Source organism: Oreochromis niloticus, linkage group LG23 (assembly GCF_001858045.2).
Source record: "Oreochromis niloticus isolate F11D_XX linkage group LG23, O_niloticus_UMD_NMBU, whole genome shotgun sequence".
NCBI lineage: Eukaryota > Metazoa > Chordata > Actinopteri > Cichliformes > Cichlidae > Oreochromis > Oreochromis niloticus.
This window is the reverse complement of record NC_031986.2, coordinates 44,843,862-44,985,409: the sequence shown is the minus strand read 5'-3', so window position 1 is coordinate 44,985,409 and position 141,548 is coordinate 44,843,862. Positions and strand designations below refer to the sequence as shown.

The 141,548-nt window shown below is 44.2% G+C and overlaps 5 protein-coding genes and 3 long non-coding RNA genes across 17 annotated transcripts; 4 read left to right on the top strand and 4 right to left on the bottom strand.

Annotated features, from left to right (window-relative positions):
- Positions 1–11,923: 11,923 nt before the first annotated feature.
- dmap1 (DNA methyltransferase 1 associated protein 1) lies at positions 11,924–17,414 on the bottom strand. Of its 6 annotated transcripts, none has more exons than XM_025902679.1 (11): positions 17,409–17,414; positions 16,624–16,721; positions 16,233–16,324; positions 15,831–16,026; positions 15,566–15,724; positions 15,295–15,462; positions 14,974–15,159; positions 14,507–14,578; positions 13,884–13,956; positions 13,119–13,462; positions 11,924–12,624 (listed from the first exon to the last, which is right to left on the bottom strand). In XM_025902679.1, exons 2-11 carry the CDS (start codon positions 16,717–16,719, stop codon positions 12,565–12,567), a joined length of 1,446 nt encoding a protein of 481 aa, XP_025758464.1. In that variant the 5' UTR covers positions 16,720–16,721; positions 17,409–17,414; the 3' UTR covers positions 11,924–12,564. The 6 variants fall into 6 exon arrangements, with proteins under 6 accessions (XP_025758464.1, XP_025758463.1, XP_005479242.1 ...); XM_025902678.1 differs by lacking the exon at positions 17,409–17,414 and adding an exon at positions 17,391–17,402; XM_005479185.3 differs by lacking the exon at positions 17,409–17,414 and adding an exon at positions 17,053–17,146.
- Positions 17,415–17,780: 366 nt separating this feature from the next.
- hnrnpm (heterogeneous nuclear ribonucleoprotein M) lies at positions 17,781–25,555 on the top strand. Of its 3 annotated transcripts, XM_003439975.5 has the most exons (16): positions 17,781–18,035; positions 19,078–19,259; positions 20,794–20,846; positions 21,543–21,550; positions 21,659–21,752; positions 21,848–22,114; positions 22,339–22,492; positions 22,592–22,641; positions 22,723–22,780; positions 23,232–23,339; positions 23,424–23,474; positions 23,569–23,634; positions 23,734–23,835; positions 23,930–24,534; positions 24,625–24,676; positions 24,763–25,555. In XM_003439975.5, the coding sequence occupies exons 1-16, from the start codon at positions 17,944–17,946 to the stop codon at positions 24,924–24,926; spliced, it is 2,106 nt and encodes a 701-aa protein (XP_003440023.1). In that variant the 5' UTR covers positions 17,781–17,943; the 3' UTR covers positions 24,927–25,555. The 3 variants fall into 3 exon arrangements, with proteins under 3 accessions (XP_003440023.1, XP_005479235.1, XP_005479236.1); XM_005479178.4 differs by lacking the exon at positions 23,734–23,835 and having other exon boundaries at positions 17,782–18,035; XM_005479179.4 differs by lacking the exons at positions 17,781–18,035; positions 20,794–20,846 and having other exon boundaries at positions 19,125–19,259.
- A 134-nt stretch (positions 25,556–25,689) lies between these two features.
- On the top strand, positions 25,690–33,248 carry timm44 (translocase of inner mitochondrial membrane 44 homolog (yeast)). The gene is made up of 13 exons (XM_003439923.5): positions 25,690–25,818; positions 26,272–26,376; positions 26,845–27,048; positions 27,139–27,219; positions 27,304–27,453; positions 27,628–27,764; positions 28,182–28,267; positions 29,113–29,205; positions 30,334–30,458; positions 30,635–30,685; positions 30,842–30,931; positions 31,156–31,266; positions 32,156–33,248. Exons 1-13 carry the CDS (start codon positions 25,789–25,791, stop codon positions 32,273–32,275), a joined length of 1,383 nt encoding a protein of 460 aa, XP_003439971.1. The 5' UTR covers positions 25,690–25,788; the 3' UTR covers positions 32,276–33,248.
- A 5,948-nt stretch (positions 33,249–39,196) lies between these two features.
- On the bottom strand, positions 39,197–42,898 carry LOC112843737 (uncharacterized). Its single transcript, XR_003216210.1, has 3 exons — positions 42,765–42,898; positions 42,504–42,672; positions 39,197–41,113 (listed from the first exon to the last, which is right to left on the bottom strand). It is a non-coding gene; the product is annotated as an uncharacterized LOC112843737 (long non-coding RNA).
- Positions 42,899–53,068: 10,170 nt separating this feature from the next.
- Positions 53,069–54,770, bottom strand: LOC112843848 (uncharacterized). The gene is made up of 3 exons (XR_003216376.1): positions 54,693–54,770; positions 53,776–54,149; positions 53,069–53,202 (listed from the first exon to the last, which is right to left on the bottom strand). It is a non-coding gene; the product is annotated as an uncharacterized LOC112843848 (long non-coding RNA).
- A 140-nt stretch (positions 54,771–54,910) lies between these two features.
- Positions 54,911–68,595, top strand: ctxn1 (cortexin 1). Its single transcript, XM_013267828.3, has 2 exons — positions 54,911–55,064; positions 66,138–68,595. The coding sequence occupies exon 2, from the start codon at positions 67,131–67,133 to the stop codon at positions 67,509–67,511; it is 381 nt and encodes a 126-aa protein (XP_013123282.1). The 5' UTR covers positions 54,911–55,064; positions 66,138–67,130; the 3' UTR covers positions 67,512–68,595.
- Positions 68,596–71,489: 2,894 nt separating this feature from the next.
- Positions 71,490–133,890, bottom strand: fbn2b (fibrillin 2b). Of its 3 annotated transcripts, none has more exons than XM_025903032.1 (64): positions 133,679–133,890; positions 125,744–125,826; positions 125,505–125,600; positions 117,691–117,786; positions 117,124–117,219; positions 109,014–109,211; positions 104,724–104,849; positions 99,857–99,982; positions 96,633–96,785; positions 94,963–95,157; positions 94,694–94,837; positions 94,384–94,503; positions 94,146–94,271; positions 93,945–94,067; positions 92,985–93,260; positions 92,807–92,860; positions 92,600–92,725; positions 92,095–92,220; positions 91,865–91,984; positions 90,322–90,459; positions 90,169–90,219; positions 89,904–90,029; positions 89,597–89,824; positions 89,397–89,522; positions 89,180–89,308; positions 88,921–89,046; positions 88,680–88,805; positions 87,782–87,904; positions 87,579–87,704; positions 87,211–87,336; positions 86,842–86,964; positions 86,581–86,703; positions 86,374–86,499; positions 86,171–86,293; positions 85,925–86,047; positions 85,612–85,773; positions 85,458–85,526; positions 85,250–85,375; positions 83,438–83,563; positions 83,178–83,327; positions 83,025–83,096; positions 82,802–82,927; positions 82,270–82,395; positions 81,921–82,046; positions 81,522–81,638; positions 81,012–81,140; positions 79,954–80,073; positions 79,722–79,844; positions 79,486–79,638; positions 79,333–79,398; positions 79,118–79,243; positions 78,641–78,760; positions 78,434–78,556; positions 78,113–78,244; positions 77,897–78,022; positions 77,584–77,790; positions 77,283–77,408; positions 77,084–77,206; positions 76,399–76,515; positions 76,155–76,283; positions 75,887–76,006; positions 74,681–74,912; positions 74,423–74,576; positions 71,490–74,331 (listed from the first exon to the last, which is right to left on the bottom strand). In XM_025903032.1, exons 1-64 carry the CDS (start codon positions 133,855–133,857, stop codon positions 73,954–73,956), a joined length of 8,610 nt encoding a protein of 2,869 aa, XP_025758817.1. In that variant the 5' UTR covers positions 133,858–133,890; the 3' UTR covers positions 71,490–73,953. The 3 variants fall into 3 exon arrangements, with proteins under 3 accessions (XP_025758817.1, XP_019207424.1, XP_025758818.1); XM_019351879.2 differs by lacking the exon at positions 133,679–133,890 and adding an exon at positions 127,965–128,152 and having other exon boundaries at positions 73,954–74,331; XM_025903033.1 differs by lacking the exon at positions 133,679–133,890 and adding an exon at positions 126,079–126,169 and having other exon boundaries at positions 73,954–74,331.
- Positions 127,304–133,001, top strand: LOC112843847 (uncharacterized). The gene is made up of 3 exons (XR_003216375.1): positions 127,304–127,569; positions 128,149–128,250; positions 132,670–133,001. It is a non-coding gene; the product is annotated as an uncharacterized LOC112843847 (long non-coding RNA).
- Positions 133,891–141,548: the final 7,658 nt, after the last annotated feature.

Sequence of the window (141,548 nt, the reverse complement as noted above, 5' to 3'; positions counted from 1 at the left end):
AGCCGCAAAAAGACCCGGTGCGGACACTTGGTAATACTGCGGAGGGTAAAAGGTGCAGAGACAGAACACATAATCGCTTTTCACTCTGTTTTTTTACAAGCTTTCAAGGATGGATCACGTCATAAAGCGATTGTCGAAACCTTTAATTTTCTGTGAGCCAGCGGAGGTCTGGACACTGACCGCGGCCCACAATAAACGATTCAGCCGCGGAGCTCAAATTTATCTTGAGTTATGTCAGCAGATTGACTGAATGTGAAAACACCGGAAACACAATTTAAATTGCACTTACTTTACATGAGACATCGCTGGCTGTTCATCCGTCCTGCAGTTGGTTCATTAAATGTGTTTCCACAATGCATTCGTGCTTCTTTACACTAGAAGAAAAAAACTGTTATGACGAAATTGTAACAAATTAGCTACACGTGGTCCCGGAAATAAAATGAGTTTGACACAAAAATGTTTACGTTTTTCCTGAAAATACCTTCGAGCCGAACCTAATAAGATCCAGCTCACAGGTGAATGCAGACTGCAGTTTTCCACGTATGTAAATGGAAACCTCGGAGTCAAAAGTGTTTGTCTCGTTTTAGTTGTTTTTTGTTTAGATCCTCGTTTACTTTGAAGGTTGGGGTCTTCCTGTTCTTGTTCCTGTTCTTCCTGCCCCGCCCTGTTTCACCTGTGCCTTCTTCTTCTTTGTTTTTTTCCTAGTGTTCCCCGAGATTTTCTTTGTTTGCTTTACTTTCATGAAACAGAGTGTAGAGAAGAAGTGGACATAAAAATGCAGACTTTGGGGAGAAGGAGAGTCTTCAACCTTGGGCCGACATCTCACCAGGCCAGGGTGTGGACAAGCAGAAGAGCCCAGAGTGCGGGGGTCGGCCAGAGATGGAGCAAGGAAAGGAGACCTCTCAAGAGGTCATCACGGAGAGGGAACAAGGCGGATGAACCTCTCGGGAGTGTGAGGAGGAGGCAGCAGGAAACATCTTGAATAAGAAATTCAGTGTACAAAACCACAAGTCATGACAGTTAAAAGGCTTTTTGTGTTTTGAGTCCTGTGTTAAATTAAAATTCTAGTAAGTAACTGCTTTTTAATATAATGTAAGAATGAAAAAGCACAGCATTCACCTCTGTGGAGCAGAGTGTTTTAGTCATTAGCATCACTAAAACACGGTTAAGAACGACATGATGACCTGCCATGGATGTTTCACTCTCCCTCATTTCATACCCTCGAAAAACAGCTATGATCCTGTAATGTTCAGTAATGTAAGTAGCTTCTTCTAGAGCTGTGGGACAGATGTTCATACATGTTCTCCTGGTCTGTTCCACCTCTCCGTGTACCTCTAAGGCCCTGGAGGCACTTTCACGCAGCCTGTGGTTTTGTGCATGAAAATCGTAATCACCACACCGTCCTCAGCCCCAGCTGCTCACACACACACACACACAGTGTATTGTGTGCTCACACACACACACGCGCACACACAGTGTATTGTGCGTTCAGTCAGGAAAAGGTCTCTCAGTCGTGCTCTGTGAGTGGCCTCTGCTCAAACAGATCAATAGACACTGGCACGTCCCTCCACCAACCAAGAGAAAACAATTAAAAGCCATCGATCCTGTGCCAGGCTCCTCCATGAATATGCATGTGTCCTTGACCTTCCCTTGGAAAGGAGAAGAGAGAGCGAGATAGACAGACAGGTGTAGGAAATCTCACTCATAACCCTCCCTCGGCTGTGGGAGTATTTTCTGTTGCCCTGTGCTTTTCTTTTCCACTTTTCTTGGGCTTACTTCAAGCAAACCGTCTCAGTAAAGCTTGTTGCTCTTTTAGGAGCCAGTTTTAGGCACAGATTGCTCTTTTCTTTAGCTGCGTCGAGACCAGAGATCAAGTGGTCCCACAACAACTGTCCCCTCCAGCTCTCCCGCTGCCTCTTTTCTAATTACAGATGTGTGACATGCACATGGGGACGTCTCCATGTTAGCACATCATCGTGCCTGTCCTGACACATCCTGTGGTCACAACAGCAGAGGCTGCAGGGGACAGCCCTGCCCTGTCCCCCGTCACTGGGGATTAGCATTAGCATGCTAACAGGACCCCCAGGGGACCATCGTGCAAAGGGTCATGTTGACAACTGTCAACAGCCTGCTTTAATTAGCTGAGCTGTTGGTAAGGCTAATCCTACATTTAAATGTCCCTCCCTGAGAACGTATCGTGCACGGTTTCATAGCAAAATAACATTTTGTGTTTTCATTGGTTGTAACTGGGAAGATGTGGGCACAACCGGTGCTGCAATTCAGCATAAAAATACAACTGTTTTCCCCCCACATCTCCTCTAATCCATCATTCATCATCAGTTCCCACTCTCTCCTGACCCAGCCACCTTTACGTTTGCTCTAATATTGAACGTCAGGAGCCAGCAATGCGAGCGCTGACATATCACACCGGCTGGCTCCAGACCTGACAGTATCAAGTCGACGTTGTCATAGGCCTGGAGACAAGGTGAGAGTGAGTGTGTGAGAGGTAGAGTGTGTCGTCAGTCAGACAGTGCATTATCCAGCTGTTCTGTGGCTGTCTACCTTTTTCTGTGGTGGGGTAATGGGAGTGTCACACAATAGCAGACAGCTGGAGTCTCACTATTCAGCTGAGAGGCCACATCCATATACACTTACTGCCAGCGCTGCCGAGGCTGTCCCGTCTGCCCCACAATGACTGTCAGCGGCAGCCCGGGCTGCTGGCTGGCGTGACTGTCAGCGATTGGTCACAAAGCATTTACCTTCTGACAGAATTGCAATTAGTCCAGGGAATGCTGTTACTGGGAGAAAGAAAAAGAGAGACAGAGGGGAACCAGAGGGGGGGAGGCTTGAGGGACAGGTATAGGAAAAGTGAGAGGGAAAGGACACGTGGATGGAGAGTGAGAGGTGGGTAGATAAAGAGGAGAAAAGGTGTATTTGGGGGTGGCGGGGAAAGTTAGAAGAGATGTAGAGACAGCAGCAATAGAGAGTGAGAGGTGAGTAGATAGAGGAAGGTATAAGAGGAGCGTGAGGCATTTGATCTGTGGAGCACCCCCCACCCCCCGGTTGTGTACGTGCAGGAGACTGGCTCGCAGCATGAGGGGAGTGCGTCTGTCTGTCAGTGGCCCAGTTCAACACACATTTGCTTAGTGGCACAACCCTAATGAATGTGCCCAGTCACATCACCTTGTCACCAGCTCAGAGCCAGTGCTGATGACCTTCTGAAATAAACAGCCTGTGCTTTGCATGGAAGAGTGAAGTAGAGATTTCCCCCCACTGTCTCTGTGGTTGTGATTCTTAACACAAGCACAAGCATCTGGACTGAAGGAATCTGTGGTAGCCACAGAGTCATGTGACCACGTAACACACTGCAGCCTCACACAAAGCCAGAGCGGAGCTGCCTTCTCTCAAACTCTTCACCATCCACTAATGACCTCCCTCTCTTTCTCTACAAGCAAGCAGCGCTCCCCTCTCGCCTCGCACTCCGCATCCCTCTCCATCCCACGCAGTCTTTGTGTGTGTGCTTTCTGTCTGATAAGAGAGTGGCAGGGGCTCCTCCCTGGCCCCTAAGGGAGAGACGGAGCGTGACCGAAACTGTAGTCCCAAACCAAACACGAGTGGAAATTGCTCTATGGGCCAGGATCAATAGTGAATTAGCCAGTAGGCTGGTTCTATGGAGGGCTGCTCAGATCTGATCTGATGATCCATAGTAAAAGGCCGTGTGGGGAGATGTGAGGCAAACTGCAGAGGCAAAGAAGCTTTTGGGTCTAGTGGTGACCAACTCGTACTGAAGTTTCTCCAGAAGAAATGTATGGAGAGCTACATGACTGCCATAATTTCAGAGCTTTAGAAATGATGACTTGTTTCCTGTGGAAGCACCGGAGGGACGGGCTGATGTGATTCTAGAACCACTGGGCTCATCTAAGAAGGAGGTTGGGGTAGATGGTTGGGTCAGGAAATGCTTTTTTTGTCCTGGTAGGAAGAAGATGTGAGAAAGCCTAACGTCAGACTGTGTCATGACCAATTTCTCCGAACACTGTCTGGAGTTTATGTGTGAAAATAGTTCTTGAGTAAAGACAAAACAATCAAACTAAAAGGTGGAGACGCTGAGCTTGACACCCCGTGTGTTTGTCAAGCACCAATAATGTGAGAGCTAAAATCCATCCATCCAGCTCAGGGTCACAGGGCGAGTGGCTCAGTACACCCTGGACAGTATGCCAGACTGTCGCAGGAAAACCATTCATTCTCACGTTCACACCTCAGGTCAATTTAGAATCACCAGATATGGTAACCCCACACATGTCTGTGGACTGTGGGGAGAATCTGGAGTGCAGACTCCACACAGAAAGCCCCCAGACTCAATTCAAACCCCTACAATGCTAACAATCCAAGCAGGGCATGGGTGTGTGATACAACACACTAAACTAAGTTATGCTTTAGATACTTTTAAAAGTGTAAATGCAATGAAATTAAAATAAAATAAAATAAATTTAAAAAAAGAAGAAGAAAAGTTGCCATTAAAACAGGAACAAAGATCCTCCAGGTGCAGATGTGTCTCTGGAGGTTCTCTGAGGTCATTTCATGTTGTGCTTACTCGCTCTCTGTGGTGCAGGTGTTAGTGCTCCAAGCCTACTGTTCTTCACTGCCTGCCCTGATCCCAGAGGTGTGTGTGTGTGTGTGTGTGTGTGTGTGTGTGTGTGTGTGTGTGTGTGTGTGTGTGTGTGTGTGTGTGTGTGTGTGTGTGTGTGTGTCTGGTGATTAATGAGCAGCAGGGCCTGATGGATTGTCCTGATCACAGAAGGGACACTGCATTGAGGAGACACAAAGGGGTGACACGAGGTGCGTAAAGACTGCTGTGCAACACACACACAAACACAGAAATGTATGCATGCAAGCACTCATGCATGCACGCACACACTTATCACTTTGTCCAGATAGATGTGACAAGGAGGGAGTCCTTCCAAAGGTTGCACTCAAGCATATATTCTTTAAATTCACAATCCAAGTAGGGCATGGGTGTGTGACAGGCAGCTTTTATAGTTTGGCCTTAGGGCCAAGGCCTTAGCTGAACTATGCACAGCAGTCAGTGTCCCTTTCATGAAGACACCTTCCTGGCCTAATCTCTGCAGTTATAAGATGAGAGATGCGTGCATGCAAAAAACAGGAGCAAACCCCCATGCAAACAAAATTGAGTTGTCTTCTTCCCTCAGGCCTCAGCGATGAACACATGCAACAATGCACCTTACTTGCCTCTCTGCATTGCATGTTCCTGCCTTTAGTGAACTGGGTTATTGTGATCTGAATCCACTTTGCAATGCTTACCGTTTGACTGAGATGATGGGCTTCTTGAATCCAATGAATCGCATTTGGAATATCCCATTTTGCAGCACAAACACATGCAAAGGTGTGGATGCATACACACACACACACAAGTACGTGGTCTCCCCCAAAGCAGTCTGATAAGGCTGCCTTATCAGAAAAGAAAGGGGCGAGAAGAGAAGGGGGGGGGGGGCTGCTGTGTGATAATGGCTTTCACCAAATCCCTCCTCTGTCACAGATTAAAATGCCTGCTTGGAGAGCATTAGCAATCTTTCTTTTCATCTGTCTCCTCATTTTTTTCTCTTTCGCTGAGTGCCATCGGATTTCTGGGCCAATCTATTGTCACAGGCCTGCCGAACATACAAGGAGAAGTCAACCTCAATCTGATAGGCCATTGTCTTATTCTCCCCATCGCTGATTCCTGCTCATGGTATTGATCGCAAAGCTGTCCCCCTCACATCTCATCACATCCCTCGGAGCGAGGGAGTGTGTTTGTGCCCGTGTCAGTCAGCCTGATGGAACATGTGGTCAGTGTGTCTTCGTGGAACAACCTTTCCACAGGGGGAAAATGCCCAATTTAGGACCCCCTTTTTTTGCACGTGTGTGTGTAATTACATGGATCCATATAAGGGTCAGATACTGGAACTATGCAGAATTAAACCCAGTGGACTCCTCCACCTAATCTGGTCACTCAAAGTATCTGGAGATCACAGGAGTGCAGAGAAGAAGCCACTCACAAACTGTGACACTTGCTTAGCCACCTCACCGGCAAACCCCTCCCTCCGCCTCCTCCTCTACCGTGCCTCACAGGCCCGTCTGTCACCCCTCTATAATTATGAGGAGTGAGAGTAATGTGTTGCAGTATGAATAGGATTGTCGGTCTGATTGTGATGTATAGGCTTTCATTACCATGTCCAGGCCTGTGCCCTTCGCCATGTAGGAAATCCTATTTAGGCCCTAATTTGGGAGCCTCCCCGACCGTCCCGCCTGATAGCAATCACACACAGTAATTGTGTGCTGGGGCAACTGACAAGAGCGGAGGCAGACATGGAGAGAGGGAAAGAAAGAAGGAATGGAGGAGCAGGAGGAGGAGGCAGAAGTCCTGACAGTGATATATCTGCATAGTTTGGCACATTATTCAAGTCATCCTCTGCAGAATATGTATGTTTATCGTATATACTTGTTTTAAGGCGGTTTGTTAGCATGAGAACGGGGCACTTAGGCTAAACCTGGACATATTAATTTGCAGGATTTGATGGGATTTTAGAGTGGACTTGCCTTTTCCTCTCTCTCACCCTGCTTCAACAATGCTACATGGCTAATTGGGAGGAGAGATCATGCTAACTCAATAATTATGATTTATGAGACAATCTCCAATAGATATCGCGCATTCTCCCCTGATTTGATGACAACATGTAACCAGCCCTCTAGCAATCAATATTTGTACATTTTCCATGTCTAACTTGTTAACTTTTTTAATATTTCATTAGTTCCTTTTTAGAGAGGAGTGATTCTGTGCACCAACATTTATGCAGATCTGACTCCACTTATAGGCTTGTAGATAATGAATGTCTAATTGACTCATTTAAATACTGTTTGCCTGCAGGAGGGCCTTTGCATTAAATGTTTGATTGCCCTCATATTAACTGTCATTAATCCCCTCTGCTCTTAATAAGGACTTTATGAGGCTTTCTTAAAACTTCTCATCTACCTCCCCGATCCCTTTGCATAATTAAGTAGAATATTCAAAAATATGGAAATGAAGGAGCTCTCTGGATTTGACTAATGGTCTTTGTGCCACAGAATTTTAATTATAGGCAAACCGCAGCATTTCCTTTCCTGCACACGGCAACGGTTCATTAGCTCGGGTCAGTGCGGGTCGATGCAGTTAGCGCCTCTGTTTAATGTCAGGCTTGAGCCGCTTTTGTTCTCTCGGAGAGAACTTCCTGTACCTGTTGTGTTTGCCCACGCTAGGTGCGGGACACTCAGGCGCTGCAGTGTCCCTTAAAGGAAGATGTACGGCACAGAGCGAACTTTTGACAGCCATTACAAACTGTCACTGTGCCAGAGTGGGTGAGAGACACAAACTTGTCTGTGTTTATAGCTTAACTGATCCTCTTATTCCTGCTACTCCTCCAGTCTCTCTGCTCTGCCCTAATCTCTCCGGGGGTCTTACTGGCACAGGATGACAAATGGGAAGGAGAGCCTAGCCAAGCGTGGGCTGTGTGGAGAGGCTCAGGCCGGGGGTCTCACTAAGCCCCCTCAGCTCCGCCCTGGATCATCTCTGACATGGCCTGCACTAACCCCGAGGATGGAAAGGCCACACACAGCACACACAAACGGAGGTATCTGCGCAGGATGCGCACCACACATGCGTATTGTGTATCCATACGCACAGAGCAACACGAGAAGAGATAAACTTCTGATCAGTACACTGCACCGGATTGATTTGTCTCATAGACACCTTGAGCTGCTGCTGATATCCTGTATCACATGCGCGCGCGCACACACCTGCAGGCTCGCACGCTTCTCGGTTGCTCCAACAATCCACGGCAGGTTTACGGATGTCAGCTCAGAACTGGTGTCACCGGATAAAACCCGCCAGCTCTATTTCAGTATACACGGTCCATCTCAATAAGAGCATGTACTAAATGACTGCAATGTAATGAGTGGCTGTGTGGCTGTACTCAAAGCTGTGACACTGACAGCGCATGAGAATATAACGCATTGAAGCCTCCTTTTCCCCTCCGCCTCTCTCACTCGCTCCGTGCTCCTCTGCGCCCCACTGCCTCTCAGCCACGGGATCAGCTGCAGGCGCTAATGAAACGTCAGTCAGGTAATTGAGGCGCTGGTGGTGGCGGGCCAGCCAGGCAAGGAGGCTAGGAATCCTGCGTGGGTGATGACACTGGGACATTAGCACCTACAGTATCCCTGCAACCCCCTATGGAGCATCACAGGAACGGCGCCAGGATCCAGCAGGGTGGAAAAAGAAATGGTTGTGTTTATGGCGACATTTGCGCACGTCTTCCTGTTTGTGTTGCAGCGAATTTTGTGCAGCGAGCGCCAAGGTGTGTGTTGAGTCAATCCCACCAGAGATTAACCAGAAAAGCAAAAGCTCTTGTTGTTCATGAGGATGTTCTACTAGCAGCCATAGCAAAGGAGTCAGAGGTTAAAATCCTTTGTTATTGCACCCCAGAGTGATGTTACAATCCCCGCCATCCGCTGACCTGCTCAGCACCCCAGTGAGTTATGGGTAATGTTTAATTCCCCCACCGTGACAGCTGTGGATCCGCATGGCAAATTGGATTTTTTTTCCCTTCTTTGTTAGAATTGCGCTTGTGCAGGTAAAGAGAGGGAGAAAGGCATTCGCTGCGCTGCTTTGTCAAGGTAACTCTGTCACATATTGTTCAGAGTCGTCTCTATCTCTCACTGACAAATCAAATCAAACCGATTTGTTTCTGGAGGCTGATGGAAGAACAGAGTGGAGCTGATCTGTCCGGCCTGGCCTTGTTTATAGTCAGCATGCAATCACTGCACACTGTGCTGAATGAGCCTCAGTCTCCCAGCCTGCCATGTGTCCTCCTCTTTATTATGTGCGCCATGATAGACTATAAAAAACAGCAAAGCAACCACATGGAAGCTGAAGCCCAAAGTGTTCCACACCACAGACATCTTTGTGTTTTATAAACAGTGTTGTGCAGTTATACACCCATTCCCCCCTCTATATCCCCCTCGTCCATCTTTTCAAGTGTTGAAAAGGTAAATTGGAAACATGTCACTTAATATTTGAGGTCACATGACATTTACAAAGAAAAGGAGTCAGAGCTTTAGTGATGGTGACATTTCTCACATGGTCCACATGGTTGCTATCACTACACACACAGAGGTGATATTCCTTATGGAGCCTTTCTAACTTTGCTGTTCATTGTTAATTTGAACAAAAAAGATCAAATTTTCACTTGAATTTAACCATTTGAAGTCCAACGTGTGATTGGTCCCTGTGACAAAGCTTCAGGGAGAAGAAAACTGGGTTCCACCCTCAGCTCTGTACTAACCTATGACTGAATCGAATTGAATTTGTGTACCTCACACACTGATGCTCAAACACATGAGCGCATTTCTGCTAATGTGAGTACTTTGTCTTTGCAGATTGAAGGTTGTGATGTTACAGTTCTCACATTTGGGATTTGGGGACCAGCACAGCTTCTGATTTTACTGCTGAAGCACAACCTCTTTCACATTTGTCTTTATATCATGACAAGAAATGACATTTCCAAGCACATCAATACACAGCCCCGTTCTTTCATTTCAAGGTAGGACACCTTGACGGACTGCACCACCTGACTCGAGATGTTCCCAAAAGGATCACTGTGCCGGGGAACAGTCCCACTCCCTGCTCTGCTCCACTCCACTCTTCTTTCTTCTTCCTCCCCGGGGCTTTAATGTGGAGAGTGGACAGTGGGGTTAATGCCTAGCTGTAAGCACTGCTTAGCACAAGTGATTGGGTTTGTGTTGCAGCAGGCCTTCCCCCCACTAGCAAAAAAATCCAGTGGAAATGACTTCTACTGTCCAGCCCTGTGGGCACTTTATTTTCCAACTAGCAGTTCCAACTTCCCTCCTCTTTGTTGCGGCTCAGTGTCCCAGAGGGCACAGGTGAATTTGATGTGGAACAATGATTAAAAGTTTTCTCCCTCAAGGTGACCTAAATAGTGGAGAAGGTGAAAGTGAGAAACATGAGTGAGGGGCACGGAGGTGAAAGTCTGCTGTGGACATTTGTTAATGATGTAGATGAGGCAAAATCCAGAGTTTAGGGAATAATTCAGAGCTTGTCCTCACACTACTAATGTACACATGTAGTAATCAGTGATTGCATGTGGCATGATGGGTATAAAGCACTGTGCCACAGAAAGGAGGCATCCACAATCTAATCATTGTCACATCAGCGATTACCTCCAGGCGTGATGCATTTGAACAGCGTTCTATCACTTGTGCTATTACCTGCCTCTTCCTGCCACACGTCCCTCAGTACACATCTTCTCTCTTAACTGTGCGTTCAATCACCACCACCTTCGCCTGCCGCTGGAGCTGAGCTCCCCCTCGACAGTGACGTATGTCGGCGATTAGCCCGGATGCAGTTCAATTATGATAAAAAGCCAGCACACCTCTTAGGCCGTGATTAAAGCCTCAGCCGGGCCTTGATAAAGAGATCCCATCTCAGTGCCATCACGACCACATTATAAGACGCTCTCCAGCGCGGTTCTGCCTCATGCTTTTCACATCAGCATTGCAGGACGTATACTGTCGCACGGATGGAGTCCACGGTGGTCAGAGTTGGATGGGGGGGGCTGCACACGTGGTCGTCGACGCCTCTGCTCGCCTATTTTCAATTTAGAATAGCTTCGCGTTCTCCACGCCAGTCTTAAACGATACCTGCCGTATAACTGAAGGTGGCCTCAGATATAAAGAGGCCCGAGTTTTGATAAATGCAAGAGCAGCGATGAAAAGAAGATATCAGAGGAGCATGAAAGGAGAGAGAGAAGAGAGCAGAGCATTAATCCAACAGCAGGCTGGGAGAGAGGGAGTGAGAATGAAAGACAGAAGAAGGGGAGCGAGGGAGAGAGGGGAGGAGGAGGCGAAAGAAAGATAGCCTTTCGGCTGTGTTCTGTCAAGGGAGAAATTACACATTTACGGAGGTTTTTTCAAGCAACAACGGGCTCCATAGATCAAACCGCTGGATTTATGAGCCAATTTTCAACATGAAATATAGACACAGAGAATCCATTTTAGCCATGTTTACTTGGCTTCTCTCACTCTTCCTCTCTCTCAATCAAACGCGCTGCAGTTTGTGAATGGTTCGACTCCGGAAACCGTAGCAATGCTAATTAGAGCTGGAAGTAAAGATTTGATCAATTGCAGCGTTTTGATCATTTCAAGTAGCTGTAATATCAAATGTTTCCACCTCTGACTGTTGGGAAAGGTGTGGGAAGCTGCAGAAGATCAAGAATTTAAAAAGATCAAATGCTTTCTTTGCTTTGGGGTCAGTTTCTCCTGCAGATAAATTCATATTTGAATACTTTAATAATAACTCAAAAACTATGCATGCATGATGTGCTTTGTTTTGCAGGTTGGAACCCAAAAGGCAGACAGACATCTGATATTTGTGTGCAGGCTGCAGAGACTTATATATTCAATTTAAAAAATATAAAGGCTATAAAGGTGATGTACACCCATGTACACCCAGATCAAAGCGCCCCCCCTATTCTTGGCAAACGTATTCAAAATTTGCATAGAAATTAATGTCTAAGTGGGCTAAACGACATAATTGACATGCAATTAGCAATATTATGAGGAGGAAACCTAATGAAGTTTTAGCGGCTATGCCAACCTAAGAATGATCACTGCTTAATTATCATATTAATGAAGTCATTAGTTGTCACTTAACTTGGATGACAGGTAAGGTAAGAATGTCGTGACCCTACGATTTCCCCAACAAATGTGTATTCAACACTAATTACCCCCAAGTGCAGATCTCTGAAATCTGTGAGAGTGACGGCCCTTTGAAATGTGAAAGGCAAACTTCTGTGGTATAAACACGCACACCTCGATGTAAGAAAAGAAACGGACATTTATTGAATCGTTGACTAAAGCATCTCCAAGGTCACCTGAGAACATAAATCAGTCCCGCTAGTCCAACATGAAAAAACTGGGCAGCAGATGGAAGCGAGGTCGAGACAGAGCCGGCACTACAGGTTAACACAAAACACGTTTCCAGTAAACACTACGGCACGAAACAAACAAAAACCCTCACACGGGTCAAACGAGCACTGCGGCTCGACATCCATTCCCCAACCCCGTTCTTTCATTCCAATTCATTTCAATTACGCAGTCATTCCCACCTTCTTCCCCGTGTCCCGATTAGCTCAGCCGGGCAATTTACAGTTGATCTTGCCTCATCTAAGGCCAAGCACTGGTGGAGGCAGGGAGACGAGCAGTAATGGAATGAAATGTCACTCAGTCGCTGCCTTTGTCACAGCGATGCTGAGCAGGCCCGATGGGAGGGGTTCGAAAGGCCTCGTTAGTAGGTGAAAAGGTGTGTGTGTGTGTTGTTAGCAATGAGTGTACGTAAATAGACAACAACATGGTGTCCAGCTCTGTTGTGTCTCTCTGGTTCACTCGTGGCCATCTCCACTGTGATCTGAATGAGTAACACTGTCGCTTCGCTTCCATGTGTAAAAGCTGCCGCTCCCATCAAGGCTTCTTCACCTTCTTCACTGAGGACGAGCTGGACGCCGATTCTCTCCGCTTGCGCTGCAATGTACAAATACACGACAGTCACAGTGGGCTTTTCCACAGTTCACCAACTCCTACTACCACTTAATGAATAACAATCCAAAATGCCTACAATGGAGAAAAGTCCAATGATTTCTCTTCTTGTGTTGTCAGTTATTCCCCTGTATGACCCACTCATGCTGTGCTCACCCCTGCTAACACCCACTGTTTGCCTCAGGAGGGTGAAGACAGTCATTAGTCTCTACTGTTCTTTTCTACCACCGGAGAACTTTATTATGAGGCTGTGAGCAGGTTCACAGCATCTGAACAGATTCGACTCTTTTCAACACAGATACAAAAAAACAACCAGGAGGAGTGACTGCTGCAATAACAAGTGCTGGATTCTTCATTGGTTGCTCACCCATTAATAATACAGTATAAAAATAAGTACAAAACAGTATGAAAATGATTACACACTTATTACACAATGATAACGGTTTGGAAAAGTTTGTTTCCGAGTTGCACAAACATACCGAGTTGGGGGTAAGCGGTGCTCCAACAACATCGATGATCTGCTCCTTGGCTTCCACCTTAATGTCATCTGCATTGAGCCAGGACTGAGATTCAGCCCCTGGGGTGGATGCTGTAGTGCTGTTGGTGGCGTTGATTTCCCCACCCTGCGATGCAATGACTGGACCGGCTCCTACAGTTCCCACGCACCCGCCGGCCTTCAGCAGGGCCTCGTAGCGATGACGCAGCATCTGCTGCTCATACTCGCAGTTGCTGTGGGCCTGCTTCAATTCATACAGCAGCACCAGGTCACTACGAAGCTCATTGAACATCTGCACAATCTCCTCAGTGGGCATGGGGTTAAGATCTACAGAAGGGCACAAAGAGGGAAGACTAAAGTGTGATTTAAGCACTTCAACACATTTATTTAGCTGATGGTGTGTACAGTCTACACATGAACAGTCGTGACATGTAAAGCCTTACGAGTCTGTTTAGCTAAAGTGGTTACATGTTACAAAGTGTTGTTGCATTACTGTCAACTGTAACGTGAAGTGAGCACCTGAGATGCTGCAAACAAATATAAAGTCAAGTAAAAAACTTCCTGTGTGTTCAACTAAACTCAAACTTATTTATAGCATCTGTGCAATGGTTGCTATTCAAAAGCAAGTTAAAAGGTTACATAATCCTTTTATTTCCTTCAGTACTGAAACTAAACTCTGTCGCAAAGAAGAGTTAAGACTGTGAAACTGGGAAATGTTAACAAATTGCTAAAGTTTAGTCATCCTCACCCACTCCTTGCTCTATCAGGATCTGCTCAATGGCCTTGATCTTCTTCTGGCCTACGGAGCTTGGCAGTTTCATCTTAATAACACACAAACACGCAGAGAAAAATGCACACCCACACACACACACCCCCACACACAAGTGTGATTTAAGGTACCAGGACATTAGGATAAACAGCTCCACCTCGGGGCTTTTAATTCGTATGAAATGCACTTCAGCGGGCCAGATCAAAATGTCTTTATCCACTGAACTCTATCTGACTGATTAGCTATGGGGGCACTCCACTCCTTTAGCTGTGCAAATGTATTTTCCATAGAGAGCGGCAGCTCCTCATCAGTCTTGAAGATGAATAAGAGTCCCCGTGCTTGGTTTTACAGATATTAGCTAGTCAGTAATAGAATTAATTATCACAGTGATAAGAGAAATAGCTACTAAAGTCAGAAACTCTAGTTTCTCACAAATCAGTATCTTGAAATTAAGAGTTGGACAAACAAAAACTTGCTATTTTAAAGAATTTCACATTTTTACTTTTTGTTTTTACATCAATTCCCAAAGAGTGACTAAAATTTTATAGGACTACTTAATAATATTGTCATTTCATAAGAGAACAGGATGGAGCTTTACTCACCCTCTGACTGCGCAGTGTGACGCCCGCTGATTTGAAGTCAGGGAATTTGATGCCTGCCGTCTCTGGAACAGCCTAAACAAAAAAAAATATAAATGGTGAGACACAAACTGTGAGTCAGCTTTGAAGTTTGGATACGTCTGAAATGTCACCATCAGAGGCATTATTATGGACCAAACTGGGTTTTAAATGTTAAGACTGTTACTTATATTAGTATTACTTACTTATACTGAGAGAAGATCGGTTCAGGTTATTAGAGACACACGTGTCCCATCACAATAAAGAAATGACCAAAACACTACTGAGACAAAACTAAGCAACAATTAATTTAGTGCAAAATGAGGACGGCAGCTGCACCGTGTCCATTATTATTAAAATTCTCCCCCATTGTTGCTTTTATTTGACTTCCTGTGTTACCAACAGTCATCATGTGCTTTACTTTGCTCTTCTTAAGTCAAATCATATCATACCGGTTTTTCTGTTTCCCTTTTTTGTGGAAGCTTCTTCTTAGAAACCCTCTTTTCAGCTCGTCTCAACTCTGTAGTTGTGTCAGCTGCCTTAATGAGTTTTTGCAGATCCTGGGCTTTCTTCTCACGCTCTTTCTTCCTAGTCTCAATTTTCCTTAGCTCCTGAATGAGATACTCCTCTTCTGCCACCTGCAGGGAAAAACAGAGAAATGCAGTCTTTCACATTTGAAAGGCTGTGAAAAATCTTTTTCTTCTTTTTTTCCACAAAAAGAATGTGTTTATACACCTGCACATAGATACAGGTCAAAATGCAAAATCACAAACCTGTTCAGGTGTGCGATTGAACAGCTTTTCCAGTTGCTCTTTACGGCGCCTTTCATGGCCAGCATCAAAGATGTAGATTTTGGGTTCTGTCCCTGATGCTGCGCGGACCTTGGTCAGCTTACCACAAATGCTATAATATCGTTCTTTCAGGTCCTCCACAGAGCGTTTCTGAAAAAAAAAAAAGTTTTTAAATTTAAAACATATGTGCTTTAAATCCACCTTACTGTATTTTTTAAATCCATTATCTATAGATGGGGCACTAAGCACTTACTCTGTATTGCTGGTGATCATATCGGTCATGGACAACGATGAAGCGCAAGTCAAAACGCTTGCAAAGGTCAAACAGGTGGTCTGTCTCTGCTTTAGTCCAGCCATCGTCGTGGAGATGCATTTGGTACTCTTGCTCCGAGTACACTGGCACCTGCACTGTCTATAGAGGTGAAACAGTGAACAAGGATGAATAATGAAAGGACAGGTAGCTGCAGCCACATGTCCTTCTTGCCTGTACTACATAAGCAGACGAGGGTTTTCCCTACCTTGTTAAAGCGAGCAAAAGGGTAGTCCTTGCCCTCTTCTGCCACACGTCTCCAGTGGTGGAATATGGCCCCGTCTCTGCGTGCTGGATTTGTGAAGGGCATCCACTTCCAGGGACGAACCTTTTTACAGCCTAACTTGGCTTTGACTGTCCTATAACCTTGAGTGGTGTCACTAGGCAGCAGGGGGGGTGCATCCCTATGGATAAACAGAAAAAAAACAATTCTTTATTATTATTATTGTTATCGTAAAATAAAGAAACACAGAAATGCAAAGTTCTTTACAAAACACTTTACATTCCTTCCAAATGCAAAGAAATAGTTTTGAAATTCCTGAACAGCAAACATTAAAAAGGCCTTTATGCATTTCAGATGAACTGACTAATATTGAAAAAGGAAGCATACTTCTTATCTGAATAAAGCAGAGCGTAGACCTCTCTGTGCATTCCCTCTGGTCTCTTGAAGGTCAGGGTTTCTGTTGCTTTCTTGGATTTTTTCTGAGGCAGAAGATGCAGACATTCGTTATTCAACTGCAAAAATATTTGTGCTCAAACAATTACAATACACATCTCTTCAATTTCTCTCCCTGGCAAAAGCTTTGAGCTGTAAGTACACAAGTACATCATTATAACTGCATGTTATGAACCCAACAGCTGGTGAAATTCATTGAAGGTGCTGGCAAATTTACACCAGTGTTACTTAAATCCTGGGACAGACATCGTTAGAATTATCGTATACAATACAAAACACAAACATCCATCTCACTATAAGACAAACATGAATAACTCAGTCTCACCTTGTCTGAGTTGATGAGGTCTTTCTTGGTGATGGGACCATCATTATCCCCTCCGGTCAACTCAAGAATATCCCTGACATCAGCACCGGTAGCCATGGCTGTATGAGATTAACTGTTTAGCTATTTAACGTTTTGAAAAACCTATCAAAGTTAAATAACACGAATTAATTCACGCGCACTCATTCTTTCTGTGCATGTGGTAACGAAACGACTATACACTCCTAGCTAAGCGCTAATGCTAACGTTACCATTTCGGTAGCAACGCTTAGGTCTCAGAACCGCAAACAGCAATATAAAGAGTTCGTAAGAGTTTATAATCCTAATATTACTGCGTACTTCACTACAATATGTAAACATTACAGGGCCATTTATAATGAACATTCAGAAGATAGTTGTTAAGGCAAAGAGAGCAATTAGCACAAAACCAACACTCCTTCCGTCCCCGCTCACGTCGTTGTGACTACACGGATTGCCTGTTAATTATCGCCCCCGTGAGGTCTGGCGGGCATAACAACTTGAATTCAGCTTTATTATGTTTACATTGTTAAATAATGTAAACGACAGTAGAGTTTAAAAAATACCAATACAATCATTGCAATATTTTACAACGGAAAAAAATAATACAAATTCTTCAAACCATGCCCAGCACATTTTTAAAAATATTTTAAAAATAATTGTAGAGCATAAAACTGCGATGCCATAATAAAAATAGTAACGCTTCAAACATGAAGGACCTGTTTGTCACGTTTCTTTGAAAACATATAAACCTTTGCTTCTTATTTTACCGTTCATCAAATTTTATGTACGCTTACACATTATTCTGAAAATCAATGTACGTGCCGCGATGTCCTTAGTTTTAAAAGAAAATACCGGAAGTAGACCCTTTCATTGAATGAAGACAATTGATCGAAGAGCTTGGTGATATGAAAGTGAAACTGGACTTGGTTGATTTATTTCGTAAGAACTCGAGAAGTGAAAGTTATCAGGCCATATTTTGGGTTTTTAAGGCAGACTAATTTGTTTGGGAGGATTTGGGTTTTTTTACATTTCGGTCCACACTCCTCACCGGTTGGTGGCGGTAATGTACCATTTTGCTGTTTTCCAACCGCCGATAAATAATATAAGGAAGAAGAAGACCCTCTCGTTTAAACTCATGCCTCCTCCTTCTTTCCGCCATTTTCCTCCGTTGGCGTAGCAGAGAGGGGTGTTGTACTAATTCAGTATATGTGCTTTTGAGTTTCTCTTTCGAAGCGCAAGAATCCCTAATATCAAATTTTCTAGTGCAATTTCCGTTTACAAGGCACTCATTTGCGTAAGAAAATGTCTAACGAGCAGGCAGAAACTACCACAGAGCAAGCAGGCCAGCAGCAGTTGTCGACGCCGCCGCAGCAGCAGCCGACTTCGCAGCAGGGGTAAGTCCATTCATCGAGGTTCCTTTGTTGCGACTTATTAGCTAGTTGGCCTAATTTGTTTTCTTATACAGCGATAAATTTCTTTACAGCGGCGAGTCTTTAATAATATAAAACATTCCAATAATTGTAAACTAGTAGCCCCGGTGTGTTTTAAATAAGTTCTATACGTGTTTTTCTAGCTTAGACGGCTTGCATTTGGGGCCCGTCTATTTACCGAATGCAGCCCTGCGTTATATATTGCTGGATAAATGATAGGATTAGAAGTACATGGAGCTATTGCTTTGTTGCAACAGAAAGTGGACACATTTCACTTTATATCCGGTCGCTATTGCGGCTTTTTGGCATTTCTTAAAGCAGTTTAATATAGCACAGGCCCGCTTTATCCAAGGAGAGGCCTAGCCATGCGGCTGAATTGCAGATAGCAGGCTGCTAGTTAACCATTGTGTGTCTGCAGATAGCATTAGCATTTAGCATTGAAATTCACTTTTCTGAGGCAGTGGTTTCCAAACTTTTTTTTTGCTAGGCCGTCCTTTGTTTTACAAGGAAATCTTGCTCCCACCCAAAAACACATCCTCCAACCACACACACATGTTTTATTTTCAAACTCCACTGCAGTTTATATAACACCTCAAACCTTTTGTAAACAAATAAACAAACAAAAGTAAACTGCAATAAATTACGGTTGCAATAAAATAAACTACCACCTACCAAATAACAGACCTCCCCCACAGGGGGCGCTCCCTACTTTGGGAACCACTGACATGAGGTATCTTTTTGTTCCAGATTTTGGAAAATGTTTTGTTACAGTAGTTACAAGAAGTTAAACACAACAAACATAACAATTGGCATAAATACGTAAACTATAGCTAATTAAAGTACAAAAAAATACAATATAATAAAATATTTAAAAGTAAGATAGATGGATCTAAACGAAGCAAAAATGGGGGAGATGATGGACAGGGCAGTGCAATACAGTTTGGCAAGTCTTCTAAAAGTTTTTTAAAGTATGCTTAGAAAGTTTTGTGAACTTTACATGTTGCAGGGAAATGAATGGAAAAGGCAAGAATGAGTCCAATGCCAGCAGGAAGGAAAGGCCCCAGAAGAGAGGTGGAGGTGGTCGCTATGAGCCCTATGGAAACGCAAACAAAAGATACCGCGTTTTCGTCAGCAACATCCCATATGATGTGAAGTGGCAAGCCCTCAAAGATCTGATGAAAGAGAAAGGTAAGGTATCAGGATTAGGGATTGACTCGTTTCACATGATAAAAGATCAAATCAGGATACGGGGTCATTTTGTTTGACCACTGCAGCTTTGAAGAGCTCTGGGGAGTTGTACAGTGTTGTCTGAGACCATGCTGGAGTCACTTGGAACAAACGTTGTGGACAAGGTCCCCTTTTTTTAATTTGTCTGTCAGCTAAGGAGTCGCTGCAGACGTGTACAAGCGTGGTGAACCTGGATGTTTGAATTTTCAGTCTCCATTAAGATGACTAAAATCTTGAGTTTTTGTGAAGTGGAGGTTGTAAATGTGCAAAGGAAGTCCACTAACTCGAAAGTCCAATGGTTTGTGATCATGAATGGGATAATGATGTGGTTCCTCCCCCAAGAAATGCATTAATAATACAGTTCTTTGTTACAGTATAGTGATTTTTTTGGGGGGGGGGGTCTAGAAACATGGAATGGGTTGCTTTCAGTTGAAATTTGTAATTAACAGTAAAACTTACACACTTAAGATTTATTAACTTGTGGTCAACTTGGAGAAATTTAATATTAAATTTGTGATGCAGTAAATTTGGATGTGAGTAAGGATTATTTATAAGTCAATTAAAGTGTTAAAAATGTTGTGTAGCTATGGAGTAATGTGTTTAACTGGCACCTATTTGAGCATGTGTTAAGAAGGGTACAATGCTTTTTCAGAAGGTCCAAGTAGTATTTGTTTCATGACAACTGACTGTGGAGTTAAATTGCATTTTCTTTTTTAGGTGTGACCTTGACAAGCAAATGTTTTTCTCGGCAGATCTTCATGTTGTACCAAGCACAGCTTTGTGCTGCGGATTTATTTGGGGTACAGGTCTACAAAACGAAGCAGCTTCTTGTGCACTGTCCTTGTCTCTAGAGGTTTGGTCATCAATGTCCATTTGTTGAGCAGACATGACCTGGAACAAAGGCGTGGCTGTGGTCGACGCTGAATCCAAATTACGATCGTGCATTTCAGGATCAGGTCCAGTCCATGATCAGGTTGGCAGTTAGAGAAGCTTCTCATCCAAAAGTTCTTCTTCATTACGATTATGGGTAGGTGTCTAGCTCAGCTGATGGACTGAGGGTTAAAACCGTTGACAAAGTTTGCTGAGGTTTGACATGAAAGTGGCTGAGGTATTAAGGAGGCTTTGCCAACTTGAAATTATTTGGTCAATTATCTTCAGGTAGAAGAGGTGGTGTTTGCGGCATCATATCCAACTTGAAAGGCTGTTGGCCAGTCCAACAGTTGTTGTCCTCAGTCTACTGCGTTTGGTGTTTTGGGAGAACTTTAACAAGGACGGGCTAAGAAGTCTCAATTAATTAAATAAAGACAAAAGAAAAGTCCAAGCTTGCTTTTTGTAGACCTGTACCAGATTGTGCTGAATGAGGTGCTGGGGGGAAGGCTCAGGACTGGCTGAGCTCACTGTCACCGGCCGCCCTACTTGTTTCTGCTCTAAACCCCCATTGTTCTCTCGGCTTCTCTCCCCTTGGTGTGTGTCGTCTCTGGAATCTGATTTGTAGTGGGTGAGGTAACGTACGTGGAACACTTAATGGACGCAGAAGGCAAATCCAGGGTAAGTGCAAATACATACAAATAAAACACACGAATAAGCCTAGACAAACCTGTGTTTGTCAGCTTTGGTTTCCTTATTTACTATGTTGGGAATTGTTCAGATACAAACCTGGTGGAGTGTGTGTGACACGGTGACGTGCCGGAGGCATGTTTCATTCGAAGTTGTCTGTGGCATTGATTCGAGGCCATCGAAGGGTTGATGATCTTATAACAGGACTTCAGCTCCTTTGTAGGCAATCCTGTGGGATTGCAGTAGCTGATAATGTCCCTGTGGTTGTGGGATTTGCTCCTTATGATCTAATGGGTCGTAGTCTGCAAGAGGTCGTAGCAAGGCTGCTAGATGGTTGATAAATAAAACTCATTCCATAGAACTGCTGGAAAACTCTAATATCTTAGTAGTTGGGAATCCTCTGTCACTGTCTGCCTTTAGGATGCTGGGGGAAAAACTCTATATTGAATATATTTGCCTGTATTGTGTTACTGGCTTGGCTTAAAAAGATCTTAACAATGTAGTGTTATTTTGGAAGCACAGATGTGACCAAGGCTGTAGGCTTGTGTATGATGATGAACTTTTAATTGCATGAGATTGTTTATTTTGACATGTCAAATATGTCCAGTGTTACAATCACTTTAACTAATATGAAATATTTTCTCTACCCTTTGATTTGACCTGTTCTGATGACTTCAATCAACAAAGGGTTGTGCGTAAGTATACTTTAACTTGTCGTCAAAAGCAAATGGTACAAACTGCACGTGAGACATGCACCAGTGTTTTAGACACTTAAATTCTCACTGGAAATGTATTTTTGTCAGTGTTGTTGAGTTCAGGACAGAAGAATTGATGAAGAAAGCGGTGGAGAAGGTCAACAAGCACAACCTCAACGGTCGGCCCCTCAAAGTGAAAGAGGTAGGTTCCAGAGGGGGAAGCTGTCAGACGCACTGAACAGACAAAAGTTGTACTTGTGTATTTGGCCGACTCATTACTTTGTGCTTCTTTGTAAGGACCCTGATGGTGTGATTTGCCAGCGGGAGATCAACAAGGCCCAAGGTGGAGGCCCTCCAGGAGGTCACGGCGGAATGGGTGGCATGGGGGGAATGGGAGGCATGGGAGGAATGGGTGGAATGGGCGGAATGGATCGTATGGGTCCTGGACCAAATGGCCCCATGGTCAACATTCCTCCGAGCCTTTTGAATAACCCGAACATCCCCAATGAGATCATCCATGGTCTCCAGGCTGGCAGAATTGGCAGCACTGTCTTTGTGGCTAATGTAAGCCTTACAGATTTATCAGTTTTTCAATCTGTATACAAATACTGAATATATGGAACTGTGCCTTATTAAAGAGGCCAAGAAATTGGGTTTTTACTTGCATGATTGTTTTTTGTTTTGTTTTTTTTAAAGAGAAATCCAAACTAATCCTGCAAAAAAATAATTTGCATTATAACTTTAATCTTGTCTAATTAACTGTCTGAAACGGTTTCTTGTACCTACAGCTTGACTACAAAGTGGGCTGGAAGAAGCTGAAGGAGGTGTTCAGTATGGCGGGCATGGTGGTGAGGGCGGACATTCTGGAGGACAAGGACGGGAAAAGTCGAGGCATGGGCACCGTAACATTTGATCTGCCCATCGAAGCAGTCCAGGCTGTCTGTATCCTTTTGAAAAATTCAACATTTCTATGGTAGCCATTGAATCTTCATTATTGGTTTCAAGGTGTGTGTGCACGTGTTTTCCTTAATGATTTCAAAGCAATGTTCAATGGACAGCTCCTGTTTAACAGGACGATGCACGTCAAACTGGTATGTTGCCTTTACTGTACATTAGAGCTCTATGGCATGATGATGATGAGTATAGTTAGAATGCCTTTGCCTTTTTTACAGGATGAGAAATCTCTTCCTAAAGATTTTGGACCACCGGACAGAGCAGCTGCCCTTCCCCGTAAGTATACATCGAGCCTTGTTCTAGTATAAAAGGTTTTGAGAGTTTAAAATATTCATGTCGGTTAAAGTGCAGTTTTTTTATAATCAAGTTTGTTAAATAAGATGAAATATTTGTCTCATTCACGTGAGTTCACTTGCTGCATTGAAGACCACTTTGGTTCATGCTGCCATAGTTTTTGTTAAACGGGGGAGAGAGAAACCCAGTAACTGTGTTAAATTATATCCCAAAACTTCTTAAAATCGCCCATCTCCTCTGCTCTGTCTGCTCATGCTTCATGTCAGTGGTTTCCCAGCAGCCCCTGAGGGTCATGTGACCTTTCTGTTTCATGGAGGTCGACATTGGTTTACTGCTTCCTTTGAAAGTGTCAGCTGTATTTATGCTACTGACTATATTAATTCGTGTACACACGCACACTATCTTCAAACTTAACCTGTTGTCTCTGAACCAGGTGGCCTGAGTGGTATTGGCTTGGGACTGGGACCTGGGGGCCAGCCTATTGATGCTACTCAGCTCAACAGAGGTGGTGGTGCAGGGATGGGCAACATGGGTCCTGGAGGTATCCAACTGCAGATTCTTAAAACTAAACACATTCATTTATTTTTAATCCACTGACTGGCTCATTGTCACTCTGTCCCTGTAGGTATGGAAGGAATGGGCTTCGCCAACATGGGAGGCCGGATGGGAGGAGGAGGTATGTAGTAAAACTGAGTCTACCTACATTTGGTCTTTCCCCCCCAAAAAAGTGCCTTCTGTAATATTAATGTTAATGTCTTCTGTGTTTATAGGGATGGACAACTTTGGAGGAATGAACATGGACCGCTTTGGTTCTTCAGGGATGGGCAGGATGAATGGTAAGCAAGTGTTGAAAACCCACTCAGCACTCCAGAGCAAGCGTGGAACAGTTTCACGTTTTGCTGGATGTCTAATGGTTTCATCTCTTGCATTGTCAGAGATGGACCGTGGGATTGGTGGTGCTTTTGACAGGGAATTTGGGCGAAATGAAATGGGAATGTCTCGCAATAATTTTGGAGACTCCTTTGAAAGAGGAATGGGTTAGTATTTACAGGATTCTGTTTGAAAGCCACACTGATGCTTACTTCCACTCATGCGTTTTTCTCTCTCTCTTCTGTTTGCTCACTTTTATAGGAAGCTCGCTGGGAATGGACCGCATGGGTTCTGGAATGGACCGCATGGGAACCAGCATGGACCGCATGGGAGGAATGGATCGGATGGGGATGGACAGGATGGATCGCGTGTCTGATCTAGATAGGATGGGTTCTGGGTTTGACCGAATGGGCTCTGGGATGGATCGGCTGGGACCCAGTATGGACAGGCTCGGACCTGGTCTAGATCGTATGAGTTCAGGCATGGATCGCCTCGGCCCATCTGGATTTGACCGCTTGGGCCCATCTAGCTTGGACCGCATGGGTGGTGGCGGCGGTGGCGGCGGCATGGATTTTGGCTCTCCGATGGGAATGGATCGCATGGGCAACACCGGAATTGACAGAATGGCGAGCAACTTCGACCGCATGGGCTCTGCCGGAGGACTTGACCGTTTTCCATCTGGCGGCCTTGACCGCATGAGCTCTGGAATTGACCGGATGGGATCTGGAGGTGTTGGTGGTCAGTTCGACCGTTCTGGTGACTTGGAGCGTGGATTTGGCGGCAATTCCTTTGGAGGAGCTGGGGCTGGAGGTCCTGGAGCCGGGGGAAGCAATGTCAGGAAGGGATGTCAGATCTTTGTCAGGAATGTAAGTGTTTATCCACAGTTTAGCTTGGCATATTGACTGGAGACGTATACCTGTACTTTAAATTAATTTGGGTATATTTTTGTCTTTCAGCTGCCTTTTGACTTCACCTGGAAGATGCTGAAGGATACCTTCAACGCATGCGGTAAGACTAAAATCAAATCAAATGAAATCAGCACTGTTAATCAGCATTTTTAGTCATTTTGGACATCCGTGTTCTTCCTCCTTTAGGAATGGTCCAGTATGCTGATATTAAGATGGAGAACGGGAAGTCCAAGGGCTGCGGTGTGGTTCGCTTTGACAACCCCGAAACTGCTGAGCGCGCCTGCCGGACCATGAACGGCTATCGCCTGAATGGAAGAGAAATTGATGTTAGGATTGACAGGAATGCATAAGTTGGGTGTCCGTGTTGCATCTGACATTTATTTTAGTTCATGATCTCACTCTGTATCCTCTGAACTGCCCCTTCCCCCAGTGTACTATGTTAGATAAATGTAACAGTGAAACTCTTTATTTTAGCCCTTTTCAGGCATGGGATATGTGTCACATGTTAAAATCACTCTGACATGGGTAAATTTGACTTTAACGGTCCTCACAGCTTCATTCAGGCTGATCACCATGTGTCCGAGTACCACTCAGTCTGAGAGATCTTACTGCCGATCAGAAATGAATTTGAGATATGAGGCTAATGTTCATGTTACTCTCCTTTAGGGGGTTCTCTAGTGAGCTCAGGAGACATAACTCAAACATTAGCTTGTGCTGTTATTGCCTTCTTGAGTTTTAAGAAGTCATTATTCAGACATGAGGCCAGCACGTTCAGATGCTGTTACAGAAATAAAACTAAATGCATGTCTGAAATGGGCTTTAGTAACATGTTGATTGTCAAAGTGTTTGTTTTTGCTTCAGTTGAAATTTTTAGACCAACTTTTAATTTTTTATTTTTTGTCCTATCATGCTTCCTGTCATTGCTTTTGTTCTGTAAGGTGTTTTGATAAAATAAACCTCAATATTTGAAAAGCTTTCACTTTGTGGTGCTCGTGCACTGATCGTACATTTCATAACATTTAAGCTAATAAGCCAAATAGTGAGGAGAGACTGCGGGTCAAAGTTGGTCTCGTAAATACGAGGCAGAAAACATCGGGGGCGGTAGAACTATCCTCTTGAGCTGTCATTGGCTATTAGAGTGAGCTGTAGTCCCGCCCCCTCGTGGACGAGGAAGGTCACCACCGGAAGAAGGTCACAAGCACGACATTCAAGATGGCGACCCCCTTGTGTCAGTGTTATCAGGTGAGTGTTTGGGGCCATGTGTGTAAAATATCCACGTAAAAACACCACAAAACGATAAGGGAACGAACTGAAACGACATTTATTCAACGGCCTATTTTACCCGAAACGGCGAATATCTCAATTTCGTGTAACTTCTCTGCTAAACGTGGCGTAAGCTAGCCGAGTTAGCCGTTTGAATAGAGAGAGAGAAGCAGCCGGTGTCTGAACTCTTGGAATTGGGAGCATATAAAATGTTGGAATTTATCAGTGAAAAGTCCAACAGCTCCTAACATTGTTTCTGGAAAACTGTTTATTTCTATCGTTAGCTTGTTTGCTGGTGCTTCACTTAAAGCGTTCTGATAAAGAAGTTTCCTGTAAAAACACCAAAGCTTCGTGATTTACCGTCACGTTCAGTTCAAGAGTTTATTTCAGCCTCGAGTGTCTGCTGAAGTTTGACTGTGTGTCTTTGTCCAGATATGTGTAAGAAGGGGTTTGGTGGCATTCCCTTCCTCTTACCTGCTGCTTTCCAACAGACCCAATGTCTACAGGATACGTGGGCTCCTCACACACACTCCACAGGTAACAACACCTGGAATAGGAAGTCCTACTGCCATACTTGACCCTGATTATGTCTGCCTTTGCTCTATAGTGTACTATACTATATACTGTTGGTTAGGTTGATATATATAATCATTAGTATTAACACAGAAAGATACTTGGGGTACTTTAAAAAGCTAAAACCTCACAGTTTATTCAGGAAAGTACACACTGCAGCTTGTAGTTTAGAGTTAACCTGTGTTTGTATAGTTTCTGAAAGGCTTTGCTGAAACTTTAATACAAATACTTGGTAGTTTTCCTCTTTTAGCCCAGGTCTAGCACACTGTATCTAGATAGATATACATGATGGGATTTCTTTTCTCTCTAAAAATCGACTGTTGGTCAGGTTTACGTTTTTAGAATTCTGGTACAAGAAATACATTTAAGAAATACAAACTCTACATTTGCATTCCTAATCTTGTGGGGGTTTTTTTTTTTCGTGTGTTCAAGGTGCCTCAGTCAGCCCTTCTTCAAGTAAGGTATTTGTCAGGAGAGCGGGGTGGTGGACGAAGAGGTTTCCTGGGAGAGTTTTTGGATAACCTCAAACAGGAGCTGAACAAGAACAAGGAAATGAAAGAAAACATCAAAAAGTTTCGGGAAGAGGCCAAAAAACTCGAGGAGTCAGAGGCACTGAAGCAAGCTCGGAGGAAGTATGTAAGTATCTGGCCACACACTGAACTTCTGTCACTTAAACTAGTAGCAGGTCTGAAAACTCTGGGAAATGCTCTTCTTGTCTTTTCCCAGAAAAATATAGAGTCTGAAACAGTGAAGACGTCCGAGGTTCTTAGGAAGAAGTTGGGAAACATTTCAGAGACAGTCAAAGAGGTAAATAGGACGTAGCGTATAGGTATAGACTCTGATTGTTATAGGCATGCTGCTGAAGCTGCTACGATTCTGTATGTTTGTAAGGGACTGGAAGAGGTCAGCCGGACTGAATTTGGGAAGAAAATCAAAGAAGGAATGGAAGAAGCTGCCAAAACAGCAAAGACATCTGCTGAGACTGTCTCCAAGAGTGGAGAGATGCTGGGCAAGACGGGCGCATTTAAAGCAATATCTCAGGTATCCAGTCACAGTACAAGTTAAATATGATTCACCTTTTATTGCTCTTATACAGCATGTATGACGCATAAACATGTTAACATTATTCTCAGTGCTTTTATTACAGACGATAGAGGTCATTATTTACTAGGTATTAGAAATAATTTATGTCACTGACAGATTTTCTGTTTTTAGGGAATGGAGAGTGTGAAGAAAGAGATCGGTGACTTGGGTCACACTGGCCCTTATCGGCCTCCCACCAGACTCAGAAAGAGGACTGAATTCTCCTCCAAGGGGGCAGCGGATGAAAGCAGGGTCTTTGAGGCCAATGAGTACGTGAGGGCCCTCTGTTTGCCTGATGCTAAGAAGGGAAATGCCCCTCAGCTTCACAGATCGATATTTGGATCAATCGGGCCAATATTAATTGAGATATAAGAATTGAAACTCACCCAAAGTTAAAAGCAGCGAGAGCTGGGACACATCTGATCAGATACCAAGAAACTGACATTAATATTATTTCTTCAGCACGTTTTTGTATCGTCAGCCTAACACCATCAAATGACAGTTTTCACACATAAACAAACTGTTGCCTGATGTTTGTTTCAAGAGGAGGACTGTAACAGTTGTGTGCCATTTCCTCCACCTCATTATCATTTCAAGTGTTTCATTTCTATTTGGTTTGTTGAGCTGGCTGTAATGTGCTTATTTATCACATTTTATCACTATATATATTTATATCATCACTTTAGGGAAGCTATGGGTGTGGTGCTCCACAAAGACTCAAAATGGTACCAGCAGTGGAAGGACTTCAAAGACAACAACGTGGTCTTTAACAGTAAGGAATAACCCCCCCGTCATGTTACACATCCCGACTCTTTGTTTTAGTCAAACGCTCAGACGTTACCTGGTTAACTGTCCCAGTGTAATCATAGATTGAGAGGACCAATGATGTGTCTGTTGTCTTAAATGTGATGCTGCTGGATTTTCTGATGACATCACTGTTGACCCCAAGTAATAAAGCTGGCGTACCTTTGTGTTTGGCCGGTGATGGCGTTGCTGACCCTCCAGTTTATTAGCATCTATTAATAAGCATTTTCTGAAAGAGCCAGGTGATGGAAGACGTAGCTACACTCGGTTAATTTTATGTGCATTAGTTAGGGAAACGCTGTTAATGATTAATAATGTTTGGACATGTGAAAAATGGCCTTTCAGTTGGGACGTTACACAAAGTAATCATGTAGTTTTTTTCACAGCTATTTGGGCACCATCAGCGTTTTTAAACTAAGCAGTAAAAACGCTGATCACTCACTTCTGTGTTTGATAAAATAACATTGCTGGCAAACTGCTGCCATTTAAAGTCTTTAACTCCAGTTTGGGGTGCATGATGAGTCTTTAACAGACACGGGGTCTGATTGGTTTCACGGTTTTCTTGCCCTGCTTTCTGTGAGGTGAAGCTCACTGCCGCCCACATTTTCTGACACATTTGTAAATGTTTTGACTCAAAGTGCTATAAACAAACATGCTGCTTGTATAATGTACTTATTCTTAGAAAGTATTTAGTCTGGGAAGACAAATATTTGTACTGTTTTCCTAAACTTATCCAGGCCTGGAAATCAGATTACATTTGTATCCAAACTACGTAGGAAACCTCTGACAAACTGATTTTTTTAATAATCACAGGGTTCTTTGAGATGAAGATGAAGTATGATGAGAGTGACAACGCGTTTATCAGAGCGTCCCGGGCCGTCACTGACAAGATGACTGACATCATAGGTGAGGCGGCTGTGGTTGAATGCTCTGGGAACTCTCACAGGTGCTGTCGGTGCTTTGGAATACAGAAATGTTACATGTATCCCTTTTTATGCTTGAAAGACTTAATTTGTATTCGTGGACCTTGATATGATGTCTAGTCAAGATGTTTTTAGTAACATATGTGGTACTGGTCCACCAATACAGACAAGTGATTTTTTTTTCTTAACGCCTCCTAGTCTGAGGCCATGGTCCTCAGCCGGGGCAGGGTGGAGTGCCCACTCCTGTCCTGTGGAGTCGTTCATAAGGAGTACAGCTCCTCCACACAGGGCTGTGCGATATGACTAAAATCTCATATCGCGATATAAGACATCTGTCGTCCGACAACGATATGCATCACGAAAATGTACATTTTCTGTAAATTCTGTGAATCTCGGGCAGCTCGACTTGCATGAATTGTTTTCAGCTGGACGTCGTGTACCCGGAGTCGAGTGTTACACAAGTTGAAACGGCCGCAGTTTTCTTTCTGAGTATTTATTACACGGCGTGCTGCGGGGAAAAGCCTGTTCTAACGTTTATTTTTTAGCACCTGACGGCTCTTTTTAGCTTCTCATCCGTAAACACTCTGCATACTATTTCACATGATTCAGTTTATTTTGAAAAATCTCAACAGGATCTTCAGCTTTATTGTGAAAGGTTTATGTGGAAAATAAACAAGCGGACGGTGGAGCCACGCGATGGTTTTACCGTCATTGTTGCTAACGACAATGCATAAAAACAGTCGCTTGTTCGTCCGTAGTGTGGTTGTATTAAATATAAGAGAAAGAGAGAACTTAAAGAAATTAATTCTACAGTGACCGTCAAAACCATGAAAAAATATTGCCGTAAACAGTTTGTTTTGCGACACCATGAAATAAACGATATGAAAAATAGACATTTTCATATCGTCGTCCGATATATATCGTTATATCGAACAGCCCTACCTCCACTTTGACACACACGATTCAGACATCTGATCGCCTCTGGATAAGCGGAAGAGGATGGATTGATTTATTTAAAGATAAAAGTCTTTATATTATTGGAGGTTATATCGCTGTTTATCATATACTTGATGAATCTTTTTAAAAATCTTTGTCCTGCTCATCCATGAAGGTGGGCTGTTTTCAAAGACTGAGATGTCTGAAGTACTGACAGAGATTTTGAAGGTGGACCCGTCCTTTGACAAAGACTCCTTTCTCAAGCAGTGTGAGCGGGACATCATCCCCAACATACTGGAGGTAACACTAATCAGCAGCAGATATCACTCAAGTGCTCGTTTTTTTAAGCTCTAAACTGTCATTTAAAGTGTACCTCTACAAAATACTTCAGTTGTGTATCAGGAGGAGAATACTCTGTGTGACTGTGTACTGCCCTAAAGTCTAGACGACCCTTTTTAAGCCTTTTTTTCACACAGGCGATGATTCAAGGGGAGCTGGAGGTTCTCAAGGACTGGTGCTATGAAGCGGTATGTCCTTTTGCACACACTGGCTCTGCGTGTTTAAATAAGTAGACTGACAGCTCCATGGCACTGCTGTACCTTGATTATCTGCAGGTGGCTAGTTTTTCATGAAGTGTCTTTGTCATTATGTGATCTCCATTTTCTCCTTCACTGGGTTTCCAGACATACAGCCAGCTGGCACATCCAATCCAGCAAGCCAAGGCCATGGGGCTTCAGTTCCACTCCAAGATTCTGGACATTGACAATATTGATGTAAGTTACGTAAGACGAGACTCTGCAGACTGATACTCAGACTACTGGCTCTTCTTTGCATTCTCAGGTTTAAAAATAGCAACACTCCATTAGTTTGCAGTTCATACGTGTGCTGACAGGAGCTGTAACCACTCTGGTCACTTTTATATTTGTAAATGTTTTACCTGACGACAGGGAAATCCTTGAATTCTGTTCAGTAAATATTTATGCATGTTCTTCTCCAGCTGGCCTTGGGTAAGATGATGGACCAGGGTCCGGTGCTGATTATCACTTTCCAGGCTCAGTTAGTCATGGTGATCCGAAACACCAAAGGAGAAGTGGTGGAAGGAGATCCTGTAAGTCTCTCTCACACACACACGCACACACACACATGCACACACACGCTCACACGCACACACACACATGCACACACGCGCACACACACACATGCACACACACGCTCACACACACACACACATGCACACATACACGCACACACACACATGCACACACACGCTCACACGCACACACACACATGCACACACACGCTCACACGCACACAGTTGTTGGTTGATCATGAAGTATTACAGAGCTTTAGCTGCCATATTGTCACACTCACACATGTGTGAGATCTTTTAAATTGATCATTAAGTGAATGTAATGAGACGGTGGAGTCATATTCAGCTGTTTGGACAAGGCCTTTGTTTATTTAGACCCAGACCTAGAAAGCTTTATGGGCTGTAAATCATCCCCCGAGGACAGCTCGGGGACGCGTGTGGTTGGAAGCGAGGTCAAAGTATCCATTCAGTACCGTGCAGCTGGCAGATGCCCAGTGTTCAGGATGAAAGGCTTCTGCCAAAGGATTAATGGTGGATGTACTGTTCCTCTGGAGTTTATAAGCTGAGCTCTAATGTCTGAGCATTAAATGACACACTCGACCATTTATGGCTCCTGGACTCAGCGTCTCTCTGTTTCCATGTCCGGTCAGAATGTCTTTCATCTTTCAAACTTTTTAATGCAACATCTGGACTGACTGAAACTGAAAATGCCAAGAAGCTATCTGCACAGGCTGTCTCAGGAGCCCCTACCCTTTGAACCACAGGAGACTCTGTGTAGTAGATCAAGCCAGCAGTAAAACAGATGATTGTGTCGTGGTTCAATAAGTCGTTTCCAAATGTATCATTAGTGTCATTTGTTTAGTTTGAATTTAAAGTGAAGTGCGCTCATCTGTTATTTTTCCTCCAGGAAAAAGTCCTCAGGATGATGTACGTTTGGGCTCTCTGTCGAGACCAGGAAGAGCTCAACCCATACGCTGCCTGGAGACTATTGGATATCTCCGCCTCGAGCACGGAGCAGATCCTCTAAGACTCTTTCATGTGCACTAAACTCTCACAGTTGGGGAGACCATACTTCCCCACATAGGCTCTGAGGCTGGGAGGATGGGACACACACAGGTGGACATGTGGGGGCTGGACTTTGCTACGAAAACACTGTGGAGTAGTGTTGCTGAATGCTAGAGCTGCTTCTCCATCTATTGGCTTTGCTCAGTCAGTTATTCCTGACCGTTCCTCAGGCTCACACTTGGGGGCAGTAGACTACCAACAACATTCATCCAAAGTCCTTTTTGCAGCCTGTAGGCTGTGCTTCTCTGTTTGATGTAGCCCTGCCATGGTTGGCTTTTAAAAGATAAATGATGCTGTTTAACTCGGGTTCAACTTATCAATATGGGAAACAATTATGTGGGAATGAGCCCAATACATTTGTAACTAAAACTTAATGTCCTCAAACTGACTCCTTCATATCCTGTCCCTGAGATGTCACCGTATACCTTTATTCCACCGCCGATCTCCATCAAAAAGAGACACACACACCATAAACTTACTGGGCCCAGAGTTGGAACCATTGATCCCAGTGACTGTGGGAGGTGCTACAACTGCCGTGATTTTATTTCCAGAAATTAACTTTGTTACACGACACTATGGAATATATGGCTGTCAAGCATGTGGGATGGTTGTTTCAGCACTAAGGCAAACGCCGGTCCCTCATTGGTGGAAGAGGTAACAGTGGCTGGTTTCGCCAGTGCCAATCAGTGCGCTCCCATCCTTACTGAGGATTGTCATCCTTGTATGTATGATAATAATTCAGTGTGATTATTGAGCTGTAAGAGTCTATATTTATTATGAGAAATAAAATGAACAGTCACTTTTGGAAACAACTTTCAATCCACCTTTTTTTTGTTTTTTAACGGTTCAGCCGGCCTTCATTTTGGGACGAGATCATGTGATTCCTTTGAGGGCAGTTGCTAATTATTTTTTTAAAATTAAATCCTCGTGTGGGACTTCAGTCTGATGTCATATTTCCTTTGGGAACTTCTCCAGGGCTGAGCTGACGCACTCATTTGTTTGGATGAACTTCAGCGACCCGTGTCAGCCTGAAGCGTGATGATGTCACGATGTGGGGTGAACTGGATTGTTTCATCGGCGTCCAGGATTCGTGCCGTTTGTGTTTTTCGTCAGTGATTTCTGGTGCGACTGCTCGGCCTTCAGTGCTGTGATGTGTCAGCGTCACTGTGTGCCATGTTGTACAGCCAGCATCCCAGGAGCTCGTCTCATAGAAATGTGGAGGTTAGAAAGGCCAGGTGGGACCCGAAGCATCTCTCCAGTCTGTTTGGGAAAATACGTTTCATCTTCAGTTTGAGGACAAAAAGAGTTCATCTCTACGTTTTTATTTCTGTTGTGTGAACTCATTATGTCTGCTTTGGTCTTTTCTTTTAGTTCATCAGTAACTTTTGTAACTCCCTTCATTCAGTTTCATGAATGGTAAATGGTAAATGGCCTGCATTTGTATAGCGCTTTTCTAGTCCATAGGACCCCAAAGCGCTTTACACTACATTCAGTCATTCACCCATTCACACACACATTCACACACTGGCGATAGCAAGCTACATTGTAGCCACAGCTGCCCTGGGGCGCACTGACAGAGGCGAGGCTGCCGGACACAGGCGCCACCGGGCCCTCTGACCACCACCAGTAGGCAAACATGGGGTTAGTATCTTGCCCAAGGATATTTGGCATGCAGCCAGGAGGCAGCCTGGGATCGAACCACCGACCTTCTGATTAGTGGCTGACCTGCTCTGCCACCTGAGCTACAGTATGCCTTTATTATCAGTATGCTTTTCTGATGTACACTGACTGGACATATTTTTAGGTACACTTTGCTAGGACTGTATTGGACCCTCTTTATTTCACAGCACAGACTGAAAGTGTTGGAAACGTTCCTCAGAGGTTTTGGTCCATACTGACATGACAGTGTTACATAGTTACAGTCAATGTGTCAGCTGCACATGCTAAAGGTGCTCTGTTGGACTGAGATCTGCAGTGAGCGCCATCTGAAGATGGTACATTGTGGTCATAAAGTGATGGACCTGGTCAGCAACAGTACTCAGGTAGGCTGTGACATTTAAACGGTGCTCGGTTGGTGCTAAGGGGCCCACAGTGTCAGATCCACAGCATTACACCTGAACTTCTGATACAAGCCAGGATGGATCCATACTTTCATGTTTCATTCACCAAATGTGATCCGAGCTGGAATGGGAGTTCTGTGATTCTGATTCTATTATTGGTATCACTCATTGATTCGATCCTTTATTGAGTCTGTCGGGTTCTCACTGGCTAACTTTGACAGTCACCGCCATCGCTAAGCAGCGTATGTTACTTAATTACTCCCAGGAGAAAGTAATTCATTACACTGCTCATTACATTACTTTGGTGCTTCTCTATAAAACGATCTCAAAGTTCCCAGTTACAGCTGAGGCTACAGTCCCTCACACCAACGCAAGTTCCTGTCGCAATGAGAACGCATACGATCTTTCTCTTAGTATGCAGGTATGAACACACAGCTGACAGACAGGAGCAAAGATGAAACCAGCACAAAGACACTTCAAAGTCATCGCCACAGTGATTCTACTTCAGAAACACAAACCGGTAGAAACCGAGGCTGCAGCCGGATTCTTCATCAGTTTGAAGTTCAGGGTCAGTTTGGGCCGGGGTCAGCCTCACTCTGGGTCTTTGGCTAGCTCAGTGTTTTCAGTGTATTCAATCATATATTTTTATTTATGTATTTATTATTAGTAGTACTAGTAATAATTTAGTTAGTTTGAGTTAGTTTCTCAGACAGCTCTCTGTAAACTCTAGAGATGGTTGTGTGGGAAAATCCCACTAGATCATCAGTTTCTGAAATATTCAGATCAGCCAGTGTGGAGCCAACAACCCGCCATGTTCAGAGTCACTGAACATTCTGACGCTCAGTGTGAACTTCACGGTCACCATGACCATGTCTACATGCCTAAATGCACTGAATTGGCTGATTACATATTTGCATTAATGTGCAGTTGAACCCAGTAAAGTGGCCGATAAGTAAATGTTTTCAGTCCAGATGAAATGGTGATCGCAGCAGATGTTCATTGTCTGCGGCAGTAACAAGGCAGCTCGGGACAGATGGGGAGATGCTGAGCAGAATGCAGTGTTGCATTAATTTGGTCCGGTCCTGTGTCTCTCTCAGAAGCTGACAGAGCGGCTGGTGGTTGCTCATAAACAGGCTTGCATGTCTGTACATGTCGACCAGCACCTCCACTGTTCAAGCGCTGTCCTGGATGATGAATCCTGACTATTGCTAAGCTGTGCTGAGGCTGCAGCTCCCTGTTGCCGTGCTCATCGCTCACAGTGCACCACTGTGGTTCTCTCACAGACACCACTCCCCACTCGGGTGTCCAGAGGAGCATCCTTGGAGAATTCACAGACTGGTCAGACGGATCCTGCTGACCGAGAGAAGACCCTTTTGTGTTTGTTCCATATGCTATCATGTTGATAATGAGCTCACAGACAGTGTGCTAATTAGTGTGCAGCATCAAATAGTCATCACTTGTGCAGTTGTTTACAGCACTATACTTCGATGCTTCTACTTCAGGTGAAAGTGAATGACACACATGAACACCTGAGTGAATAAACTGAGCAAAATATTATATAACAGCTCCACTGTGCATATAATAGCAAAAAGATCAAATGTTACAGAGGTGCTCTTATGCTTCTCCTCTTTTAAAAAAATGGTGCAAACGGTTTAAGCACAAAGTGGCTAAACACCAATTTCCTCTTCTTATTTCTCCTGATTGATTTTGGTCTATGTTTACATTTTGCTGGTGTCCTTGTCACTCCTGTTAGCATGAGATGGTACCTGCAGGCCATTCAGGTCCTTCTGAATTGCACATCCACACACGCCATTACGAGAAGATTTGAGAGTAGAGGAGACGCCAGGAGACCTGATCAACCCAGCATCAGGACCTTCTTTGTGCATGGAGAGACAGGAGAAGATAAGCCAGAGCCTTACAAAAGGACCCTCAGCAGCTTGTTTCTGCAGACTCCATGAGCAGGGCATACTTGAGTGGGACCCGTGCTCACAGGCTCATGCAGGTTGACTGGCATTCATGGCAGGTCTGCCCCTGGTGCCTCGGTCTTATCACAGGTGATGCTGCTTGTCGCGACATCTCGAGACTCTTTAGTTGCTGACAGACGAGCCTGCTCTCACCAAGGATTATTGTAACTGTGAATCAAAGTGACTATGAAGCCAGCAGTGAGGATGATGGGTCCCCTTTAACATCCCTAACCCTCACCCCCTTCAATAATAATACTGAGATGTATTGCTAACCTTAAAACTGATTTGGCCAACATCTTAAACTTCTTCTTATTCCCAGCCTCGAAAGAGCGATGCCTACGGTATTTGAACGGGTGGCAAAGGCATGGCATATAGTTCTGTGACCTAAAGTCAAACATGCACAGGACAGGATATGCTGTCGTACAGGGAGCAAAGAAGGTAACGGCCCTGCAGCTAGCCAACCATGCATACGTCTCTCCATGCACGGAGAGAAGTGGTGCCAGGTGAAGAAAGTCAACAAAGTAGGACACAAGTGTCACATACACTCGCTCGCTTGATGGGTGAGTGCTGACATCCTGCCATGGCCTGGGATCCAGGTTGGCAGCTGCAGCAGGACTAACAAGCTGAGTGACAACAACAGGAAGAAAAGGAACTTTCAAAAGTCAGAAAACACGATGAGTCACAATTCAGCCAATATTTAGTCTGTAAAGACATCCTTTCAACAACATGGTACACTGTAATTTAAAGATAACAGTTCTTAAAATCCACATCGTACATTATGAAGCCTGAAGTCCTCGACTGTGAAGCTTGATGTCATTTAGATAACAGGCTGGCTTTAATTTCCCGAACACGTCTTGCTGTTTTATTGTTCTGCGGTGTTACACTTCCTGTTCATCTTTATATCACAAAAGGACATTTTTCAACACATGCTAAGTGCTTCAAGCCTGCCAGCCATCCCTTTATTCAACATCCACCCTGTTTCCTTTCTTCGCTGTCATCTGTGTGATGCCCCATTAACTATGCTGTCCTTGAGCTCCCCTGACAGCCCCGTTTCCTTTAGCATCTGCACTTCTCTACTTTCATCTAATTATCCATTTTAACAGATTTGCCACGAAGGCTAAACTAGGTTAACCCCGTCGAATCGTTTTTCTGTAGCTGATTATACCAGGCAGCACCTCACTTCACTGATCATGAAAGAAAAACAGCATTTTTATCCACCAGATGTTTTCAGGTGGGCTCAGCACCGCGCACAGCAAGTGTGCTGGAAAGATGAGGCTTCTGTTTGTGCAGGCGTGCGCTGTACAGGTGCTCACTTTGACCCAGATTCACCGGTGCAGTGGGACACTGGGCCAACGTGTTGACTCATAGGAAACACACACACACACACACACACACACACACACACACACACACACACACACACACACACACACACACACACACACACACACACACGCTCATTCACACAGGTGGTCGGACAGCAGTCGAGGGGGGAAAGGCCAGAAAGGTGCACCGGTGTGAGAGGGATCATGCAGGGGCGGCGAAGTGTGTCAGGAAGCTGCTGCGCCACCGTGTGTGGACAGAGGCCAGGTCAGATCCTTTCTTCTCTGGTATAGAGACTAGAACTGAGGATATGTAGGTTTAATAACTGCAAAACATAAGAAAAGATCAAAGAAAGAAAGATTTAAAAAAGCTTTAGTCGGCTTGGTGAGCCACATTCATTGTTTTTGTGCCTGCTTTGGGTTTAGCCCCAAAGCAGGCACAAAATCAGACGGGAACATGCGAACCGCTGGAGCATTGCAGCAGAGACATATTCTTGTCTGTGCATGTAAGTCCTTCACACTCACATATTTGTTCCCTTCTAATTAGCTGACTGTCAAAAATACATCTCAGCAGGTTACAACAAGGTTAAATCAGTTTTAACAATAAAAACTCACAATTATCTTCTTTATTTTCTTTTTATGAGGTAATTTCCCCCCTAAGATACGTTCATGTAAGCTGATCTTTAAATCCATGAAATTCAGGTAAGTTCAGAAAATGTAATTATTTTATTTGTAATATTTATTTAAAAACTGCATCTTGTATTCACTCGGGTTGTCTTTGGCTAATGTTAAAATGTGTTTGAGGATCTGAAACATGCATGTCTGAAAAAAAGAAATCAGAAAAGGGGAAAAAAGCTCTGTCAGCAGTTTTTTACATCATCTATGGATAAATCTGAACATTAGTCCACTGAGCACTGAAACACATCTACGCTGAGCCGTTTAACGGTATTTCCTTCATTTCCGCAAACATGGAATTAAATCCCAATTTGCTGCTGTAATGAGATGGAGGCAGAAATGTCTGAATGAAAAATAAAAGCAAAACATCTGCGCTGCTATTACAGTCAAGTGAAAAAATATGTAAATTTTCTCATTAATGAATTTTCTCATTTATTATCTGCTGAATCATCTGTGATGTGATGATTTCCCCCAAAACCAACAATTTTAATAGAAATGTTTCTCTCACGATAACGATTTGGTTTGGATGACAAAAAGCGTGAAGTGTCTTATGTAACTACAGGTGAGGACAGTTCAATAATAGATTGTTGAGACTTTTGTTTGAGGATATTGGCACACATTAAAATTACATTTTTCTTTCAAAGGTTATCTGCTTCATCTTTTCATAAAGCTGGCCTCGTTATTGCTGCTGTTATTGCTGCTGTGTTCGCGATCTAATATCGAGAAGCTGTCCTGCTCATGAAAGTCAGCGGTCAATATATTCTTATCTCATATTCATATAACGCTCCACACCCCTGAGATCGAACAGAGATATCACACAGAGAAAGAGAACCACATTTGGACACGTGTTATGAGGAATCACTTTACCTTTAATAAAAAGGAGAGGGGAGAAGATCGAGACATGCTGGAAGAACACTGCAGAGACTGATACTGTTAAATATAATCATCGCTGTCATGTTTTAACATTCAGCTGCTGTGGTAAGTCTGTTTGGCTGCATTTCTTCAAGCAACCATAAAATAGCTAATGGCTCAAATAACATATTTGATTCTTAAGCTAACATTTCACACCAGTCATTATATATGTATTGTGCTATACTTCAAACTTTGAAGTAAACTTATTGTCTCCATATGAGTAAAGACTTTCTGTTAAAAACATGTTGCCAAGTTGTTGTTGTTTTAAATAGAAAAATAAGATGTATCCAAACAAACCTTCGGGTCTCAGGGGATTACATTCTGTATCATGACTGAGTCGCTAAACGGTTCCTACCTACAGTCAAGAAAAAAAAAAATCGGGGCTCTGTGCCTGTCTGTGAAAAACTAAGTGCATCCTTATTGGTTCTATAGGAATTAAGAGGTTAAATAGCAGCCAGAAGATGCTAAATAAATGCATTGTTAGAAAGTTTTGGCCGGTCTGGAGCATTCAGGTGTGTGTTAACACGTTGCCACAGCCTTCCCACTAATGGACATCCCAGCAAATCATCCCACGGTCAAACCATGCAGTGCTCAGAGAAATGCAAAAAACCCCAAGAACTACATGTGAGACTGCAGGTCTGAGTTAACACAATTCAGTTTGATTCATACAGCAACAAATCACAACAACAGTCGCCTCAAGGAGCTTTATATTGTAAGGTAGACCCCACAATAATACATACAGAGAAAAACCCAACAATCATATGACCCCCTATGAGCAGCACTTTGGCGACAGTGGGAAGGAAAAACTTCCTTTTAACAGGAAGAAACCTCCGGCAGAACCAGGCTCAGGGTCACAGTAGAGTTTATGAAAGTACGATTAGAAAAAGACTGAATAAGTTTACATTTTTATGAAAGCGTTGAGGGGGAAACGCCTCTTTGTTCCAGAAAGACCATGGTCGCCATCTTTTTCTAACAAATTATGGACCAAACTGTATATGTTTAAAAAATATCACCATGACGATGTCTTTGTCCTTGACTTTCTTTTTCTTTTTTTCTCTTCAATTCTTGTAAGAAAAGTATTGTGACTGTATTCAAAGACACAGGAGTCAGCAACAACGCAGCAATATTAGTGACTTTAACTTCATGTGCAAGTAAAGTAATTCACGTCAGCATTAACCCACTACGTCACAAGTCTTAATAATCTTAAAACAGCATATTCTTAAAACCAGATGAAGGATTTACAGGTGCGGTTTACATGACTGCACGTTTCTGTGTGGATCCGTTACTTTTATTCATAAAAACTTTGCTGGGAAATCATGCAAACCAGTGCATTAACAAAACTTGCTATGCTGCTTAAATCTAGCTCATTATTGGGTAGAATATCTTTATTAATACAAAACATAGACGACAAGAATCTTTTTCTTTTCAGGAAAAAGAAAAAGAAATAAGGCTTTTTCCCCCTGAAACTCTCGTTTGGCAGCGTGCTGACAGTTAGACAGACAGCACTCGTTTAGCATTGTAAATGAGTGGTAAAGCAGGCCAATTTATGGAGGGTCAGATGTGCCTGTTCAGCAGTAACAGGCAATGAGAGAGCTCTAACCAGGCCCCCCTCACCCAAACATGCTCATCCAGAGACCAGCGGGACGTGCTGGAACTCCCAGAGCCCACATTACAGCGTAAACGTGGGACGATGGCTCTACAGGACGGACGCTGTCAGACGGAGCTTTGTGTGACTGCATGCGCTGCTGCTGATAAATTCTCACTCAGGCTGGATCGCTCTCTGCGTGGGCGGAGCGAGGCCACCCGGGGTCATGAAGCACTTTCTGCTGACGTTCAATCCCTCCTCTGTCATTTTTTCCTTCTGGGACTGACACCACATTAAGACAAGTAGATACATAATTCTCTATATTCTGCAAACATTTATGTGTATTATGTTTGTGCACAGGTTCCTGTTTTTGCTCTGAATCACATTTGTCTTTGACATAAACCTGCTCCTGTACTTTCATCTGTTAAAAATTTAAGTAAACAGTAATCAGCACATTCTCACCATAACCCGGTTAAGTTTATCCTCCACATGCACACACAGCACCACCACCACCACCTCCACCTCCCAATCTCTTTCCCTAAATCAAATCCCCATCCACCCAAGACACCATCAGCTAGCCCACTCTAATTGCAGGCAGCAGTCTCCTTATGAGAACGGCCATTCTGCTGAGAGGAGGGAAAACAATGGAAGCAAATGCTGTTTCTATTGATCAGCCGGTGTCTCTGTCCTCCCTGCAGCGGGCCGAGTTTTCCTGTTCAGACGTCCGATATATACGATTTAGTGGCGTGGATACTGACATAGTAGAAATAGTAGTAGATGTGAAGGGAGGAGGAGTTTAAATTAAAAAAACAAACGTGAGAAGCTGCATAAAGAAATGTAACAATTTTTTAAAAGTGGGAATGGTCCTGTGTATCAGGCTTAGATGTATGTGGGCACGACCGTGTGGTAGCTCAGAGCAGATCAATGAGCAGAGGATAAAAAGAGGTTCAACATAATAAAATGACTCATTTAAAATATTTAATACAGCAGGACTCTGGTGTTTTTCCTCTAATATGCTCTTTATACGCTCAGTGCTTGCCTGTGGGCAGACACGGTGACAGATCGCCTCACCTTCAGTGACAGCTAATCATTACGAGTAAATTAGATCAGGGCTGAGGCCAAAGGACAGCTGTTGTGGGCTACAGGTACTGCCCTGCCAGCCTGCCCGCCCTCTCCCATAACTCTAATGATGATGGAGGCCAGGTTAGATTAACTTTTCCACGCTGTTACCGTGTCTTATCAGTCATGGAGCCCAGCGGGCTGCTGAGACGAATGTTAGTGCGTAAAGGAAATTACAGACTACTTATCATTAAATGTGGCTGCTGTGGATGTCCTCAGAGAGATCAAAGGTCAATCCAGGACACACCCTAATCCATAGTGTGTAGGGAATAATAGCTGAACCCATTAGAAACCCATGAACTAGTTTATATGCTTAATCTCAGGGGCTGGACGCTACATTTTGGGGGTTTCTGGTGTAGAGAGCTGCAACAAATTAAAAAAGTTCACATTATTTTGTATGCTGCTAAATGTGTCTGATTCATAGCAATCTAATACAAACAGACTGCTAACTGACTACACCTGTACACCAGACTGCTTTCAGGATTAAAAGCTTTTCGTTTGCCCACAAAATCTATTTGTTTTTCTAAAAATGAAATTGTTTTTCTCTTCTTACCTTCTGCTTCTCGATGTGAGCATGCGCGAGTGTCTGTATACTATGGTTGACTTGCTGTTCTCTCTCCATCAGCATGACAGGTAGATGAGGCTGTGAATAGTCTTCCATCCCCTCATCAATAGTTGCCAAGGTCAGGGTCGGAGAGACAGACGCAAACGGTTATTTATTACTGGAGGCAGAAAGAGAGGAAGTGTTGAAAACTGAGCGCATTCAAGAAGAAAACTTCAGAGGAACATCGGAGATCAAATAGTGCAAACTGACCCAAGGACAAAAAGTCACCTGTGCATCACACGGCGCAGTGATACACGTTCAGGACTTCTTTCAGTATTTCAACAACTGCTGCGAAATGTAGGGCAAAGCTGGGTGTGTGCACAGAGTGGGTTGTTCTTCCAAGCAATGCCACACAAGTCATTTACAGAGAGCTCACATATTTGAATGTCCCCTTTACACAAATTATCAACAGCACAAGTCATTAAGGATTAGTGATGTCAGCTTACGTGAGGATTTAGGAATCGGATGACCTGCGATAAGGCGAGGTTTCACACGGCTAATTAGTCCAAGTCTGTTCGTTTTCATGTGGCCTTCTCTACCGAAATGAACTTTAATCAATCAGCTCATTGATTAAAGAGTCATAATTATGGTCTGAGACCTGGCAGTATAAATCACAATAACAGTATACAGTAATGTGTATGTCCCCCAATCTGTCCTCGCGGTCCCCTGTCAAATTACACAAGTGTCAGGCTGACATATTTAATCCACCGCGCTGTTCTCATGAGACTCCTCCACAGGCTAATCATGCTTCAAAGAATAATTGGAGTCATTTAAAAGTGATGCGTGAATGGTATTTGATAATATGATTTCATCGTCCCCTCAGTCTCCTATTTCCCAGTGATCCCACACCTCCCACTGTGACTGTGGCAAGAAATCTGTGTGGTTTCTGATCTCATACATTAAGAACGTGGCTTTGTCTCTTATATCTCTTATGGATTTCTGTAGGCAAACAAAAGCAATGTCATCTGGAAAATATAATATACAGCACTGTGCATAAGTCTTGAGCCAGCCCTTTGAAAATATTTTGCTGGGAAAATGTGAAATAGGTGCAGCGATTTATTGAACCTCAGAAATACAGTGAATGAGTTTGGACAATTCTAATAAGCTTGAAAGCCAATATTTGGTATAATCACTTTTATCCTTCAGGCAAGCTTTCTGGTCATTTCTTCAAGTGGATCAATAATTTAATAATTTGTTAATTTAATTAGCAAAAATGTAACATTTGGAATCATCACTCCATGAGACCCATTGTCATTGATTTTCAGTCTAGTTCTTGTGTAATTTGGCATAACTCTGCGTTTTCTCCTTCCATAAAAACGGCTTCTTGACAGCCAATCGTCCACTGAGACGTTTCTGATGAGGCTTCGGTGAACAGCGGCTCGATCGGTTGAAGGACCAGATGCATCTTCAGGTCCTGCGTCAGGTCTTTGCTCCATTTTTCCCTATTTCTTAATGGCATGATTACTTTTCATCTGCTATGTTTTTAGGTCTGACACTTCCTGCTTTGTCTTCTGCTGATCCAGTTTTTGAGGACACAACGGCCAAACCTTTGCTGAGGAGTTGCAGGTATTTGGTAGTGAGCTAATTAAAGTTTGGCCCTGTTAATGGGAAGAACATTATCATGATTTGTCCTGAAAGGAGGCCTGGATTTCTGCACCGAACCAGTTTGGCAGCATTCACTCAGAATCACACGCGTCAACATTATAGTCACGTTAAAGCAAAAGTCAGGGACACAAACATGAGACATACTCAAAGTAAATCATGTAATGTGGCACAATTTAACACTGTGACCTGCTTTTGGCATCACAGAGAACAGTTATCATGCTGAGCCGCCAAATTCATAATAATCCAAATCGCTCATAAATATAACACAAAAATCTCAACTTCATAATTTAATTCATATCTTTAACAAATAGATTTTTCTTTGTCATGAGACCAACACATCGTCTCTAAGAGTCGTGATGTTAGAAAGCTAAACAGGATCTGACTCCAGAACATTTAAACCCAGGCCATTTCTAGTTGTGGCATCCATTTTTGCTCCCATCTTCTCTTCCTCGTTTTCATTCTCTATCTTTCTCGCTTAAACAGTTTCCCACTTTCTCGTTCTTCCACCTCCCAAACATAATTTTTCCCCCTCTCTGTGGACCTAACTACCCATCCATCTTTACTTCCCAAAGGCTGATCAGGTGACTGGAGAAATGTTTACTAAGGAGCAGCTTGTGGCTCCATAAAAGGCGTGCCACAGAGTCAGCGTAGTCACGGCTGGAGTGACGGATTGTGCCAGGCCTGCCTGGCGGAATAAATAGAGGCATTAGCAGCTCTGCAGCTGGCCCAGGCTACTCCTTGGGCTTACTGGTCTATGAAATGTGCAGCATGGCAATGTCCTGGGCCTCGCCACAATGTGATGAATGGCTTATATTCCTCTGTAAAGCATATTAAAGTCAGATCACATGATGGATAGCAGAGAGAAGACAGCAGGGGAGGAAGAGACTGGGGGGGGGGGGGTGATAAAATATGTAAAGAGAGGAAATTAAATCCCAGACAAAAATATCAGAACTGGTGCCCCCTTGCTCCCCAACTTCCATTTCTAGTGACTGATGAAAAGAGTGGAGGCGATTTTGAATATTTCACGAGTCGCCTTTAGGCCCCGCTATACTGTCTGGTCTGTGCATGCCCGTTAGCCTCAGCAGGAAGGTTCTTGTGCACTCGCTTTACTTCGCACAGTTCAGATGAACTCCCAAAGGCAGCGTTTCTGCCCATGACCCATACATCTCTGAATAATTGCCTCGTTCACAATTTTCCCAAGGTAGCCATACAATACCTGCCCATCGGCAGAATATACCTGAACCTCACATGCCACCAAAAGGTTTCTCGTTCTATTCAAACTACAAGTGAAAGCAGAAAGAAAGAGATCATTCTGTCAGATAGAAGAACTGTTTATCACTGTGGTTATTGCTTCTTGCTTTCTTACCCTGTGCCTCACCTTCACACAGGAACTTGTTTTTATAGCTTATAGACTCTGTTTTAAATCAGTTATACATCTTAAAATATGCTTGCTATTTGAGAAATGGACTTTTTTGCATTCGTCCTTACTGTGAGATCAAAAGAGACCTTTTCTATGTGGCAGCTCGCGACCTTAGCCTAAATAAAGACTGAGCTCATGTTCCAATCCATAGGAGCGTCTCTGAAATCAGCACCACTACCAGCTGTTCTTTGTTTCTAACCTCATGTAGGTTTATGAACGTGGTTGGGTAAAGGGACTGATTGGAGTTGAAATACAGAACTTTAAGCTATGATTCAGTTCATAATTAAACGAAATACTGATGTTTGAATCAGAAAACACACTCCAGTCTCTCATGTTCAAGTTAAATACATTTTTGTTTACATTTTTGTTGTTCAAATTTAGATGATGAGGATGTAAACCTGAGGGGGTAGGGCTAAATAAGTATATACTTCTGCCTACTCCTTTTCAAACAACTGCATGGAATGATTTTATGAAATGTTGGAGAATAAATATGTTTGAAATAAAAATGAACTGAACTGAACTAAATCAACCCAGCAACCCACCCTGAAGTTGGCTGGACCAGTAAAACTCTGCTTTCTATCAGTGTAAAAGAGTTTAACTACACATTTATTTCTGTAATGTCATCGTTTATCTATTACTTATTTACTCTACTGTAGTATGCATAGCTGTGGGGGGAGGTCTTTATTAGTAGCCAAAGCATTAAAACTTATGAAAATACAGTTAAAAGTTTTATGCTCTTTTATTTATGCCCGACTTCACATTTTTCAAAACTATCCAGTACGGCAGATTGAAATCTTTGGCCCGGCTCTGGCCCCCGGGCTGTATGTTTGACACCCCTGTTGTAGATCTCGAGGCACAAAGTCCACATATGGAGGAAAAAACAAGAATAAAAATGTAAGTATGTCTGTAACCCAGTCTCACCGCTGTTCATGATATATATACAAAGAAATCTCTTGTGCTCCTTGATGGTTGTTCAACATGAATTTTTAAAACGTTACTTTGTGTCCCTGAAGGCCACCTTCCATCAGTCTGCTCTCATGTGTGCATATACACTTTTATGGCTACTTTTTAAGTTTTTGACCCTATTTGACCTCATGTGAAAGCTGCTGAAGATGATGCCATTTTCAGCATGGCTGTCAGCAAAGGCAAGAAAACAATTTATTTCAGGGAAAGTAAACCAGACTTGTCTTTATGAAAGATTGTTGTGTCAAATCGTTCAACCGTGTAGAAGCTAATTTTAGAAGTCAGACTATTTGTTTCAGTCATACCGGATGGAGCCCGGATGGATTTAATAACCTATGTTACTAAATACTTTTACCAACTGCTCTGGTGACCTTTAAACATATATCTGCATTGTGTTCAGGGACATTAAAAAAAAAAGGCTTCAGCTGAAGAGCTGTAAGGAATATTTAAGGTTAACCAAGCATGTAACTTTCTTCCGTGGCTCCACATCTCTGAATTTTCTCATAAAACAAGTGGAGCAAGCTCTCCTCCTTGAGCAGGTGCTGTGTGCCTGGAAATAAAGGCTAATTCTCCTGTGAAGTCGCTCACCGAGCACACAGAAGGTCCTCTCTTTATTCCAAGTATATTTTACGTTCTTTTCTCAGGTTGTAGGCTACATCAGATTCAGCAGTTAACTACAGCTTGTTTAAAGAGGTTAATTCACATATTTAAATGTGACACTTTAAAGTAAAAGCATCAAAATAATGTTAAACAAATCCAGTACTGAATTATTACAGCGTAGCAGTGACGTAGCATCCACTCGTGTGCTCCTGTCGTGTGACTGTCAGCTCATACAAACCCAATGAAAAGTTGGGTTTACATAACACTTTATACAGTTTACATCTTATTCACAACGGAATATAGAAAACATATCAAATGATTAAAGTGAGTAAATTGACCATTTTATAAAAACTGTGAGCTAAATTTGAATTTGATGGAAGCGAACGGCTCTATAAATTGTGACCAATGTAAAACTGAGAAGACTGTGAAAACTAAGGCTCTGTCATGCAAAATCAAGTCGTATGTGAACATGAAACATCGCTGCCTACGCTTTTTTAAAATGGACTGAGGCAAAGTGGAAATCGGTATCCTTCAAACTAAAGACGAGCATCGGGCCTAATGTGAGCACTCAGTTCAAGAGCCTGCATCTCTGATGGGAGCGCAGCATTGCCTGTGGAACTGGTGGCTCGCACATCTGGAAACCATCAGTGCTGAAAGGCATATACAGGTCTGGATGCTCCCTTGCAGATGACGTCTGTTTCATGGAAGGCCTTGCATATTTCAGCAAGACAATGTTAAACCGCATACTGCATGTGTTACAACAGCATGGCCTCGCAGGAGAAGAGTCTAGGCCTGCAGTTCAGTTTAAAGAAATACATCAATAAAGACCCAGGACTGCTGAGCAGCTCGAATCCCAAGAACAGGGCAGCAGCAGCTGGTTTCCACAGTTCACAGACTGGACTGTTGTTAAGAGAAACGCGGGTTGCTACACAGTGCTAAACATGGCTGTGTCCATACTTTTTTGAGATGCCATCAAATTATTTTAAAAAGTGACTCTTTCACCTAAAATTCCTCCAAACATTTGATATGTTTTTGTGTTCTGTTGTGGTTAAAATGTGGACCTATGAGATTTCCAGATAAATTTATTCTGCTTTTATTTCCATTAGATCCCAGCTTTTTTTGTAATCATTGTAATCTGATTTCATGTGTTCAGATAATTGATAATCTATAGATTTATGATCTCACCATCAGATTAAAAAGAAGAGAGATTTGATGAGGTTTCGGCTGAACACATCCTGGTAATGAGGAGGACGGGGAGGAGAGAGGAGGAGAGATAAGGAGTGCGACAGACAGATGACACAAGAGAGGTGAAGAAGAGGAGGTTATTAGATAGATAAGACGCAGAGCTAAGCGACTTTGTCACAGTTCACATTTGTCACAGTTCAAAGAGCAGAAGCTAAACCAAGGTTGATCGATTTTCTAAACTGACGGAGCGAGATCCGTCCTGTCTGGGATACGACTGCTTCGTCAGTGTCAAAAAACTTTTTTCTTTTTTTTTTACTTATGCTGCTGAAAAACTATTTCTATAACAACAGTATATGTGTATACTGCCCAACAAGCCACCCTGTGCACCGCACTGTTGCAGTAACGATTCCTCCGCTGGGCTTTTCCCTGTTTTAAGATCCTGACGACATTCCTGTAGCAGAGGAGGGTGAGAGTAATGCCTGCATTCTATCCTCTCTGGCTCTCTATAAATCACTTGAAGATGTCACATTGAAAGAGAACTTTCTAAACACCGAGTGTAGGCTTTTCTCTTCCTGTGTGAACGGCAGAGTTCCCTCCTGAGTCGCTGATGTCGCGGATGAGTCACAGAGGTGGGCGGCTGAGAAGTGCTTGGAAATGTTTTTGACTTCAAGTAAAAGAGTCGCAAAAATGGAATGAATTTGATTTGTGAAGTAAGTTTAATAATGTATGAATGGTTTGTATGACTCACAAAGAAATTTGGCAATTCCTTTTTCACGAAATGAACAAAATGTATTAATAAATGATCATTAATGTCCTCGGCCACGGCATTAACTCAACTTTAAGAATGGTTACATGAAAATTTCCCCTTTCATTAGCTAGCTGACTTCAAGTAATAGCTTTTTTTTTTTTTTTGCTGAGATGATGTCATTGCAATGAGTGAAGTTGAGGTTTCTTGCAGTCGGTGTAGCTCTGCATCGAGACTGCAGCAAAAACCTGAGCTCGTCTTTCCAAGGCTACAAGCTCTCCCTTTCTTCTGCTGAGGGAATCCTGCACAACACTCAGCTGATCGAACCCTGATCTCTTCACTCATATCAGAGAAATTCTGCACCATCTTTAATATTTCATCTTACCTCATGGATGAGAGGAGGCTGATCCCTGGCCTTTGCTGTCTGATGGTTTTGACTCATTGGCTTTAAGTTGAGTAGTGAAGGGTTAAGCAGGAAGCATCAACTCCATGAGTCTCCATAGGAAAATAAACTAGGTGCTGACAAGAGTCATGGATGTGTGTGTGTGTGTGTGTGTGTGTGTGTGTGTGTGTGTGTGTGTGTGTGTGTGTGTGTGTGTGTGTGTGTGTGTGTGTGTGCGTGTGCGCAATATCCTTACATGGCATGCAAAAAAAAATGCAAATAGCAAATTTGAAATTGATGCATTGCAGCAACATGGCTGGTTGCCTTTCTGGCAAGGCTTATCCCTCATTCGTTACTAATATATTTATTATTTGTTTCATTAATTTATAGCAATGATCAATCACTTTAAATGTGGCCAGAATGAATCCTCCGGCGATGTTAATCGTGTGGAGAGGATTTGAAACGGCGCATCATCAGTCAACTGGCTCCATCACACTACGTTATCTGAACCAAGTGTCCTCTCATTTTAATTTAATTCAGTCCCCCTCCCACCGCTCCTGCTCCTCCTCTCCCCCCCCCCTCTCCCCCCTCTCTTGTTCTCAGAGAAGTAAAATTACGCCGTGAGTAGCGGTACAAAATGATTTTGGCAGCCTGCTCTGACAAACTCCTCCAGTCACTGTGCGCTGCTGCGGCGTGATCAGACCTTTACAGCTTTACACTTAATTTCCAGAGCTGATATCAAATGGTCATCAATCATTTAAGTCTGGCAGAAATGAATGTCCTCGGGCTCCGAATCGCATCAAGCAGTTAAAAAGTCTTTTACTGGGGACTTGCTTTCTCACTCTGCACAGGATTGTTTACTGCTATTGAACATCCATGCATAATTAAAGCTCTTATGAATAGCTAAGGCCGTGCATTTAACCACGCAGCTCTCTGCATCACAACACAAAATAAGCCCTTACCGAGGTCAGGGGCTGCGATAATGTCTCATTAAGATCCCATTTTGTCATCAAGGTAACTGGAGGGTGATGGGCTTCCTTAGGTATTGATCTAGACCCGATATGCTGATATGAAAGCTGTATGTACTGTATGTGATGCACTGGATGTTCACAGGTCTGTGGAACAGCCACGACCGACAGCATGTGAAGAAAAACCTCAAAACAAATTTAAAGCATTTTGTGGCTCAAATTTCAGATTTTTGATTGAATCAAAAACAGATGAAATGAATAAACTTATACAAATAAGTGTACAGTGAAACTGCCATGTTTACATGTGAGCTGCTTCGTTATCGAGTCACAACATAGACACACACACAGACACTGAAATCCTGGCACAGCCTTAAACACTTAATTAAAGAAAAATAGAGTATCAAATGGACCGTGAAGTGTGGTTCAGCTGGTTGGGGACTGATGTGTGTGTGTGTGTGTGTGTGTGTGTGTGTGTGTGTGTGTGTGTGTGTGTGTGTGTGTGTGTGTGTGTGTGTGTGTGTGTGTGTGTGTGTGTGTGTGCGTGCGTGCGTGCGTGCGTGCGTGCGTGCGTGCGCGCGTGCGCGCGTGCACCTGGCTCTGGAAGGAGTATAGGCTTGCACAGTGCATGGCACTGGGACAGTCCAGGGTGAAGTTGTGAGGCTGTATGATGAATGTTGCCCCCTAACCAGGACTGAAAGGGAACGATTAAACCTCGTCCACCAATCACCTCCCCTGGAGCTTGAAGGAAACCACCGGGGAAAGAGTCTCTGCTTTCAGCAGAGGACACACAAAGACAAACGCCTACTGTATGCACACACACATTTAAGAAAAATCAGCTTTCCAACTCCTGAGCCTTGTTGACTTAAAGTTGAATATTTGCACATATCAGCAAACCCAGTAAAACTGATATGATTTTGTCAGAGTTTCTGGATTCTGTTTGAAAGTCCACGCTGATGCCGAAATGTAAACGTATGTAAATGCATAACCTCAGCTTTTTTTCTAATATGTGTCCAGAGATGGTGAAGAAAGGGGGAAAATGTGCTGATACAGAAATGTTCTTCATCCGCTGAAGAGTCTTCACCGAATTTCAATTAATGTTTGTGCATTTAGTTCAATCCCACGTTCAACACCTCATAACGGTGCTTCTAAATATGTTGCTTTGAGGAACTTGCACACAGCTGCAAATGCACCTCTTTATTTGTGATGTCATCAAGGTTCCTCTGTGGTGCTCAATCAGCCATACACATACAGTAAAGTGCACACAAACACACACGCATACAATAGCACCCCACAGGGGAAGTGACACGGCTCTGAAGGTCAGTGGCTACAAAACAGCTCTGATTCCCAGAGGTTTTTGTGACTTTCAGACACCCTGTTCTCTCTCCCACTTTCACTTTCAAAGCAGCGGCCGTTGGCTTTTTATGCATGTTACACCAGCTCATAAGACCTGAGTGACACTCGTCTTCAGGGATGAGGAGAAATTTTTCACGGTTTGGGTGAAATTTCCCAAACCCACACACACACACACACACACACACACACACACACACGAGAACACTGTGTCATCACAGCTGCTCAGTTTGTTTGCAGCCACATGTGTCTCCATAAAGTGTGATGCAATCCTAAATATCACGTTTATTCCTGCAAGATATTTTCAGAAAGTAATTTTCATTTCTGCCAATCATGATCACACCTCAGTCTCCTCAGTGCAGCCCAACACATCACTATAACCAGTCTACAAAACAAAAGGCTTTTTGACTCTAAACTGATGAATATGCTGCGCATCACATGCAGCCGAACGCTCGATCTCAACTGTAACTTTCCATACAGCACAAAGCTGATAAAACCTGCGAGCTGCTGCCCAAAAAAGCAGACACATCATCTTTTTCAGACCATTTAAGAAACAGCAACATATCCTCCAACGCAAGAAAAAGCTTTATTTGCCAAACCATAAATGCGAACAGTATGCCGGGGAGCTGTGAACAGTGTCTGGTCGGTGTTGTGCCGGCTCCAAAGGTTAATGAGCTGTGTGTTCTGACGGAGGAAAAGGAGACAACGATGCTCTTTACGGTACAGGAGGCGTTGCTCGCCCAAGGGGCCGCCTCAACGACACCGCTCAGATCTCATTATCAGGCTTATTGATTAGTCATGGCCGCCTGCCCCTCCACCCACACATACACAGACCCCAAATGACATTCACAGATAGAGAAGTAGAAATGATTGCACTTCCGCTCGCACACAGAGACACAGCAAAGGGTCCCTTAAATCCTGCAAGGATATGTTTTATTTAACCGAGAACATCAAGAATTTCCTTCTATATAACTTCTTAGCCTGTAGATTTATTTATTTTTTTTGCATTAATAACTTTTGTTAAAAGTAAATAACTTTTGGGCACAAAATTAAAAAAAGATAGGACAGAAACATTTATTCAGCTTCCCCGTCAGTGTCTAATTAGGATGACACATATGGGCTCTCTAGCTCCAATCAAAGGTCCCCACTCCCACACACACATACTCACACATTTCAGCAAACACACCTAGGAAAATGACACACTCCACATTCATAATGTACTGGCTCTCACCCACACAGCCACTCCACAGGGGGACAAACACACGCTTGAACATACACGGACGTTTTACAGCCCCTAATGTGAAGCTGCCATTTTGTTCCAAGAGAAAATTGCTTTAATTAAAATTAGCACAGCGATAATAGGTGAGCTGTTCAAAGGCTTGAACACTGCTCTGTGTCAGCCCACATGTTCCCAGCATCACGGGATGAACCTGTCATGGTCCTGGGTCGTTGACCCAGCGTTTTGTGTTTATTGTGATTACCTTCCTCTATTCTAGTTATTCTGATTTTTGGTATTAGTTCTTGTGCTTAAGTGTTGTATCAGCCCTACCTGTGCCTGTCCTCTGTGCTCTGTTCGGGTCCTTTAGTTTGTGTGGTAAAACAGTCTGTGTGTTTCCTGTTTTACTTTGTAGGTCTGTCTCGTTATGCCCATTAGTTCCAGGTGTGCCCCCTCCTGTGTGTCATTTCCTGATTACCTGATGTGTGTATTTATACTGTGTGTCTGCCTGTGCTCGGCGTCGGCTCGTCTGCGTTTGTCTGCGTTCGTCCGCGTCATCCGCGTCATCCGCGTCTCTCTGCGTCTCTCTGCATTCTCCAGTTCATATGACTCCAGGTTTGCTCTTTAGTTTTCCCAGTTTAGGTTTCTTTAGTCATTTGTCATTCCTCACTGCCTGTTTTGCCACTGCCACCTGTAAATAAACCCTCACTCATATCACCAGTCGGCTGCTTGCATTTTGGGTCCTCATTCATCCTCAACACGACTGCTGCCCCAGCCGTGACAGAACCATGTTTCCGTAACGCGCCCTTCCTGTGTTTTGGTGGCATCTGCACAGAAATCGCTGACATTAATCAGAGGAAATGAATTTTTTTTAAAGTCATTAAACCTCAGCTTTGGTTGGTTTATTCACTCCTTTATAAACTGGCACATTTTCACATTTAGCCCTTTTGTTGATTACATGTTTGCCAAGATGCCAAGAAATAAGCTCTCAGGACCAGAAAAGAAATCCATCTCTAGATGGTAAAGTAACATATGCTGCCTCTTCCACTTCCTCGCCCCAACTTCCCACCTGCCATGACCTGCTCTCCTGTGGACGTGGGCATTGTGCCTGGCATCAGCAGCTCTTGGCAGCAGGTGGCTCCTCCACCTGGAAACCTTAAACTGGAAGAGCAGTGGAAGGATGAGGATCAGACTGGCTTCTTTGGTTAGGATAAGAAACTGAGGATGGATTCATGTGACAGAATGAAATGAAACCATCACGGCTGAATCGTGCTGTTAAAATACTTCAGAAAACAAAAGTGAGGCGTGATTTGTCTTCCTGTGGGAGGAATCCCGGGTCTTTAGTGAACTGCACTGACTGTGCTGTGTGTTCATCCTCCCCGGACGCTCCCGATGTCTTTAAGGTACCAGAAAGAGCCCGAATCACTTTTGTACTGGAGCATGAAATTAAAAAAAAAAAAAAAAAAAAAACCCATATAGGACTCATGTGGCTATAAATTGATTTTTGCATTCGATCTCAGTCAAGTCGTTTAAACAAAGTTTGGCACTTGATAACTTCCATACTCGCTCAGCTGAACTTTGGAGGCGCATTTCTATTGGTCCTTTAGTGGACGCAGCAGAGTGGTTTGTCATTTGACAGGCACACATAAACACCGGCTTATTACTGATATTTATCAGTTTCCATACAAATAATGACCTTCTTACCTGCACACCCCCCTGCATCGGTCTAAGCTGTGTTTGAATGATCAGATCAGGTCTTTGCTCTCATGTTCTCCTTATGACACATTCAAGTGTTTCTTTATGACAAAGTTGTCTCGTGTATGAATCGTCTTTGTATTATTGTGCTGAGACCACATTTGTGATTGGCTGCTCGCCCTGCGGGAGGCCGGAGTGGGTGGGGAGCTTAAAGAGTCGCTGCCTGCTTCCAGTCGTGTCTCGGAGCAAAGCGATTCTCAGCAGCAGAAGAAGGAGGAGGAACAAGCGGAGGTGCAGGAGGAGGAGAGCCGAGCACATCCTAAAGTTTGTAGCTGCAGCTGTCTGGACGCAGCGGACGCACGTACTGCGCACCTGAATCAGGTTGGTGTCGTATGACGGGCAGAAATCTGCGAGCACGCAGCTCAGTAATGACTGCGACTGAAAAACAGCAGGCAGGGAGCAATCATTTAAGTAATCACAGCTTAAATGTTCAGCGCGGACGCCTTCGTAAGAGACTGCCGTGTGTCGTAGTGTCGCTCGAGCCTCCATATTCGCAAGTTCGAAAGTCCGCAGACGATCCGTTTGCCATTTGTGCCAAAACTTTCCAAGTTATCCTCTCGATACAGATGCTCTGTCCTCCTGGAGCTCAGCCCCAGCCTGCCAAAGCACTATTAGCTGATCACAGTGTTTCTGCCAAATAGCAGCAGTAAATGCTCCTGTAGGTTTGGGAATAAATAGGGGTGAAGATCGAGGGGTCGGACGACCCAAACTGAAAACACAGACAGACGCTGCTGCATCGTTTCCCATTATCGTCTGATTGTTTTATCTTTTGGAAATGTTGTAAAAATGTTTATCAAGGCAGCGCAGTTTTTGCAGTTTTAAGAAGGTAACGTTAGATCAGTAACCATGTGACCTGCTTACCTGGATATGCTTGAAAAAAAATCCTATGGCCCAGTGTACCATGAAATTAATCTGACTGTCCTCCTCTTGAAAGACAGAATTCATTCTCTGCTTATAGCCCCGTGCAAGCCACCTTCAGGAACTATGGATTGAATTATCCTGCTGACATGGGCTGTTGTTGTTGTTTCTCTCTGAATGCCCTGCAGGACACCAGGTAGGACAATAAGATGGCACAGGTGCATACGTCCTGCACAAATGGCAGAACTGGAGTCATTTCAATGTTGGTCAGAATAAAAATAGACTTTGGTTTCATGGTGAATTTTATTTGCTCGTATATTTGAAATCCATCCATCTGCACACTGTTTGTGATCGGCTCTGTGCAGTCATCGTGCAGTTTGAGTCACGTGTGGGTTTCGGCCTGTCCTGCACCGTCTCGTTAACTTATCAAAGGATAAATCTGTGTCAGCCATTGGATGCTCCACAGCCTCCTTGGCTTCTTCCATCCATATTGTCTCATGTTACAGTGACAACTGCTGAATAATTTACCGTGCCTTGCTAACTGTAACCAGGAATCCAAGTTTGGGTATCTGATGGTGATTGCTGAGCAGAGAGGTTCGGTGCTTTGGAGACGGGTTGGAGCTTTCAGATTAAAATGTAAGTGATACCCCAAAAAGAGAGCTATTTAATTGTCTTGGCTTAAAATAGAACCAATAAAAAGACTCGCTCCAGTGTCTACACTGTGCTGGCGGCTGCATATCAGTGAGGCAAAGTACAGCTTCATTTGTCTAAAGTACAGACAGACATCCTGCTGTAATGCATAGTTACATATTTCATAAAAACGTTGGTTTGTTTTTGTTTTTCTTAAACACTCCATTGGTATCCCACTGCACTGCACTGCAAGGCACCTTCATGCAAGGCAAACACGACAATCGAGTACCATGAGTTGCTTTCTCCTCCTCTATGTAGACTAAATATGCAGGCAAACTGTACGATTTTTACCTGGAAGAGGTGAGTTTCTACGCAGAGTTCAGTTGGGATGAAGAGGAATTTCCAAAAAAAAGGGACAAATTAATCAGAAATAATGGTCTGTGGCTACTCTCAGCTTACCAGTTCAGATAAAAACAGAGCGTAGTAATGCTGACTGCGACAGTCATCGAGTAATGACATCGAGAGATGGAAAGAAAAGGGAGAACCCAGGTGGGTTTAAGCCCATCTTCCTCGCCTGTCAGGATCTACAGCATGGAGCACGTTAGTGCCACAAAGCTGTCTCACTGTGTCACTGTTATTAGCTTTGATATCATTTACTCTCCGCTGCTCACCAAGGTGGCTCCTTTATTACGTTGTTTAAAATCAGCCGAATAAGGAGACAAAGTCGCTCTCGTGTCTTTGCTGCATCATTTTAATTTCATGCACTCCTGAAACGACTTCTTCGTGTGGCAGATGAGGAACCTGAATCACCTGTATGTTACACTAAGCATGATTCATTTGAACTGTGTGTCATGTAGCACCACAGCACAGCGGGTCATAAACATCCCTTCTGCAAAATCAGCAGGAAGGTAGAAATGACTTGTGTGTCAGTATAGAGATGCAGCAAAGTCACTGTAGGTCTTCAACCTTAACCAGTAAGAGTGACGTGACTGGCTTTGATTCCTCGTTGAAGATCAGCCATCAAATATTCATCAAGCCCATTATCAGCCTTTTGTATCTGACTCTGGGATTTATTTGCTCTGCTTCAGCTCGAAGCACTGACCGTAACTCCCCCGCACGACTCTGTTAACTCCTCTGGAAATACAAGGGGAGACCAGTTCACTTACTGGAGTGACTCTGCCGATGGCTCATGATCCACACTGTGCACATAAGCTGCCATTTCTTCTGCCCCAGGTATTATGGCTTGGGAGGCTTAAGACCCCACACCCCAGCCCACTGTCAGCTCGGTAATCAGCTGGACAGCCTAGCTTCACTTCAGCAGATGTCCGAGGTTTTGCTTTGACTCTTCTTCTGTGCTGAGGACTCCGGCTCGGGGCTTCTTTTGTCTCCGGGGATCAGAGCCGTGTGCAGCACCCTGCTGAGCAAAGTTATTTCAGCTTCACAGTTTGAATCAGCACTTTGCTCACTAGTTAAAACTCCTCTTATTCTTTAAAGGCAGACCAGATTTGCTGAACATTTCACCCTGATATTTTGCTTTCACGGCGTTGGGCGGGGGCCGCTAGGTTTTATTCCCTCGTTGACTGAAAAGTATTGTTTTACGTCCGGACTCTGACATTCAGGGTCGTTTCCTTTTACTGTCTGGGAGAAAGTTTATGCCGTTTTCTTTCTTTATGCTGACTCTCAGCCCTTTTCCACCTTGGATTGGAGCGAGTGTCGTGTGGGCAGGGCATGTAAAATATATGGCCTTCACCCTGGGCCTGGCTGACTGGCTGGCACAGGTTCTGTTCTGTCCCAGTGGGCTTGACAGAATGGCTGTGTGATGGGAGGAAAGTGCTGTCTTCTGGCTTTAAGAGTGCTGACATCTCCATACTGCTCCTCACATGCACTCGCACACCTTCCATCTCATCTGTTTGCTTTCCCTTCTTTCACCTCCTTCAGATTTCTTACCTGCAGATGTATCTGCCCCCCCATGCTCCCTGTTAGCTACACACCTCTGCTCTGTGTGAATGCAGACGTCAATCATAGATATTAGCGCCGCCACCTTTCTGCTTCTCTCTTTCCTCATCATTTGTCTGACACTCCTCACTTCACCACCAGCTCTCTCTCTGTGAGGTCTTTCAAGGTGAGCTGCTGTATGTGCTTCGACTTCTCCTTCATCCTCTTATCCTTTCTCTAAATTAATAAGAAAATGTTTTAAGAAGCCCACTCACAAGCCTTTGTCCACCCACTGCTGATATGCTCAAACTTGTGAACTGGTCTCCTTTCATCCTCATCATTGTGTGAATATTTCATGTCTGTGATTTGTGAATTAAATATAGGATCTAGGCAGATATGATTGGGCTGACATTTATTCACACTGACTGGTGGGACGGATGGGTTAGACCTGATTAGAGCTGCGGTGGTGAACAGGAGAGTCCTGTCAGCACACCTGCATCGGTGAGGTAGCCGTGTTCTCAGGACTCTCTTTGCTTTGAGTCAACCCCCAAGGGTTCCATAAATAGGAAAAAAAGTGACATTTATAGCTTAGAGAGTCATGACTTGGTCAAATAAAATTCACTCTGAGTGTGTGCATTTAATCTTTCTGGGGTTTTTTTAGTAATACTTTTATAGCTGCTAATATTTTCTATGACATTTATTTTACAGTAACCTTATTTAGCAATGGAGGAGGCAATAAAGCAGTGAATACACCATGTAATGCTCTTAATACCCAAACAAAGGTCTTTTATGCTCTGAAATCATGGCCAGATATTTCAAGTCTGTCTGTGTAGCACCTTTTATTAGCACATGAAAACACACCGCGAAGTTGGGAATATATTTTTAAGCTAATAAATCTCATGATCTTCCTATTGTTTTATTCTTTCCCTGTAGGACTGATATTTTACATTTCTCGAGTTTTAATATTTAAATTTAATTAATTACAGTGAAACAGTCCATAAAATACAAGGAGATCTACTTTTCCCCACTAATCTGGAAAGTGCTGTATATATGTCTGGCTGTCATTTCAGAAACTGTAGTTGAAAACAGTGGCATTTACTGAGCGTTCACTTTTAAGGTGTTTTTCCTCATGCATTAAAGGTATTTATACATGCATATATTGTACATAAACCATCTGTACAGTATGTACTGTGTTACAAAGTAACTTATTAGGCCTTGCACGTCCTAGAATTGCCACTTGCAGTTTTCTTTAATATATAGTTAATCCCGTGCGTGCGTGCGTGCATACATACACATATATGTGTGTGTGTGTGTGTGTGTGTGTGTGTGTATGTATATACGTGTGTGTATATATGTATATAAAAAACCCCATTTACAGTCGAGCTCATTAGACTTCAGTCACCTCCCTCACTCACTCTCTGCTGAATCATATCTGTTATTAATCTCTGTCTCTCTTCCACAGCATGTCTTTATCCTGTCTTCCTTCTCTCACCTCAACCGGTCGCAGCAGATGGCCCCGCCCCTCCCTGAGCCTGGTTCTGCCGGAGGTTTCTTCCTGTTAAAAGGGAGTTTTTCCTTCCCACTGTCGCCAAAGTGCTTGCTCATAGGGGGTCATATGATTGTTGGGTTTATTGTAGGGTCTACCTTACAGTATAAAGCGCCTTGAGGCGACTGTTGTTGTGATTTGGTGTTGTGTAAATCAGTCTCGGGTTCCCCCTTCCTCACTTTTCTATGGAGCATGTTTTGTTAAACTTAACTGTTTAAATTGCGTTTTGCCTGATGACAACAGCAGCGGCTCCAGCCCCAACATGTCCCTGAGTAGGATAAGCAGTTAAGACAATGGATGGTTGGATGGATGGATTGTAAGTTAGCAGGAATTGGACCTTTTGAGTGATAAGTGTGTGTGAAGGTGGCTGTAGGCGCTAGCTGCTGCCCACCATCACTTCAGCTAATTCGCGTCATTGAACTTCAGCTCTTAATTGTGTGTTTTGGTGTTTGTCTCTGTTGCAGCATTTATAATTGGATTGTATCACAAATAATACAGCTTCTTGATTGGTTAACGGTAATGACAGCCTGTCCAAGAACTCTGCCGGGTACTAACCTCTTCTATGAGCATGGTCTCCTCTAGCTCCGAAACAACATCACCTAGCATTGACCAAAGTACTAAAATCACTGCTTTAAATCACTTTGGTTTTTTTGGAGTAACACGCAGGTCAGTGTACAGCACACGAGCCTCTCGGGGGGATTTAAGCCTCATCGTGCTCATGCAGAGCAGAAGGCTTGTCTTTAAAAATAAAAAATGAATCAACAGTGATGGAGAATGTTGCATTATTTCACTGTTGATGCAGGGGTGACCTTGAAAAGGCCTAAATATGCTGATAGAGAGAAGAAACTTGGTGCTCATCTGGGCTGTGATAAAATGATAGATTGTAGCTTTGAAGATGGATTTGTTCAGCTGCATTGCTGCTGTTGAGAATCACAGCAGCCCTGTTTTTGCCCCTTTGCTCCCTCGTCTGTGCGCAGCTCCATTTGTCTTTGCCTCTGTTTCTTCATCCCTTGTTTCTCCTGGTTCACTACAGCAAAGGTTTTACGTGAACCACTACCAAGAAAGTTTCCCGTGGAAACGTATCTGGGTGTGTTTATGTGGATTGACAGGTCCCTCAGTATGAAGTGTGTTGCGCTCTGTTATTTGCATCTACCTTTATGTTTTCAAAGGTCAGCAGTCTTGAGTGCACTGCTGTCTCATTTGCATGTACACTCAGTAAAAGAACAGGATGCTCTCTCGCTGGCTCTCTCTCACATTGTCCTCACACACACATACACACCTTCTCGTACACGTCCAAGTGTGTCCACAGAGCCGAATGAATGGCTGCGTCGGAACAGCGGAATATTTAATTGGCCGACTTTATCACCATTACTGTAGCCACTGACTGTCTGCCAGCCCAATTATGACAGGGGCTATCTGCTGGCCAAGAGTAAAAAGTGCGATGGCTGCACAGGCGCTCTGTGCTGTCTCAGTTCAAATGCTAAAAATACCTGTTAGACAGTCGTGTGCGGGTCATTAAATGTTAGTATGCTTGCACATGTACAAGAGACCAGAGCCGCTGTGAACTCCAGGTTCAAGCCAGACGCGTCCAAGTTAGTTAAGGTGGATTTTTTTTTTTGAAGTCCGTTTGTTGTTGTACACAATGCAAGGTGACCTGGTCCCTGTCGTCCTCATTAGCCAATTGTCAACTCCCTTAGGCGACCAATGAAGCGAGACAGTCACACACATATAAAAATCCCCCAAACCAATCTCTCATCAGTGCTACCAAAGTGCTTCCACAGGGGCCCCCAGCTCTTTGAATATGTGTGTGCAGTTTATGGGCAGATATGTTTTCTGATGCCCTGGAAACAGCATTACTCCTACACTGATGGAGTGGGGATGCCTACCTGAGCTGGTGGATCTCACGCAGCTCCCCTTTGCCTTTTCTTCAGGTCCACTTTATCTTCATAAGTAGCAAATTGGAAAGGGTTAATTCAATTCCCAGCAGGCTGTGGCTGGGAACATTTACCATCTCTCTCACTTTTGCTCCCTCTTGCTCTTTCCTCCCTTTCTCTTTGTTTCTAAAGTCTAATTACTTTTAGAGAGTGGCTTTACTCGGGCTATAAATAATGACAAATCAAGGCTGTCTCTGCACTGAACCTTTAGAGGCTTGCACGGCTGGCTATCGGTGTACATGAAGCGATAGGACGGTTGTGGTCTGCGCAACTCGTGTTGGCTGAAAAGACGATGCTCGGTTTGGGTGTGAAATTTGCATGAGAGTGGGTATCGTGGGTGGAGAGCGGAGGCCAAACGATGATGGAGACCACAGGGCAAAGAAAATATCGTCATTTCTAATTCATTTTTACAGAAAGGCTCAACAGGTTTCCCCTTGCTGTCCAAAGACAGACAAAAATATGATCAGTATATGAAAAGTTATGATGAATTCTTACGTGATACTAAACATGAACTTGGGTTCAACATTCAGCTGCTTCGCCACCTTTTATAAAAATGTAAGAAACTATTTTTGTCTTTGTTTAGTATTTAGATGAATAATCTACAGTAACTGCTTTTATCTTCACCATCGCCACATTATACAGAGAGAGAGTGCTGATGATGTGGTGGCTGGAGACACTAACGCAGACCCCCATTGGTGTGGTCACCTAATACTCCAAGTTTTATACAAGTCATAGTTTTGCTGTAAATATTTCCCCCTAGCGTCCCTCTCTGTCTGTCTGTGTCCTCATCCTACGCATGCTGTGTATGTCTGAGTGGTGCTAAAGAGAATAAGAGTCTGCCCACTGTTGCAGTGTCTGTTTTTGCTGGTGCACTCTTTGTGTGTCCGTGTGAGAGAGGTGTGCGTTTAAAGGCTTTTCGACGAAGACTGAAGAGTGTCCGTTTCATTCCTCTTCATCTCAGGGGTCTCGTCACTGCCCGGAGGAAGTGTCCTGGAGGAGAGATGGAGTGGGCGAGAGCTAATGCGAGACGAGGCTGATGGACGTGTGTGTGTGTGTGTGTGTGTGTGTGTGTGTGTGTGTGTGTGTGTGTGTGTGATGGAGGGTGAGACTTAACGAGGAGGAAAATAAGCTGAGCAATCTCTGTCTGTCCTCCCTCTACCTCCCAATGACTTATTCTCACACACACACACACACACACACACACACACACACACACACACACACACACACACACACACACACACACACACACACACACACACAGCCTCACTGACTCTGTGAAACCTTATATACAATATGTGGCCAAAAAAATCGACTTTTCTGTATCCTGTATGTTTTACACTCACGGCTATTCAGAGTCCAGCTCATTGCTTGAATAAATCAATATACCGTAGGAGCAGTCGGATACCTGCTGTCTGATATGATACATTTCACTATTTCAAATACAATAAATTCTTTTTCTGTCTCCTCTTATAGTTCATATGCTCTCTCTTACGGTCTATTCATCATCACCTGACGAGTTACTGAGAGATGTTGGACAAAAGCTGCCACCAAATAATTACAGAGTGATTAGAATCAGATGAAGAGGTTACATGCATACACGTTGTAGGTTTAAAGTAAGAGTTTACATGCCTTTGATAAATAGACTTTATTAATCTTTCACTGGGGAAATTCAAGAATTACAGCAGCACAAGGCTGAGGAAGAAAAAGTCCATTAGAAATTTATTAGAAACCAATAAAAATTGCAAAAAAATAAAGACAGGGTACAACAAAAAATGCTAAAATTGTTGAAAAGTGCAAAAATGAATCAAATACAAAGGTAACTTGTACTATATACACGCAGTACAATATGCACGGAAATATTTTTGTACCTAAACTGCAGTAGGAATGATACACGTGTGTATTTGTGGTTGTATGTTGGACTTTTTCCAGGCCTCCTGTTGTTGCTGCAGTTTAATATGAAGGCAGGAGTCCAGCTGCTGTGACATCTTCACTTTGGTATTAAGCTTTTAGCTTTGGATGAGAGCCTGGAATGCTAAGCTATCAGCTAACGTTAGCATGCTTGGATAGCTACAGCGCTGGTACCTGCTGATCTGTGCTAACAGTGCTGCAGTTTAACACTGAGCACAGACCAGACTGTTAGTGCAGTTTGCCATACAGGAAGCCAAACTGTCAGATTATTGTATAGAAAACTACTCAGAGGCAGCAGTGAGTTATGCCCCTGTACAGTTATTATTACAGGAAACGTAAGCTTAGAGGACACTAAACATATTTGACCTCATCAGAACATGTTGGTCATGTTAGCTGGTTAAAGTCTGTCGGGGTTGACTTGCTTTCAGAGTCTCAAGCGGCCATTAGTGGAACTGCAGCAGTTTTGTGTTTGCCTACATTCTTTAGTCACTGACGTTATTCACACTGATGTTTGTCTGCTATTTATTTACTTGTTACATTCACCTTGAATCTCACCTGTTTCTACTAAAGCTACAATAATATGCTTTACCAAGACTTCGTACCAAAAACGTGTTATTTATGTCATTAACAGGTCATGTTATTATATCTATGATGAAAATCAGTCTCTACTAACAGCTGTCTAGTTATTTAAGAACAATAAATTACACTCAAAAACATGTTCAAGCCCAAAATGTTGACTTTAAGAAACTTGTACTGAAAAACATTTCTATTGTAAACAAAGTAAAATGGAATTGTATCCAATAAAATGTACTTGATGTAAGCTGAATGTATCAAGCATGTTTACCTTAAAGATTAATTATTTGACTCAATCAACCTTTGATTTTATATATTTCAGTAACATTTTGCTCAGAATGATTGCTTCATGTTTATGAGGGCAAATAATCATTTTTTTGAGTGTATTCCAGCTGGTCGTGATGGTCGAAGGTCATCATGCTGCTGGAAATTCTCTGCTGCTGCGTGTTTGATATATAAATGCTGTATGTTATAAATACATTATAGAACTACAGCCCCACTGCACCCCGATATCACAAGCTTTGAAATGAGTCTTTTCAGTTTAGACAGCAGTCTGTGCAACAGCCCCACGGTTGTTGCTCTGAGAGGTCAAGTTTTGTTATGAATATCGAAACACGTTGATTCTGTGAACGTAGCTTTTCTCCTACGAAACACTGAAGACGTCCAGATGAACAGAATCGATGTTTGGGGATTTCCTTGCCTGGATGATCGAGCCTGCATCAGGATTATAAACCAGTTCCAACGTTTGCAAAACTGTAACAACAATTTCAAAGCTTCTGCGTTTCAGATGTGTGACGCCGTCCGTTCACATCGTCATCGTCTTTGAAATTGGTTTCAAGGTTTTCGGGCCTATTTCAGGACTTTTGCTGATCACATCACTCAAAGGCCAAAAATCTGGAGCTACCAGCTCGTGCGCAGCAGGTCTATGTTGTACACGCACAGACGTGCACGTTCAATCACAGCGTGAGCGCCTCCCGAGTGTGTCATCCTGCTGCCGGTCTGGGGCAGCAGGCACCCTGGAGACACCGGCTGATGAAGCAGCAGATAGCAAACCTTTGAACTGAACCCGACACGCAGAGAGTGTGCCGGACGGCAAAGGCATTCTGCCATGGTCACGCAGAGGAGAGTCAGTCCAGTCTGTGCCAGCAAACCTCTCCTCTGTACTGCTGCCTGTTCGCCACAGGAACTCCTGCTCTGTTCATCCATCTTTCTCTCCTGCTACACTCCTGTTTGACTCCCTGTACAGAGTCGCTCGCTTGTTTTTCTTCTTATTTAACGCAGCATTAATGCTCTGTGCAGGGCTGCTGCGAATCATTAATAAATGCACAATTCTTAATCCCTGCACTAATTTCCCCTTAAATGACACTTTCAATTTTCCTTCTTTTTCACCCATCTCTCCCTCTCACTGCTCTTTCTTATACCCACATGCGACCCCTCCTCTCTTGGTATCATGTTTATTTAAGCGAATAGCGCAGCCACCACCCATCAGACAGGTGAGCAGGTAAAAATGCTTTTGTATCATCTTTCCTCAATGATTTGAAACCTGGTCGGCCGCAGGAGATTTTAGATTATTAATGAGGCTCCTCAGCACATTGTCTTTCCTTCAATCATGTGAGCGAGTGAATGTAAGTCCTGGTGTAACAGTGCACCGACAAATATGGGCGAGGCAGCGTGGTATCGGTGTTTATAATCGTGCATTCATTACTGCTAATGTGGCTGTAATGGCAGCATAATCGGAGTCCTAATTGAGAGTCATTATAGGGATGCTGGTGCTGTGTTCTCCTCACAGATGGTTTATATCACTGTCACTGCTGCTTATTAAGCACGAGGTTGTAATAATCACATTGTGGGGAAAATGACTTCATCTTCTTGTTATGCTTCACATTAAAAACGGTGCATCCTATTGGAACGATGGTGCAAATTTGAATTTGAATGTCATGATTTTAGGCATACTAGGGACAAGGGGCAATTTTCTAACCAGCTGGCTTTCTTTGGCGTTTCTTTCAGGTGTGGGAGTGGTTGCTCATCCGGACAATCTCACGACACTTGGTCCGCTTCGTGTCGGCCGAGGAGTGGAACGATCCCATAAAAAGATTCTGCCAATCTGCATCTGAATGAAGACACTCTTCATTTGTGACCGACAGCCTAACGCATCAGATAAACATTTTCTACCTCTCGCTGCTTCTCTGCTTGTCAAGAAGGGCGTTTTTCGCCGGAAAGGACTGGCTTCAGCGTTTGACAGCTCTGACCCACTTATCACGCTCCAGCCGGTCGAAGGGAAAACTTAGCATTTAGCAGACAGCGTCAGGAAAGGTTATGCATTGTTTTATATTCAGGGCCACTGAGCAGCTGACCTCCCAATCTGATTAGCTCCATACAAACAGCCACACATGTGCCCACACAGACGCGCACACACCGGGCTGCCGGCCTCTGCAGGTGCTTTAAATAGTGCGCCGCTCGTGTCTGCGTTTCACTTTAGTGTCACAACACAAAGACACGCGCTGAAACAGCTGAACCCAGCTTGGTGTTAGAAGTCCATCTGCGCGCTATTAACTCCCTCAGAGCACGCTGACCTTGACCGCCATCAGTGACGTTTGCGTTAGCGGGAGGCGGTGTCACGTCCTGTCTGCTCTGTGAGACAGAGTGAGAATGAGAGCTGGTGTGGCTCCGATAAATACACTAAAAGCATGACCGCCGGAGGGCAGGCGCTGAAATAGGAAAGCGGCTGAGCGTCATTAGACTTTTTAGGCAAATGTGTTACACAAAAAATAGTCCTTGTTAATTGAAAAGTGTGTGTGTGTGTTTGACACACTGTCAGAACACATGAGAGTCAAAGCTGTCTGGGTCATGTCACTCTGACTGGCCTACATTTGATCCAATAAAGTGGCGACCATGGGAATGCGCTCGTCGTAGACACTCGCGCTCTGCGGTCCTCTCGCTCGGTAACTATTCTTAAAAATAAACAGGGTCTGCAATATAAAAACTTTCAACATTTCCTAAATGAACGCCTTCCCTTCCTTCTCCGCACCTCCACCCAACACACCAACCATCCAGTCAGTGTGTAAGCCCTGTCTTCGGGCCCCGTGGAGGATGAACGATGTGCCCACACTTGACTACGAGTTGCTGCTGTCCCCAGCCAGCTCCTCCCTCACCGGCAATCATGGCGGCGGCAGCAGCAGCCCACCTCTGGCCTTGGTCGGGGTGGACACGGAGCAGCGCACCGCTTTAGCCTTTGTAGGCCTCCTCATGCTCTTCTTGGTCTTCCTGCTGGTCAGATGCTTCAGGATCCTTCTGGACCCCTACAGCCGCATGCCTGCATCATCCTGGACTGACCACAAGGAGGGGCTGGAGAGGGGTCAGTTTGATTATGCACTGGTGTAGGGGGCGCAGGGGAGCGTGTCATTGCACACAGAGACTGTTTTAAAGCACGGACTGGTTTAGAGGGACAACATTGTGACTGCACTGCTTAAGAAGGACGTCAACTATTGCAGGAAGTTTATACTGTGTCACTGTCATCGTGTACTGGTGTAAATACGCGGCTGCAGGACCATAGGTAACCATAACGACTGTGGTTCGACACGAGGCTCGCCCTGCAAGCCAAGCGCTCGACGCACAGCTGCCTTAACCAGACCTACTGTAACCGTGGAAACATGCTACCCAGGCCACAGCATCACTTTAGGGCTAGCTTAATAGGATTTGGGAAATATTCACTCACAACTAACCTCAAAGCTAGATTTTTTTTTTTTTAAACCCACTCCACGTGCGTAAACACAGCCAGAGCTTAGCTGAAGGAGTTTACATTTAAGCAGATGCCCCTTTAATGAACCGAAGCCCGTCACGAAGCGTCTGACCTTTGAGCACAAACACTCACCTTTATCGTGCTTATTCTGAGTCCTTACACCGAACAGTTCCAGATGCTTTTAAGGCCCAAGCAGGTCGTTTGTGGCGCTATAAAAATCTTGTCTGTGTATGTTTTGTGTGTTTCTGTGTCTGTAACTGAGAAGCCATACTGAAACTATATAATCCCGTATTACTGCGAGTAGAGTTTCTGTTAGCCGGTCGTGTCCTTTGCTGTAGTCAGCCTGCTGAGCGTGTTGATGAGGCAAACGGCAACCTTTAGGCGAAACAAAGCTTTATTTTTCTATTCTCGACTCAGGTTTTGGAGTCTCCTTTTTGCTATCCTTTTCTCTCTTCCTCTTACTGTGTCAACCTTTAGACTCTAGATTTTTGAGCTAGTCCTGCAGCCCAGTCTTAGGAGGCAAAGGAAAACACTTTGCTTTTTTGAGTTTTGTAATTCAATATTTTTCTGACTATATGCTTTGTTTTTGATACGCTGGAGTGAAACAGTGAAAAACAATATGATTTTCTTCTTCGATTACTCTTATATAACTTCCACTGATGCTGGACTGTGTGTGTAGTCCATGTTGTTCATGTTTGAAATGAAATAAAAGGACTGCTAGTTAAAGTCTCCTGGTGTCACCTTTGCTAGTGTGGGCATTTACACAGAATCTGCTCCTTTAAATCTTCTGTTTACGAGGAGCAGCCAATCAGAGGAAAGCTGGCTTAAAGGAAAGGAGGCCTTAAAAGGAGAGGAGATAAGCAGCTGTTTCATGCACCGAGGCCCACTGGACCTTTTAAAAAATGTATTATTCTGAAGTGTAGATAATAAATATAGTGTCTTCTTCTTGCCCCAGCTAATGATCTCTGCATGTTCTTACTACATCATGACCCTCTTCTGTGGCCTTCCTCTTTTCCTCCACATGCAGTGTCCTTTGTCCAGTATTTGCACTGTCCCTCCTCTGGACACGTCCGAACCCTCTCAGCCTCTCTAACCTTGTCTCCAAACCCCACACACTCATCTCCACCCGGTCCACCCTGCCTTCACCTCTCTCGTGCAGTGTCAGATAGCTGACCTCCAGGTATTTGAACTCCTCCTGCTTCCACCTTGTTACACGCATGCATTCGGCTTTCATTCCTCTTCTCCCCAGAGCATACCCCCACCTCTCACTACAGATCAGTCCACGGACACTCCTGCCTGACTTCATCTGTCAGCCTGTCCGTCGCCATCATAAACACGACGGGGGTCGGAGCAGATCACTGATGTTAGCTCACCCACCCAGTGGCGTGTCTAGAAAATTTTTGTTGGGGGGGGCCAGGTAGGGGCACAGATTTGGAGAAGGGTGGCAGATGTAATTGGCAGATAATGTTAAAAAAAATTCTACCAACAGTTAACCATCATTCAATAACCCTGTAAACCTAATAACTGAATTTGCTTTTGACTCTTATTAGAATGAGGTTTTAACCACTACGGTGCAAAGTTTTTAGATACTGTGTTGATGAAGTACAAGAGATACAATCAGTGCTTTGTCAGTGTTTGCTCAGCATTCAAGGACAGCAATATTTGCATAGTATTTTTACTGACATATAGTGCACATATGTTTTGGGCACAAACATTTTTGAATATTAAAATACAAACATTTTTAACATACAATTGGCAAATTAGCCAATGCAAAACTTTATCTTCTTTTTTTAATAGGAAGATAATCTTCTCACAAACTGGTGTTTGATTTTGAAACAGGGAAAAAGTGGGGAAACAAATGAAAAGACTAACATTTGAATGAAACCTGAAAGCAAGTAAATACTTTCTATGCTGCCTTATGGTAAACTTTGGTAATATTGATGTATAAAGAACAACACTGGCTGATGATGAAATACAGTCAGCTGGTATGGTGACACTGCCAGTATTAACCTGCAGGGCTGGACTGGGACAAAAAATTGGGCATTTTGACCAGAGACCGGCCCACCAGGTATTAAAGCCATAAAGCCTTTGAATGAAAACAAATGCTGTTGTGACAGTGATGTACACGGTCTTGTTGGTATGTGTATGATTTCTATCGATTTTACATCAGATAAAAACTTTGTTCGCAAGATTCAGATAATTATTTAATAAAAGCTAGATATTTTAAATGAGAATAAGTAAGAAAAGTATTTCTTTGTGCCCCCCTTTCCCTGTTAATGCCCTGCCTGGCACCCTGGCATAACTTTGCTAGACCCGCCCCTGCACAGTTACCAGCTGTCAGCTACTTAGAAAAGGATCCTGGTGTTATTTGTCTCTCAGAAACAGCTCATAACTTCCCTTCAACTCATTCATGTGACCTAAAAGGTAAACCTGTTTCTCCATCACCTGTTCAGCTCTGATGATTCAGTAAGGACATCTCCTGGTTTCATCTTCATGTTTCCTCTCACCACATATCCAAACTGACATCATGACCAGCAGCTTTTACAGCTGTGGCTCCAGCAAACATCAGCTAATACTAGAAATTAATATTAAATAAATTCTAACAGCTGATCAAGCTTAAAGGTGCTGCTGTTGTTTAGCGCGACATCCGCTGGTTTCCTCTTTCTGGCAAAGTGGGCGATAAACAAACAAGACAGAAAAGCCGATCAGCTGATCATTGATCAGTCTCATGATTGAAGTAGCAACAGGAGAGGGAGGGGGAGAGAATGAGAGAAGAAGAGGCAGCTGTGCAGTGTAAACACAGAATAACTCCAGCTTTGTGTCTTTTCCATTCTAGCTTAAGTTCGGGACAAACTGCGTCTCTTCTCAGCTCAATACAAAACCTGTAATATTGTCTCTGAATGAGGGACCATTCCCTTTTTTAAGGAGCTGTTGGCAACTCTACTAACTAACCTTATGAATAAAGTTCACTATCAGTAACATCACAGCACCCACCCAGCTGTATATAAACTCCGTCATGCTAGCTAGTACGCAGTACGAGTTATTGTAACTGACTGTAAAAAGTCAGCACAACGAAAATAAACTCCACCTAAACTTGGTTTATATCTGACCCGGATAGACTGCAGGTCATAACTTCTTACCTGAAGTTCAGTTCACCTGACACTCGGACCAGCGGCTGCTTCGGGTCTCTCCTCCTCCTGCCTACCCTTCCCTCATCCACCTGCTAGCCGCCGTGGAAGCTCCGCCATGCTCGATGGCCAGTCCAGCTATGTTAAACTGTTAATCTTTCGCCGAAAAACTGTTTTCTGTGGTGCTGTCTTTCGTGCTTGGCTCTCCTACCTTTGCTAACATGATGCTAATAGCGCAGAAGCCGATGCTGCATTCACTTACACTCGGATATCTGAGCTTCACTGTGAAAACATAATCGTACATTTGATATTTCATTGGATTTTATTGTTTTGGCTTCGGGGTGGCACCTGGGGTGGCCAGTCTGGTTGGGGGGGTGGCCTGTGCCCCCCCAGGCCACCCCGCTGGACACGCCACAGCACCCACCTGTCACACCTCCTCATGCCTCTATCGTATGTGTTCTCCACAAAGACACAGTGCCAAGAATACACAACTTAAAAATATAACCCACAATACTTTATTGCCATTTATGTCAGTGGACAAAGGTTTACAATATAATATGAATGACTCTAAGTTTTACAGACTGCCGTTTGGTGTCATAAATCTTTGGTTTTCAGAGATGATGTCACAGGATGTCCCGCGATGGCCGCTTTATTACGTGATCCTCATCTTGTAGATGCTGTGTGACTGGATGATTGTCATATCAGCTTTCAGTTAAACTGTGGGATCAACAGGTGTGACGAATGCTGCTTTCGTTAAGCACACGATACCTCGACGATGATGACGATATTCAAGTCTGACGCTGAAGCTGAGATACAGTAAGCACAGGCAACACGGTGCCCTTTCAAAAAATAAAACATAGTGGCAAGTTTTAAAAAAACAACAAAAATTACAAAATGAGAATAAAGATACAAAGTATACAAAGGTTCCCAGGTTAGAACATGGTTATGTGTTATAAACGTCGTCTTCGATGAAATACCTCAAGTGTTCAAAGAGAAGGATTAGCATTTAGCACCACAGGTCCGAGCATGGTTGGCATGTTGGCCTCGATCGTTGTACACACAGTGTAAGCTTCCCTACTTGTTGTGATAAAAGATAGCTCCTGATTATCTCAAAGACTGATCTGACTGCCTGAACACGTCAGTCAGGGATGACCAAGCACATGCTCGCTTTTGGTTTGGATTCAAAACAGCCAACAACACTTAAAAGCTTTCAATCTGTGACTATTTGGCCTGGCAGCTGTGACATTTTAAAAAAAAAATCTACATTTCACTTAAAAATATACAATTAAATCTTCAAGAAGCAAGTTTAATAATAATAATAATATTGGTTTATCAGCACTGAGACAAAAGACGGAGACAACAGCAATAAAACCTGGTAAAAAAAAAAAAAAAAAGAAAGAAAAAAAGACTGCGCTTCTTCTACAGCGTTGGGTATCATGTAGCACCTTTTTTCCCCTCAGGAGGAAAAAAATCATGACAAAGGACGTATGACCTGAAGCATATTCTTGTTTTTGTGAGGTTTTGCGTTCTAATGTGCAAGCCCTTACTCTGTAAAGCACTGCTGTTAGTTACAGTTTAACATGTCATGTACCTTTGAGGCTGCTACTGCATTCACGTGTATGTCCCTTCAGCTGTTTTCACACATGAATTCTGGGAAGTGTCGGGAGAATGGGGTTGGTACGACATCCCACGCGGCAGGAGATGGTTCTGGCTTCTGGAGATACTCCGTTTGCTTTGGACGGTGCCGTCTGTGTAGAGCGTGCAAGAAGGCGGGCGCGCGACGCCCGTTTGGTGAATTCAACAGATGCTCTCGAGTTCGAGTGAAATGGACATCTGTGTCCTCGGGGCTGCAGTGAATGTCTAAGGCTCAGTCCTCAGACACCGAGCTCACGGTAAAGCCAAAGAAGGCAGATAAAGTCAGCTTATTGTCATTAAATGTGTGACTGTAGTAAAGAAGCTACAAGGCTCCGACAGCCAACACTGGTAGGAAGACTGTTGATTACATGAAGGCTCACAGGTCCTGAATCAGTGAAGTCAAAATCACTGAAAGCTTAAATACCTGATCGTGACCTGATCTATCTTCTTTAAAGTCTCCGAGCTACTCGCTGCTGTATTCCCTGCTCACGATGGATGCTGAGGGACATTAGCACCCTCTTTTGTTTTAAAGTTAGCATCACAGCATGGTGTTGAGAAGTACTGAGGTAACCAAACGTGACAACACGCACACGCAAACACGCAGGACCAACATCAGTCACACGAGAGGAGAACTTGCTGTTTTCTGAAAAAGACTCGTTGGCATCCGGATATCAAACAGAGAGCGAATCAACCTGAAATGCTGTGTATACGATGCAGTCCTTTGTGTTTCTGAACAGCAAAAATACATTAAATGACTTACTAGGATATGTAAGGGGCCCAAGATGACAGAGAAGTGAGCTTGTTCTTAGACCATGGTGGCACCCTTATCTTGAACCTTAAACTCTATTTTTCTCGATGCTACTAAACACAATGACATCTGTAGATGCTGCCTGTGATTTAAATACTCGTCTAAAGACAGTTCTCAGCACTTCACTTCTAATTAAAGCTTTGTTGTTTTGTCTCATCTACAAAAGTGCTTCATGGACTCGTGAGCTTCCTGTCTGCTCTTGTTTGGGTGGAGGTGGGCGTGGTCCAAGCACAAAGACACCTCTCTGCGTCGCCTCCGCTGGTTCTCTGGGTGGAGAACGAGCGCTGGGTCGGGTAGGAGTGGAGGGGAAAACAAAAAGAACAAAAACACAAAACAAGAACACAGAATAATTTGAACATTAACAAAGTGGTGGTAGAGCTGACTCAGTCTTTCGTAGCCCTCGATTTCCCCCTGTTGGTGTGGTGGTCCTGTAGGGGGACTCTGTGTAGGAGTTACTGGATAAAAGGTTAAAAGGCTTTAGAGATCAGTCCAGAGCAGGGTGGCACTCTGAGCTCAGTGCAGGTGGATGTGGAGCTTGATGCGCAGGGCGTCACCTATTTCCCCTTGTAGGTAGTCAATGTCATGCTGCTTTTCTAGTTGGTGCAGTTTTCGGGGCCCAAACAGCCGAAGGCTGGCAATCTCCAACCGGTAAGATCCAGGTGGAGGCGGCTTCTTGCCGAGTCGGAGCACGCTCTTTCCGTCGCGGCGTTCCAGCAGGCGGAAATGTTCATCGGCGTTGCCGTGGGTTATGACATAACGGACGTGGTGCTCCAGGGGCTGCAGGGCGGGCAGAAGCTCGAGTAGAGGCTCCTTGTTGAGCAAGGAGGCCAGAGAGATGTTAACAGGGATAGAGGCCTGCGTGTCCACACTGGCCATGCTGACTGCTGGTTCCTGCGGGGGGAACGAGGATACAGAGGATGGCTGTCAATTCTCATAATCTAAAAAAGTTCAACCTGAAACCAGAAGGAGCTAACGAATATACCTGACTGAGCTCATTTTCATCAGCATCGCGCTTGTGTCGTCCATTCTTTCCTCCTCCGTTGATCTTACATTCGTAGCAGGCCTCGGGAGACAGGCTGTCTTCATCCTCACCCTCTACGTACTGGCCCGGGAAACCTGAGCCGGTTATGCAGTGACTGGGTGGAGACGAGCATATCAGCCAAGTTCAGCGTGTGCACAGAGAAAATTCATTTCACAATCAGCATCACGAAAAATGTTTTGGTGCAATGTGACCCCTCACCCCTGTCCTGCTCTGTAGAAACCTCCAGGACAGCCACACAGGTAGCCTCCATCAGTATTGGAGCAGCCATAGATGCAGGGGTTTGTGGACGTGGTGCACTCATTCACATCTTGGCAGCCACCGACACCCTGATCAAAGTCAAAGCCAGAGGGACACACACACTTGTAGCTACCCAGCGTGTTGTAGCAGGAGGCCGAGCCGCAAACCGACGCTCCCTGACACTCGTTCTCATCTGCAGTGAAAGACGAGAGGAAGTTTTTAACTTCTTATACACTCGCTGACCACCTTAGATATACCAGCTGAACTGCTAGTTAATACAGATATCTCACCAGCTAGTTACATGGTAGCAACCTGAAGCATTTAGGCATGTAAACATGTACAAAAGTCCAATCTGGGGGAAAAGGGTGTATGTTTGTTGGAGGCAGACAGGCTGGTGTTTCAGAAACTACTAGGATTCCTAGGGTTGACAGAGAGCTGTCAGAAGACACTGAATCTGTGTCATGAAGACTTAAAGCAGGTCCAACCGGGTATTGACAAGATATGCCTAATAAAGTGGCTGGTAAGTGTGTATTAAAACATTTCTATTGTTTATCAATGAATGAACAGTAAAGGATGCAGAAAACATTGAAATGTTACAATCTGTGTTACACTAAAAGCCCGTACAGACACTAATAGAAAAAAAGGAAATGTATTTATCTGTGGCAGCAGATGGCCCCGCCCCTCCCTGAGCCTGGTCCTGCCTGACATTTCTTCCTGTTAAAAGGGAGTTTTTCCTTCCCACTGTCCCCGAGCGCTGGTTCATAGGGGGTCACTTGATTGTTGGGGTGTCTCTGTATTATTGTAGGGTCTACCTTATAATATAAAGTACGTGAGGCGACTGTTGTTGTGATTTGGCGCTGTATAAATAAAGTTGAATTGAATAGTTTGATTATGACAACACTTATTACAAAATACATAAAGATATGTGACAATTCGTCCATACTTTATAGCACACAGAGCTCTCAAACATCCAGATATTTCTGTATTATCTATATCTCATTTTTTGCTCCAGCTTGTCTTATTATTATAAATATGAATCTATAGTTTCATTATAAAACTAGAAAATGTCTCGCTTACCTACTAGAATCACTAGCTCCTCTATTCTGGTCTCTGTACTGCTTGCTGCCCTGAACAAGAACCTCACAGACTCTGTGTTAAGGTACTCACCCACACACTGGTTCCACTGGTAGTGCTGGACGTAGCCCTGAGGGCAGCCGCAGCGGTAACCTCCCAGCATGTTCTGGCAGCCATGCTGACAGCGGTGGTTGCTGCTACATTCATCCACATCTGAAAAACATGAAAACTTCTCACTTAGTGACAAAAATCAGTGGAAGAACAATTTTGGACCCCGCTCTGCAGCCTGATCACAAACATGTCAGCAGAAACACTCGTTTCTCGTTGACCTCTAACTGTAAAGGATATCACGCCTGCTTACCTTCACACTCAAAGCCCGTTGTGTCCAAGGAGAAACCTTTGGAGCATTCACAGTTGAAGCTCCCAGGCGTGTTGACACAAGAGGCCCGGGAACCACACACGCTGTTCTGAGCGGTGCACTCGTTGTTGTCTGGCAAAATTTGAGAAACCGATTAAAAAAGTGTTTCTGCACCCACGAACTGTAAAAACATCTCATATTTAACCAGTTTCAGGTCGATCTGGTTTTCTTTTTCTTTTGCACTCACCAATGCAGGCAGTCTGGTGCTGAGAGAAGCCAGCGGGGCACTTACAGGTGAAGCCCCCAATGGTGTTAACACAGAGGAACTGGCAGTTGTGCTGCTTGGTCGCGCACTCGTCCAGATCTTCAGAGAGCAGAGAGGAATGAAATCACAGCTGTTGGAAAAGCTTTTTCCATAATCTAAGAATCTGCAGCCCAATTTGAAATCAGGAAACATTTGGAGAACCAGTGAAACATTAAATTACAACTCTGCTAAACCAGATCTGAGTTTTCATACATTTCATCATTTGATACATTATTGATGTGTTTGTTTAGGTTTGAACTATTTCCTGTCAGTGAGCTGATACAGTCACAAATACATCTTAAATATAATTTAAATATTTAGTCAGGAACATTTCGGGGTTATTAAATTGTAATCAGTTGTTTACAAATTGAATAACTATCTGTGTTTATTGTCAATGATGCAGTACTGTGATTGCTCACCAGGGGGGCACAGCTCACACTTTCACAGAACACAGAAGCCTCAAAACCATAAAACTAATACTTATGTTTGTTACATTGAATTATTATCTTCGACTTTGTAGTTCAATAAATAGAACGTAGCGCAGACAGCAGCCGGCTATAAACAGGACCAATAGAAAGCAGCTTGTGATTTGGACACAGCTAAAGAGAGATGCAGTGGGCTTTCATACCTTTGCAGGTCTTCCCATCAGGCTGCAGGCTGTATCCTCTGGGGCAGGAGCACAGGTAGCTGCCTTCTGTGTTTTTACACAGGAAGTTACAGGGCTTCGGGGACAGGGCGCACTCGTCCATATCTGAAAAAGTAAGACCACAGTGAGAACACAGAGGCATTCTTTATCAATATTCAGGAAAGGCAGAGAGCAGACGTACCGACACAGGAGGTTGCTGTGAAGTCGGCTTTGTATCCCACGTTACAGTGACAGCGGAAGGATCCGATGGTGTTGATGCACTGACCGTTACGACACAGATCCGGCATCACCTGGCACTCGTTGATGTCTGGAAGAGATGAGAGATTATAGAAGCCACACCGAGAAACACAACATTCAGCCTCATGCTCTGCTGTGTCAGCGCGCTTTGTTTTACAGGTTAGAATCGTAGAGCCAGTTACATTAAACATTATTAAATGCAGAAAAACAGAAGTAAAATCTCTTCTCATTACTGAGCATCTCACCTCTGCCATCAGTGGTGTAGCCAGGACCGAGTGGGCACATCTTCTTGTACTGTAAGGTGCCAGGCAGCGGGCAAAGCTCACACTGTGACCCCCAGCCCCGACCTGCGTTGCAGCAGCACTCAGACTTGGTCACGCTGTTCCTGTTGGTTGATGACTGCTGGCACATGGTCTGCAGGACCTCTGTGAAACAGAAGCCCTTTCTGTTGTCTGGAGGGAAAGAAGGACCGAGCAGAGCAGAAGCAGTACTTTAGTTACGGCCCCGTTCACCCGAACGCTGCGTGCTTAGCAGGCTCTTATACTGCGGCGATCTCACCGATACACTCGGTTCCAGTGGAGCTCGGCTCAAAGCCGTCGTTGCACTCGCAGCGGTAGCTTCCCACTGTGTTGACACAGCGGCCGTTCTTGCAGATGCCGGGCTTGGTGCGGCACTCGTTCAGGTCTGCGGGGGTACAGAGAAAAGACGAGTGAAGAGGACAATGCTGTATGTGCGAGAACTCCATCTCTCCCCGTGTTAGTCACTGTCACTCACCCATACATCCCTCTCCGTCAGGTCGGCGCTGCATGCCAGGCGGGCAGATGCACATGAAGGTGCCGATGAGGTTCTTGCAGGTCATGCCTTTGGAGTCGCAGTCGTCCAGTCCCTCTGAGCACTCGTCCTGGTCTGCTCAGAGGAATGAGAGATGGTTCATCCAAGGTCAAAGCTAAAGCACTAAAAAACCTGTTACACTGTTTAGAAAATACACGAAACAAGATTCTGTACATCACACATGAACATGAAGACACAGGAAGGTGAGCTGTCTACAAAATAAAAGCAGCAGTTTTAATAACGAATCCACGGTGGCAGGCTCACCTCTGCACATGCGCTGGTCGTCTCGCAGCACGTAGCCAGCGGGACACATGCACTCGTAGGAGCCAAATGTGTTCACACAGCGGAAGGCGCAGAGCAGGGGGTTCTGGGAGCACTCGTTGATGTCTGAAGGAGAGAGTTGATTGGAGACGTTATTTTATTAACTGCCCTCTGATAAGTCAGTTTGACTCGTGCTACTGAATGACTGACCTTCACAGGTCATCATGGGTCCTGGTTCAAAACCCTCCTCGCACGAACACTCGAATCCTCCCACCACATTGGTGCAGGTTCCATTTCCACAGGGGTTTCCTATTGAGCACTCATCAGTGTCTGCAGAGGCCAGAGAGCAGACAGATGAGGCAATTAAAACTAATCAAAAATTTATGGCGCACTGTAGATTTTAAAAGCATTCATTAGCAGGTCCCAAAATAAATCAAGGCCGAAAAATGACCCGGTATTGATTTTGGTGATTAATAATGTTGATGCAGCCGAAAAAATCCAAGAGGTCACAGTTCCTAAAAAGAAGTGCTTTTTATTAACTACGACCAGTGTTTGCCTACAAAACTGGAGATATTCCTGATGATAAACTGTTAAATGCTTAAAAGTCAGTAAAACAAATGTATTACATTACACTGTTACAGAAATGGCAAAAAAATGTGAATTAAATGCAAACTCTGCACATCTCACCGATGCAGTTAACGCCAGTGTAATCCAGGTTGTATCCAAAGGGGCATTCGCAGCGGAAAGACCCGTCTGTGTTGATGCAGATGCCGTTCTGGCAGATGCCCGGGTTATCCAGACACTCGTTCAAATCTACAGAGAAGGACAGAGAGTTAACCCATCGAAGCCTCTCGCCACTCTTCTTCAAATGAAAACGCTTCGCTCGGTGTTGCAGCGCTCACCTTCGCGAGCATCGCCCGGTCCAGGCAGGGCTCCGTGGCCGTAGGGACACAGAGTGTTAAAGGCAGCTGGAGACACATCATAAAAGTCAGTTTTAATATTTGATGCATGCGACTGCGTGTGTTCGAACAGCTTAATGACTTTGTTTCACAAACCATCGGTTTCGCGTGGGCACAGCTCGCAGGGCAGTCCCCAGCCCTCTCCGGGCATCTTGCTGCAACAGCACTTGGCCTTGGTGGTGTTGAAGGCTTTGGGGACCGAGCACTTGCCTGCCTCGAATTTGGTGAAGCAGAAGCTCTCTCTGGTATCTGGCAAAACAGAAATAAAGAGTCAGCTTTGTTTTCAAAGATCTCCTCCAAGTGCCTCGATTGTACTCGACAGCTTCTCTCACCGTAGCAGCGTCGTTTGTTGTCAGAGAGCACGAAGCCCGGCTGGCACGAGCACTGGAAGCTGCCCGGGGTGTTGGTGCAGGTCCCAAACTGGCAGAGGCTGAGATCCACACACTCATCGATATCTTGGAGGTGAGCATAAAAGAGCGTGCGTGCATGAGCAGGCGGCCTGACTGTCTTTGACTCCCTGATGTTTAAGTGGAGGCGTTCATCAGGACTCTTTGTGTGTCTTACCGATACACTGGTCATTTTGCACCTCGTAGCCAGGAGGACAGATGCATCTGAAGGATCCGTCCAGATTCTGACAGGTTCCCGGAGAGCAGGTGCCAGGCAGACTCACACACTCATTGATATCTGTGAAAACCGTACACAGATGTGTGTCAAACATGCTGCGAGGGATTTTTACCACAGCTTTTCCAAACATACAGCAGCAGTATTAGTATTTCAGACGTTATTTTACAACAATGACCAGGGTCAAAATGATTAGCCTCTCTGATGCTAACAGGCCTTTTAGCTGGATAACAGCGTGCAGCTGTTTGTCTCACACTCGTCTCCTGAGCGATCAGAGCCGCTCTTCTTTGGAGAATCTCTCAAGCTCTTCCACATTTGATGATCCTCAGACGTGGACCTTGGTCTTCAGTTCATCCCACAGACTTTGTTACGTCACACCTTTGTTCAGACCACTCGTTGTTCTTCACTTTGGTCTTCTGGAAGTCGTTCTTCACCAGGAGCGACGGATGCTTTGGATCCTCGTCTGGTTGTAAGACAAAACCCGACTGGCACACTGAGGCTTCCCTGCAGCATAACACTCCCATCCCAACTCAGACATCGTCTCTGTGGTTTGTCTCAACGGACCAAAGGACCTAATCTTTCCTCAGGTTGTCCTCAGCACACTTCAGTCCAGCTTGAAGGTGTCGCTTCTGTAAAAGTCAACTTTTCTTCAGTCTCGCAGTCCATTCCTGTGCAGGTGGTAGTTAGTGTCTCGTAGTTGCTGTGGAGTCTTTAGACACGTCTCTCACTAGTTTTCTTTCCAGAGTCTTTAAAATCTTTTGCTTCTTCATCTTCCAGGCTCGTTCTGGCTCTCTTTGAATTTCTTGACGATACTTTTCTTGACACTTGGAAACCCTGTGAGAACTTTTTAGATCCATCTCCTGCTTTGTGAGCATCACCAAGTCTAAACTGATTTCTTACAGCGTGATGCTTTCTCGAGTGACAGCTCAGCATTTCTGTCCTGATCTGCACACGTACCTCGACCTGGTTTCCTACTCTTGAGGATTTGACCGGTGACTCACCAACACAGTTCTTCCCATCAGGCGTGTTCTCATAGCCTTCGTGGCACAGACACTGGAAGGAGCCCAGCCCGTTGATACACTGTCCATTCCTGCAAACTTGGCCCTGGAGAGCGCTGCACTCGTCTATATCTGTGAGGTAAACGGTGGAAAGATTAGGATTCGTCCGAATTTCTTCATTTGGAAAGAATAAACCTATTTTCTCTTCCTAACATCCAGACTCTGTGACAAAGCTGCCTTCAGGAAAAGGTTCAAAGACATAATGTTTAATACAGTTTGACAAATTTCCCCATGAAGCCAAAGAACAGTAAGAACACAGAGCGAACATCTAAATCTTACTTCACGTCAGTCCAAATGTCACAGCGCAGCAAAGGGCAGCCTGTTTTTATTGAATTGTAAGGGCGTAACTTTTAATAATATGACAACTACAGCTTTGTCAAGAAGACGTTGACCTTTCACAGAAAGCTCAAACTGCCGTTGACCTTTGCGGAGGAGAACAGCAATGATTCGTACCCATGCAGTCGTTGTTGTGAGTGAGCTCAAAGCCGGGGAAGCAGAGACAGTTGTAGGATCCCACGGTGTTTTTACAGGTACCGTTACCGCACGGCTGCCGTTCACACTCATCCACGTCTGAAACACACAAACAAGAACAACATCAAATAAAGTGTACTGACCCAAATGTACACATTTGTGTTTGTATTGTAACACCTGTACTGATTTCCCTAATCTTCCCTCTGACGTTGGCCCTCTGTACAACACTAATGAAAAAGACTCAAAGTACCAACCGAAAGTCTGAATGAAATGTTTTTGTACAATAGTTGTTGTTTCCTACTCTTTAGTTCTTCTCTACTTTCTTTACCATGTCCCACAGTCTGTGTGGGATATAAAGTGTGCGCGCTGTGTTTTTCTCACCCATGCACATAGTTTGGTCAGCAGTGGCCTTAAAGCCGTTGTGGCAGATGCAGCGATAACTGCCCTGCGTGTCGATACACTCGCCGTGGCTGCACACGTTGGGGATCTCCTGGCACTCGTTACGGTCTGTGGACACGGGACAACAGAAAATTAGCAAAACGCAGCACACCACTAACATGTTTAGTTATGATCATCATGGCGAGTCTTAAATACCCAAAGATAGCTTCCCAAAGTCTAAACTGACATCTTTAAATACATTTTTTTATATATATGTAGAAAAGCTGAATAAACTGAAACCCGTTTCGTGTTCTCCGTGGACTCCTTACACGATCACACAGTGTGGACTCACCCAAACAGGCCCCGCTGGGAGACAGTTTGAAGCCTTGCGAGCACTCGCAGCGGTAGCTGCCGGGAATGTTGATGCAGTTGGCGTTTCGCTGGCACAGGTTGTCCCCGCTGTTACACTCATCGATATCTACGCCAGAGGAAGGAGGAGAGAAACAGTGGGCATCAATCACAGGCTCTGTAACTGTCTGGTCAGAGCACGCCGTCAGCTCGCGGACAGCAGGAAACACAACAGCGCCATTTTGGCTCTGATACAGTACAGACAGCTGCTGACTGGCTGACTGATGGCTCTGGCAGGTACTTCCACTTAGAGCCACTGTGCTTTTTACAAGGAGACAACTCTTGTTGGTAAAGGCAGCAATGACTATATTGCTAGAAGTGATTGTAAAAGCAGCTATGTGGATACTGTAATTCGAGTGTGACACATACTGTATGGATGTGTGCACAGCAAAGTTATTAAGTCAGAGTCTTCCTCTGGGAGGATTACAAAGGACATTTCAGACCAATACAAATGTCACTGAAAGCCTGAGTGCTACCTTCACAGATCAGTAGTATGTTGTTGTAGCTGAAGCCCATCGGACATTCACAGCGGAAGCTCCCAATCTGGTTGATGCACACTCCATGGGCGCAGATGCCAGGAATCTCCCTGCACTCGTCAATATCTGCAGAAAATCACCACCGGGGTCTATTTACAGCACGAGGCACAGCAGTAAACATGCACGATTAGCAGGTGGGGGCTCTTGATGTTGTAACACTTACCAATTGGTTTGCCAGTATGGATGTCAATAATGAAGCCAGGAGCCTGGTTACCACACAGCAGCTGGTATTCAGCTGGAGAAAAAGAAATCAGTTGAGAATCAGCGATGGAAAACACGCTTTAGCTCGTGTTTCGAGGACTTTGTTGGAACTCACTGGTAGCAGGAGTTGGACAGGCTTCACATGGCTTGTTCCAAGCTTTTCCCACGTTGTAGGCACAGCAGCACATCTTCTTGGTCATGTTGAAGGACAGCTCGTTTTCACAAGTGTCGTTGAAGTTGCGGTAGCACACACTCTTCCTCATGTCTGCCACACGAGAAGGAAAGTAGTCATTAGGAAAGGTTTGACACAATGCTGTTCGACTGTTGGACATGTCTTTAAATAAGAAACAGCGAGGACTGATCTGCACCACCCACCCATGCAGTTGTTTCCTCCATTGACCTGCATGTACTCAGGTGGACACACACAAGTGTAGTTGCCCAGAGTGTTGTAGCAGGTGCCGGGCCCGCAGATCCCAGTGTGAGTCGTGCACTCATCGATATCTGCAAATAAAGACAGAAAGCATGAGCAGCGTGTTAAAGACCTCCTATTGGGTGATATTTACCAGCTCTGGACTCAACGACAGCTTTATCAACCATCGCTGTCACGCTTATTTCAGATTGGATCTGAAATGTTATTATCGTTACAATTTTACTTTGTTACTTTTTATCCATATTTGAATCCACAAATAATATCAGCTACTAGCAACAGCACTGGCTAATAAAATGTTCTATTTCATGTACTTATCTACACTGTTAGCTACTTCAAAATGTGTCCTCATATTTCACCACTACTTGTAATATTAATAATAAATGATGTATTAATTACATATTTTGTAATGGGGGTAAAAGTGAAAACAGCTGTATTTAACCAGAGGTGGGTAGAATAGCCAAACATTGTACTCTAGTAATAGTAGCACTACCTCAACATAGTTTTACTCAAGTAAAAGTACAAAGTAGCCTCCAAGAAATTACTCAAGTAAGAGTAAAAAAGTATTTAATAAAAAAGGCTACTTGAGTACTGAGTGACTGATCACAACATCTGATTTAATGTTTAAAAATGAGATAAAAATATGAAGTTTAGTGCAAATGTTGGTATTTTAAAGACTGAAAAGCAAAAACAAAAGAATAAATCTAAGCAGAAGAAAGAGGTTTCCAAATCATTATTAAACTAATATTTAGAGAAGGTAATAGAAATATAATAAAATAAAGATAAGTTAGAACAGAGTAAAGAACTTCCAGTGATGCTGTGACTTCATCTCCGACAGGCTGAGCAGACAGAGTAACATTAACAAACTGCAGGTTTGTGTCGCCTGCATTTTTGGTTCAAACGTGTTTATTATTTGATTAGGAGTAGCGATACCTCATGATAATATTACTCGAGTAAAATTAAAAAGTAAATGTAGTAAAACTCCTAAAGTAATTTTTTCCAAAAAGTTACTCAGTAAATGTAATTAGTTACTACCGACCTCTGTATTTAACATATATTGTACAGGTACAGTGGTGAGAATCATATTAAGGACGTGAAGAGAAACAGAAACCACACTGACGGGAACATGTGTGGTTGTTACAGGATTACTGGGTATCCTTACTGTGTAACTCAACTGGCTGTAATTGTTTGTGTGTTTGAATGTTGTTGTTTTTGTGTGTGTGCATTTAGGCAGCAAATGAATAAATATACAAACATAAATACATTAAAAACATCTTGACTTTACTGTTTATCAGGTGAAAAAGAAATGAAGTGACTCAATAAATAAAAACAATACAGTCGTACAACTGAAAGAATTGTGATAAGAGGAGGACGGCTGTCAGACATCCTCAGCAGGCGAAGAAGAAGAAGCAGCAGGACAGGAGGGACTGGGACACGCTCAGTCCATCTACATCACATGACCCAGGCCCAGGGGACGGGGACCGACTGCATGCCATGTTTACCTGTTTATGCGTATGTGTTTATATCACATGTGATTAATGCTAATATTTAAAAATAACTGCTAAGGTTTCTCCTCACACCTGTTCATTTATTTTAAGTTCTTAAACTGCAGTTTCTCATTGGTTGAGTTTTGTTTTCGGGGCTGCTGAGCTTATCTGTGCATGTTTCCTTGGTTACAGCAGACGTAGACCCTGGAGTAACTCTGACAGGAAGTGTCTCTATAACAGGATTGTCAGTGTAACTTTGATTTCAGCTCTTACCTTCACAGATGCGAGTCTCTTCATTGAGGTAGTACCCTGGTGGACACTCACACTGGAAGCTGCCAAATGTGTTGACACAGTTTCCACCCTGGCAGAGGCCTGGAAGCTCCTGGCACTCGTCAATATCTGGAAAAGAATTCACTTTGTTACATCCATCAGTGACACCAACGTGTTGTCTTTAAACACAGGAGAGAAAACAACGTTTTACCCTCCAGGATGACAGTGATGGGGTTGGGTCTGAAACCCTCTCCTCCCGGACACAGAGTCTTATAGTCGGCTGCAGACGGGACAGAGACACACATGCAGGTTTGCATTTGGAAATAAACACTGTAAATAAATGAAGTGAGTGGGTCTGTGCATACTGGAGTTGAGCAGGGGGCACAGTTCACAGGGGTTTCCCCAGGCGACCCCCTCTGAGCAACAGCAGGAAGCTCGGGTCACACCCACTCCGATCTCTGCGCTGCAGGAGATTCCTCCATCGCCGCGGGCGAGGACATCCAGGAAGCAGTTCCCAACACGGGTGTCTGAAAAAGACACAGAACGGCAGCGAGTCCAAGAATGAAATGAGCAACATTTTGGGCGGCTCACAAATATATCAAACACATTAATTCATTATGCTGCGTGACCCATCCTGGTACAGAACAGACAACATCTGCATTTCTCAGTGTGACTCACCCACACAGCCCACTCCTGTGGGGTTTAGCTCAAAGTCAGGTGGACAGTTGCACAGGTAGCTTCCTGGTGTGTTCACGCAGAGTCCATTGATGCAGTTAACAGGGTCCGCACACTCGTTGATGTCTGCATTGACGTACGGTCAGAAAACTTGTTCATATAAATGCTTCAGTAAATGGAAAGTGCAGATGAAAGAAACGATGAGCAAAGCTTTAAAGCAGATTCATGAGCTGAGACAGAAGCACTAACCAGTGCAGTTTCCTCCACTGCGGTCCAGTTCGTAGCCATCATCACACACACAGCGGAACATCCCTGGAAGGTTCTGACACGTTCCAAACACGCAGATGTTCTGGAAGTTACACTCATCGATGTCTGTGGGGAGGAGAGAAGGACAGTTTGTGTTTTTGTCTTTTTGACACCACCTGTTTGGAAGAAACAGTGACGCGCAGCACCTTGGCAGGCCTTGCTGTCTTCTGTAGGAGTGAAGCCCATCTCACACTCGCAGCGATAGCCTCCCGGGGCGTTCAGACACTGGCCGTTCTCACACAGGTTCACATTGTCTGCACACTCGTCCATGTCTGAGAGGGACATATTAAAAACTTACAGTGTGCTGGACACACAGTCGCTGGCTTTAATCGGGACAGCTCCGACAGTCTTACCGGAGCATGAAAAGCCATCTCCGTTGAAGCCCTCTTTGCAGGTGCACCTGTAGGATCCCGGCGTGTTGACGCAGTCTGCGTTGGGATTGCAGTTGTGGTCCTCTGCAGCACATTCATCTTCATCTGCAGGAGAGAAAAGTGGAAAGCTTAGCATATTCTTGATTTAACGAGGAAATTTTATTCCTTTTATGCTCTGTCGAACCCGATGCTGCAACATAAACTACCCCGAGTGCATCCCACAGCCGAGTAATACCCACTCACCCACGCATTTGATGCCATCTCCCACCCAGCCGTCTCGGCAGCGGCATTTGAAGCTTCCGGGAAGGTTGACGCAGGCGGCGTGCATGTCACAGTTATGGGATCCGATTTCACACTCGTCAACATCTGGAAATATTCACATTAAGCAACAATTGCAAATCAAGTCAAAGAAGAAGCAGGCAGCACTAATAATGTTAGTGTTGGTTTTCTCAGGTGAAATTCTCCTTTTTTTAAGGAAAGGACAGCTCTGACCAGGTCTTCACATACTCTTTCTAAGCCTTAGATCGGGAACTATTGTATGCATGAACGAGCTGTGTCATCTCAGAGAGTCCCGACAGAGGCGCCGACCTCTCAGCTCGGCCTCTGATGTACCTGTGCAGCCCGTCGATCCCTTTTTGACAAAGTATCCCATCTGACAGTGGCAGATGAAGGAGCCTTTGGTGTTCTCACAGTCACCATGGAGACAGATGTTTGGGTTCAGATCGCACTCGTTCACATCTGAGATGGACAGATGAAGATTATACATGAATGTTCTCACCGTGGAGATTACAGTGACACAAAATGAGAGTGACAGTGGAAGTCCCACAGATGCTGGGCAGCCACAGACAGCTCATCTATATTTATAAACACGACAGAGACTGAATGAATAAATTAAGGCGGCAGATGAAAAAGACACAAAATCACAAAAGAGGGAAATGGATTTACAGATCAAGATGAAGACACTCAAATTATAGGCCTACCGATACAGGTCCTCATATCCATGGAGGCCATGAATCCATCGAAACACAAGCAGCGATAGTCTCCAGGAATGTTGCTGCACTGGCCTCCGTCGCAGATGTCAGGAGTCTCCTCACACTCGTCGATATCTGACAGCACAGGCAGACGATTCAGTTTGCTACACGCAGCGACGCAGTAACATTTCTCCTTCATGCTGTCTTTTTACCTGCACAGGTCCTGAGGTCAGGCATAAGTGCGTATCCCTCACTGCAGCTGCACTCGTAGCTGCCCTCTGAGTTGGTACAGTGGGTCTCACAGCCTCCGTTCATTATGGTGCACTCATCAATATCTGCAATGAGAGGTCACAGCTATGAATGAAAACACACAGCCCATCTGTGTGTCTGTGTTATTCGGGCGTTTGGGTTTCTAAGTGATTAAAGTTCATCTTCTGCATAGTTTCATCGTTTCTGTTCTAGTTTTATTTTGTGCTTTTCAGTTCTGTTATCTTCTGATTGGTTCCTCTAGTTCTAGTTTTCTTCTTTCCTTTTGGCATTCCCATTCTCCTCCCGCAGTCCTTCCTTCGTGGAAGTCTTGTGTATTTCTTGTCCTCCTGTTCAGTTGTGTCTCTCTTCCTGTTTTATTTTGCTAAGTGTTTCGTGAGCTGAGTGTCGCTTCCTGTCATGTTTGGTTTGTTGTCTGCAGCTGTGTTCCCTACATGTTCCCTCATTACTCTTTGTATAAACTGTGTCAGTCTCCCTTTGCGCTCCCAGTCGCGTTTCTGTCCTGCAGGATAATCATTAAAGCTTGTCTCGGTTATTTCTGTCTGCTGCATCCACTCCGCAAATGACTGGACCCAAATTATTACACAGCCTTAAACGGTCTGGTTCTTATGTGGCACTTTTCTACTCTAGCTGAAGACTCGCAGCACTTTATACAACTTCTTCTTCTTCTTCGGTATACAGACTGGAGGATCAGCCGGGGAACGAACCCCAACCTCCTGATCAGTAGATGACCTCCTCTACCTCCTGAGCTCCCATCATCTTTGCTGTTGCAGGAGTCTTTCTTCTTCCAGGAGTCGAGCCTCGCTTTCACACACTCTCTAGTATGACTTTAGCTCTACTCACCAACGCAACCCTGTCGGTCCGGTGTGGCCTGGTAACCGGTGTCACAGGAGCACTGGTAAGTTCCCATCATGTTGACGCACTGGCCATTCTTGCACAAGTTGTCACTCAGCTGACACTCATTCACATCTGAACCAACAACAAAGTGCAGAGACTTTAAAATGATACAAAACTATTTTTTGTTAATTATTAAAGACCTCTCCGTCTCTCCGTCATGGCACTGGCAGTGTGATGTATGCCGCACCTTCGCAGGCCGATCCATCCATGCTGAGCGCGTGTCCAGGGGGACAATCACACTCGTAGCTCCCTTCTGTGTTCAGGCAGGTTCCTCCTTGACACAGCAATGGGTTTCTCTCACACTCATCAATGTCTGTGTGGCAATAAAAGTCAGCAGGATACAGAGGAAGTCAAAGGGAAATGTAAAAGCAGAGCCAAATATCGACTGGACTGACGTCACATTCAGTGTGGCGTCTCAAAACTCTCTGAGTGTGTTTCATACGTACCCATGCAGTTCTTCATCATCATGAAGCCGCTCTCATAGCCCTCAAAGCATTCACACTCAAAGCTGCCGGGTGTGTTGACACATGTACCGTGACCGCACAGGTCAGGAGAGATTCGGCACTCATCGATATCTGAAACACAAACACAAAACAAGTGCTCGCTGTGCGCTCGTTACAGGAGACGTGCCACTTAGCTGCGGTCTGCGCCCATCGTTCACACCTGTGCAGTTCCTCTCGTCGGAGGTGAGAGCGAATCCGTTGTTGCACCGACATCTGAAGCTGCCGATGGTATTCCTGCAGGTTCCGTAGGTGCACAGACCACGGAAAACCTTACACTCGTTCACATCTGAAAACAAACACAGATAACGTGAAGCGAAAGAACGTATGAAAGGTGAGCACATTCAGTAAGTGCAGAATGACCTTTGTAGAAGGGCCTGCCCGTCAGGATGTCTCCTCTGTTGGCAAAGCCATGTGCTCGGGGACAGATGGCTCTGTACTCAGGTGAGCCTGGTTTGGGACACTCCTCACAGTCAACACCCCAGGCAGCACCCACTGAACAGCAGCACATGTCCAGACGGTATCTCCCAGGCACCGGCTCGCCACACTCATCCTCATGCCACTTCAGGTAGCACTGCTCACTGCGCATGTCTAGAAAAATTGAAAATGAAAGTCATTTCTCCCAGAACTTTGGAAAAAAGGATAACATCATCGGCTGATGTCCTCTTACCCACACAGGTGCGCCCAGAGCTGTCCAAGGTGAGACCTTCGGCGCACTCGCAGCGGAACGAGCCCTGGGTGTTCACACAGCGGCCATTTTTGCATACTCCAGGGAACACCTCGCACTCGTTAATGTCTGCATGGTGGCAGAGTTTCAGAATCATTATTGCAAGGCCAAAAAAATGCGCACATTTGGAAGAAATCTGCAGGCACACGTTACAGGGACTAATTATTCCACAAAGGTCAGTTCTCAGTTAGACATCAGATGTTCTCACCTTCACAGACGAGGCCCTTCATACGAGCAAATCCTCGGGAACAAGCAGTATCTGAGAACCACGAGAACTCAAGATGTCATATAAAAGTATTTCTATGAAGCAGTAGTTTGGCTTATATTTGATGTAATTAACACCATCTATGAATCTACGGACCGATCTCGCAGGGTTCACACGGGCTGCCCCACGCAGCTCCCAGCGTGGAGCAACACTCAGACTTCAGCGTGGCTCCGTTGATGTTGACTTCACAGCGGTTGTCCTGAATCGTAAGCCAGCAAGTACTCTTCATGCTATCTGTAGAGCCAAAGAACAACAGAGAAGGCGTGAGTAAAGGATCCCGGTGAGAGTTACGGCTGTAACAGCGACAGCTTTGCTCTAAGAGCACACGGTGTCACGGTCTTTGAGTTTATTGAGGTTTTGTGGTTCATTATTTCAGATTTAGAGACAGATTCATATTCTAGTTTCAGTTAGGCTTCAGTTTAGTATTTTGTAGCACATCTGACTTTGTTATTCCAGGTTCCTGGTTGCTGTTCCGTTTGGTGTCCAGCCTGTTCCCGGTCCCAGTCTGTCGTGTCCTCGTGTCTGGGTCTACTGGGCTACTGACTGTCCTATGTTGGTAACAGTTTTAATAAATGTGAGCACCATGAGTGGAAGACACCCTACGATGAGCTGAAAGATTAACTTCACCCTCACGGTTTCCCGTCACCACCCCCTCCCCTCCCTTTCATTCTCTGTTTTTGTGTCCCATCCCAGTATTATTATTGACCCCCCGTATGGCCACCCTTATGAAAAAAGTCTGGAGGCGGCCCTGCTCGTGTCTCAGTTGTTTCCTGTTTTATTTTGATAGTCTCCTGCCTCGTGTGCTTTCCTTGTCTCAAAATGAGGGAACAGATCACAGCTGTGTTCCCACACGTGGCCGTTCCCTCATTTCCCTCTGTGTGTACATGTCTGCGTCTCCCTCTGTCTGTGTGAGTCTGTCGTCGTGTTTGCCTCTAAAGTTCTTTAGTTTGGATTTCCAGTTACGTTCATGTGTGGTGTTGTTTTGTTGTGAGGCCTCTGCAGCAAAGCTGCTCTGAGTTTTACTCTGAGTCTGTCGAGCCGTTTGTGCCTTTTCCTTCCTGCCTCACAGCTGAACCTGACACAAGGTCAGTAAACATAAAACCACCAAAAACTACTTTTCATCCTCCATCCTCCACGGGGCGGGCTCTCAACATAGGAAGCAGAAATGAACTCAGCCAGAGGAACCAGAGACAAACACAACCGGCTCATGTACTATGCATGAGTATTCATTCAATGACTCATTTACCCTTCCAGCTGTAGCATGTAGCTTCTTCAGAGCGATTTCCAAAAACGAATAAAACCTCTTAAAAAAGTCTGGCACAGCATTTTAAATCTGTGGCAGATTTCTCTGAGGTAAAGCAGAGAATCAAGGCCACGCAAGCAAGTATTTATCTAAAAGCTTTGCGTGTTGCTTTGTCTGTGAGATCATCTGAGGATGATAATCCTCCTGGATCGCTCCTGAAAACCTGAAACCTCAGTGTTTGTTTACAAGAGTGGAGAGCGGACGTGGACTAAAATCACTCGAAGGAAAAGACTCTTGCAAGAAATGATTTGTGTAATCGTCTCACACAAGCTGTGTCTCGGACCCCGCAGTGCTTCCTTAATTTGCACTGACCATTGAGGAGGAGGAGTATCTTACCCACACAGATGGTGTTGGTGGAGTCCAGCTTGCTGCCGTGGGTGCACTCGCAGTGGAAGGACCCAGCCACGTTACGACACGCGCCATTGATGCACGGGCTGGACTCACACTCGTTGATATCTGAAACACAGGCGAGCGCACACCTGAGGTCAGAGCTGATTCCAATTCATCATCATTGTTTGACACACACACAACAGACTGTTATCAGGTGTGTGTGTGTGTGTGCTCACCTTCACAGGTCTCTGATTCAGGCTTGAAAACAAAGCCTTTAGGACAGAAGCATGTGTAGGAGCCAGGAGTGTTTCTGCACTGGCCGTTGTCACAGAGCAGACGGTTCACCAGACACTCGTTGATGTCTGCCAGAGAGAGGAAACAGAGTCACTGAGTCACAACAGGAATAATGCAAAGAAACTTGTATTTAGAAGTATAAACATGCAAACCATCAGAACCTTGTAATGTTCACCCTCTGACATGTACCAGCTGAGCTAACGTTAGCTGCTCTAGCTTTGTAGACCTGTCAGTATCGTAGAGAACTGAACATTTGCAACTGCAGCAGCTTATATGAGTCAAAAACATTCATGTTTGTGCTGTTTTTTGACATTTTCATGTATCTAACTACTGAAACTACAAATGTAGAAACTATGTGGTCAAAAAACGATGCAATCCTCTTGGCTCACACCGAAAGCACAGCTAACTCTGAAAAGCACAGTCATGAACCGCTTCAGAGCGACTCACCAACACAGTTCTTGCCGCTGGTGTCAGACTCGTAGCCAGCGTTGCAGATGCAACGGTAGCTTCCCCTGAGGTTCTCACAAATGCCGTTCTGGCAGATATCCGGGTCCAAGGCGCACTCATTAATATCTGGGAAAGATTATATTTTATTCAGAAGATGTTGAAGATTTTTTTAGCGACACTGTGGTTACTTTCAAACTTCCTGCTCACCCCTGCCATCAGCTGTGATGCCAATACCACTGCTGCACACGGCCTGGAACTCAGCTGGGCAGAAATAAAGGATGTGATGAAAATTAGATTTGTGTGAGCTGAATGTTTGGCTTAGGGTAAAGTTATCATTTTCAGACCATAACTGTTAATCAAGTGTAAGATGAACCAAGGACGGTACCTGAGTTTCTGGCGGGACAGGGTTGGCAAGGCTCCCCAAAGCCATGTTCTGGATTGGCACAGCAGCACTCCGACTTGGTCACTGCACCTGGGAACGGGCGTGAGCACGTGCCCATCTTGATAGCACCGTAGCAGGTAGTCCGCATGTGTGTGTCCACACACACTCGACCATCCACATCGACAGCCAGGCCTGGTGGGCACTCGCAGCGGAAGGAGCCCTCAGAGTTGATGCAGCGGCCGTTCATGCAAATGCCAGGTGTCTGACACTCATCGATATCTGACAGAGACGGTGTGCATGCATCACATCGAGTCACGCTCAGTTTATCACACAAGACTATAAAAACCAGAATTACAACGGGTTTCCTCCAGAAATCACCGGATTTTTCTTAGTGATTCATTATTTGCATCACAGCTACTTCAGATGTTCTTTCAGTGCATCTAAAGTTATTTTGTTTTTATTTAGTTTTATTCAAAATTATTATACAGCGATGAAAAAGAATAAAATATGTTGGTTTTGTTTGATGTTTGGGACTATAGTTAAAAATCTTGTTGAATTCTGGTGGCGATAAAGTGGTAATAAACTCTCAGAGTCTGCAGGTACATAAAGACAGAATGAGGTCACTCAGAGTTTAGATGATCTCGTTTAGCCGTGTGTGTTTTGGACGTGCGAGCGCTCTCTGTATTATGGTATGATCGTCATGGGAATGGCGGCTCCTCTTGAATGTTGAAGACAAAATCTCTCGACAGAGATTCAGAAATTCATCAATCTTTCTTTTTCTGGGCTCTGCATAAAAGCATTTTGGGGGAAGCCTCAAATACTCTGACTACTGAAGCAAAACTTCAAACGGTCAACGGGGAATCTGCAGAATTTCAAACAACACCAAATCCGTCATCGCTGTTTCGAAGCAGAACGTCTTTGGCTGACTTTTAGTCTGCGTTTGTACTTAATAAATCGGCATACCGGTGCAGTAGCGCCCGTTGGGTGCAAGTGCAAAGCCAGGCTTGCAGATGCACTTAAAGCTGCCGTCCTCGTTGATGCACATGCCGTTCAGACACATGTTGGTGGTGGCACATTCATCGTGATCTAGAGTGGACCAAGAGGAAACGTTCAGAGAGCTGCTGGCTTATGTGAGCTTCAGCCTTCTCTGGTTTTGCTCCTTACCAATGCAGTTCTTTCCATCAGGGGTGAGCTCAAAGCCAGCATTACAGATGCACTGAAAGCTTCCTTCAGTGTTGACGCAGCGGCCATTACGACACATCACTCCATTCACAATACACTCATCGATATCTTAAAAAAGAGAAGAAAGACGGCTCCTTAAATGGTCTCCGAAACTAAAAAAGTTCTTAGAATGAAAGGAAAACACAGATTTTATGATATGACATTGTTTTCGCAGACATACCAATGCAGGCCTGTTTTGTGGGGGTTCCCTGGTACCCCTCGTGGCACTTGCAGTGGTATGATCCATCTGTGTTGACGCAGTCTCCATTGACACATGGATTACTCACACATTCATCCACATCTGGAGCAGAAAAATAAGAGCACATAAAAGGTCAGAATAAATGGATTTAACTCTCAAACACGAACACCACGCTTCACATTTCAGACCCACGTTTGAATCAAGTTCCTTAGACTGGCAGAAGATGGCAGTGCAGTGCATGCAGTTAACTGTGGCGCTGCATGTACCCTCCACAATATGCAGTGTTTCTTACCAATGCACTCCCCACGAACATCCTGTTTGTAGCCCATGTTGCACTCGCAGCGGTAGCTTGTAGGTGTTGGGATGCACCGTCCGTTCAGACACAGGTTGGTAAAGTGTTTGCACACGTCCACCGTTTCATTCACAGTAACAGTGCCTGAGAAGACAAAACAGGCCCGTAAAGCAGACAGCACAAACACAAAGTCTGTCTGGGTTAGTCTCCCACAGAGCTTCATCTAAATCTCATTTAAAAGAATCATTCAGATCCACAGTGGGACAGACTTATGTGCTGGACGGTTCCTCCGTTGTTTCCAAACGTTCCTCCTCCGTTGTTTCCAAACGTTCCTCCTCCGTTGCCGATCCCTCCATTACCGTTGCCGTTGGGGAACTTGAATCCATAGGGGTAGTGTCCATTGTGGTGTTGAGAGAAACCGTGTACTTGAGGAACGCCCACAATACACAGACGCCTGAACTCATCTACAAGACAAAACAGAGCACAGACTAGTGGATCCCAACAACTGTTTGATTCAGAGAGCCAAGAAAAACCATTTAGGTGGATTATTACAGCGATTTGGACTGAAAGTGCTCGAATCAGCCGGACTGCTTAAAGCTGGAGTGGATCCACCTGAAATATCCGCTTCCTTCAGCTGCAGTGAGGCCATCGAGTAAATTAATTTACTGGTTTGAGATTTACAGAAACTGACTAAGTAATATGATGAAAGCAACATGCACATAATAGACATGCAGCTATGTATGCACACGTGCTTTTTAACAGTTAACATGGACAAATGTAATCCTCTTAGTTTGGGAAGTGACGATAAATCAAAACACACAAGCCAAAGTTTAACGGTGGAAGAGAGCGAGCACTCTGTAACAGATGAGTTTGGGTCACATGATCTCATCCATCTTGAGCAGGGGGATGATGGGTAATTATCTCCACATAAATCCTTTCCATGCTTCTTTGTTTGCTCTTTGTTCATGACATCATGCTCATCAGCCTAAGTGGATGATGCTGTTGCCTCTATGTCACGAGCTGCAACACAAACTCAAAACAGCCTCACGTTTACAGCGTTGGCGTTGTTTAGTTCGACTCTGCTGAACTCGTTTCACTTGTGCTCTCGCAGCTTTTTAAAATCTCATTTTGTCTAAAGAAAAGAAGAAGGTGCTGAATGGGTTTTCCTGATTTTAATCTCACATGTATCTCACAGAATGAGCCAACAAGTATTTTTTATTATCAGGTTCTCCTAAAAACTCTCTAAGAAGCGTTGCCAACATGGTGTAGCTGAAGTACAGACAGATATTTAAAAGTAGAATGGGAGGCAGAGCCTTCAGCTTCCGGACCACAGCTCCCAGTTTGGATTTGGGAGACAGACGCCCTCTCTACTTTTATGATGAGGCTTCAAACTTTCCTTTTCTAAAGCTTACAGTCAGAACTGGAGCAGGTGACCTTAGTTATGCTGCAACAGGCGGCTGCTGGGGGATTCCCATGATGCACTGGGTGTTTCTTTATCAGTCAGCTTTGTGTTTACACAGCTCTGCATTTAATCAGTAGTTATTATTATTGTCTGGATCGTTTACACAGCGTGTCTTTTGTCCTGTCCCCTCACATCCAACCAGTCACAGCGATTTTATTTCAATTCAACTTTATTTATACTGCGCCAAATCACAACAACAGTCGCCTCAAGGCGCTTTCTATTGTAAAGTAGACCCTACAATAATACATACAGAGAAAAACCCAACAATCATATGAGCAAGCACTTTGGCAACAGTGGGAAGGAAGAAACCTCAGGAAGGGGCGGGGCCATCTGAGAGAAGGAAGACAGGATGGCTGCCCCTCCCTGGGAGCACCTTAAGGTGACAGTGTTGTGTCGGTGCTATATGAATACAATGGAAATGAGCTGAACTAAACCATGAGAGATGTGTCCTCTTTCCTGTGTGTCACATATACTCACCAGACCCTCTGACGGGGCACATCTCAGGGATCTGCCCTAAAGCCCAGCATCGTCCTGTCTCACAGCAACACTGCATCTTGGTGTACTGACCAGTCAGATCTGCAGCACAGCGACCGTTTGCCAGAGCAGAGAAACAGGTTCCCACACGCTGATCTGAAGAAGAAGAATATCAGGTATATAGCTGAAAATACAGTAACAACTAAGACTTAAAGACTTCATGCAAACAGGACAGCAAAACAAAGCTTTGTCGCCACTCGCCAGCCGCTGAGTTACGATTTAAAAAATTCAAATCAACACAAGTTTAGGTCAGAAGGCTGTGCTGCCCTCTGTGTGGTGCCTGGGAGGAAGTTTCTTTATAGGTTAGCAGTGGGAAAGGTTGCCTGGGCTTTCAACTAACAGCAGGCATCTGAAGGGCCTCCAGAAAAGAGGTCTTATTTGTTACAGTCGGCCAGGTCAGGGTCAGTGGGGCAGGACGTGGGGCGGGGGCTCAATGAGCGTATGTAAGGAGGTGACTGAGGGGGAAACAAAAACCAAAAGGCAGAAAAAAATCAAGGCAAAGTGGCAGAGAGATTGTGCATTTTTATCTTTCTATAAACTGAAAGACATATGAAAGAGATGTTTAAGTGCAGAGAGGAAGGAGCAGAAAAGGAAAAACTAGGGAGCAGGGTGGGGGTCAGGGGGTGAGGGAGGAGCGCAAGTCGATTAACTCACTAATGAGCCAGCAGTCTGGAATTAATCAGTTCCATGTGGCGTAATTCTTGCCAGTTAGACAGAACATGCGGTGCTGCGTCTGCGAGCACACATACAGTGCAGCACGCAGACTCATGTTTACAGCAGCACAGAGGTATACCTTCCATACATATTCACAAACATATGCTTTCCACACATGCAAGTACACAGTGTACGCAATCAACTCCACAGACTATAAGATCCAGAAGGTACGACTGAGCTTTAGGCACGGTGGAGGACAAAGGGAACGGGGAGGGGAGGTGCTGATGAGGATGGTGATGACTTCAATTGGATCCAGATGTTGGTTTGCTCACTAGTGTTGCTCCAGTGCACAAGCATATGCTTTCATTTGGTGAGGTGTTTTTACAGACTGACTGACTGGACAGGTCTTCTTTTCTTTTTTTCTTCCAAACTTTCACTGTGTGACGGAGCATTAGGCTCTGATTACTGTCAGGGGCCCCAATAGGTCCCAGTGGTCTACTTCATCACAGCACAGCGCATCCAGCAGAGACGAGAACAAACATCCTGCTTCTAAAACACCAGAGCGAGCGAGCAAACAGTATGCCCTATAAAAATGATTCACTCCTGTGAATTTACTCTAAACACAAAAAACCAAAGAGATCATGTATGGAGCTGAGAGTCAAACAGTCACATGTTGAGGAAACAAGCTGAGACTGTCTTTTGTTTTTAAGCCCAGTTTTGTGGATTTGCGATCAGTGGTTTGAAACATCCAGCTCAGATTGGTTGGTATAGGTTTACTGATCTCCCCTTGGTTTCCTCTCCATCTGTGCAGACAGCAAAGGTTTAGGGGAAAGGATGTACAGGAGCAAGACCAACATCAAACCACAACCCACAGAAGTAAGGCACAGGACATGGATGTCAGAGAGATGTAATGGGAAAAATGGAGGAGGATGGGAGTGTGAGAGTATTCCAGTTTGGGGATTTAAAGGTTCGTTTTTTTAAAAAGGAGACAGAATAAGAGAAATGTTCCACTTATAGATGAAAATGAGCACCGCTCCAGAGTAAACAGCAAGACTTTCTATTGTAAATCACTGAGCTGCTAGCTGAGGGAACGAGCTTTAGTGCGAGCCATGCTTCAGGCAGGAGAAAGATGGAGTGAGAAAGACGGAATAAAGTGAGAGAATAATGTATGACTTTAGGGGAAAGGAGAATAACGGGGCTGAAAGTGATAAAGGGAGAAAAATGGACTCGTATAAAGACAAACAGATGGAGAACGACTGAATCCGGTGACTGGAGCACCGAGTCAGTGTAACACAAACATACCACAGACACATGCACGATCCCTTCTTCATGTACTCTCACATTCCTGCCGGGAGTGACTAATACGCTGACCGATCGATCTAAAGAGACCAAATTTCTCTTTGAGTGATGGAGGTCGTTAGCACACGTATTGATTAGGTTTGGAAACGGGGTGTGAAGTCATGCAGGGACGTACATTTTCAATCCTCAGTACTGACTTTAGAGCTGACAGCTTTTGTTTGAATGTCTTTCCTCTTTGTTTTTTCACCATGCTCAACAATCCACTACATGACTGCGGACTCTCTACCTGTGACATCAGCCCCCGCTCTGTGTATGCGCTGCATGGATGCACACATCTGCACATCTGGGCGTGGCTATTCTTGACATTTTCACACTAAGCTCCACTTTTTCCAAAACAAAGTCAGCGAGCCAAATACCTTCCACGGATGATGGATGACATATGTGAAACTAGGAAATAACTTAAATATTAAATTTAAGAAAGCACGATGGCAGCAAAGAGAGGCTGCTTGGCCCGCTGATGTTTAAAATTGTCAAACACGCTGACAGTGAGTCGTCCGTTTTGGAGCAAAATCTTGAAATGACGTATTAATGCCTGGCTGTGTTTCACTGTAGCTCCATATGGGGGGAGGATTGTCGGGAAGTCCATATGGGAAAGCAACAGAAAATGTGTTTATATTAACTTTGTACTCGCTTATACTTTTTATTTAATCATGAGAGCGCCCCTGTTTGCAGTTTTGTCACATCATCACACCCTGATTCTTAAAATTATGTTGCATAGAGGGGCCACGTTCACAAGTAAATCATATTAAGAGACACGTAAGTCTTATGAGAATATAAATATCAACTATCCCTTTGCATTTTTGCTATTTCTCTTCCATACGGTCTCCATTAACACCTGGCAGAGTCTGACTAGACATGTCAGTTTGGTATGGACTGTATGTGAGTCACTGTGTGTGAATGAGTCACAGGGAGGCTAACATTAGAGCAGATTAATGCTGTCAAGGACAAATAATGTGTGTAAGTTTGTTTTCCCGCACATGGCGACCACAGGTCTGCCGGTCAGCTCGATTCACCAGAACTCCACTCACAGGAAGCGGCGAAGGAGGGAGGGAGGTTACCAGCCAGATGTGGAGCTCTTAGCGAGCCAGGGGGCGAGGAAGTGCACAACTGACAGAGACAGAAACGTCGAAACTGTTTATGTGTGTGTGACTCACCCACACATCTGGAGCCATCTGTGCTGGAGATGTAGCCTCGTGGGCAGGTGCAGACGTAGCTACCGGCGGTGTTGGTGCATTCTCCTCCGTCACACACACCGGGAACGGTGCTGCATTCGTCGATGTCTGAAACAGGCCGTTACATCATAAATACCTCCGTTCATCTGATCATGGAGCACATCTGTTGATGTTCAAATGTTCAGTTCTTTGTTAGGATGCAGTAGCATGCTGCAGTAAAAGTTTATTACACTGGAGCAAGAGTTTCTCCCTCGGGGGAAACTGAAGGAAACCAAATGGATCTGCAGCCTGACAAAGTGGAATTACTTCACTTCTGGTTTGTTCTGTTCTGGCTAAAACTCGGGCTCATCCGCCAAACGTGTAAATAGCAGGAACAATCACCCAGTAAACCACACGGCTCGGAGAAGGAAAGCACATCCGCGCTGACTAATGCATCAAGGTAACATCAAAACAACCAATCAGATTACAAAAATATCAAACAAACAGAAGAAACTAAGAAAAACAATCACAGGCTGGGAACGGGAAATGTCCAGACTAAAACAGAACCTTTTCGTGCACTCCTCCTTCGCTCTTACATTTAGTGTCTTGGCCATAGTTAAGCAGAAAAAGCTGATAGAAAATGAAACCCCATTGGTGGACAGCCTGCAGTGCCACCCGAGCCTCCAGCGTGGTTGCCAATAAGTGAGTATAAAATTTAAACATGGACGAAATAAGCAAAGAGAATAAATTCATGCACAGGTAATCGTTTCCTTTAAAAGGAGTCCTGTTGTGTAATGAAAAAAAGAAATAAACAGTATGGGGTAAATGTAGTAACCACAGTTGCTTTCAATCTATAAATTACGACTAGACTTGAGGCTAAATTCAGAACAGGATAAAGGTCTTAAGCCAAACGTACCACAGCGTGACTCAGACATTATGCTGGTCTGAGAGTATCGAGGTACGGGCAGCGTCGACCTCAAGTTGTATTATTCTGTGAGAGAGGTCCTTGTTGCTCCATGATCAAGGAACCCAAAGTTTTATGGTGTGTTACGCTTATTTATCCATATATGTAATTACTGCGCCACTGCCAGGTATAATTACAGCATCAGTGCAGCGCACAGCTCATGCGGTAATGCACAAGTGAGTGTGCTGAATGCGATCAGCTAGAAAAGTGAAAAGCGTGGTGTAAGTGTTTGTCTGTGCAGGAGTGAAGAGTGTGTAACTTAAATCCACGTGTCCTTTGTCTTTATGTGCCTGCATCTTAGTGTGCAGTAACACCTGGAGCTACAGGCTGTTCTCCCCCCGCTGACAGCAGTGGCAGAAGGCCTAGGTGAGGCTGTAAAAGCCCAGGCAAATAAACCTTACGTCAGCAACAGCAACAGCAAGCCAGACATTACTCCACGCAGAAACAGCGCTTGAGGGACTGCCTGTGTGTGTGAAAGGAAATGTGTGTCACCTGAATAAATGTCTGCAAACAACCATCGAGTCTGCTACGCGTGCACGACTGTGTGTACGTAACATTCATGTATTTGGGAAAAACTCCCACATACATGTAGATAAGCTAGCGTGTAATGTATTCATTTTTTAGATCTAATTGCAACTTTTATATGTGAAAAACAGAGTAAATGCATGAGCATCTGAACGTAAGGGCAACAGTGAGGTCTGTGTGCAGTGATTATGTCTCCCAGATGCTGTTAAGTGTTTCTTTGTTCAGCACTAACAGCTGGTTTTGAGCCAAAGCCTTTCCACTGTATTTATGGAAGAAAAATGAAAGGCGAGGCAGAAACAGGGTAAGGAGGGTAAAAAGCAGAGGCTGTTAAGCAGACCGAGCTAAAAAAACAACAGGTGCCCCGTTGGGTTCAGGTATGATCAGACACCCATGACATCTTAACTGCTCCAAAACCCGACTACTCTAACAATGAAAGCTCTCATTGTGGCCGCTTGTTCATTAGCTAGCAGCGTATTTCAATAAAAAGCCTTCCCAAAGGATCTGGTCTGATTGTGAGGGAGATTTCACTAAACACGGGTTTCCTGCGAATCCGTGACTTAACGTACACGCCACAATTGTTCTTTTGTTTTTTACAAGCTTTGCAAACACTAAACTCTTTCTCCTTCACTCTGCATGAGTCAAATAAACAAATGGCAATATAAATAATGAAATCAACAAAACAGCACGAGGGCTCAACTCATTTTTCAACCAAATTTCAAAATAATTCAATAATAAGACCAAACACGTTTCCCACGCCACGCCTTATTTCAGCTTTTTTCTGAAGATAAAACCAATTTCATTGCTGTCACCTGCTGTTATTATGATCATACCTACTCATATTTTGTTACTGCTTAAGTCCCAAAGGATCCCAAAGTCTTAGCCAGACTGTTGCCAGAGAGGCAGCCGGCTGGTTTCACAATAAACGTGTGGTCAGGCCACATCAACGAGTGGTTTGAGTAATCAGATCACATTGCGTCTTGGTGGTCATCTATGCTTTCTATGATCTGATTGCCCAAGAGCAATTTTAAAATGGGAAATATTTGGTGGGAACTCTTGTGGTGCTTTGACCAGTACTAAGGAAATAATGTCATCCCACAGTCCACACACAGCTCCTTTTCTCTCTTCTCATTGCTTCGATGTGTTCATGCTGCAGATGTCAATAAAGTTGTGGTTGTGAAACTTCAGCATCTGGTTCAAGGCTCCAGCCAGAAGTACAGAGGATGAGCGAGTATAAAAGGAGTAACATTTCTAACCAGCAGGTAGTTTCACATGTTTCAAACAGCTCAACAAATATCACAAATAATACAAAACATACAAACTGTTTCTGTGCAGTTGGGCCCACAACAAGCTAAAGGTACAGAAGCTAGCAAGAACTAAATGTAAGTGTGTGACACATTCGCTCTCAGACAGGGAGCAACAAAAGGAAATATAAAGATTAGATCATAAAGGTTGGAACAAATCAGATCTATGCATGCTGTGTTGGTAAAGTTGTGTGTTTCTTGTTATTGCATAGACTAAACAAAAACAAATGTAACTTTAATAATTTGGTGTTGTTCAGTGGTGGCATGAAGATACTAGACAGCTTAGTGTAGTTACATGCACGCTAAACTTGTTAGTTTGTAGCAATAAGATTAGATAAGATGGATCTTTATTGTCACTTTTACCAGAACAATGAAACACAGTTTGGCAGCTCTCCATTGGCAACTTGTCGGTTTTTACATTTGCATACTTCGAATAAGAGAAAAGATAAATAAAGATAAAATAAGTGGGGTTAGGGTTACCTAACCCTACAATACCTAACTAATACCTAACCCTAACCATACAACTGTAGAATAAACCCTACAATGACGTGAAAGGTTGCAGTAATGCATCCTGTTGGGACGGGTGCAGAGCAAGCTGTGGTGTTCATGGTCAGTGTTAGGCTAAATCAAGGGTAGTAGATATTAATTCAAATTTAAGATGATGATCTGCTTATAGGTCACAAGTCACAACTACTGGAGCTCATTAGACACATTTTCAGTTTTGTGATTATTTTACCCAGGCTGCACTGCTACACCGCATATTCCCCACCTGCCAAATCCCAGTCTAACAGGCGATGGGGAGATACAATAACTGTCAACACTTGGTGGCAAAAAGGTTACAAAGAGTTGCTAAATCTAAGATTCTGGGTTTTTTGTGTCCACCTTCTTAAATCTTAGACCAGGGATGTCCAACTCCAGGTCTCGAGGCCCGGTGTCCTGCAGGTTTTAGATGTGTCCTTGATCCAACACAGCTGATTTAAATGACCTCCTCAAAATGTCTTGAAGTTCTCCAGAGGCCTGGGAATGAACTAATCAGTTGAATAAGGGGTGTTGACCCAGGGTGCGATCTAAAACCTGCAGGACACCGGCCCTCGAGGCCTGGAGTTCCCCACCCCTGCCTTAGGTGTTTCATACATCCTGCTTCAATAAATTCAAGCTCCTTCTCTTCTTACTGTAAATCCTGATCTGAGCTGGCGCTTCGCTAAAATCACGTCTGTGACTCTGGTAGATTCAGTGAACTCATCCGCCCCATTTCCTGCTTCATTCACGGAGACATAAATTACTTTTTAGTGCGTGACGGTAATTGCTTCTCATGAATCTGAAGGTGGAAACCAAAGTTTCCAGCAAATATAAACAGTTGTGTATCTGCTGCTGCTGTTACTCCTGCTGCAAGCTCATAAAAGCAGGACAATAATTCATACACTGACGCAGTGCACCCGCGGTCTTGTTCAGCAGAATAAATGTCATCTGGCTCAAACAGTTTAAAAGCTTTCTGTAATCCTCTCAGACGACTACGAACACATCGGCTTTGGTCCAAAAGACACAACCCCTGCCTCGCTAACTATCCGACTGTTTAACCTGGGCATCGTTTAAATTCCACCCAATCAACACGCTGTAATGTGATCCCACTTGTGTGCGTGCACGTGCTTCAGTGTGTTTGTGTGTATTTATGCGCACATGTCAGGACTACTTTAACTTTGGACACATCTCCGCTTTTAAAGCGCCTGTGGAGATTTGTCGAGCCAATCCCAGCAAACCCGGAGTTATCGTAAAGTACACAGTCTTGACCGCCTCACTGTTAAATCAACAAAATCTCATTTACTTTTAGAGGTTTTTTTTATTTTTGAGGAGACAGGATTGTGGAAAGTCCTTTTAATGGTTTTGGTTAATTATCTATAGCCACTAGATGCAGATTAGCACCATGAACTCAGGAGAAAAATAATGCCTTGCTCAAGAACGCTTAAGAAGGATAGATGGGAACTTATCTGTGACTTACTCGCTGCTTACTTTATTTATGCTGATGTTTTCACATTGTCATTCTAATTTGCAAATATTCTTACCTCTTACTTAGAAGGCTTACCTTCACATTTGTGGGTGGTTTCGCTCTGACGGTGGCCAGCAGGGCATTTACATTCATAAGAGCCGACGGTGTTGATGCAGTTGCCCCCAGAGCACAGCCCTGGCACTGCCTGGCACTCGTCCACATCTACAAAAAAGAAGAAAAGACACTGAAATTAATGACAAGCAAACGCACATAAGAACAAAGGTTGTAGTAATTACTGGAGTTCCCAAAGTTTGGGAGGCACAGCGTCTTATAAAGATGAAATCTGCACAGACTAACTTCAAACAAGATGCAGTGTTCATGGTATCAGTTAATGACAGCTCAAAGGATCTTTTTGTGTCTGGCAAATACTCTCTCGCTGTAACTCTGCATACTCTGTTTTTTCTTTTTGCTAAGAGAATGAGTTAAAACAGGCACTGACTTGGCACCGGCTGCAGTGTCTAAGACCACATCCAGAAAGACCCGCTTCAGCTCTTGCCTGAACAGGAAATGGCTTTTTAAATGTACATTTTTCCCAGCATTAAATGTGAGTCACTTTTACCAGTATTGGGAATATGTCAGTGGGCGTACTCCTTTCAATATAAAAAAAATAAAACTGTTTGGGGCCAACCACTAAGTAGAGTCAGAGCACTGTGAGTGGCTAATCCCTCAGAAAACACTGAACAACATGAATAAATCTGCATACAATGCTGCTTTAATAGGAAACAGTTTGTTTAATCTTCAAAAAGAACGTCCTGTCTACTGTTAATGAGCTCTCCGTGGCAAAGGCTGAGAAAGAAAGCAACTACTGGCCAACATCCTGACGTGGAGCCTGGAGCTCAGTCCTTACATTTGGATTCAGAGTCATGTGTGCTTTGTACTGCTGCCAGAAAGACGTTGCTCCTGGCTCTCTGGCGATTAGGTATCTTTAGTGTGTGTGTGAGTTAAAGACAAGAAAAAAGACAGAAACAGATATTCTGAGAGAGAAGGAAGCACAGACACAGACTCCTGGAGAGGAGTTAGTGACACATGAGCAACCTGGCAACCCCGACAAAAGAAAGGAAGCTGAGGAGCTAAATGGAAATCAGTTACTGGTTCCACATCCTTTACATTTGCCAGTTACGCCCATAAATAAGACAATTATACATATAGATGAGTGAACTGTGGAATTACCATCTCATCAGACTCATAAATTAAACACACTAGGCTTATAAATAATTACTGCAGTGCATTTTCTGGCCCCCAAATATTCATCCCAGCTGTGTTTGAGGTAGATGAGAAGCTGAATACTTACCGTAAGCATCTACCAGCACTCTGACACTTCTGTGTCTGGACTTTCTGGGCCTTGCTCTGCTTTACAAGCGATGCACTATGTCACCCCACAGAGTATAAACACAATTTGTTTGGTGTGGCAAAACTAGCAAAAACTGCATGCATCCGCACACAGCTAGGCTTGAAGCTATCAAGAAATATCACTGTAGCTAAACAACAAGCATCTACATGCATCCTGTCAGTTATTAGGTTTTAGGCTCTGGTCTTTAGCTTTAGCTGAGTTTAGCAATTCAAGTCAATTCAATTTTATTTATTGAAATCGCAACAACAGTCGCCTCAGGGCACTTTATATTGTACAGTAGATCAGTAGTACAGAGTAAATTATATTATATAAATTAAAGTCTGCAATGTCCCACCAGCATGAAGCAACAAAGGGCCTGACTGTGGTCATTTTACCGTGGACATGACCTCCACATGAGTCATACATGGAGAAGGCCTCAGGTTATTAGATATGCACGCACGGGGAGTCTGGTTTTATCTGAGAGGGGGGGTGTCAATCAAAGAGGGGGACTCTCAGTTCATGTTACTGTCACTCTGCTCGCCTGATTTTCTTGACTGTGTTATGTCTACACTGCATGTGTTAAAGAGCAGTAAAGTAAGATGAACAGTGCAAAGGGATACATGTGGATACTTTGTAAGGGAACAGTAACTGGTGGAAGCAGTTTGCTGTTACTGAAAGCTGAAGACATTCCCGTTCCCTAAATAAGCCTCCATCCTCTGTGTATATATTACTTTAGCTGGTTCCCTGAGTTTTGAGAAAAGTTCAGAAAAAGTATCTCAGTGCCCGCCCACTTTGAGTCTGCTGAATGTGATTCTTTGCTCTTTGTCTGGCTGTGACTGTGAGCGGATGCCCCTTCCTGGTCCCTGGGATTGGTGGATTGGACTTTTAGTTTTGGAATGTCTCCGATTTTGTTTCCGTCTGTGGTTTGATTCCGTTTGTTATTCCAGCTTTCCCAGTGTTTCCCTGTCTTTATATGATGTTTAGCATGAATCTTGTCCCTGTGTTTGGTATTTACTTCTGTTCTACTTTCTGTTTGACTTTAAAGCTCAGTTTGCTGTTGTTTCTCAGTGTGTGTCACTGTGTAATCCGTCCCCTTCCTCTTTGTCAGGTCGTCTGGTTGTGTTCCCTTTTGTGCATCCCTCCTTGTATACTGCTCAAGCATTAGCCAAAATAAAAGCCTCCTTTCATTCCATTCATTTTGTACTCACTACATGCATTTAGTACCTCACTAGAAAACAAACCTTCATGTGCTGTTGAGTTATAGCAGCCATCCCACAATGCAATGGGATGTTTAAAAGATCCTCCTTTTACATAATGGAGCTGCCTCTAAGTGGTTAATGATATATATATAAATAAATAAAATACACGTAACATATAATGTAATTGCAAGGAGGTATTTCTGTAGTCTATTGATTACTAGATAGTGGAAAAGGGGTGGGATTAAATAAGCTTATGCTTCTTCCTGCTCCTTTTTGAACATGAAAGTTATTTGTAGTTGTGGTTGCTCGTTTTCCTTTTGTTTTGCTTTGTTTATTTGTCTCTTTTTAATTCTATGTTGTTGTACTTTTTCAACATGTTCAAAATAAAGATTCAATCAATCAATACTTCATATATTCTAATAAAATCAAACTTTCTGTTTCACTGAAGCCTTCGTAGCTTATTCGGTTGTTGATAACATAAGATGACCTTTATTAGTCCCACAGGTGGGAAATTTGTTTTGTTACAGCAAAAGTGCAAATTATGTAGCAGAATTAGAAAACACTGGAATGCAATAAAATAAAATAAAATAAAATATACAATAGAATAAAATAGAAAAACAAATGCTATATACAACTGAGTAAGAAAATACAAAAGTACAACTTCGTCAGAAAAAGAATTGCACATATAGCAGTTTTATTGCACGTGTGAGGGTTTGATCAAAGCAAAAGTCTTTGTTGTGGAGTCTGACAGCAGTGGGGAGGACAGACCTGCGAAATCTGTCCCTCCCACACCGTGGGTGCCGCAGTCTCCCACTGAAGGAGCTGCTCAGTGCTGTCAGAGTCTCCTGCATGGGGTGGGAGATGTTGTCCAACAGGGATGACAGCTCAGCCACCATTCTCCTGTCACTCACCACCTCCACTGGGTCCAGAGGGCATCCTAGAACAGAGCTGGCCCTTCGGATCAGCCTGTTCAGTCTCTTCCTGTCCCCGGCAGAGATGCTGCCGCCCCAGCAGACCACACCATAGAACAGGGGTGGGCAATTCCAGGCCCTGAGGGCCGGTGTCCCTGCAGGGTTTAGATCTCACCTTGGGTCAACACACCTGAATCACATGATTAGTTCGTTACCAGCCCTCTGGAGAACATCAGGACATGTTGAGGAGATAATTTAGCCATTTAAATCAGCTGTGTTGGTTCAAGGACACATGTAAAACCTGCAGGGACACCGGCCCTCGGTGCCCACCCCTGCCATAGAAGATGATGCACCAAATCTGGTTTACTATCAGGTGTTTGAACTTTCATCAAAGTTTTTTTCTCCCATTAGGACAGTGAAACTAATAAACTAACAGGCTGAGGCTTTATGTCACACATTTGGAGCAAATAGTTCAAAACAACCAAACTACGTGTCGGTGGACTCCTGTCCTATACCGGTCGTGGCCCCGTTACGCGTGTGGCGTCACCTCTCAGAGGCCCGCTCTGAGGCGCCGCATGGACAGCTTCAGCTAAATTAAGACCTTAACAGGAAAATACAAGCTCGTATCCGGACTCCTGTGTACATGTAAACACGCTCTGTGCTGTTATCACTAGTCTGAGGATGTTGTACAGCAGGAACTCCAGCTGAGACGATGATGGATAAAGTGATGGTTTGGATGTTTATCGTGCACGGCTGTGTGTGTCTGTGTGTGTGTCTGTGTGTGCGTGTGTGTTATTACGTGCGTTCTTTTTCATCTCTGTTAACATGAAGTGGTAAAGACGTTCTGCCAGGTGTGTATACAAGAAGACAGAGAGCGTGGTCTGACCTTGGCAGGCTCCAGTGCGGATGTTGGGTATGAAGCCTCGTCTGCAGGGGTGGGGCTGGGCAGGACACTGCTCGCAGGGGTGGCCCCATGCTCGGCCAATGGTAGCGCAGCACAGAGTTTTGGTGCAGACGATTCCACTGAGCTGGCCCTGACACATCTGGTTGTTCACCTGGGTGAAACATGGCCCGGTCCTGTAGTCTGCAGTTTAACAGTGAGATCAATCCTTTGTTAATTGGTGGCTGACTTAATATTTCATTGACTCAATGATAAAGCAGTGATTCATTTCCTGGAGCACATCTGGTGCAGGATTAAATGAAACCACACAGTACATAAATGAGACATTTCTAAATGGAGGAGGCATATTTCCTGCAACATCTGAGTCTTTTCACTTCTTCCTGCCTTTCTTCGTTTACTAGATTTCGGTGCAACATTTTGGAGAGATGACTAGCTATTCAAACACATGCCTGCAGTTTAGTTTCTGTATCGAGCACTGGCTTAAAAACAAGAGGAGACAAGTTTAGGAGTCCAAGGCTTTCGATAAACAACAGGAGGGTTGGTTCCACTGAAACAGGTTAGTTCAGGCCTCAGATTTCAAACATTAGCTTATTAAATTTGCTCACATTAAGCTGTAAAAGTGGTTTCACTCAGCAGGAATTTGGCAATCTGATAAGAATGACTTCTGCGTATTTAGAGCTTCTATTAGAACCACATTTAACGGACAAACTGAAGCTCTTTAACTAGGAGCTGACGGTAGGCTAAACAGTGGAGGTTACAATTTCCGTCACAATTATGACTCAACCAGCTAAATAACTACCACAGAAAAAATGAAAGGGCATTTGGACACTTCTGTAATCTATCCTGGGGACAATGCCTATTATTTTGGCTGTGCAAAAACACATTGCTGCTAATGACCAACACTAATGTTGTGTTTGAAATGAACACAAACATCTCAGACGTCAGACTGATTCGTGCAGCTGTGACAAACAGAGCTCTGGTTTGATCAGTTTATCAGCACTGTTTACTGAGGACACCAGCGTAAGTAGTTAATGCTGGAAATTTGCCGCACGCACCCTGGGCTTTGTTTTTTGGACATGCATGTATTTTTCTAGACATTTAGAATCACACACACATGGTAACAACAGCAAAAATAATTGCACGAGAAAAGCAATCACCACTCTCGTGCTGCACTGCTGCCTGCCAGTGAAAATGGCATAATCTTGTTAACTGCACTTCACAAATCAGACTCGGTGAGCTCACGCTGAAACCATTTCAGCAATACAATGTTCGTCCTTTCAATCACATACAGCCTAATGATTGCTTCTCTTGTGGGAGAAACCCCTATTAAGTTCTCTGCAGTGGCGCCAAACTTAATATAGCCTTCATTAAAAGGAAAGTACGAGAGAAAAAGAAGCAGATTGTTAGATTGTCACAGGAGACATGAAAGGCTAACTGCATGGTTGGCTCGCCAAGGCTGTGACAGAGAAAGAGCGCTGCCCGCTCAGCTCTGAGGACGAAATGAGATGAAAGATTGGAGGATTCGAGAAGTGGTGGCTGTCAGTCTCCAGTCTTATTGCCCTTATTAGTTCCTTGTGCCATATGAAAGAGGATCACAAAGAATGGGCCAAAAAGTAGGAGAAGCAAGAAAAAGAGCAGAAAGTAGGTCAAACTGAGCGTGCAGCAGTTTGCAACTCTCACCCATCTGTCTTCATTTCTCTTTGTCCACTTCAGGTCTGTTTGTCTTTCACTCTAGTCTGCTTCCTGCTTGCCTCCCTCATCTGCTCTTTGAGCTTTCATCTTCATGTGACCTGGTGTCACATGACCGACTGTATGTGATGCATATTTCTCACGGTTAGCTCTAAAGCAACATAATGCACGCAAACGTCTCCGTGCACAAACACACAGAAAATGCACATTTAATTCCAGATTAAAAATGAATAAGAAAGAAAAAGAAAAAAGCTGCTGGTAATTTATAATTTACATTTATGTCAATAAATCCAGTTCAATCAATGATAAAGGTCTGACTAATAACACTGCTCCTGCTCTTTATCAAAAAATATTCTTCTATGTCACAACTGTGACACAGAAGAATAGCTTCATACACACACACACACACACACACACACACACACACACACACACACACTACTAGCAAGCTGAAAGACAAATAAGAAAAGCAAACAAATTCCGCTTGCTTTATCCGTTAAAACCAAACTGTTTAAATTGACATTAAAAAAGAAACAAAAGGAAGAAAATCCAACTAAAAAAATAAAAGTCATGGGGCGATCGTGGCTCAAGAGTTGGGAGTTCGCCTTGTAATTGGAAGGTTGCCGGTTCAAGCCCCGGCTCGGACAGTCTCGGTCGTTGTGTCCTTGGGCAAGACACTTCACCCGTTGCCTACTGGTGGTGGTCAGAGGGCCCGGTGGCGCCAGTGTCCGGCAGCCTCGCCTCTGTCAGTGCGCCCCAGGGTGGCTGTGGCTACAGTGTAACTTGCCATCACCAGTGTGTGAATGGGTGGATGACTGAATGTGGTGTAAAGCGCTTTGGGGTCCTTAGGAACCAGTAAAACGCTATACAAATACAGGCCATTTACCATTCCAGCCTCCAGTGTTTGATTTTGTCCCTGCATTAAAAAATAAATGGACTCTCCCACGCTCAAATCATCGACACTGAATAACCAAACGCAGCGGCCAAGTTCAGCAGCGTATTCGTGTGTGCTAAATTAAATATATATGCATGCACATTCTTTCTCAAGCAATGCCCCACTGTTGTCTGTCTCTTACACACATTAACACACAAGAATGCGTCTGCTTGTCTGTGTACATGATGGAAAACACAGCATCTGCATGAGCTGCAGCGTTTAGCTAAGCAAGAGACTGGAGCAGCAATCACAGCTTAGCTGAAAAGCAAAGAGTAACGGTGAATAAAGCTCTCCTGTCTCAGTGTCTGCTCTCTCCAAAGTGTGTGTGAGCCATGTGTTCAGGGTTTTGTTTGTCATGCACGTAAATTTGAATTTGGAAACAAAAAAAATAGCCTCAAGCATTCAGCTGAGAGCTCAACAGGTGTGTCAGGGCAACGTCATCGGTGTGTTATACATGTAAGTTTAGTAGACACATGAAAGCATGAGCACTGGCAGGTTTGGACCGGAGACAAATGAAAAATCCTGAATTGGTCTGGCTGACAACATTAGGAAGCAATTTCGTCTAATTAGAGCTCAAAAAGATGAACAGATAAAAACATCCTGCTATCCTCCTCACTCCGTACTCCTAAATCCAGTATCAAGGGACTGAAATCTCCTGTTTCATCCACACATGCTATGGATGCTACGTTCACTCACTCTATGCAGCATAAAGAATCTTTACTCTCCGGTTAGGACGGTGTGTCCGTGTATTACTCAGCTCAGAGTCTGCTTAATGTGACTGATGCACTTCCACCTCTGTTGGCTTACACAGTCAGCCATCAAACACTGTTAACAGAATGCAAGCTTTCACATATGATCTTATTTAATGAGTAAATCCTGTCTGTCTAGGACTTAAAGCATTCTAGGCAAACATTTTCCCATCAACCGTCTCCAACTATAGGATCACAAAGATGAAGAGGGCACGGGCCTGAGCACTGGGAGGAAAAGAGAGGGGAAGAGAAATGGCACAAGGGAAGAAAAAAAATCTCATTTCAGACTCATTAATAATCGCTGAAGTATTTATAAAACTCCCAGGAGGGAAAGTCTGGGAAAATAAGAAACCTAGTAGGTTTTTTTCATGGAAATCAGGCTATTATCATTTATACATACTTGCCTATGACAGGAGTTCAACAAGTCAAATGAATAAAGCATGTATACAAAAGCCTTTGAGTGTGTATGTGCACGTGTTTACATATCTTTGTGGGGACCAAACATTGGATGTTTACTATACTTGTGGGGACCAAAGTGCCCGTCCCCACGACTCTGAAGGCATTTTTGGGACTCAAAATGAGGGTTTAGTGTCAGGGTTACAATTAGGTTATGGTTAGGGTTAGGCATTCATTTTTGATGGTTAGGGTAAGCGGCTAGGGAAAGCATTATGTCAATTAGATGTCCCCACAGAGATATGAAAACCAGCTCTGTGTGTGTGTGTGTGTGCCGAGCACACGTCTGGCGGGTCTTGTGGAATTTCTGATTGCAGTGTTTTGTTTGTGTTTGTGTGTCCTTCTGCTGATGTGGATGTAAATAAATGATTCAAATGTGTGGGCTTGTTTGTTTGCATGCGTGTGATTGTGAGCATGTCTGTCCGTGTCTCCCGGCCAACCATAGCAGTCTCTGTTAGTCTTATCAGTGCCATTATCAACAGGCTTGAAATCGCTCTTTTCCTTTAGCCGTAATGATTCCTTAAGGAGCCTGCTCCTTTCATTTCTTCCACACTGAAAAAGCAGCCACTCAAACGTGACTAAATGTTTAACGCACACATAAGAAAGGCCAACAACTGTGGGAGAATGGCAGAGGGAGAGATAAGCCCTCAGCGTTCAAGATCTGATAGCCTTTTGCGTCAAGCAAACTGTGTGAAGGCACAGCTCACACACCCATGCCAGTATTCAGGACAGGCTGTGGATGCTGCACTTCCTCTGTTATTGTTTCTATATCGCGCCCATTGTACTGTACAATGTATTTGGAGTTCTGCAGCTACAGTATTTTAGTCTGTTTTAGGAAACTTGTCTAACAGTGGAACAATAATCCTCACTCTCATGAATGCAAACAGAGCCGCTGCCAAACCAGAGTCAGTCAAGTGGGCTCTAATCTCCATCAACAGCTCCCATTCATGAGCCGTTCTCTTTACTCAACAGTGGAAGAGTCTTTGTAGTGTTTTTTTAAACTGGAGCAAAACTAAACCGGTCCATTTTTCAACCGGCCAATCAGAGGCAGCCCCCGCCCACCACCGTGGAGCGACGATACTTTAATGCTGATATGAATGAGATGGATCATTAAATTTAGTGCCCCCATGAAAGCAGACACTAAAACAGCTAGTGAAATGTGACAGTCCTAATTATGTTTAATAAATACCAGGATGATTTCACTCAGAACATGTAATCATAAAAAGTATCTGGATGAAGGACAGGATTGGTTACGCCAGCAGAGTTCACCGAGTTTGCACATTTTTAGCCAGTTTTCTGGACTCTCGGCTGATATTTGCTCCTTAGTGGCTCGATCGGGTTTATTTTATCTTTTACTGCAGAAGTTTCTGCGTATGGAAAATGCACCATTAAAAGGCTTTCTGCAGGTCAAATTTAGCCAGGCTCCAAAGTGGCTGACTCTTGCTAAATTGTCACCGGGGGATATTTTCCACCCGTGCCTGCTCCAGCGCCCCCACACGCCCAGCGGTGCAGCCATCCTGTCCAGCCATGTTCTGTCTGCTCTTATCCAGAATCAATAGAACAGAAATAGCACAACTTCCTACAATTCCAGCACCTCAAATGCCCCTGACGTCAACACTTGCTGATGTACAAAATTGCTCCTCTGTGATTCTTATTATATTTGGGCTGGACTGGAGAGAAACTGGCGTTTGAGACTTTATAGGTCTGCAGAGACAGACAGACTGGACCAGACCTGGAACAGAGGAGGCACAAAGTTTCAGACTCACATTAGCTCATTCTTACTGTGCATCATACATGAACACAAAGGATGACCACACGGTTAACGTTGTGTGTTAATGTCAAGCTCATCGATGTTGTGGCCAAACATTAACTCACATGACGGTGCAGGTTTCCCTGCTTGCACAGATATATTAGTACACACGTTTGTATCCATTACATAACCATGGCGACTGTACAGATGATATATGATGATGACATTTTAGTTTTATATAAAACAGAACGATGAAACTGTCCCCAGACCTCCAGGCTGTTTGCGCATAGCTGCACGAGCTCACACTCCCCACGCCCGCCGGGGCTTCCCATGAGCCCGTCACACACGCCGTTCACCCATACTGGTTGACTTTCACTCCCTTCATAATCACAGCTCATCAGCAGTCTCCTCACTGAATCACACAGTAAATCTACTGACCCATGGCTTCAGTTACACAAACTCTAAAACCGCATGCAGCCTTATGGCGAGCGCACCCGAGCACACACCAGGGACACTTTGACCTTTTCAGGCCAAACCCAAAAAATTACTGGCCATTTATCAGACTTGCAGGAGAATTTTTGGATTTTAAATTGCAAATTATTGTTTGGTCAGTGTGACAACACTGCCCCATCCATCCATCAACCTGGGGTCATGGAGGACAACCGCTGCTCCTCAGTATCAAAAGGAGCTAGTCTGAGCATCTGGTTAGGATGCATCTTCGGTGCATCCCTTTGGAAGTTTTCCGGACACGCCCAACTGGGAGGAGACCCTGGGGTAGATCCAGAACCCTGTGGAGCGATTATTTATTTCGTCTGGCGTGGGAATGCCTCAGGCTCCCCCCAGGAGGGGCTGGAACGTGTTGCTGGGGTCAACAACATTTGAGATACACTGTTTATCCTGCTGCCGTCACCACTCAACGTCAGCTGATGGATGCATGGACTCAGAAAAAAACACACATATATATATCAAGTCATTTTGCTTTAAGGGTTTACAAAGGAAGTAAGTTAAAAATTAATTTACTGAAGATGATTGAACTCTAATTCCTGATCTTCAACCTTCATCCCAGCAAGGGACACTCTTCATGTCTCGTACTAATAAGATTCCCTGTTACTCTGTTACTATTACCACCTTTCAATCTGAAGCAGCTATAAGGCACCAAAAAGACTTGTAAGCATTTCTCTTGTGATTTCCTTAAAGTGCGTCGGTCCCCCGACTCCTTTAACAAGGAAAACATTACCCCACCCCCACCTCCAACAGCCTGTGTGTACACAGCTGGGGAGTCCATTTTCTCACCCCGGCCCACCCATCCTCTTCTCCTCCATCGCCCCTCTTTCTCTTGCTCTGATTTCCTACCTTGTCCCACTTCTCATCAGGAAACATGAAGAGTCCATAAGGAAACTTTCCTTTCTTAGTCCTGTGGGGATGTTATGGGGTGGGGGGGTCTTTATGACCAGATGTTGTGCTGCCAAACTCAGCACTGATGGTGTTGTAGTCTCTAAGAAGACAGGAACCAAGACATTTAACAAGGTCGGAAAGTGAAAAAAGAAATACCTGAAAGTGTTTAAAGAATCTGATTAAGTTGACAGGTCGTCCAAAAGAAGCTACACAGGTACACACACACACACACACACACACACACACACACACACACACACACACACACACACACACACACATCTGCAGAAGGATGAAATGATTACAGGCTGAGAAGTTATCCTAGCCAACAGCAGGTGGGAGGAACAAAGACAAAAAGGGGAGTGGATGATGGAGGTCAACAAAAGGTAATGTGACCGAAAATATCTGACGATTCTGTTTTTCTAACAAACTGAACAGAAATGACTGGAAATTAAGAAATCAACCACGGCGATCTTTCTTTGGGACCTTGGGACTTACTTCCCTGCCATCACTCCCCACAGCACACATACCACAGGATACGGTTCAAAGCACAGGACAAACACCCACTGTCTGTCTGAGCTATGAAGTCATCCACCTTAGAAGAGCCTGAGGTCTCACCAGCTCTGCTGATAGGAACAACACTCACAGTCACAACATCAAAGCTTTCCTGGTTTGATATCTTTCCTAACATTAGTGCGTGTGCGTGGGTATGAAAAGGACTGACGAAAGACAGATCACTCCTCCAATCCAAGAGGTCAGGTCGAATATAATACACCAAATACACACAAACCTCTTATTTTCAGTTTTTAGCCATTTCACTCTGTTACAGTGTTAAAGTAGCTGCTGAGAATCAATGCAGGTGTACGCTGCAAACAATATCTTCATTTACCCGCATCATCTCAACAACATCTTTGGGTGTGAAACAAAAATCAGGCACACAGATGATCATATCATACAACATGTACACGTTCAACCACGGTAAGCACGGCGAGTGGAGGGTGTACTGTCTTTGTTCCTCGTGGTTTTCCCACCAAAGTCCGAGCAGGGATTCGTATTTGAAGGCCTCCTCAAAGGAAGAGAATCAGTTCACACAGTATAAACACAGCAATAAGGATGAGCGCTCACCTCTCTCGCACTGCGGGCCAGTGAAACCGTAGACACAGGCACATCTGTTGGGCCCGATGCAGCGCCCACCGTTCTGGCAGCCATTCTCACACACAGCTATGCGAGACAGAGGACAAAGAGATTCAGTAAGAATTGCAGACTTTGCGCTCTCTTTAATTCTTTCTTTCTTATAGATGTTTGAAATGTCATGACATCATTCTGTGTGGTGTTTGTTAAACAAGCCTCTGTGAGGCGTTTCATTTGCACAGATCAGACTGTAGATTTCTGCAGTAATATAACAGCATTTCCTCATTACAGTATGCTTCCGCTTGTACGCTCAGCAGGTGAAGACAGGAGCAACAGGCCTGTGAGGGCGTCAACTTCAAATGTCCTCGCTTCTGTTCTTATGAGGTTTAAGTGTAAAAGACCGTGACCAAAGTTCTGCAGACAACTTGAAGAATATCAAACATTCTTCTGAACACATGTGGTCTGCGCAGCACACAAGACACTGATGCAAGTTACACATATGTGCATGCACAGCGCACCGCCCCGCACCCAGGTGCGCTGACTCAGCAGTTTTGCACTCACGTTGTCCACAGTGGTTGCCGGTGTACCCTTTTGTACACAAGCAGGAGTCCTCGGCGCAGCTGCCTCCATTCATACACCTGACATTACAGGACTGAACTGTAAGAGAGAGGAAAGGTTTGGCTCAAAAGACACATTAACAGCTCCGTCTGAACATCTGCATTTTAAGTAAATATGGATTTTACACATGTTGGTAGTTTACACATGTTTGGAGGGTTCAGATTAACATACATTGTTCAAAAACACCCCAAGCTACAAATCCGGACCTAATCAAGCAGACTGAGGTTAGGCAATACGTCAAGCCAGCTGAAGGCTACAGCCAGTCAGGAATTTGCTGAAAAGAAAACTGGGGGAAGGGAGCAAAAAGAAGAGCGCACAAGAAGCAAAGAAGAGGAACAAAAGCCAACAGGGTGTGAAGAAGAGTACGGCAGAGAAAGAAAGAAAAAAGAGCCATAAGTGGTGTCTCTGTAAAAACCTTTCAGGCTGTCAGACTGCTTCCCCGGGTTGAGAGGGTCAATTTGACGATCTCAAACACACAGGAGCAGCTTCCTTAAGAGCAGCTAATTGGCGTTCCCAGCAGACAGGCAGCTTCTGCTGAGCCAGCTTTTGACTGAACGTAGCAAAGCAGAGACACCGACGTGCAGAGAACTTGACCGTCTTCATTGGGCCTCAAAAGTTGATTTTATTGTCCTTTAGTCCTCCTTTCCCTATAAACTCTGTGCCTTTCATGCTCTTCTGTTTTTATCTTAATCTTAAGTTCAACATTAATTTCCTCTCTCCTCCCTCCATCTGTCTGTGTGCGCGTCTGTCTCTCTTTAACATTTCTGGCATGCAGCGCTCTGCAGCAGAGGGGAAATGACTGAGCTTCCCCGTAGCTGACTTTGTCTAATGAGACTTTCTGAGTTTGCACACTTGCCAACAGGAGGTATTTCAGCCACTATAATCCACCCACTTATTTTGACTGTACCCAAACACACTAACTATGCCTTGTGTGAATCATAATGAAGGAATACGCTCTGAGGTAGCTTTTCATTTTGATCGCAGATTTCTGCCTTACTGGAAACTTGCGCAGCACCAAGTTTTAGTGTACATGAGTCAAAGCACAATGGCATGAATCCTTGGATCTGGATCCTGTGCAGTTTTGGAAAATGTAAGGCAGAGGTATTTTTCACAGGAATGGTTTACAAAGCTTTCATTTGTTCCATAGATTGAATGCATCTAGAAGTCGGGAAGGAGTCCCAGTTAGCTTTCTCACGTGCACCTCTTGGCAGGCTCCATGCACAGATTTGGCAGAAGCTCATTCTGTCTGGACTGTTCCTCATAGCAACACATGGTGATAAATTAAAGCAAATAGTTTGGGACTCTGGAGGAGCCTGCGCTTACAGGTCAGTGTACTAGTGGGCTGCCTCTGGCTTTCAACTTTCTTCTTGTTCACTCCTTTAGGGAGTCGGGTACGGCTTTGCTCCCAGCTTTCAACCTCACCCTCCTTCAAGATAGAAGATTACAGCAACTGTCTGTAAGGCCAGCAATAGAAGCAGTCGTGTGAATCATAAATAGTGACTGCAGTCAGTGATTACAATTTTCCCCACCATGGAACAAACTGTGAAGAAAACCCCCTAAACTCAGGGCTCCCCAGAAAAACATGTTTTTAAATAGGTCCAGGAAGAGTAGGGAAAGACTTTGGCTAGCAGCAAGAAACGCTGTAGTGATGCTCTCTGTCTGCTTATCATCCCCTGTTCCTCAGGAGGATAAGAGGCTGCTGACTGAAGAGAGAGACACTGGAGGTAAGCTTTCATGTCACGAGCTTTCTCTTTTACAGGAGCTCATCTGGAGGAGCAGGAGGAGGAGAAGGGATGAGGAGAGGAACGACTACATTTGGACACAGAAGAAGATGATCTCATTGGCCCACTCTCCTCATGACACTCCATCTCCTGCAGGTGGAAAGAGATGGTCTGCCCCAATGACCCGTGCATGGGAAGCTGCACGTGCAGAGCAACATGATTGGGAGTCTCTGCGTGTGTGTGTGTGTGTGTGTGTGTGTGTGTGTGTGTGTGTGTGTGTGTGTGTGTGTGTGTGTGTGTGTGTGTGTGTGTGTGTGTCATCCAAAGAAGCAGGGGTGCAGGGCTATGGCAGCACAATGCGCTTCTGTGTTCTGGTAGTATCGTCGGTAAGCTGCTCACATGTGGGTGGTTTTTACGAGAATCTGAGAAACACAGGAAGTCGAAGCTCGCGTGTGAGTGTGTGTTGGAGCTGAGCGGGAGTGTGATGGAAAACTGAGGTGCTTTATAGCTGTGTTTTGTCCTGATTTACACACACCCCAGAGACCTGTGACAAGTCCCCGTGATGTAGTGAAAACGAAGGTTGCACAAGATGCTCTCAAAGCAGCTCCAACTCCAAAGGAGTCGTTGAGTTCCAGGAAAATAACCCTCCCCAACTGTTGTTTAGTTCTGTACCTCGCTCAAGTCATCAATCAATTTTGGGCTAATTAGAACAACTCTTTTGTTTTATTTGCACTTTTAAACTTTACACCAAACAGCACAGAGACTCACTTCTGTGCAAGATAAAACTACAGCGCTTGGTTTCAAAGCCTGCACTCCTTTCCTTTCATGGAATATGATGTTGGTTTCAAGCCTGAATGAGCGTGCTGGTTCTTTACCACAGAGGTTACAATGGTGACCAGTGACTCTGCCTGCATTAGCAGATAAGCTGTACAGCATCGTAAATCACTGTCTTTGGAGGCTTTTTCTGTTTTGTGGGTGAGTGCTGAGTCAAACTGTCATCCTCAGTTTAAAACAAAAACAAAGCCTTTTTTCATTTCCCATGAAACACACTCAAACATATCCTGCATGTATGATAGAATAACTACAGGATAATTTACTCAATAAGTCTTGGTTGTACATTACAAAGTCCCTAAATCTGCGTGTGTGGGTTCCAGCTTTACTTCTTATTAAAGACAGCACACACTGGTTGCAACACCAGCGCCACAATCTGGAGCTGTTACAGTTTTTCTCAGTTGCTTTGGCACAACTCCTGAGACCCAGTTGAGCTGTTTGAAATCCTTCGAATCGGCGCAGAACGTGCCTCCTCGTAGAGCAGTAAGGACGTGTGGCACACACACACACACACACACACACACACACACACACACACACACACACACACACACACACACACACACACACACACACACACACACAGACCTGTGGTGAAGGGAAAGACAGGCTGTCCCTGTTTTGCTTTTTTTTCCTCTCTTCTTGTTATTTGGTATTTTAAGTTCTTTTACTGTGTAATTTGTACCTTTGTACAGCACTTTGACCAACACTACTGTTGTAATTAAATGTACTATATTAATAAAATAAACATAAACAAAATCGTGTAAACTTTTAATTGTTCCTGTTAATAGTTTAGGGGCAGCGTGGTGGTTAGCGCTTGTTGCAAGCACCTTTGGGAGGACCATTCTGTGGGACGTTTCCATCTTCTCCCCTCGTGCTTTCCGGGTTCCTCCCAAAGGCCAAGGACATGCAGTTAGTGGGGTTAGGTTAACTCGTGGTTCTGGTTGTCTGTCTCTCTGTGTTACCCCTGAAACAGACAGGTGAGAGGGCGTACCCCACCGGTCGCCCTGTGGCAGCTGGTATAGGCTGCTCTTTCTCTAAGAAAACCCTGCACTCTTGACATCAGCATCGAAAAAATGAGCCACTTTTGCTAATATATGGTCGCCATTTATCCTCATAAAAATCATCTGTCAGAGCAGGCTTTCAGTGTCAGTAAAAGTAATTATGCTGTTAGGAAATCCTCTAAAATCATTCAGAGAAAATATCTAAATATTTGGGTTACCTATGTTTACACAGTGTCAAAGGAATTTGTCATTTTAGTGGCTCTGACTTATTCATTGAAGCAAAAACTTGATTTTAATAAATGAATTCATGGTTTGGGGCGAGCTTCAGGTTTTTGTAAGTATGCAGTGTTTTGCAGGAGCTGCGAACTTCAACAAAGCTGAGAGAAGTGAGCCAGAACAGCTGAGAAAAACTGTAATGCTGGTTAAAGCACACCAGTCAGCTGAGAGCGATGCAGTTTAAAGGTCAGATAAAGACCAGTGACTGTAGTGGCTCTTTAAACGAGCCATGTAAACATAATCATGTAAACATGACCCATGTCTGAATGAGACTTGATAAAATCCGCCTCTCTCCATTCACAGAGCTCCATAAAGCTCCGAGCCAGATGCCAATGGATGCCTGTCTCAGAGACAGCTGTTTCTCAGCATCAGCGCATCTCTGCTAACCATTCTGTAATTACGGTTATTGCAAGACGAGGTTTTAAAGACAATCCCAGCACAGCTGCTCTGCCCGAACTCTCAGTCGGCTGCTAACAAGGGCGACTTGTCTGGAAGTGACACATATTTTCTGGTCATCGATAAATGTGACTCATTTATTCGACTGTCCTGCTTTCACACACATTCAACATTCCTTCTTCTGGACATGTGTACGTTTCCCAAATCCTGCCAGGCCTTGTTTCCTGGCAAACACGAGATTCCAGGAAAAGTCATTTAAAAAATATCCCGGCCATCTGTGTGGACGCAGCAGTCATCACAGACACGTGGGTCACGTGAAGAAAGTCACAAATGTGCTGCTAATTTATGTAAACCTCTGCGTTCCACAGGCAAGACGTGAAACATAAAAACGCTATCTATAACTCTGGAAACCAGGGTGCTAGAAGTAGGCCGTATAATTAAGGCGGAGGAAACTGGCATTTGAAAATGGAATTCCATAGAGCTGCAATTTGTTTCCAACTGCACTGAATTATCCTGTTAGATGATGGACTCTGGCCAAAAGCTGAATTTGAGAGTTTGCACATTTGGGAAGATCCACACAGAGAGTGTAGATGAGCCCTGTGAGACTGCTGGGGTTAAAAAGCGTTTTAAACTGCAGAATTTGCTCAACAAATCAAGCCTTACAACCGACTATGGACAGAGCTACAATACCAGAGCGGGTCTTTCTTTGACTGGGTCACCAACTGGAAGGTTTTCACTCAATCTCGTCCTTAGAGGAACAGCGACCCAACAGGTCACATGAATATGGTTCTTTTAGTCGTTACGAAAAATCACCTGTCAACAAACATTTTATAAACAAAGCCAGTTTCTTCCAGCTGAGAGCTTCTGGAAAATAATTCCTGCCTTCATTTCACGCAGGCCTGATTCCTGCCACAGCCTTTATTTTGGAATCACACAGGCTCTGCTTTCTCGTCTGCTCGCTCAGAAAGCAGCAGTTCAACCACTGACTGTGAAAGGAGGATCCACTGTGGACAGAGAGCGACACACTTACACTTACAGCCGGTTTATAATCACAAATGATTCATGACTGTGGGCTGTGGGGCAAAGCTGGAGAGAATGCACAGAGGAACAACAAGAACATGCAAACTCATACCAGTTGATTCAAACCTCTGTGTACGCTGTTCTTTATCAGTCGTTCCTTTTCTTTTAAGTCTCGTATGGAAGAGAAGGTGGAGGAAAGGTTTGGGAACCCCTGAGTTTGCAGGATTGTAACTTCATGTTTGAGATCAGTTCCTGATACATTCGTTTCAGAAGAGCAGAAATTACAAACTAACATGAGCCCCACCCTCGATCGCTTTGGTATCTGATGGGGCTTTACTTCATCTTCGGTCATAAAGTTGTTTGACCTTTGACCCTGATTACTGCAGCCACAGAGGCCAGCGGATGTTCTTGCACAGTCACCGTTTTAGCACCTTTTCCATCAACCAATCACTGAGCTGTAAAGTTGTCAGTAAACTGGTCACGTGGTTTCGCAGCAGTTTGGATTCCGGTGGGTGAACCCAGCCTGGGGAGTGTGACAGGAAGTTTGGTCCAAGCTCTCACACTAATCTATCACTTCACTTCCATGTCCCTAAGGAGCATGACGCCATAGCCAAAGCACAGATTTTACTGCACATCTGTGCGTGTTCTGCCCAACAGGTCAAAGGCACTTTTTCCTCACCCCGCCCTCCGGCCTTCTCCTAACGGCCATCGTTACTTATGGCGGGAAGAGATCCAGTTTTACAGCTCTGAGCCAAATGATGATCACCGTGTGTGAGACACATTTTTCTGTCTGTTTGGATTTAGGTTCGAGTGTATCTGTCTCGCTGTGTACCGTTAAGCGTGTGTGTGTGTGTGTGTGTGTGTGTGTGTGTGTGTGTGTGTGTGTGTGTGTGTGTTAGTGGGCTTGGTGGAATGTGAGTATGTGTAAAGGGTCTGGCAGGGCCAGGCGTGACTGATGAGCTGACTTTGGCCTACTAAAGCACTGAAGCTGAACGCACTGCATGCTACTTAACACACACTGACACAACTTTCTTGCTCCCACAGTGGTGCTTAACAACAATGTTTGCAGTGTGTCTTGCACATATTAACCTTATACTGAATAGCCGCACACTGTGCAGTAATCTCATAAAGACAAACATGATTTCACACACTCTGTATGTGAAGTACAACACTTTGCTCCAAACACACATCCTGAGTGGTCTGTAACTAAGCCCAGCAGACTCAGCCGGGCAGCCAGACTCTCCACTTTAATCCTGACAAACCCAGTGACCTGAACGCTGCGTCTCAGGCTCCATACACTGCTATTACACTGGCCTGAGTGTTACTCTGGCTTCTATAAGAGTAAGGTAGGATAGAGACTTGGAACTGAAGCTTTTCTGTGTTAAAGAAAACATTTCACAGCTTTGAACAGTAGAGTGAAGTAAGGCCTGAAACCATTCAGAGGACTAAAGCAAATACAACATCTCTGCACTTTCCATTATAACAGTGACAGCTGATTATTTTGCTTGTGCTAGTAAGAAAACATTTAAGTGGACGTCATGCTCTCAAGCAAAAGGCTTGAATTTGAAGAAAACGAAACCACCTCATGTTTAGGACTTGATACAAAATACATATGATTCTTACATGATGTCATTTTACCAATTTACATGAATTTGGTACCCGACTATTTGCAGGAACAGCTAAGGGTTTTCTGCTTCTGTTTTCTCGTGTTTATGCTAAGCTAAGATGCTGCTGGCTACGTCCTGCTTAGATATTCTGTGTACTGAGTGTTGAGAGGTTTTAATCTTTGAGCTCTTGGGCAAAGAGAGAAAGTGACTTTGTTTGATTTACTTAATCTACTGCTGCCTAATACAAATGTCTAATCAGCCAATCACATGGCAGCAACTCAGTTTCTTTAAGTATGCAGACATGGTCATGATGATGCTGAAGTTCAGAATGAGCATCAGAAAAGGGAAGAAAGTTGATTAAAGTGACTTTGAGTGTGTCATGTTTGTTGGTGCCACACTGGCTGGGCTGAGTATTTCAGAAACTACTGGGATTTTCCACACAGTCATCTCTACGGTTTACCAAGAATGGTCTGAAAACAAGGAACATCCGTGAGTCGCAGAACTCTGGGAAATGCTGTGTTGATGCCAGAGGACAGAGAAGAATGACCAGCCTGTTTCGAGCTGATAGGAAGGTAACGCTGGACAGGGCGTCACTCCTGTCAGCTAAGAACAGGACACTGAGGCTACAAATTAGCTCACGCTCACCAAAGCTGGACACAGGACATTAAACAAAGGTTACCTGGTCTCAATCTCTGCTTCGGCATTATAGTTACAGTTATGATAATCATCATAACTGTGCAGAAACATCACAGGTGTAGCGATGTCGAGCAAAAGAAACAATCATTGTCCGTAAACTCTCAAAAAGATGATCTGCTACTTTAAATGTGTGTGTGTGTGTGTGTGTGTGTGTGTGTGTGTGTGTGTGTGTGTGTGTGTGTGTGTGTGTGTGTGTAAATACTGACCTCCTGCTCCACAGTTCGGGGACAGCTGGCCATTCGAGCAGGTACACATGTTGGGTCTGGAACAGAAGCCATCACCACAAGAATTCCTGCAAATCGCTGCAGAGTGAAAAGAACAAGACAGAGCGGAAAGGAAAGGAGAGTAGATCTAATGTCTTCAACCATACATAATCCCATAAACCAAATCGTGCTATGCCTATTTGATATCTTCTCCGCTGAGTTTTGCGATGTGGGGAACTTACGAACAATGCACTGGTTTCCTCCCGGCAGAGTCTTCCAGCCTGGACAGCAGTATGAATGGAAGCGAGAGCCGCACACATTGGGTCTGATAGAGAAGAGAACAAACAAACACACTACTTACTACTGCCAGCATACTTCAGTACATCATTAAACAAACACACACATATCAGCTCATTTCTGAGGAGCCCAGAACCTGCTCGGTCTCTGCTTTCAGAAAAAACAAACTTTGATATGAAAGCATTGTAAAGTGATGGATCGAGGTATTCTCAGGCTTGGTAGGAGGGAAGGAAATGCAACAGGCCTTCAGCACAGCGTTTTGTCTTCCTTCAATGCTCACTTCTAAGCTTGGACAGACAGGATGTGTAGAGTCCTCCTTTCTCTCAAAGCTCGGCTGCCCTGATTTCTGGCAAAGATCCTGCTGGTAGTCGGCTCTGATCCTTGGTGGTAGAGAGCAACTTTGACCCTGTCTGACAGATGTAACACTCATCACAGCTCATGGGCCGCTTGTCTGGCCTTAAAGGTTAGCCACAGAGTTTTCCTCTGAGGAAATGGCTAAACCACATCTAGAACTGACTGGGTCTGCTCACACACTCAAACACACACATAAACATGCCGTCAGGACTGAGGTCTGTTTTACAAGCTAATGAGAGGAGCTCTACAATCTCAGTCATCCGTGAATAAAAACACCTCTTTGTATATTTAAAGAAGGAGGAACTGTGCAAACGGGCATCGGTCGTCAAAGACTCGTGCAAGCGTGAGACACTCAGGTCAGTGTCAGTCAGGATTCCAGCTGTGTGGCTAAACTAACGGTATCCTCGGTGACCTTCCAGAGCGTATAATGACGAGTGTTTGCGGTCATCCAAGTTGGTCATTTGCTGATGGCATGACTAAGTAGCGACGGACCGCAGTGTGGTGAGTTGGGATAAAGCCTGATCCAGATGCTCATAGTAAAATAATTTGCCACAGGGATCACATCCCGTTAGCCGGGACACTTTTGCACCCCCAGGATTGAATTTATTGTGTTGTGAAAACAGAAACTTTTTTTTAGTAAAACTAGATTACTCAAAGTTTTTTTTAACACCAAACATGAAGCAGTAAAAACCAGACTCATAAAATAAGTTGGCAGAGCTGAGATGTTCTGAGATCTGGTCCTTAAGTGGCTGCTGGATACTACATTTCCCACGATGCAGCTCAACACAGTCTTTTATTAGAACTTATTGGCCCAGTCAGTGTCTTTTTAATCCCAGTTTTCCAGAGCTAACAGAAATATCTTTGCCCCGTTTCTTTATAAGAACATCAGCTCAAAGGCAGAAATGTCGAATTAAGAAATGCTAAATGGACTCAGGTCACCCAGCACGCTACACTACTCTCACTTTACATAACATACACGTTCATATTTATAACTATAACACACTCACACACACCAACAGTGTTGGCTGTGATGCATTACAAAGTAACGAGATACTGTAACCACATTACCTGTTTCAATAACTTAATAACGTGACGCATCATTGCACTAAATTCACTGCTTACTTTACAGTTACTGTATGTCGTTACTTGTGTTAGAGAGGTGCTGCAGTTACCTGGGCACCAGGTGGATAGAAAGACAAAAATCAAACAAACGTGCTTTTTCGTTCACGTGCGTTTGTTACAGTTGGCTTATTTCAGTTTCTGTGGCAGAGGTCCATCCATACGGGTCTCGAGGGTGGAAATATGGACGTTATTTTTATTTTTATAGCAAAAACTGACAACGGCGCAATGGTAGAGTGCAAACTGCATCAGGCACAGAAACATCCGCAATATGCTGCTAACACAGCTTAAGCTCTTTGTAAGTATCTGCACAAACAGCATGCTAACACAGGGCTAGCCAAAGACACAGAGTGACGTTAAAGCTGGGTGGTGGTCTGGGTTTCGGATCAGTTTCACTTCATGAGACGATGCTAACGCCCTCCTATGCAGTAGGAACAGAAGCCGTTCGCATAGCTTAGCATTAAGACTCAAAATGAATAAAGCTGCTAGTTTTTCTTGGTCTACAGCTCATCTACAACTGTGCAAAAATTGTTGCCCAAATGTTTAAATGTTACAATTTTCCGATGTGCCCGACTGTTTTTTTTATGAGAACAGCTGAAAACCACCGGAGAAAGATTTTAGATAGTTTTTAAAACATTTTATGGGGAAGCTAGTTGATTTTAGTGAATTTTTAAAAAAAAAAATAAGACAAACCAGTAACAGTCAGGTTGATGTATTTGTAGTTCCAATCCACTGCAACACAACAGTGCAGCTTTTTCTTGATTAATCCCAAATAAAACTGGAATTTAAGGCGTTGACGCTGATGAACTTAAGTTGCTCCTGTGTGCTCACCCCGCCTCACTGGGCAGCATCTGCAATAATCCTAGTTTTTTACCAGGAAGATGACAGCTGGAGTTTGAGTCTCTGATATATGGAGAACAGAGCACACCTCCAACCACATTCCCAGATGGCACTGGGGGACAACAGGACAGAAAAACAGGTGGGCAGGCAGACGAGAGATATTTATGAAGGTAGAATGAATGGTCAGACAAAGAAAGAAGACAAACACGTAAAAGAAAAACGGGGAAAATTCTTTAAGGGTGTTTGCAGAAACCAAATTGTGACCTTTGGCTTTGGAGAGAAAGCGTGAAAAGAGCGAAAGGAATGGTGACTAGGAAGAGGAAAGAGTGGTTGGTGGGAAAGGAACAGGAGATCAGTGGGAGGGAAAGCAAACAAGTTTATGTTGAGAGGAGGGGGAAACAGGAGAAGGAATGGGAGCGGAAAACCGAGATATGAAAACGAAGCAAAGAGCAGCGTGAGCTGGACGAGGCCAGACCCTGAGTGGGGGTTGGATTTCTGCAAACACACAAACCAAAGTTCAGAAATGGATACGGCAAGAATCTAAATTCCAACGCCTAACGAGCGCTCGTGAGCAAAATTATTTCCTGATCCATTCCTTCACGCAGCACTGACGATTTTCCGCTGACCTGAGGGATGTCAATATACAACGAATTACAAGGGTGTGACCCCGAGGTCAGAAGCTCTGGTTTGTTTTCTTTCCTCTTTCTTTCACCTCTTTCCTCTGGGTCAGCGCCTTGTCTCCCGTTGCACAGAGGAGGCTTTACAGGGTGAACCAAAAGCAAATTGAAAAACTGCCATAAAAAGGAGTTTAGGCCCCAGGGGGTTCCCCCCAATATTGAAATGTCCTACTGTTCTCACAGCTAAAACTACAACAGATGAACTCTTCTGTGGCCATTTTGCTGCCTTTGAAGCTAACCCCCGGCCCGTCGATCGCTCATTAACCGCCATTAATAATGACAAAAGGGAAATAGCTGCCACCTCATCCAAAGGAAAGTGAAGAATGAAGGCAAAGTTACAGGGAAGTGGCCCAAAAACCTGCTATGCTGAGAAAATTAGTCACCCTAATCTGCGTTGGCCAGTGCAGAGCAGCCGGACTCATGACGACGGGCTGACTCATAAAAACACCGACTGAAAGTTCACGGTGTCTTTGCCCACGTACGCTTGTGATTTTACTGGTCACAGGTCCGACGCCTTAAGTCCTCGAACAGCCCGGGCCTGTTTCTCTACAAACGAGTCAATGAGTCTGACTCGTGTTGAGAAATGTTGAGAAAACGAGCTGCAGACAGATACGAAGCTGACGGTGATCGATCAGTTACAAACTTTTTATAAGTAGCTGAAAAAAAATAATGTGCAGCAGACAAAGGAGGAAACCTCTGGCTCTCGCCCAGCTCATTCGAATGACACGCTGGCTTTAAGCCCTTAAATAATGTGCAAAATTATTCAACGTTTGATGCTTTGAAAGCAGCTGAAGAAAGCCGTGAAGTTTAAAACAGCGGTGCTCAACCCCCGGGGCATGGACCGGTACCGGTCTGCGAGTCATTTGGAACTGGGCCGCGAGAGTTGAGGCTCGGGTGTTAAATTCATGGTTTTCAGGGTTTTTATCGGTTTTTCTCGTAACTCGGTTTCCCTGAGTCTTTTCCCGTGTGTTATGAATAAATCTTCTTTTTTTGGTACCGGTACTGGTTTTATTTTGTTGTATTTATCCGCAACACCTTAAAGGCCGGTCTGTGAAAATATTGTTGGACATAAACCGGTCCGTGGTGCAAAAAAAGGGTTGGGGACCGCTGGTTTAAAACACAGGACAGAAACTGTGAGAAACAAGTGAGAAAATTAAAAACTGAAGAACAGACTGGAATAAAAAAATGGAAGGACGGGAGAACTCTGAACTAGCTAAACGCTGACCAATATTTTTCAAAGTATCTTTAATTTCCCAGATATGAGATTTCTGAAACAGACCTGACCTCAGCAGCACAGTCTTCATAAAGTCACAGCATTAAGGTTTGATAATGGACTGAAGTGACGGGAACAGGAACTACAGTAAATCTGTACGTCTTATCAGGCGTCAGCAATCTCCCATCAGTCAGACGGACTGAAGGGAGATAAAGTTTTACAGCACAGTAACTTTCTGTGATTTGTGGTTTTGTAGGCCCAGAGCGAGCGTTTGTTCTTATTCTTTTTATATAAAAAAGTGATTCTTTTTTCTGTGGGCAGAGATTATTCATGGGATGAAAAGTGCTTCTTGTGAAGAAACATTGTGACTAATTGAACAAAGGTAATTGTAAAACAAATACAGCTGTCTACACAAATGTGTTTTTTTGTCTGTGAATTTGTTACAAAGTGTTCGACGCCGTGCGTACATATCAGAAGAAGGAAGGAAACCTGTGGCTAAGTCTTTTCACGCAGTCTGACATTAAGCAGGAGCCACTTTAATCGCAGACCACACGCCAATCAGCTGTCCCAGATAATCCTGTCAGCTCACTCGCAGCGAGCATAAAATCCCAAAATGGAACCGAATGTGCAGAAGAGAGAAAGGGAAACTCTATAGCTATATTTTTTAAGAGGGGCTTTCTTTCCTGTGCTCTGAAAGCACTCACACTCCTGTAGGTCTGAGGTGAAACCGTTTTTCCTTTTGATATCCAAAATCGTTCTTTTATTCTGTTTCAAATCAGGCACATGCCAAGGCAGTCTGTAAATAGAGGACCCCATCCAGGCCATCAGGGTGGTATTGACATTATCCTGGAAAGCACCGGAGTAACTAAATGTAATTCTCTGGTTTGAGGCCGACTGTCTGCCAGTTTGCCAGCATCTGAGGCGCCTCATCTCAGCCGGGTGAGGAGCTGCCAAGCAGGGCTAAGTTAAAGGTGGTCATCTGTGAAAAAAATCATGTAGCAAGACTTTCAGCCCCAACATACGAGCAGTCTTATTAAACGATAAAGAAATGATACAGTTATTTGAGCTGGCTGGTGTCGCACTTTCCTTCTTCTGCCAACCAGGTAGTCAATCACAGATTTAAGTAAAGCAGGTCAGACGGTGGTTTGCCGTGGGACACGGAGCCAGCCAGCTCTGATTCGATCCCGCCTTCACATAAAGCGGTGCCAGGGTGCGGTGTGCTGCGGGAGCCCATAAATCAGTCAGTCAACATCAAACCCAGCACTGCCAGAGACAGAGAGGGGATCTGGAGCTGTAGCCAGCAAATAAACACTGCACCTCAGCCCAAGGCCAACGTAATGACCATCATTAGGCCAACATCCCTGCATCACCCACACAGAGAATCTGTGAACGCCTTACCGAGTTACTGACAGCCTGCTGTGATTAGTACAACTCTCACATGAATACAGACCCAGTGTGAATGAATTGCCATGAAACTCAACAAACATTGAGCTCGTTCTACACAAAGCCCAACAGCCAAAACTCGTCACAAATGAGATTTCTTCATTTTCGAGGCTTCCGTCCAGACCTGCTCAGAGGCTCATGTGCAGATGACTAATTTTACCCGATGTCAGATGAGCCGCCGTCGCTTTGGGCCAACGACCCCCAAAGTGTAACTGAAACTAGATTCGACACTTGGGCTCGTGAGCTCTGGCCAGAGCACTGCAATACACGGGAGGCACCTTAAAAGCTTCAGAATCATTTCAGTGACAGTTACCAGGCACACCGAGGCACACAAAGTAATCCAATCAAAATAATCAGGAACCATGTCCAGCGTTTTGTTAAACAACTCTGGTTTCTAGTACTCGCCATGGCCCCAAGCCCAGCGTGCGAGCGGACCTTTTTTAGCCTAAACACGCCCCGAGTTTCAAAGCAAAGATGCTGTGAGTTTACTTCAGCGCAACTATCGCTGCATGAGCATTTTATTCCTAACACTGTGGGGTTTCAAAAGCTCAGCAATGTAATGGAAAAAGTCTGCAGGCTTTTGTTACTTGTTCTCATGAAACCGCACTATTTGATGGAAATAGTGTGCTATTGTGCAAGGGTCTCTCTCTCCCCTGGCCTGTCACACTAACTGTGAATGTGAATTATTGTTAAGCGCTGATCACATGTCCGTGCTTATATTTGTGTCAGGCAGGATAACTCGTAGGATTGGTAAAGGGGTAGTGCACTTTGGTATATCTCCTTTAAATATGTCATGGAAAAACATGTGAGCCAGTCTGAGCGACAGGGCAGACCAAGCTATTGGCGGTACAGCGCTGGACATGTTGTGAGAGAAAACAGCGGCTCTGTGACGCTGCCCCGCTCTTCTAAAAAGCCTCAACTCCAAACCTCCAGCTATGCGCTCGTAGTTTTCCTCGGTTGTCTTTCATTCCAGCCCCACGTTACTCCTTCAGCTGCTCCGTCACCTACAACGGTGAAACAAATGCCCTTTTCATACCCCCCCGTGGCTGATACGAATACCTCATTTCCTGTGACTTGGCACCGGGGGAACCGTAAGCTGGGACAGATGGGAGACTGATTGGAATAAATGATGCAGACACTGAAGCTGGCGGTGAGGTGAAATATACAGTGAAAACTGTCTGATGCACTGACACGTATGTTCCACGCCCTGATTCATGGTGTTTAGGTAACAAAGTGAAAGAGACGTGAAACAGAAGAGAGAGCTGAGCGTCTGCAGCTGCTGAGATGTGATGTTTCTGGATGTTCCCCCCACACAGACAAATAAACAGCACTTTAAAGACATTCGTAGGTTCAAATGTAAAATGCTTTGGTGTTTTTGGTGTTGAGGCCAAAGAGACCTTCTGTATTTGCTCTGTCAAACTGTGTCTTTGGCATTTTTCAAATACTCAACTAAAGAAATGGGAACAAATATGTGTTTGTCTGGTTGCACAACACACGATTTTTAATGAGCTGTCTTGTGCTTGAAGACACAACACAGGCTCATCCCTTAAGTTAGATGCCTTTTTATGCATGAATGATTTAAAGGTCAGCGTAAAGTAGTTTAACAATGAAAAAGACATTCCTCAGAAAATTCCTCTGAAAATCAGCCAATGCCCAAAGAAAAACTTTGAAAGACAAAGCCTGAAGAACTTTGACTCCTGGGAAGGAAAGTATAAAGAAATGAGGAGTGCTTGATATTATTGCACAGTACTGCGCCTCCCAGCTCACATGAATTTCTCTGTTAAATACTTCAGCTTAAACACGGAGGCCTATAATCTCCTTACATTCCTGAATAACTTTGTATAGCTTAGGCAGGACACTTTGGGGTATTTGGGTCATGGCTTGTATAGAAAGCTGTGTGCTCGTATGTTTCACAAAATACAGGAGATTTTATTCTGGCGAGTGGTCTATTAATGTCAAATGTCCTGTTTTTGACAAAACGACGCTGTAGTATTCAGCAGCATAATCTGGTATAAGGCGAGCTTGGCCTGAGCCCAGAAAGCAGCAGCTCAAATACAGCTGCCAGGAAAGCAGAGAAGGAAAATACATTCATGGGTTTAATCCTTGTTCAGATACAGAGACAAATGTTGCTACATTAACTTTGGGTTCATTTCAGCCTGCAGTGCGATGTGACTGTATTATGTTTGATGCTTATTTGTGATTGGCCATTGACAGTAAAACACACAGATTCTCACCCTCTCAATGTGTCTTGGCCGCGGCGTCGAACCCGCTGCACCTCCCTCTGGTCCACGGTGCCGGTGAAGCGGCTAGCTTGGTATGGGCCATTCCCAGTTTGACTGCAAGCCACATGAACCGCCCCAAGCCACATCACCACCCATCCCAGCAGAACCTGAGTCAGCTTCCCAGATCCCATCGGTCGGCTATACCTCCAACTGAGTCCCTCCTGTGCTAATGCTCACTCCGTGACTCTTCACTTTATGGACCCAGACTGAGCAGCAGGACCTGGACCTGGATCCAGACCAAATCACGGTGTGCACTCCACAGTAAGGGCTAGACAGAGGAAGAAAGGATATTAAAGTTAAGAGACAAGTAAAACACAGACGCTGGTCTAACAGGAAACACCTTTCCCATCAGATTTACTCTGCAGGCCTCTCAGACGGGCCCATTTCACCAGCATGACCTGTGTTCATTTGAATAAACTAGATGTTTTTAACACTGCTAATTACAGAAAAGTTCATCTTAACTATGTTTCACATCAGCTCTATGACTCTATCACATCATCAGTGTTTTAGTTCAATTCAATGTTATTTATATAGCGCCAAATCACAATAACAGCTGGCTCAAGGTGCGTTATATTGTAAGGTAAAGACCCCCACGAACAATCATGAGCAACAACCTGACAACAGCAGGAAGGAAAACCTCCCTTTAAACAGGAAGCCAGCTTGGGGGTGGTTGTTTTGGTTAAACATTGATTCTCCAAGTGACAGATATTACATTTATCCATCCTTTATCAATTATTTTTGGCTATTATAACTGTTTTATTTACAGTGTTAAAAAGTTGAACTACTTCAATGTTTCAAGAAGCTAGCAGTTTCAATTATTTTACATTTTAGCTGTTTTATCTGTTCCTCCGCTAATATTCAACATTTAGTTTCCACTCAAATGGTTTGAACTTTCAGACGACATCTCACAATTTGCCCTCACAGTGCTGCTGGTACAAGCTTCCCTGTCTGGGTCTTCTGAGAGCACCAAAGTTACATCCAAAGGGGGTGCACACCAAGGAAGACAGTAGATTTATGCTTCTATGATAAAACCTGTGAACAGGTGTGAACAGTGGCACTGACACCTGTGCGTCATCTGTAGTTACACTTCGGGGGAAGGTGCATGTCGGGTTACACTGTAGGTTTGTGGCTGCTGGGCATGACGATGGTGTAGAGCTACTGTTAATCTTAGTGCAGTGTATTAACAGCCTCACACTTACACTCGGACAAAAGCAGAACCTTGCAAAGCTTTGGATGAGCAGAGTTGAACAACGCCACTTCAACTCTGCTTGATATCTGAATTTCATACACTCTTAATTTGTAATGTTGTAACAATAAACTATTTTATCTTATTGATGATTATAACTTTGCTAGTTAATTGAGTTTATATATGCTTAAAGCTCCACATCTACCCTCTGGAGTGTAATGAGCAGATGAAATAAACGATGCCTGAGTTAAATCGCCCATCATAGATTTCCCACCACTGTGAAGAGAACACGATATACTCTGATGCGAAACACTTTGCATTTGATTTTCTTCTTTTTTTTCTTTGTGATGCTGGGCGGTTACAGTAAGACAATAGAAAACATATGATTTGAGGACACGCAAGGAAAGACTTAAATTCTGACTTCTAGCAATCTGTTTTCAGTATGCTGCACTTCAAAGCCTTCTCGTAACAAGTTTATCACTCAGCAGACACCGAAAACTGCAAAAAGTGGGAAAGAGGTCATAAACTGATTAGAGAAACATGCTGTGTGTCAAACAAAACAGCGCTGTTCAGTGTTGTTGACTGACATTAAAAAGAATAATCAAGATTTTACTCATTTAAATTAAAACAAAGTGAAGGAAGAGGTTATTTTTGCCCTGGACCATGAAGAAACTTTTACACTGCTGTCTCTTAAGGGATAGTGTGTCATTTACACATATTATCTTTAACTTTAGCTAAGCTTTATTGTTGAAAACATAAATCTAACATCTACATCTACTGGCCCAAATGGGTGCCTTCAAACCAGAGGGAGCTAGAGAGCAAGACTAAAGGCATGCTGGTAGAAAAGCACAGGAAGGGTTAAATAGTCGTGTACAGTATCAGATAATCGGTCGGGTCAAAATGCCACTTTCACAACCAGAAAGAAAACCGATCATTAACAAAGAACAATTAGCTATTTATTCAGTCATACAGTGTTCATCAAGTGATTTATGGAGCCTTGGTTTCTGAATGTAACTGTGCAGCTCAGTCCTAAGGACGTTAGGCTAAATTCAAGCCATGACAGCCATGAGGTTCATTCTTTACCTCCTTACAGACTTTAACAGGGAACTCTGGGCCCCCAGTGATATACAACCTCAGCAAACCCAGTGTCCAACCGCATCACATATCTGGGCTGGACACGGAATACAGGAGAAATATGGCCCCACATCCTTGTGACTCACATTCATTTTAATGGAAGAGGAGAGATGGATGAGCCGTGAACTCAGTCAAGTATGCAGAGCTCAGACACGGGGAGAGGTAGCTGGCAAAACCCGGCAGGAAGAGATGGATGTTGAGGAAAAAAGAAATGTGAATATATTTGTCCACTATTATACTATAATTCACATTTTTCCGTTTTTTTAAGACAAACACAAAAAATGGAGCGCGTCCAAACATGTATCTGGCACAACTTTTACGCGATGTCCTTTTTTAAAATCATCCATAGGATCGTTTTTTGTTCTGAACACTGATTTAAATAAAAATCCCTCGAAAACCAAAATGTTGCGCTCCTTGCAGCTGAGTATGGAGGCGGGATCAGAGCCGAACAAAAGAAATGCATGATCAATCACCGAGAGCGAGCTCTGCCGAGCACTACTCCAAGTGTGCTGTCAACATAAAGCAGGTAAAGCATCCGTCATGATTATCATTTAATCGTCGGACGGCTGGTGCAAAACATGCCCTTTAACGCGGCACAAAATGAGCCTATTTGCTTAGAGATAAAAATCACACCAAGCACAGTTTACACTCTTTTCCACCTAAACAGTTAATAATTACGTGGGATGCAATACCACACTTACATTTAAGCCTGCTGTTAATTCACTACAGAGAAGCACAGATAATTTGGAGCAGGCTGTGCACAAGTATGTCTGCTTCAGTCCCCAACTCTTAAAAAGTGCAAACCAGCCATTCAAGACATCTGCTGCAAGCTGACCAAAAAAAGCACATAAGAGTTTCCACGATAGTGAAGCGCTGAAAAGAGATCTGGATGCCACCACGACTTTATGAATGGAGAAAAAACGCAACATCAACTCCTACTAGTTGAAACACAACAGACGGAAAAATAGGTGAGTGCGCTTTTCATTCCGCTATACTCTCCAAGAAACTTAAGACCACACTAAAACTCAAACAAGGCGAGCAATGCATTATCTGCAAAACGTGACGAACCCATTTTAGCACCAAAAAGCCGCTTAGAGGGAAAAGTGCAGCATCCGTTAGCATTCTTAGATTTTTCCATCTACCTTTGTGCATCTTCAGATGGCAGCCATGCATATAAAGAGATAATCTCCGTGAAAAAACGGGCTACTGAAAGAATGGTCAGAGCCATTGATAAGCAAATTTTATTGTTGTCAAGAGGTTACTATTACCTTGCAGCAGTTGGAGTGCCTTGGCGTCGAGGAGCCCCGTCGGAATTTGAGACAGGATATGTGCCCCCGAATGGAATATTGAACTATAGCCTTGTGAGAAAAGGAGAAAAGTTAGGGAATTGCCCTGTTTGGGAGAGGGGAGGGGACACAGAGTGAGGCAGACACTGAGCGAGAGGGGGGTAGTAACGGACTGCAGGACAAACCCACATTCCTCAAGACTCCTAGAGTTGTTATAACAGGGGCCAAGCAGCTAAACCTCCACACTGTGGCTGACATAGCTCCACTATCATCACCGAGCACAAAACTCCCCTTCAGGCTAAACCAAGTGATGAGATAAGAGTCCCTCAAAGGAAATGATCTTGGACGCAGAACGAATCAGAACATCAGGCAGTGGAGACAGAGGCAAAGCTGCCAAATGGTTTCTAATGATGTTATGGTTCGTGATCAGAGCTTAAAATACTGAGATTAGGTCGTTGTAGATATAAAGTTTAAAAAAATCCAACAGCCTCACACGTGGCTCTGATCACAGACAATTAATTTTTCATTTACAGCTAAGTATAAAGCAAGTGTTTCAAGTGTACACTTGCTGTTCAAACAGATTTATCTATTTACTGCCCGAGCCTGCCGCTGACTGTGACTGACACATCCTGGTGCTTTATTGCCACAAGTGTTGGTCGGAAGTTGGCATTCATGGTTGGTTATATTGGTTAGGACAGCTGAGGAGGTCTCAGAGCTTAACTGGTTGAGGGCAGTTCTACAAAGGAGACTTTTTTTAAACAAATGTAGATTCAGCTTGGCTTAAACACAGCAGTCAGTTACATTTTCATAGCTAATTCACTGCTAAGGGGGAAAGGTGGGATTGCAGTTGCATGTCAGTGAGCTCAGGGCCAGTGTCCGACCAATTTGCCTGCATGTGTAAAGAGGATAAAGGAAGCGAGGTGTACTTGAGTTAAAAAGAAAAAATCTGAACTTCTTTTGGTTCCTCGAAAACATTTCTCCTCTTGGATGAGCGGAGAAACGTCGTCACGAACCAGCTGCCTTCTTCTTAAGCAGCTGAGACGACGTGTCCCAGATGACTGAGAACCAACTTTCAAGCAACTTTTAAACTGTTGTCACGTTTGACGTGTGGATAAAAACATTGACAGTGAAGAGTTATTGCTTTCATGGTGCATTACGGCTGGACTGTGAGTCATCTGAATATCCTAATCCTGACCCTAGATTGGAGCACTATCAGAGTTAAAAGAACCACCGGTGTGGTTTAATGGAACCACTAATGTTTCTGAAAACTCGGTGTCTAAGTGCTCCTTTGCCACGTGACCAGCACCATTAAGCCCTCCAATGACCTCAAACTCTTTGGAGGAGAACAAGCCGATTGGGTATTTACAGGGGACATTTTGTCTCCTGTTTGTTCGCACACTGGTTTGGTATGGGTCATAAATAGTATTTTTACACAACACCTGGTACCTGGAAATCCTTTTTATTTCCCTAAACATCCTCCGCTTGAAGACTGACAAAGGAGCTTTGTGGTAACATCTTCGGCCCGTTTTCGAGGAGAACATTAACAAAGCTGGATAATTACAACCATGTGTGTGATCCTTTTTTGTCTCTGCAGGACATGGCATGATCTAAATTTGCCAAACTGAATGCTGGCGCTGAGGATTTCCGGAGAAGAGATGATGTAAAACCACTTGTGATTATCACGGGATGTATTTAAATTTTATTGTTACTTATTTCCACATTGTGTTCTCTGATAAACTTTGTGTGCTCTTGGCACCAAACGCCTGACACAACAATGAAAGTATTAAGCCATATTCCCATTAAAGCATTGCCGTTTTCTCTCCTTGGAGGCTGAAATAGACACGCAAACTTCCACATAGTTGCTTCATGCTGTTGGACATGGCAGTGTGTTTTAGTTGGGAACATGCAGCATGCTGTGGGACCAGCTTTTGACATGCGGCAGAGTTACCCGGGATGATTTGCAGTGTGCTGCAGGAGCTCTCGGGGAGTCTCACAGGCTCACACTGACACAATGAAAGACTGGGACGACTAGAAACAAAGACCCTCAAGGAGCATTAAGCTCATTGTGTGTGTGTGTGTGTGTGTGTGTGTGTGTGTGTGTGTGTGTCCTTTCTGTCTCCGCCCTCTCCCTCCACCCTCTAAACAGGACCACATTTTGCCGAGCATTGATCTGGCTATAGTGAAAACACACCACTGTCTGGAGTGCATTGTACTTTTGGAGCCCAGGGACATACTTTTACTGCCCCCCCCCCTCTGCACTCGCTCTCTGTCACTTTCCACACATACATTTGTATACACATGTGTAAACACGCCCTCGCACAGGCCTACCATATGTCGACCAAAGGTAAAAATGCACGGCTTGAGGAGCAGTCGAATGGAATGACCAACGAATGGTGTGCACTGATTTTTCCAGTCGAGGTCGTTAGAGAGGACGATGTTCAGCTCAACACGTGCGAACTACAAGATAAGAAGGTAAAAGAAGCTTTCAGGTTCATTATTACTCCATGAAAAATGGTCCCTGTGAGACTCGCGGCCAGCGTTGTGGTGACTACTTGGGGTCACGCTGACAATAGAAAGCCATTTGTTTCACACGGACCAGACTGCATCATCCGTCTGGCTCCGAACGAACAGGAACGTGGGAGATCGGCCGCTGGTGTAGAGTCGAGCTCGGGGTTCCTCTTGTAGCTGACACGATATGAGAGATGACAAGCCAGTACAGAAACCAGATGATGTTTGGATTGTCCTCACATGAACATCCCTCTGCACACGACACGCACACATAAAGCCCACGTACCCTTCAGTTCCCACACCTCACAGACTCAGCAGTGTCTCTACGACTGTGTAAACTCAAAGGAATTACTTTCGCCTGCACTTGTGTGCTATAGCTGAATTCCTGAAACGATGCCGGCTCTCTCCCAGTGCTAAAGGAAAGAACCACAAGAGACCACCAGTGCGTGATGGAGGCTTTCAGATCATCTTTAATCCCAGCCAAGAGAGCCGTTACGGAGCCAAATCACTTTCCTCTCATTCAGAATTAGTCCTACTGCACTGCTGCCCATAGAGGTAAACTGGTGCACACGAGGACGAGTGATCTTAAAGCACTTACCAAAGCTACGCATTATTACTCTGTACGACTCTAAGTGGGTGACTAACAGTTAATATTCACAAAGTTCAAATTCCCATTATCATCTCAAACATAATTGTTCTATACAGAGGTTCCTGCAGGCACAGTGCACAGACAGTGAAAATGCATGTTTGTCTTATATTTGCATGTTTGTGACACTTCTGGGTTTCAAACCATCAAACTAATATTAATATTAGACATAGATAACCTGAATAAATACAAAAATGCATTTTAAAATGATGACTTTATTTATTAAAGAGAAAGAGAACTATCCAAACCTACCTGGCTCTGTGTGGAAAAGTAATTGACCCCCCCAAACCTAATAACTGGTTGTGCCACTCTTGGCAGCAAGAACTGCAATCAAGCATTTGCAGTAACTGGCAACGAGTCTTTCACATCACTGTGGAGGAATTTTGGCCCACTCTGTTTTGCAGAGCTGTTTTAATTCAGCCACTCTGGAGGCTTTTCCAGCATGAATGTCCTGTCAGAGGTCATACTGAAGTCTGGACTTTGACTAGGCCACTCCATAACCTTCATTTTCTAATTTTAAGCCGTTCACAGGTGGATTTGTCTGTGTATTTCACATCGCTGTCCTCCTCCATAACCCAAGTGCTCTTCAGAACACAAACGTATGGCTCATAATAACATCTGATGATTTGAAACATGTCAGTGTGCCGAATAGGAAGAAAAGAAGAAAAACAGACTTTTATGAGCTGTTTGATTCTGTCTGTGTGCACGCTCCTCTTCTAACTTCTCAGTTGGCACACCCTCGATACCTTTCCTCAACTCATCCTAGTCCTCTTATCTTGGATATGAGTGCGGGAGTTCAAGGCAACAGGTAGTTAAGTAAAGGAGATGCCCTTGCTACAGAGATGTAATTTTAAAGCATCAGTTTAAAAGGTTGTTTGTGGCAGAACTGCAGCAGTTTTTTATGATTCCTATCAGTTAAACTTTACAGTGTTCATTTGTATTAAAATTAATTGAGGCAGGTGAGGAGACTTCTCCAAAGGGAGTTTGTCCACCAACAGGCCTGTTCTCATCTCTGTGCCTATTATGGTGCCTACTGTGTGCCAAGAGCGATTTCTGGGTCAC

Bases quoted from the DNA above. Each gene is read 5' to 3' on its own strand.
- dmap1 (XM_005479180.4), bottom strand. From the start codon at position 17,004: ATGTTCATTATAAATGGCCCTGTAATGTTTACATATTGTAGTGAAGTA. The intron at 16,325-16,623 runs GTGAGACTGAGT...CTTCTGCCTCAG, and splicing joins ACCTCATCAACTCAGACAAG to AAAAAATCCAAGAAAGCAAC. The intron at 13,463-13,883 runs GTGAGGATGACT...GCCCTTCTGTAG, and splicing joins CCTGATAGAGCAAGGAGTGG to ATCTTAACCCCATGCCCACT.
- hnrnpm (XM_003439975.5), top strand. From the start codon at position 17,944: ATGTCTAACGAGCAGGCAGAAACTACCACAGAGCAAGCAGGCCAGCAG. The intron at 18,036-19,077 runs GTAAGTCCATTC...TACATGTTGCAG, and splicing joins CAGCCGACTTCGCAGCAGGG to GGAAATGAATGGAAAAGGCA. The intron at 21,753-21,847 runs GTAGGTTCCAGA...CTTCTTTGTAAG, and splicing joins GGCCCCTCAAAGTGAAAGAG to GACCCTGATGGTGTGATTTG.
- timm44 (XM_003439923.5), top strand. From the start codon at position 25,789: ATGGCGACCCCCTTGTGTCAGTGTTATCAG. The intron at 27,454-27,627 runs GTATCCAGTCAC...TTCTGTTTTTAG, and splicing joins CATTTAAAGCAATATCTCAG to GGAATGGAGAGTGTGAAGAA. The intron at 29,206-30,333 runs GTGAGGCGGCTG...TCATCCATGAAG, and splicing joins CAAGATGACTGACATCATAG to GTGGGCTGTTTTCAAAGACT.
- ctxn1 (XM_013267828.3), top strand. From the start codon at position 67,131: ATGAACGCCTTCCCTTCCTTCTCCGCACCTCCACCCAACACACCAACC.
- fbn2b (XM_025903032.1), bottom strand. From the start codon at position 133,857: ATGGGATCTGGGAAGCTGACTCAGGTTCTGCTGGGATGGGTGGTGATG. The intron at 94,504-94,693 runs GTAAGAAACACT...TTTCTGCTCCAG, and splicing joins TGTTCGTGGGGAGTGCATTG to ATGTGGATGAATGTGTGAGT. The intron at 76,516-77,083 runs GTATGAAAGCCC...TGCTCTCTGAAG, and splicing joins TGATGGGAAGACCTGCAAAG to ATCTGGACGAGTGCGCGACC.